The following is a 106733-nucleotide window of genomic DNA, read 5'->3' on the forward strand; positions in this document are numbered from 1 at the left end:
CAAAACCCAAGGTTTTCAGGCTACTCATGTATTTTTTTTTGGGGGGGGGGGGGTTGGTTTGTTTTTTTGTTTGTTTTTTTTTTTTTAAATTGTTTGAAGCCAAATAAACATTAAATTGAATATCAGTGTTGCAATTAGTCCTATAGCCAATTTACTATAGTTATAACACTGGAAACAGCATTGAATTGGTTTATAATCCTATCTGACATTCTGAGACCCAAACAAATTCAGCGCCTTCTGTGCTTTGATTTATATAGAGATATTATTTATAACATAAAAAGAGAAAGTAGTTTCACAATATGTTTTATTGATAACGTTTTATTATTAAACAAGAAAAGCTTACCTTAACTAAAATTTAACAGATCATTTTTTTCACAACATAATATTAATTTCGTTTAAAACAAAACTTATTCACTTACTTTTTATTATCTAATAAAAATGATAACTTATAAACATTGCAAATTCCGTCTTGTCTGACTTTCAGAAAGTAATGACATGATCATGCGATCAATTGCTGTACGTATTCAAAGCGTGTGCGAATGCGCGTCGCTTCTTGTCAATTGACAAATATTTGTTATCTCATTATCAGTGTGATATACATGTAGATATTAAAGGTAAAATATATATTTATTGACAATTTAGTTTTTTTGTACAATCTTTCAGCTCGATATTGAATAGCGTGCTTCGTAATAAAGTTAAAAAGATAAGAAATATATAGCTAGGCTTAGGATTACGTGCATTGGTGAAAATAGCAAACCCAGTACAATTAAATGCGAATGCGATACAATATTCTAATAAAACTGCATGTCAGAGGGGATTACTATCAGTAAAATTAAAACATAATAAAACTAATGATTTCGTTACTGCAAGAAGTCAAAATAACCCAGTACAACAATAGATAATGATTATTTAATCATTTTTTAAGTACATTTTCAAGTCAACAAATTTATGCCCGTCTGGGATAAACATACAGTATATAAAGGCAACATTTTTCGGGATTTTTATATAGATATATAAGCAGAATTAAAACTGTTCAATAGAATATCTATAAACTTGAGATTTGAGTTATGCGCAGGTATTTTGTGTTTTGGGGGTTTTTTGTGCGAGTCGCGGGTGACCCCGGGGTGCGGGTATTTTTTTGTGGTATATAATACAAAAATGAAAAATTTACATACACAAAAATCACACATTTAATGTATACACATAATGCAAAAAATATACATATATTACTTGTATATTTAAAATTCTTGTATTAATTTTAAATTTAGAAACTAACATAATTTTAATATTTACCTGTATTTCCAAATGACATAATGTAATAGAACTTACCTACAGTTGGAAATAATAAATGTTTTATATAAGAGTTTCTTAGCTTTGAATATAAGGGACAACATAATAAAAATGGTATTCTGATGAAACATTTCTATACGAGCCTACATATCGATAACTTTAGACAAGATTTAGAAGGGAAATTGTTATCAATTTCAAAATATCACTGTTATTATTCTTGCTTCTATTCTCCATCACTTTCGTCATAAAGGTGGCGCATAGGCCGTCATTTGAACAATGTGACTAAAAGTAGTTCCAATATGTCGCCTTCATATGTCCAAAGTGTATTGCGAAGGATAATAGCCGAGGTGATCAGATTGTTTGAATGTATGTATTCTATGCTTAACAAGGGTCCATCCGCCCTTTCAGGCACTGCGAAATACGGACCCCGGAATTGTCAACATTCATGTCCTTTAAGGTTGTTATCTGCCAGATGTGACCTATAAATTTTAGATTCAGTAATTCACTGATTGTATGAAAGTCGATTTTCGTGATGTTTACTATTTTGCACGGGACACCAATGAGACCATTATATGCATCATGTAGAAAAAAAAGGTGTTGCTACCAAAATAAATGATCATATCTTTGGACGAGCTTGGCTGCCTGATAAGGTTTTGTAACTCGGACTTGTATCTGACATGTGTATTCCGTAAGCATTTCTAAAATACAAGAGCATTCTTCCAGTTTTTCACAAACGAATTAGGAATGGAATTTTAGCCAAAAGAAATGTGATCCCTTTATCAACTTTGAGTGTTAATGAAAATACCTCAAACCGGTGAAATAAAAAAATAACATTATGATACATTGAAAGATCATATATAGAACAGATCATCCCTCTTCATTGAGGGCATCATTAGTCAACGGTAGACTTGACTCCGTTCTATTTCATTCTTCGCAGATAAATTAGGGTAAGCTCATATGACTGTATTTGTAAGTTTGTGGCCAAGTATGGTCCATATTCTAAAGAATATGTCTCATATGAGGTTGTGATGAAGAAGGAATGTATTTTTGATAGTTTGATAATATGAGACAGAATTTATTTAACTTTGTTTTAGGCATGATACTTAAGGGCCTTGAAGTGTCCAACCTCATATTATCCGCTTGCTTCTTCTTAACAAAATCAAAAGTTAACTTTATAATATAAAAAAAAACAATTTATTTTTGGTTGAAGAGAGTAATGTGGCCGAATTCTGTAAAAGAAGCAATAAACTTGACTAACATAGTATCAGGTTATAATATGTTAAACAATAAGCTACTGAATGAGAATATACAAAACCCATGACCGGATGTCAGTATTTACACAAAATGACGACCATCTCTGTCAGTTAGCCATTTTAAGGGCATTGTTTTCACTTTTATAATTACTTAGTATATTAAGGATGCTTTTGTGTTAATACCTTTTTGTTCTAATTTAGGTTCTCGTCAATTATAAAATCAAAGCACTGAATGTACTGATGGGGAGGCTATGAGAGAATGTTTCAGACTTATAGTTTCTTTTCTTTTTGCTTAAAATATGCTACCAAAATAAAAAGATATGCACATTGCGCTATTTATCCTTACTGTTGTGTTCAACCATTCATATATATGGTTAATGTGGTTGACTATTCATTTTGTTAATATTCCAGAACATTAAATTGAGGTCTACATTCGGACTGTTAATCATGCAAATTTTGAAAAACCTAAACTGTCAATAATAAATGACATACCAGCAAGTATGACGACTGTTCATTATCAGATAACAATAACATTTTACAACTGACGGTTCCTTATCAAAATATTCTAGGACTGTTCATCATAAATACTTTATGTCATTTTAATATTATTGAATGATAATAACAACTGCAAGTGATGCAACATTTTTATTGAACATAAAAATTATACACGTTTAGATGTACCATAATTGAGATCAATAAGATACTGTCTTGTGATAAGTATTAATATTCATGCTCTACGGACAGAAGGTTGTCTTCTCCAGAAGCAAATCTCGAATAAAATCACGTTTCAGAAAATTAATCCCATTTCATTACTGACGGCGTCGGATAATATTAAAGCTAAATATTTCTTGAAAAAATACATCTCTGCAAAGCTTATTCAAAACTGAATCAACCTAAGTGAAAATTGATCATGAAGTTATATCTTCTTTTTTTACCGCCAACACTCAACCAACTTATGGTAGTTAATCGATAGATTCTACGTGTATTTTTAAACCTCACTAGCTTGAAATATATACTGCGGAAAATCTGTTGTTAACAGGGTGTGCGGTTATTACGTAGGGTTTTACCTGTCGACCATTTCCCGCAAATAGATGAGAACATCGAAGCCGTCAGTGCTATGAATGGTGTTATAAATGGCGTGTTTTGGAAGTTTTTGTTGAAACTTCTCCAAATACCTCCAGAGGCGTGCACGTCGCGGAGAATGCACACGGAAGGTCATAGTCAAGTCATCATAAGTACCAGAGGTGATTGGTTGACCTGTCGTGACTTACTCTGGAGGTTTGGCGCTAATAGATGCCGTTTTTGTTGTCGTCAGTCAGAAAGTTGATGTCTTGACGGTATTGTCGTCTCCTTTACCACCAAAGAACGAAGAATGGGCTTCCAGGAAGAATCTGCTTGAAAAAGACGTCCCAGATGCTATAACCTCGGACATATGGTTATTCCGGCGCCGAGTATAAATAAACTTAAAACACACACACTTTTGTTGAAAACAAAACAACAACACATTTTCTGTAGTAATTTTTCAAGTGTTGTAAAATGAATAAGAAATTCCTCTTATGCCGCCCATTATTTTTAGAACACAACCATAAAAGTTCTTTTTTTTATTTTTCAAATAAACATTAATCACTTCAGCGCGCGCAAATATCGGTTTCAAATTAAAGTTTCGTAAGATATGTTAATGACTTCCCGATGCTCGACTGTAAGTTATTTGTATATGTATGCGTTTTTTTTGTTTTTTTGTTTTTTTTGTTTTTGTTTTTTAATTAAAGCTTCTTATTCTTTAATATTTTTTATGTATCTCATAATCTGTATTGAAAATTTGAGTTTTATTACACATGGACTATCAAATTATGATGTATGCCCTAGAATTGAATAAACTTTCTAATTACACAATACGGGGTCATACTGATCTTTACGTCTTTCTCTGAAATAATTATTTCCTTGTTAAAACATATTTGACCACATATTTCTGTCAATTAACTGTTCACTTTACTTCCGATTTTGTTGTACGGAAACACATGTTTCTATTTGTGTTTTCTAATCAATTCGAATCTATAATCAGTTTAATGGATCACCACCGGGTAAACGACTACTAGGTACTTTGGTCATGTTTTTTTACCACAAATATTTGAATGTTTCTATTGGGATTAAATGAGCATAGTTAACTAAACAACTGTTTGTATAAATTCCTGACCTGTCTAATTCTAATTATGAGATTAGTGAATATATAAGACTTTCACTACAAAATATTCCTAAACAAAATACATGTTTAAATTTATTCCTATACAAATAAAAGATCAGAGTAGGGATCTGTCAATTGCCAAAGATACTTTTATGTTAAAAGTTTGATTAATGAATTATGTAAGATGAAAATATAAGTATTGCTTTTTTTTATTTTGCTAATGTAAAATGTAATATTGTGCTGGAATTTTGTCGGAGGTCCTTAGGGGTTTTGTAGTTAAATAGTTTTTTTTCGGCGGTAATGGTTAAAGAATATAATGTTTTCAAACTATATGTTCATCACCATCAGTGAATTTTTAGTTAAATGTATGCAAAAATATTTACTAAACAGCTATATGATTTAGCGGTTTATGAGCGTTTTCCGCGTACAGCCTCCTGGGGTGTACAAATAAGTTAGTTTTCCTTAGTTATCACGCAAGCATGATCCATGTCTCTGATGTAAGCGACAGTTTACAATTATTTGTCTTTAAAAATATTAAGGACTATTAATAGTTTATAACAACAAAAGAACATGCATGATATTGAGAATACGGTGTTGCAACGTTCTAGTTAATGACCCGTCATAAACAGTTGGTCGCTGCGTAGTAATTGGAAAATTGTTATCAAAAATAATAAAGAATATTTGCCACTGAATTAAAGCATTTACTTATAAATTTTCATTTATGCTTTTTGTTAAAAAAATATTGATAAAGTTATTATTTTGAAGGGTTTTCATACCAGAACTATTTATTACAGACGTACGTATGCCTAAACCTGATTACCGCGGCAGTATGACGTCACGGAGTAGTGATTTAAACAAAAATAAAGAATTTTTCAGAGAATTATTATCTTTACAAATTGCAGATATGAAATTAAAGAATGAAAATATTTTCATATTGTAAATGTCTGTGATGAGTGATGAGTCAGCTTAGAAAAGATCAAGGTACTATTTTTTGACCTGATTACCGCGGCAGTATGACGTCACGGAGTAGTGATTTAAACAAAAATAAAGAATTTTTCAGAGAATTATTATCTTTACAAATTGCAGATATGAAATTAAAGAATGAAAATATTTTCATATTGTAAATGTCTGTGATGAGTGATGAGTCAGCTTAGAAAAGATCAAGGTACTATTTTTTGACCTAATTACCGCGGCAGTAAGATTTGACAGACGGTTATTAACATTGGGTCGGCATAGCCTCCCCAACTAGGTATACATTTGTACCTCACCATAATTATGGGAATGTGATAATGAAAAAAAACTACCTATTAATAGATTGTCAAATTTCGTGCCTAATATTGTTCTTCTTTCCCTGTTTCTACGCAGTTGAAAAACACGAAGGGAAGACTAAGTGATAGTTTTTTTATTGTTTATTTATTTTTTGTTGTTTTTTTTTGTTGTTGTTTGTTGTCGTTATTGTTCTTATTGTCGCAAATTTGCGTTTTCGCCGCGATAAAGTGAAAAAAAAACGAAATACGATATAGCGTAAATCAGATATAATTCAACTAATAGTCAATAACAGTTGTTTTTTTTTTCCTGCAAGGCCGCTACAATTCCGAAACTTTTTTTTCAAAATAACAACTGCCAAGTTCAAGACAGCAAGCGCTTTAAACAAATCTGACACCCAAGACTGTTTATTATTAAATCTCATTTTCCATTACCAAGTTAAAATTAGTTGAGCAATAATCCGTTTGAAAGGAATAATATATAAGAAAAGAATTATATAATAATAACTAAAAGAGGAGTACAAGGACTTAGTAAAATAAAAGCAATAACGTCTGTCGACCTTTTACAATATATTGAGCGATTGATTGCGCGAGGAGGACTTTGTAAAAGTCCATGTAAAGTTTATCTTTTATATCAAAGGTCTTTTTTATTTTAAATCTGTCAACAATAAAATGATAAATTCAAACACTTTGTATATAATCATTTCTTGTTAACTCTTATGTATTGAATCATTTAAACTTTTGTTCTATGTCTAAGCATGTTTTACAATAATTTGCTGACTCGTTCATAACTGAAATACCGATACTTCAGCTTGTTTGTGCGTTGTTTACCAGTTATTCTCATTGCAAAAATTGTAAATCACACCACTAAATTTGTAAAAACATGATCGATTTCTTGTCATTATAAACTATAAAACAATGACGCAGCGCGCATTGTTCTCTTATCTTTAAGCTTAAACCAATAAATCCAAGGCGTGCATGCATTTTTTTTTCAGAAATATAGATAAAATAATTAATATATTATGCTTATGTATCTATTTTTAGATTGATTTTTACATGTTCATGCCAGTAAATGTCAGTGTGCGTGATATATTGATATATGTGCAATATACATAGGAGCATTACGGAAGTCATGTACGGCTCATTAACAAAAGCTTTCGCATTTTAACTTGAAATTTACGAAATCAGACGATAGTGAGTTTTTTTCTCTGTGTGTGTGTGTGTGTGTGTGTGTGCGTGCGTGCGTGCGTGCGTGCGTGCGTGCGTGCGTGTGTGCGTGCGTGCGCGGCGCGCGTGTGTGTATGTGCTATTAACTTTAGCCGCACAATTGAAGCAATAAAGATCATCAATATAGAACATTTATTGTAATGACTTTTCTTTACATACTTCTTTTGTGTATTGTCGATACAGCAAAAAAAAGCAATACGATTTCATTATTGGTGCTAGTGTACAAAATAATGATCGTTATACAAATGTACTTTGATTTTAATAGTTCCGTTTCTGGCATGATGTAGAACATAAATAACGGTAGGCAACTCCCTATAATCATGATATTAATGTTTCATATATGGAAAAATGGTTTAAATAAAATATAATAATTACAATTTAATTATTAAGCATTTTTATTACTGAACCAATAAACACTTTACAAATTATCTACCTACCTACCAATGAGGCTACCAACCTACCTTAACAATATTAAAACATATAACTTTACCTACGAGAAAAAAATGATTATTTTGCGCAATTATTACAAAATACAAAACATGATCCTTCAGTACAATATGAATAGATATATTAAATCAACAAATGTTAAAGAATGTTATCTTAAATGAAAACTCCAGCATCGTGATGTTTTGTCGTCGTGAAGAACGCATAATATTTCTCGGAAAAATAAAATAAAGAATAAATATTAAAGGTGCGTAAAAGCCATTATAGTATAAATGAATACAAAACAAATTTCTTTACATTAAAATTTAAAACGTGTTTCTTTACATTAAGATCTAAAACGTTTTTCTTAACATTAAAATCTAAAACGTGTTTCTTTATATTAAAATCTAAAACGTGTGTCTTTATATTAAAATCTAAAACGTGTTTCTTTATATTAAAATCTAAAACGTGTTTCTTTACATTAAAACCTAATTTATATTTAACAAAAAGCCAATCATTAAAAACGTTCACATCTACTGTTCACTGACGAATACATTTTGGCCTTACGCTGAATATAATTAATTATTAATTTTATATAAATGATTATTTTTAATAAAGTGATATAAGAATTTTCAAAACGAGATAAACTGAAAAGGTGTTCAGATTAGGAAATTGATATTTCAAATATATTCACCTTTTTTTTTTCTTCTTTTTTTTTTAATTTAATCTCGCCACTTTCCTGACAAAAAAAATAATGAAATGAACGCTAATATATACTAACCAAAATTTTTTTAAGTAAAACTTTTAAGAGGTATTCTAAATACGGGAAATTACCGATTTGTTTTGTATGTTGAGTGTTGTAAAGAGCGAAATCAAGGCAAAACTTTTTAGATATATTGCATAAATAAAATCTTTTTGGATATTGTTAAACAATAAAACTATAAATCCTTACTCTTATATACTAAAACATGGCATAAAGTGTTTATAATACAAACGAACCAAACTTAACAACTATTTGTTTTCTCCTTAAAGTTGTAAAAAAATACAATCATATATATTCAATCCGATATTCGATAATGTCGAACCTTTTTTTCTTCATTCCCCAACATTTTTTTTCGTTCTGATAAGCTAAAATCTACTAATAAAACGTCTCAGCGCGATTTTATTCTTTGTTGTGTACATTAATTTTTATTTGAATTATTTTGTAAATTTCAGGCTAAAGTTCTTTATATGTACGAGGGCCGATCAACCGAGACATCCAAGTTTTTCACGCATTGTTTCAATACATGTACTATACCTGGGTACAATACTACACATGCATACGGTCATTTGTTTGTTAGATATGTATAGGATAGAAAACAAGTGGGGTTGTCTATATGATATATACACGATCGAGTGTTAGCGAGTGTCTGTATCACGAGATGTTCTATCTGACTTAGACCACGTGACAAAATCAGAACATATGGTGCTTACAGACTAGTTTTATGCACAGGGATTTGCATGTAAGTCTCTTATTTGTACTCTTTTTAACGGATTTAAAACACATATCGCTATCAGTTTCTGAATGTTTCTGTCATACCAACGTTGTATCCTTAGCTATGTTGAACTGCAGTTCGGGATTATAAACGTCCTTCTCTTGGTCAACTGCAGCAAGTGAGTGATGCACTGCAGCCTCCGGTCCAAAAAAGATGAAATCAGAGACTATCAACCCCGAGTCTCAGAATGAGCAGAAAACTGCTCCCATGTTAGCTAATAGGACACCTTCTGAAACTGTTAGCCGTAGCCGCATCGAAATATGTGTACCGGAGTCTATTGACACTGTTGTTATTAACACGCAAGACTGTGTACTATCGAATCTTATTTTCCAATAACTAGTTAAAATTAGCTGAAAAATTATCCGTTTAAACAGAATATTATATTAGAAAAGGAATAACTAAAAGAGGAGTAAGTAAAAAAAAAAGTATTGTAGTCTATCGACCTTTTACAATAGATAACGCGGAATAAACAATTTTAAGTATGATATTTATAATATCACAGGTTGTTCTTTATTGTAAATCTTTCAACTTTAAACACTTGGTATATATACTCTTTTCTTGCTAAATCTTAAATGTTAAAACATTTTAATGTTCTATGTCTAAGCATGTTTCACAATATCTTGCTGACTCGTTCAGAACTAAAATATCGATACTTCAACGTTTTTGTGCGTTGATTTGCAAAAATTATAAATCCCACCACTAAATTTGTAAAAAGAAAATGTTCGAATTTTCTTGTCCTCTCCCGGTTAATTGCAATAACGCAGCACGCAGTTTATCTTATCTGTAAGCTTAAACCAATAAATGCATTTTTTCTCAAAACTTTAAAGTGTTGTAAAACACTGATAAAATATTATATTATACTTATGCATCGTTTTTTTAGATTGATTTTTACATGTTTATGCAAGTGTATGACAGTGTAAGTGATATATAAGGGTTGCAAATAAACTTAATATACATGTAGGTTCAAAATCAGCGGAATAAACGTAAGAAGCATTACGGAAGTCGTGTTCGATGAATAATGGCTTTCGTGTTTTGAATTTTGATTTATTAAGAAGAATTTTCATTGGATATTTTAAAATTACAAATTGAAATCGGTGAATTTCATTGGTCATTCTGAAAGATGTTATGAAAAATTAATATTTGCCTATAAATAGAAGTAAATGTTGGTTTCGTTTTATTTGTGTTTAAAAAAAAATGAAAAACCATGCGGGACGCATGAGTCCGGAGGCGTGGGTAATGTGACGAAAAATAGCCTGATACCTATATTAATTAACAGAGTTATTTCCCTTTGTTTTAGAATTTCTATTTGTATGGTTGAGAATAAACGTATACGCAACGTTAGTAAATAGTATTCGCTTGATATATTGTGATTTGTTTATGTTTTTAGGTCTCTTAAAGACTTTAGAATTAGTTATTTAAAGAAGCTAATATAAATATGAATATTGTTTATAAGTAATAGATTTTTAGACACTTGTCAAGCAAGATGATCATTAAACCTTTAGACGCTCTTGGAGCAAGAATAGAGTAAGGTATGTAGATTGATTTTATTGGTTATCAGAGATCACGTGGTTCTTGCATTAATTTAAAAGCAGAGACACAGACAGACTTGAGCTGTTGCAGCTGAGACATCGTCTAGGAAGGTCAGAGAAATAAATTAGTATTAATTATCAGCTAATTAATCAAATACTCGGGACTTTGTGCCGTAAATACAACATAATAAGATTGACTCAGATATTTAGAGCATTGCGTTCTGAAATCTTAATATTAAAGCATTGCGCTTTGTGTTCAGGGTTTAATCTTAGTTATATTTTAGTTGTACGGGTCGCTGATGAGATTAATGAAAGGCTGAACATATAGAATGTATGTATAGTAGATCTTATAGGTTGATGTGTAAAATTACTAGGAAACATTTATAGAAAGCTAACCATAAGAGTGACATAGTATTTCCCATTGGTTGTGTTTTAAATAGAAGACGTTGACTTGATAAAGTAAACTGTTTTAGCTATTTTGAAATCATGGTATCTTTATTAATTCCCATTGATTTACTGTTCTTTAAATCATTTGAGAATCATTTATTACTAACCATAAGGCAAAGTAGCCTGAGAAAAATTATATATATTATTATAGCCATAGCTATAATTTTGCATAGTTCAAACGCTACCTAAATTGTAAAACAGAAGCTCGGACACGTTACACTGTTGTCCTATTAATCGAGTAGGTTAGAGTGACCTCCCCAGAAAACGTTGCAAATGGTGTAAGCATTGAATAAGGAGGCTACTGTTGCGCTCAAATAAAGTCAGTTACAGTGACTTCCCTTGATATTATTGCACAGGGTTCCACAGGGATGTGACTGTTACGCTACAAATCGACTGACCTCCCCTGAAAACATTGCTAAGGGCGTAAGGGTTCAAAAGGGAGGTGACTGTTGCGCTAAAAAAGAGTGAGTTAGAGTGACCTCCCCTGAAGACATTGCAAATGGCGTAAGGGTTCAAAAGGGAGGTCACTGTTGTGCTTAAAAAAAGAGTCGGTTAGAAAGACTTCCCCAATGGGAAAGGCTTCTACAGGGAGGTAACTGTTGCGCTATAAATTGAGTCGGTTTGAGTGACCCTCCTGATAATACTGCAAAAAGCGAAGAGTTGAAAAAAACAGTGACTGTTGCTTTAAAAAGAGTCGATTAGAATGACCTCCCTAATAACATTGCAAATGGCGTAAGGGTTCTAAAAAGAAGGTGACTGTTGTGTTAAAAAGGTGTCAGTTAGATTGACCTCCCCAGAAAACATTGCAAATGGTGTGAGAGTTCAAAGGGAAGTAACTGTTGCACTAAAAAGAGTCGATTAGAGTGACGCCCCCCTGTTTACATTGCAAATGGCGTGAGGGTTCAAAGGGAGGTAACTATTGCACTCAAAGAAAGAGCCGGTTAGAGTGACCTTCCCTGATAACATTGCAAATGGCGTGAGGGTTCAAAGGGAGGTAACTGCTGCGCTCAACAAAGAGTCGATTAGTATGCATACAAGTCAAGTCGATTAGAGTGACCTCCCCTGATAACATTGCAAATGGCGCGAGGGTTCAAAAGGGAGGTTTCTGTTGCCCTACAAATCGAGTCGGTTAGAATGACCTCACCTGAAAACATTGCAAGTGTAGTGAGGGTTCAAAGAGAGTTAACTGTTGCAGTAAAGAGTGTCGATTAAAGTGACGCCCCCTGTTAACATTGTAAATGGCGTGAGGGTTTAAAGGCAGGTAACTATTGCGCTCAAAGAAAGAGACGATTAGAGTGACCTCCCCTGACAATATTGCAAATGGCGTGAGGTTACAAAAGGGAGGTTACTGTTGCCCTACAAATCGAGTCGTTAGAGTGATCTGCCCTGATCACATTACAAATGGTATGAGGGTTCAAATGGGAGATTACTGTTGCGTTTAAAAAGAAAAGGTTAGAGTGCATCTCCTGAAAACATTTCAAATGGCTTAAGGGTTCATGCTTCCCATGTAAGAAGTTTAAAAAAAAAATTAGTCTGTTTTTAGACTTTTGAAGCTCCTAAATAAGATTTTATTTCTTAACTCCTTATAATATTTTCTTTCTTCTAATTAGGATTTTAAAACCTGGACCAAGACGCCTTTGTTAATGTTGTCATTATATTAGAGATTTTCGACCATGCGACCACATACATGCATTGAGGACATGTTTAAAATAAAGTGACCGTGCTACCACATACACGCATCACAAGATTCCCCTTGTCTTACGAGAAAGGGACAAAGAGTTGTCCGCCCTTTTATTAAAGGGCAGACTTAAAAAATATGCCATTGCCTTATGTTATTGATAAGGAGGCTAATTTTCACAGATATGTCTTGAATTGGTTTATATACAACAATAGTAATGCAAACCAAGCGGGTTATCAGTTTACGTCTTTTTAAGTCCGCTATGAAATTTTAAAAGGATAATATATAACTTCTTGGAAAATTTTGAGTTTAAAGTTTTTTCTACTTTTCATTCTATGTATATAACAGAATTATTTTAATTTTGCAAAACATGAACGTTTCAAAAACGTTTTATATGCATTAAATATTGGAGATATGTTTCACATATCATCCTGGGGACATTTTTGCCGAAGTACTGTCCTGAGCCTATGTTTACATAAAAATTAATAACAATGCGAAAAAGTAGGTAAAGCAGACTGAAGCCTAATAAATGAAACACAAAGTAAAACGTCATATTTTATGTGCCTTTATAGCGCATTAGGCAGCACTCCGTGTCTGTGTTGTTTCCAGCATTTAGATGCTCGTATCATAGTTAGGTACCATTAAATTCGAGTGTTTTATGTATCGTTTTCTTATTTGACCAGTTTTGTTTCAAATAGTTACAAATGCATGAGATAGACTATTTTTGTACACAGGCTGATATGCAGTTTTGTTAAGTTTGGAGAAAACGTCAAACATCAGGAAAATAGCATTATCAGAAATGTAAGAAATTAATAATTTGATTAGTTAGTTTCTTTATAAAATGTGGAACAAAATTGAAATAAAATAGAAGTAGAAATTTATAAGAACCAAAAAATAATCATACAAAAGACAGACAAAGTGAAAAAGTAGAAAAACAACAATAACATAGTAACATGGCGAAGGGTTCAAACATAAATGAAAATAATTAAAAGTTACTGTGACGTTGATTTACCAAGTGAGTATCTTTACGATGGTACACATTTTTTTAAAATTAAACTATATAAAGTTGTTAACATTTTCATTTCAAATAATATGCAGACTTACCTTTATTGAACTTTCCCAAGTATCGCTAAGACCAAATTATCATCACAAGACCATATGGACAATACACATTTAATTTTTATATTCGACTTATTCTACTTGAAAAAAAGGTAATGTGATGGGCTGCAAGAAAAAATAGATTAAACTTGAGCAGCACACAAAACACACTGCTAAGACTACATACATGTATTTGCCTGCTGAATTTGATCGTTACAAAAGTATGAATCAGGCTGAGAAAAATGGCGATAATGCAGTCACGCAAACCTTCATCCGTGTGTCGTCATTTAACGATCTTCTCGAGAAATTCCCTATCAAAAGAGATATCCATCTACCCATCTTACCATAATCTAACGCAAAACATATACAATGCATGCAAAGAGACATTTTATTTATTTTTTATTTTATTTTTTTTTTAATTCTTTTTTTTTTCTTCAGAAAATAGCTGTAAAAATCCTAGTGATAAGATACAAGACTTCCTTGGCCTTTATGTCTAAATTGACATACCGCCGCCTGCCGGTCAAGTTGGTAGGTGTCTTACAGATCAGCTAATCAGCGATAGATAAATTTCCCATTGAGGTCACATTTAAAATGTGTAATTATCTTATTATTGATTAATAAATTCATAAATATCCACAACTGATAGATGCTGATATTGTAAGATGATAGCTTCCAGTAGAAATCTTAGGCTTATGGTCATGTTGTTTCATTACCTAGTATGTAAATTGTAAGCATTGTTGAATAAAGTAAGTTTTCATCAAATAAGAATGTATTGTAATTATCTATAAAATCCTACGCAGTGACGCTTGCCAATCACTGTGAGGAGTTTGAAGTATATGATGATCCCACGTCCAAATTTTAACGCGACAAAATATAGTGATTGATTTAAATATACTATAACCTCCGCAGGAATATATAGGTTTGCAGACCTTTGGGGCCTATTCAAGTAGAAAATGAAGAAGAAGAAAATATTAAAACTTTACTCAATATAGATTCATTATAAGACTTCTAAGTCATTTGTAAAACGGAAATATTTGTACGTTGCTACTACTATTTGTAACGTTAGTATCTATTTTGTGTTTGAAGGTTAGTAAGATACTTTGATAATTTATCTAAACACTATTCAATTCGTTTCGAACGTTTGGTGTTATACATGGGTATTTTCTTTACAGTTACAAGAAATAATTATCATATCATTATTATGCAAGTATTGCTAACATTTCTTTTTCTATTGAAAACTTAGAAATAATATACTTTTGCATGTTAATAAGTTTTACATCGGCCGAGTATCTGTTTAAAAGATACTTCCTGTTTATATTGAAACATTATTGCAAATGTTTTTAATGTCTCATCTGTTGGAAACAAGTACGCTTACATATAAAGAAATCAATAAAAATAATGTTCTTGAATTTCTGTCAGAATGTTAGCCACTCCTGCAATCAACCGCATTTCTGTCTAAGCATCTTCACTTCGACCGGGTTAGTTTTAGACGACTACAAGACGCATTGAGTTGATTTTTTAGAATTCGTGACCCTATTTTGCATGCTGATGTGCATAACAATCCCATCATTTAGTTCAAAACTTGGATGTTTTGAATGACAGAAAATCAATCATTTTCACGGATTTTTCCGAAGAGCTCTGTCATTTTTTAACCGTTCAAGATATTTTGGTAAAATGGAGAAACAAGTCCAAAATTACCTGACAGTTTCGTCTCTTTAGTCAATGGAACAAGGTCTATAGCAATGAATATTTTCTCCTTTTCAATATATAAATAAACCTGCCAAATGTATGACCTACCTGTATTGATCAGTATTTTTTTTTATTTCTACTATCACTAAAGCACTCTGTGTCATAACTGGCGCCGGTAATCCGGTTTTAGTCTTGTCCACAAAATTGATGTGCCTTAGCATGAAGACAGTTCACTCATCCTCACAAAGTTATAGCTAATTATAATATATATAAAACAGAAAATTACAATAATTTGATCTTGAGGTCAAGGTCATTTAATAAGTTGGCCTTTAATGACAATGTCATTTAAAAGTAAAGGTCATTATAAATCTGTCTACTTAAAGATCTTGTCTTAATGATTGTAGTGTCCAAATGTGAAGACAACCTGGTTATAAATGCTAATAATAGCTAAAATCAAGCGTAATAAAAAATAAACGCTGAAGGTGAAGGCCATATATGATATATGAGTCGAATTCATGTTAAAGCTGACGTACTTGAAGGTCTTGTCCAAATGGGTTGTTGTTTCCAAGTATGTGAAGACAGTGAATTAATATATAAGAAATGACAACTGCAACGACAACGGGACCTGGCACCATGTAGCAATAGGTCGGCATTTTTTCTTTGAAAAAGACTAGCTAAATTGCAATATTGGCTAGAAAGTACATGGATTGATATAAATATTGATAAACTTCAAATGTTCAAATGATTTAAAATATGGTGATGTTTCATATTACCAGGATATACATTGTAGATGGGTAGTTCAATTTCTGAAACCATTATTTTAAATTTGTAAAGGTTGAACCTTACTCGTTTTGTTGTTAAAGTAGAAATGAATAAAATTAATGCTCTGCTTGAATACTGTGTACTTTTCATTTATTATCTTTAACAAGAATATTTCCATTCGAAGAAGCACCCATTAAATGTGTTAACAACGAACTACCAGGCCCGAAATAAAAGTATACATGTGCGCGTTTTAATGAGATTATGTGCCAGCGTACCCGCAACGTTTCGAAATGTAGTGATGAGCACAGAATCGTTATGTAAATTTGATAATATTCACATGTAGTTTACCAGCTCTTCCCAACCCAATGTGAACTGCCGATCTCGCTTAATGAGACATCTGTGTTTATTGCAGCGCAAACTTGAATAACAAATTAACAAAGTCATCAGTATTTTCGTTTTTTGTTTCTCTTTTCGTTTTACATTTTGTGACTACTGCGATCAAACTCCTCGCAGCGGTTACTTCCCCTGATCTGTACAGTTAAAGTAGCAAAGCGTGACGTAACCGCTGTGAGGAGTTTGTGCTGCGATGCGACGTAGCTTAAGAGTCTGTTGATATTCCTACATGACCCTAATTTATCTCATTCAAATTGTAGATAACAAAGATTGTAACAATAAGATATGAAAGTCTTTTTCATTTCTTTTTGAGGTAAACTTATATAAAGAACTGGATTTTTTGCGCTTGAAATCTTGTTTTCTTCGGAAGTACCACTAATTTGTGCACTAATTCCCTTTGTTGAATTGTGTGGTAATCAGGGTATTTATGCCCGTTAAACGTACGTTATAACAGATATAATGCTCACCGAATTCATTTATAAACGTACTGATCTTTAATCAGAAAGGGGTATGTAACTTAACTGAATTCAGTTTTATAGTGTAGACTACGTACGTTTCTTCTTCTTGTGAATACCACACTGCTTTAATTCACGGCAGAGTGTGTTTGCGCTCTGGTTAAGATATTTACAAAAATGAAAATTTGAAGGCCCATTTTGCCAAAGAAATGCATTATTTTTATTTCTCAAAAGCTTTTTTCTATTTTTTATTTGACAGCCCTGTTTTAGTTTCTAAAAGGATACCGATTGCAAATACTCGTAACTTGAACCATCTTTTTCGTCGATGTTGTCATTTGGCACAGTGATTAAGTATTTTGTATGAAGGTCAAAATACTACTTTGTTTACATTATGCTATTTCCAAAACAAATAATTCCACATTCAGCCTATTTCTTTCAGTTGATAACCATATAAAAACATGCTTTCTATTATTTAAACGTTATAAATCTAATGTTTAAAATTAAAAAAGAAGACAAAAATTCATTTCTGAAGCATCTACACTTCTTTCTAAGGATGGGAAAAATATTTTTGAGATATGGACACTTTCATTGTAGAACAATTGATCAAAACGTAGCTGAAAATGGCAAACACATTTTATTTAAAAAAAAACGCCATTTTAATGAACATGTTTATTTTATCAAAAATCAAGAATGTCATGCCATGCCCAAACACTGGAAGCGATATTGATACGAAATACCACAAAAATATTGCAAAAACATTTTACTAAATATCAACTGATTTTGATAAAAAATTTACACGGTTGTCAATGAAAGGCTAATCAAAATATACACACATCGACCAATTAGTATCTTTGATATTTTACAGTCATGTAATTTTTATTTCAAGTCACACTGGGCTGCGAATGTAATTAAGGAGTCACAAAATGGTAAAATCATTTTACCAATATCGTTAAAATGTTGCAATTCTGACAATAAAAAAACAAACTAAAATTGATCATTTTAAGAATAAATACCTGTCAAAATATAGGTTTTGATTTTATAACGATAAGTAAATTTTGACTGCCGTTTGCCTAAGGGGGCGACATCAGAAATTTTAAGTTACGAACAACTGAAGTTTTCAAATTTTTCACTAGAGTTACTAAGTGTGATAGTGCTTATGGACATTAACATGGGTAAGTTTTATATATTTATCAGATTTTTAATTCCATATGAGGAAAAAAATAAAGGGGGATGTATATTCCTTTGATAGAACAGTTTATTGTTATAGACATGAACAAAACCTCCGTTAAAATGAGTAGATCACAAAGATACATCGTTATTTAATTAAAAAATGTGTGTGCATGTACATTGTATTTCCAAATAACTTCCCATTTCTGTTTTTCTTTATCCGGTTGATGATATTCGTTTGTACTTACGAAGAACTTGCCGAATTTTTGTCAAATCCATTTTAAATAACAAGTTAAATATCTTTTAAAATGACTTCATTACAGAAGGAAAGCCTAAAATTGAAGACATACTGTTTTTGACAAAAGCTGTTTCAAGGGTATATGGACTATTGGCTATAGCATGCACATGTGCCGGAATGTTTACTCTGTGGTATGCCTCTCCTGTGCTGACACTTCCTTTCATATCTGCTTCAGGGGTTTGGACAGGTATCCTAGTGAGTATTTGTTTATATTTCATTATAAAATTTAAAATTTCATGTATACACTAAATATAGTTTGAAAGTATTTGCTGCAAACTCGAGGTTTCGACTTTAGTTCGTCGTCGGCAACAAGCGAGGAATGGTGTCTAACTGTGATATACTAACCAATTTCAGTGTACTGAATAAATCATATCTGTATATATACAAAATAAGTAAACCAAAATCCACTTTGGACATTCTGTAATGTTCTGCTCGTAAGGTCATTGAGAGACTCGCGAAAACACTTCTTGTTCTGTTCGGTTTTAGGCATTAGCGGGTACCTGCTTCATAAGTAAGATAGCTGGGGTACACTTCTTAATCCTTATTACGGTCATTCGCACTGTACCTCTGCCCTTGCATGTACAGAAGTAATCAGTTACTTGCGAAAAAATGAAGGTAACTAGGACTGGTTAACTGCTTAGCAACCTGCCCAGGAACGATGCGATGTCTGAACTGTGCTGTCTTACTGCCGTGACCCGGGTGAAAACTACCAGCACTTACACATCTTAGATCCACAAGTGTAATCGACACTGATTCCATGTAATATTGTAAAAAAAAAGATCGGCAGTTATTTTCAAATATATCAAATACTTCCATAATACACTTACTAACTAATATAAATACGATATGTATTTCTTTTCAGACGTTTGTTATATATGAGCTAGGTATGAAGATAGTAAAAGACCACAACAATGACAACCAGTCCAGACCAACAAGAAAAGTAAGTGATGGTAATTTACATGAACACTTTTCAAGAAGATAAGTAACCAAAATGTTAAAAGATATGCAAATGTCTATATACCAGTAAACGTTCATATTAATACTGCTGTAAGCTTCCTGCAATATACATCTACTTAACAATAACAAACTTTAATGTGGTTAAACCCAACTTTAGCGTACTCGTACATTACTGTATCCTGGGATGTACTATAACGTATGTTCCAGTGTATCATAACAATAAAAGATTTTCGCTAAAGAGTTTTACTTTCGGTTAAAAATGAATTGCAACTATAAATCACTTTTTCGAATCATGATAATTTATAACATACGTCTTTTCTTTTCAAAGGTTAAGGCAATTTTCACATGTATAATCGCAGACGTGATATTTGGAATTCTCCACGTGAGCTTCTCAGCTGTAGGACTGTCATACTGCAGCAAGGAATTGCGGACTGGGGGTTTCACTTGCAATGAAAGGGAGCGACCTAGACTGTTACTAATGGAGAGCTTCAATATTGCATTTGGTGTGTTTATTACACTTTTATCAGTTGCAACAACTATCTATTTTTCTTTGAAAAAGAGAATATCAATTTTAGCGGGAAAATGGACGGAAGCGGAAGCAGAGGTCACGTGACTTTGTTGGAAAGGGCATGTTCGGTCAAATTTATACATTGTAGACTTTTGACAACTTATGGTAGAAATTTGATAGTGCAATATTATAGTTCATGTAGTTAATGCCCTGTATATGGACAAGGCTTATCGGTTGCTTGTGACATATCGGAGATACACATAACTAGTTGTGAATAGTGATAAATTTATGCCGATCAAAGTGAAGTTGGACTTTTTTCTGAAAATTTGTTAAATATCAAAACGTTGTTAAACACATAATAATGCACTTTATATGTACTGGATTCACTCGGAGATTATTATTGCTGATACTTGATATCAATAAATAAAATATTTTTTCCCAGTGTACTTGAAAAACAAACTCCTTTCCAGTGCATATCACTTTGAAAGAGCGAAATCGCAGCCTTTTACATGAATTTATACAATGAAATTTTGATTTATGATGAACATATAGAACTGGGTATAAGTATCAACTATACAAATACAACACTTTCGTCATGACTGTTAATTTTATTAGATAGCATAATCATTTTTTCAGAGTTTTTGTAATTCTAGTCCCATAAATCTATGTATATTCTCGGCTACCTGGATACAATGCAATGTTCTAGCTGTGTTTGCACCCGAGTCCTTAACTCCTTTTACCTTGTCAACAAACTGCAGAAAATCTTGCATAAATAACCCTGGAAAAAACAATAAAATAATTTTAAGCACTTGGAGACAATGGGTCAGAATATTTTTTCAAAATAATGTTTTTTGCTCATTATTCAAAGGTAAGATGTAAACTGTCATGTCTTTGCACAATAACTGCAAATTATGTTGAGGTGTTCATAATACCTCTGCATTATTATTATTTTCTGTAATATAAAAGGGGCCTTCATTTTAAACCAGGCTTATATTCATTTGGCATGAATGCCATCCTTTCTATGGTAAAGACAGTATAAACCAAATTGCTGAAATAAGCTCAAATTATTTAGTAACCCTTAGCCTACTAAAGACAACAACTTCTTTTCATGCGATCAGTGCAGTGGTCTGCTCTGTTCGCTAATTTTAGTCAGAATATAGTTTTTGTTATATTTTCACTAAAAAAGATTTATGGCTTTCTCCAGATCGAAGTATGTATAGGCAAATTCATTTAAGATATTAACAACAAAATGACATGTATTTACATACATGTAAGCTATTTCATAGGTGTTCACAACAGACTATTGTCATATCCGCTTTGGCTTTGTTTGCAAATCAAAATGTTTAATCGTAATAAAATTTGAATGTAAAATCGTAAAACTGCAACAAAGAAATCTTAATACCCGGTTTCTTTGATGGTTGTGGGACACCTTCTGCAGGAGGGGGAGTAACTCCTGGAGTATCATCTATAATAGTTCCATCTTCTAAAGTAAACGTCATTTTTTTATTCCGAGGTTGTCGTTCTTTACTTCTTCGTAAAGTTATGGTCAGATCTCTGCATATAAATTAAGCGTCTACAATTATGATATAAAACAAAACAAAACAAAACAAAAACAGCTATAACCTAAGGGCGTTTTTGCCACGCACTCATCATGATAATTTACAAATTAAATATTTATCTGCTGTTCAAAAAGTTTTATGGTTTTGAATGATGATAGAATTAAATTAAAAGTACGTACTAGCTACTATGTGTTTTTTATGATTTCAACCGAATGTCCATTAATGAATGATGAAATATAAGTTTTAAATATTTAACAAGTAATGAAATATTTTGGTTAAAAGACTGTATCTACATATTGTTGCCAGTCTCACCTGCATTTTGAACACGTCAGTGTGGCCGTGGCTGTGAAGCCAGCCTCGTTTATCTCTAGTTGACCTCCTGTTGCTTGAAGGTCATTGCCAAGCAGGTCATAAAAAGTTTGTATCAGGGACACATTTACACAAAACGGTCCACCTGACTTCTGAAAATCTTCAACCCAACCGTTGTAGTTTGCTGTTTTAAGATAAAAATACAAATATGGATTGAATTTCGATATGAATATTGATGCGCCATCATTTTAATGACGTCGTGTTTAAATGACGAAATAGAAACTCTAGCTTTGTCATTCATATCAATCTGTTCTACGACATAATAACAATCTTTACAAAATTGAAAAGACAAAAACAAAAAGGATGAAAATAATAACAAAATTTAAATTTGATTGAAGAACTTATGCTGAATAACTGTTTCATCTGATAGACCATATTTACTATAAATTAAATATCAATTTTTGCATGAAATGCTTGGCTGCAAGACTTACCGGAAAGTTGCAGTTCTCCCTTCAAAATAGTAGAGTTTGTTTTCTCTAACCTTTCCTTCATGGAAAGATGACTTGGCGTTAATAGAGCGATGTTCTCTTCGTGCAGTACCAAGCCTGAAATTATATATAAACGTTGAAAATAAATAAAAAATAGAATATTAAACGTATGTTAGTATCTGGCTTTATCAACACATGTAGTTGCCGAATTTAGTTCCAGTTTTAACATTAATTTAAGTCATAACCGGGAATTATTTCAGCTGACTTTTTCTCTCTCCTAGTCTGTCATGCCCCCTGAGAACTCTACACAACCACATAACAAATAGAATAACAATGTGCTCAATCGACAGAAAGAATGTAAAGTTATCAATAAAACAGGATAAAATAATGTTTTTTTATAGGGAATTGAGTTTAACATCGCACCGACACAGTTGAGGTCATTAGGCGACTTTCCAGCCTTAGTAGTGGATTAAAACCTCAGGTGCCGCTCCGTGCAATATTTCTGGCACGAGTGGGCATCTGAGTAGAACTACCGACATTCCGTAAGCTAGCTGGATAGCTGCCTTGCACGAAAGAATCCATGGTCCTTTGCGGGATTCGAATAAAAAAAATGAAATTATTTGCGATAAATGATATCATTAACTTATAATGTATGTTACCCTTTTCTGTAGCGACGGATAATAACTCGCTGGTAACCGAAGCTGAACTACATACGGGAAACTCCACGAGGACATGCTTCCCATTTGCCAGTGCTTTCCTATGCGAATCAAACAAACAAAACCAGTAAAATACAATATAACATCTGATTTAAATCGACCAACAGAACAACACAAAATAACTGCATATCTACAGCCATTGAATCAACAGAACTTACAATATCATATCCTAAATTATAGCACCTTGTTAATATTTTGATAAATATGGAATTCGTGAAGCATACCAAGACAAAGCACTCTATTTTTCCGTTATAAAATGATATTAGAGATTATGAAGGTTTAGGAACATGAAATATAATATTCGTGTTTGGCACAGTTCCTGAATCTGAGCGCTGCGGCCAGACGACTTGTTCAGGGTGGCTATCTCACTGGAGGTATATGTACATTGTACATATGAAAACAGAAAGGAAAATGAGTTAACAGCAAATATGAACTACATTTACTGGCTTTTCAGATTGAATGTTCAGCGATATTTTCAAGAAGAATAACATTGTATTTGGAATAACATTTACTAATTGCTAAAAAGCAACATAAGCAAAAGGTGGTTCAGGTAATTGGCCAATTATAGTAACTTATTGGAAAGTGGAAACACTTACAGGCCACCAGCAGTTGATGCTTTTGGGTAAATGAAAATAAAGCATTTCTGAGGCATAATGGGCCTTTAAAGATGGACAATTTCATTCAATATATTTAGAGTGACAATGGTTACATGCATGACCATTACCAGGTTTAAATGTGACACAAATGGTGGTGGTGTTGGTAGTTTTCACTCCGGATCAGGGCAGTTAGCCACAATGAATTCACCTGAATACAGTTCAGCCACCGCATCGATCGTTCCAAGGCAGGCTGTCGAGCAGTTTACCAGTACTAGATACATCCACTTTCACAAGGAACTGATCATTTCTGTACATGCCAGAGCAGATGTACAGTGCGAATGGAAGTAGAAAGTATTTCATGATCAATCACAATGAAAGTGAACTGCGCCGGGAATGGAATCCGAGTCGCCCGATTCACAGTCCAACACTCTACCTATTGAGCTAACCGGACGGCTAATGTGACACAAAACATCATGGTATGTTTATTATAGTGGACCAAAGTACCTTATAACAGGTTCGTGGGCACCTGGTTCCGTGCATACTAAAACAACATCAACATCCGGTCGTTGGAACGCTTCATCTTCTGTAATTTGTATAGCGCCATCTATTTCAAGCTGTCGTCTGCGGGAGATTTAATGATTTGTGAAAAGAATATTTTGTTATAAATAATTAAAGCGCTTATTACCTAAAAGCAAAATCACACACGCACATGCACACACACACACACGTACACGCACGCAAAAACACACACAAACAAAGCAAAACTTAAAAACTAAAATTATTTAATTTAATGTACCATAAAACTTATTTAATCCACTATGTTACAATTCTATAGTACTAATGCACATGTCCATCATTTGATATTAAGCCAGCCATCTTTCCTAACATTCTAAATCCAGTATTTATATGTACATTGTATAATGATTATTTAGGTGGACTTTGAACAGGCTTACTGAAACATTTTCAGATTTTCCCATTTTGGACGTTAGACTACGATCTTTCCCTGGCTTTCCTCTTTTCTATTTTACCCTTATAGCATTTTATTTCTGAACATTCCAGCTGCGTACGTACACCATCATTTAAATAAGCATTGACAGCGAAACAACCAAATTACCCTCTTGAAACTGAGTTACTGTTAATTCAGTAACCCAGTAATCAGTAACCCAGCTTGAAATAAAGAACGATAAATATGTCACTCGAAATCTTAAGATTATGGGTACCTACCTTGATACGAAGCCTACCAGTTTCGCACCGACAACCCCGCTGTCACACGCTGATATATCTCGTATCCTGACCTTGCCGGCGATTCCAGCACCAAAGACAACTGCTCCTAAACACTTCGTACTCATTGCCTGGAAGTTGAAAATTTGTTTGATAATCCCGTTTATAATCAAGTCAAAGTCGCATTACTCTCTCGCAAAAAGATGTGTCACTGTATAGAACTAACTCCCCTTAATACGTAAGAGCAAATATCAAATTCCTAAACTTTTTTTGAGTCACCAATGGTCCATAAAGCCCGAGGACCAGCGGAGAAAAAAGGGAGAAATGAGTAAATAAGTTGATTTTTCATCTTTACTGAGTCTGCGTATGCGTATTCTTTTATTTATTCTTTTATTTATTTATTTTATGTCGCAATGATGGGCAGGAAAATGTCTAAATCCAAGAGCGAGCTAGGACTATTAGCGTGTGTGTGTGTGTGGGGGGGATAATGCGGGGTTTGATAACCAAAATATCCCTGTAATTTATGTAATTCCCGATCCCGGGTCTGAGGGGCGTGGATACCAATTAAGTGACTAGTGCATTACTGTGTCACGTGTTCATACATTTTGACGAAAGTTCCAGTAAGTAAAACGTGTTTGTCCAGTAGGCCTATGATCACTGATTATAAAAGAAATAGTTAAGATGGCCGGTGAAGAGGGAAAACAACACGTACAGGCCGGTGATAGCGGGATTAAGATTATGCTGCAGACTTCACTTTTCATTATCGCTGATTATCAGCTTCAGTCAAACCTGTATATCACCTGTTGTCAATCCGTTCACGCCGAATTCTATTAATATGGGTAATTGATACCGTATGTCACCAAGATAAGGGGTTGTAAATACATGTATACTTATATACCTGTTGACAAATACCGTATGATTCTTATTTCTTACTAAAACACTGTTGTACAGCGTCCACCGGATATAGCCCCTCAAAACTCCGAAAACGAAAGTAAAAAGGTTTACGTCGAGTTCACCCAAGGTAATGTTTCAACTTATTTCTCCATCATAACTCCATCGATTTTTCCAAACTAAACAATTTTGTGAAGCTAAATATGTCAGATTTTAGGGCAGTATTTTCTTTTTTCTGCAAATTGAATACTTTTTTGTTAAATCGGCGATAAATTGTACCGTTTTTGTTGATATTTTCGAACAATGTTGATATTTACTGTAAATCAGGTCCAAAAGGCATTTGTTGTATCAAAATCCGTATTTAAATAAAAATATAGACTTCCCTCTACTTGTATTTGAGTGGTCATCCATCAAATCAAGCTGCTTTTAGCAAAATTTGCGAAAATAGACATTGCCTAGTATACAGAGTCTAGCACGGTTTTTTGTACGGGTGTAGATGGAAATCTGTTAGCAAGTGTACGGGGTGTAGTAGGTAAACGACTGCTATATTTTTTTGCAAAAAATAAACTAAATTAAGTACCAGAGCATACACGTACGCATATGAAGTAATGACAATCGATGCCGGGGGCAGGGATCGTAAGGTAAACATTTTATCATTTTAAAAAGGATAAAAATGTTAAATTAGATAAGAAACATTATACGTAGCATGAATATCAATGGTAGTAAACCGTTTCCGTCCTAAGCTAGACAACTTTTTATGCGTGATTTTGTGGAAAAATGTAAAAGTCAGTAGACTGAATCATTATAGATTGGTAGAACTTTACCATGTTACAGTGGAATTCTAAAATTTGTCTTAAACAATATCAAATCATGTTCAAGTTATGCATTGTGAACAGTAAGTTTGATGATATTTCATTGCATATATAATTAATCAATTATTTTACATCAACATAATTACACAATAAACAAAAGGGTTGGGCCAATTGTTTTTTGCAAAATTATCATGGGCCTTTTCCTGTAAGATAATAGTTGACCACGTATAACTATGCAGTGAGTCACGCAACTTCGTGAAAGTATACAAATGTTTTATCGTAAACATTGAATACAATTTTAATGGCAAAGACATAGTTAGCTTTTTTTCAACTTGTAGGCCCATAAAAAAGGGTCTGGGCCATAACATGTTCAGATTAAAAAGAGCAAATGCGCGTTCCAAACTATGAATTTGATTAGATGCAAACTGGGGGCGGTAAATCATGCATAAGCGTAAAACACTTGATCCGACCATACGACATGAACCTGGGATATACGATAACTTATCGTATATCCCAGTATGAACACAGTACCAATCTTACCCACGCATGTTTTTAGTATGAATTTAAGTAATTATTGAAGTTTACGATCAATATCTTGTGTCTTCGAATGATTGTCAGCTCATAAAGGCTATAAAAATTAAAAATATGTGACTGCTATACACCGTAACATTCTACTAAACCCTGTACATTAAACTTCTACACTCCGTTCACTTTAATTTGTATTTCTTGCTAGACTCTGTACACAAGGAAAGACCGTTTTTCGCAAATTTTGATGAAAGCAGCCCCAGTTGATGGATGACCACTTGAATACAAGTAGAAGGAAGTCTATATTGTATATTAAATACGGATTTTGGTACAACAAATGCCTCTTGGATCCAATTAACAGGTCAATTTCAACATCGTTCGCAAATGTCAACAAAAACGGCACAATTTATCGCCGATTTAACAAAAAGTATTCAATTTGCAGAAAAAAGCAAATACTGCCCTAAAATCTGACATATTTAGCTTCACAAAATTGTTTAGTTTGGAAAAATCGATGAAGTTATGATGAAGAATTAAGTTGAAACATTACCTTGGGTGAACTCGACGTAAACCGTTTTACTTTCGTTTTCGGAGTTTTGAGGGGCTATATCCGGTGGACGCTGTACAACAGTGTAAAATAGGGTACTGGTTGGACAGATCGCATATTTTTGTAATATCATAACTATCTTTGTGCGTGTAAAAAAATGAAATATTGACCCACCTAAGTTCGGTTCAAAGACAAAAACAATACACTTCAAAAATTATTCATCGAAATGGAAACTGGTACCTCTCTAAGCTCCTGAATGAGGTAATCATAACATGGTCCTTTTACCCCACAACAGTAGATAGTCAACACTCAATTTTATATAGAAACTAACTGTATTAATCAGCATCAATTATTCCAATTGACATGTTATATACGTTTTAAATATCTATATTTTAATGGTATCTTATCAATTTAAAATTTTCAAAAATCTTTCCCGGATTTTCCCAAGTAAGTGGCCAGTAGTCTAGACTGTTCTAAATACATACCTTGTGGAATTTCAGTAAAAAGAACATTTTGAGTCAACCGTTTTGGTAATTTGACACAATCATATATCATTTTATTAAAAAAAGATCATCACAGTATATCCTGCTCCTAAATTACAGATCTAATCGAGTGACCATGAGCTTGTCTGTTGAAAAACGAATTAAAAAAAATCAAGTGTCGGGGTTACAGCTAGGTCTATGCGTCGGAGTTATTTCTCTAACAGTATCAAAGGTGCTAGTGGCATTGATTTGACCTAAAATGTTTTTAACCTTGTCATTTATGCAATAAAATATCCATATATTAAAAAAAGAAAAAAAGAAAAAAAATACTGTTATATTGTAGATAAGAGTAAAAAATCTTTCTTTTTTTTTTAATATATGGATATTTTATTGCATAAATAACGATGTAAAACAAATTTTAGTTTTCCCGATGAGAATAACTTAAATAAATAGTTTCGTACCTTAATAATGGGGGGTAACCCCCTATTAAAAGGGTCTAAAAAAAGAAATGTATTAAAGGGCAAAAACCACCCAATTCTCTAGCAAATTTAAAAGAAGTCAAAACAAAAAATGAATTTTTGAAAATAAATGTGCTTACGCGGAGATGTTTCACTGTCAGTCCATCAATACACTTACGTAAACAAATGCACATGTATGCGACCTATAAATAGAAAGGAAAACACCTGTACTGTAGATTGAAATCGAGGCTTGACGTCACTTCTAAATATTGGGAGACACCTATGTACATGACTAACATGAAATTGTTTTAGTTTTGTCACGATTTGTGACATTTTTTCGTTCATTCGTTTGCTTTGAGGATGGATTTAGAAGCGAAATGATAAATTTACATTTTTAAGTAACATCAGCGTTTATAATTTGTACAATATTTTTTATATTTTTAAAGAAATTTTGAAATAATTTTACATCGCCAGAATACAGGTGTGGCAAACTTTGGAATATTTTATTCGACATTTTTGATAATGGTGTCACAACAACTTTATTTTGTTGTTGCAATCATTTTTGCTCAGGTAAGTGAGAAAATTCGCACAGATATGACATAACTAGATTTAAGTATCATTATGAATTGATCATTTTATGTGACAGGCCTCAAAAGATTGTTTTTGGACAGTGTTATTAGTGTAAATATTTCAATTAATAATTGTGTGTGTGTGTGTGTGTAAATCACTTAAGTTATAAATTTTCATTTGAACAATTATTGCAAGGCATACTGTAAATAATGTAATGAAGGATATATTGTACATGTATATAGTGACCACTTACTCTTCATCTTTTCATACAAACTCCTCAAATAAATGTCAAAATTGTTGATTTAATTAGTGTTTGAATTATACTGTATATTGATACAAAATGGAATTTTAAAGGCATTCAATTAGATTTACTTGGTTAGGAGAAGCATATTACTTTTTATAAATTGTATATTATTCTTTGGTTTATAATGCTGAAAAAAATGTGTTATAATAAACTCATACATGTATATAAATATATTAGCTAATTATAAAGTTTCCAAGTGTTTGAAGTTATGTGATTACTGCTTAGGACATCCATCTGGCACAGACATTTTAGCCCTATATAGCTCTTTCTAGGTCAGCGAATAGCAGCTTGATTCTGATTCATGGAAAGTACAAGAAAATTATCTGATCACGGTCTGCACTGTTCGCTATTCAGTCAGTGCATCAGGGTTCTCACTAGGATTTTAAAACATGGAGTCCATGGACTTCCAAGCACTGCATATTTTGAAAATTTCCAAAAAGATGATGTAAGGTCAATGGTCCAATGGTTTTGTGCAGATTGAAATATATCAAAATAAAGCCCATGTATTATTTAAGATATTTAGTTTGGCAAGGGTCAAGTATGGCTTTTAAAACTTAATCGAAGCTATATATATATTATGTGATGCTTCTAACCTGGGACTTACAATTGAGCCGCGTCACGACAAAACCAACATAATGGGTTTGCGATCAGCATGGATCCAGACCAGCCTGCACATCTGCGCAGTCTGATCAGGATTCATGCTGTTCGCTATCAGTTTCACTACTTGTTATAGGGTTTACTAAGCGAACAGCATGGATCCTGATCAGACTGCGCGGATGCGAACTGGTCTGGATCCATGCTGGTCGCAAACCCATTATGTTGGTGTTCTCATGATGCGGCTCAATTATTTTAAGTCCCAGTTCTGACAAAATTGATACATAAATTATGATATATTGAACTAAGTTCAACACCAGACCTTAAAGAATGTTATTCGTCAGCTGTTTACAACCGTTGAGTTACCATACATTTATCTTTTCTCTTTGTAATTTAACTGGTGTAAGATTATTATAGGATTTAATGTAAATATTAGAAAAAATTATATAAATATAAAAAAAGAGGTCTTATTTTCACAATCACTGTTCTTCTGATACTTCATTTTAATTTCATATATCTAGCACTTTTAATTTCAAATTGTGATTTAATGTAAGTTAATAAATTTATACAAAGTAAAGAGTTACGCTAAAAAATGAATAAAAAATAAACTGATTCTTTGATAAAAATATTTTTAAACTTATTGACAACATGATATTATATGTTGACCGGTGTTATAATGTATATATTATCGTCTATATGTGCAAAAACAGCAGGTCTTTTTGACCAGTTTTCCATGTTTCGATCAAAATATGACAGCGATAGCCTAAAGTCATAAAACGGAAATTATCGAGGGGTGATGAAATACAGATAGTACCTGTTTACAGGTATCAAGTGTTTGAAACACTGTTTGCATGACTTATCATATACTAATCATTTTTGTTGACAGGTGCACTGTCTAAAAATAGATTCATTTAATGAATTTTCTTGCACAATTTCTTTTTCCTCAGAAGCATGAAACAAAAGTCACTTTCACATGCAAAATTGCAAATTATATTTATATATTCAATTAATTGCTAGTATTTATGACATATGATATGAATAGTTAAGAATAGGGAAGTTCAAGCAAGTAAACACATTGAAGCTAGTATAGTTTTTATGTCATAAATATGCAGATTCATGCTTCTAAGTACAATAGTACATACCTTAAATTAATTTTTTATGGCATAGTACTGTCACTTTACTTACATTGTATAAAATTCAAAAGTGACCAATCAATATACAGATTCACGCCCCAAACCTATGCTTAATGGGTCAATTTAAATTTTATGAAATTACAAAATCGGTCAAACCAAGACAGATGTTTGAATTAAAAATTTTAAAAGAATAATAATCAAACACTGGGCAGTCCATTTTGTGGTTTCAAAATGTTTTATTGCATTGCAGGTATACTGTATAGATAATAATGTTATGCAAATTTTACGAAAAATTAACATAACAGACATAAAAACAAATGTACAAATTACAAAAGTATAATTGTTAAAGGTAATGCCATGTTACTTTTTTACATTCTGCGGTTTAAGTGCAATTTAACATGCTGATTCATGATTGGGGCATAGAGTTTAGAGGTTTCCTGGTAATATAATATATATATTTTCACATGTAAATTAATACCATAGGCTGCATTTAAAATGATACTGTCACACTTTTCTCAGTATTTCATAATAATCATAGGTTTTTACAGTATTCTTGCTCAATTGAAAAATTGATTTCAGATAAATTTTTTTCCATATAATTTTATGTTTGAACGCTTTGAAAGTCTGAGTACTGTACACTGTATGAGCAGCTGTCAAGTGACTTACCAGCTGACAGTGCCACCAATAGAGACCAGCCAGGTCTGAACTTGCATACAATGTATCAGTGAAATCTGAACAGGCTTTATTCTTTTGGTTGTTTCATTTTCAACATTTTTGTATCAAAATTTGGATCTTTAAATTGTACATTAAAATTGACAGTTCCTGTTCCATAAGGCATATTCAATTAAGAAAATTAATTATTAAGACTTTGAATTTGAATTCAAGACATTTAGTCACATTATGACATTTGCTGTTAATGCAAAGTGAAATACTTCTTCAGAATTTCATTTATAAAACTTAAGATAATTTTTAATATTCACATCAAAATGTTAAATTTATAACATTAAAAAGTTAAGTTTATGTTATTACAGATAAAAATTCAGCCTTAATTGTAAATTAATCATTAATAATGTTTTATAGCATAAAAATATTTTGGAAACTATTGAAATTTTACATTACCATGGTAACTGACCTGCTGTTTTTATCTGTCTATCAACATATTCATACGCAACATCAATTCATATCATAATCAAGTACACTATATAGATTTTACTAATACGATCAACGGAATGTAATTAGCCAATCAGTCTTCTTATATTTAATATGACATTTTCTTACGTCTAATTGGTCGAATGAGAATTCCTATCACTCCTTACGCATTAGGTGTACAAATGTTACCTCGTTACCTCACATTCAGTTAGTGAACATATACATCTTAATGGTTTTACATATGAGCCGTGTCATGGCAATACCAACATAATGCGTTTGCGACCAGCATGGATCCAGACCAGTTGCGCATCCGTGCAGTCTGTCAATCAGGATCCATGCTGCTTGCTTACAAACCGTATAACAAGTAGAGAAACTGATAGCAAACAGCATGGATCCTGATCAGACTGCGCGGATATGCAGGCTGGTCTGAATCCATGCTGGTCGCAAACCCATTATGTTGGTTTTGTCATGACATGGCTCATATATTCAATAAACAGTCACCACAAACAGAAATTTGAATGATATTATATGTAATATATATATAATATATATATAATTATATATATGCAAGAAAATGTAATACTAATATACTGTCTGACTCACAGTGTCGTTATAAGATTTTGTTTGGGGGCAAAGTTAATTGAATTATTGAACATTTGAGTAGCTTTGATTGAACATTTAATACATAATATTGTATAATTATAAACATAAAAGTATTCTCAAATTGTGTTAAAAAATGTTGGAGTCTTTTTTAAATCTTGCGGGCTTTACCAGACTTCTTGGATTTTATCAAACGGTAAATTTGAAACTTTAACAGTTCAAGACATGTGTTATTTTTGACTTATATTATAATAATTTATTATTATATGAAAAATTAACTTTCATTATATACATTTAATACAAATGATAGGGAACTGTATTATTAGGGCAGAATTTTTTTTGACAGGTAGGCAAAGGGGTCCTTCCCTTATATTAAGGGAAAACTTAAACAGCAGTTTTTGAAAAAGGGAAAGAAAGCACTTGATGTTAAGTGAAATTTAGAGGAATTCTGCATGATTTTAAAGAGTTTTCCTGAGGAGTCAAGCAGCCCTCATAGTCTCAAATTGCCCCTGCATTATAAGTTTAAATAGAAGGAAAAATGCCAAGATATAATTCTTAAAGTGGTCACCTGGCTATTTTTTCCTGTATCAATAAGTTATCTCTATTATATTAAACTTTGGTCAAACCCAGAATACTGAAAGAAATTATGCTTTCTTGTTATCATATCCTACAGACCTCTGAAAATTAAACTAGGCAAGAAAAGGGGAGAAAAGTGACTTTTTTCATTTACACAAAGCTAGTAGAGTGATATTTTCACAAGACATGAAGAAATGGGTTTTAAATTGTTCTGATATTTTAAATTGTGAATAAATATTTGTATAGATTGTTAAGTATCGACGATATATCAGTATCATGATTTTCAATGACTGTGAGCCCTATCTTTTATTACACTGTTCTTGTAAATAATAATTTACTTAGAGTTTCGCTATTTTTAACATTGAAGCAAACTATTATAAGAGAACTTAAGTATGTAAGCCCTAATTATATTCTAACAGATATATAGTTAATATATTTATAGAATGTGTTAAAAGATGCTGAATTATTTATATTAAATGGACATATATAATACTGGTCACTATTAATACATAATGCATATTAAATATTGTGTGAGTGACATTTTATTTCAAGTCCAAAGTGGTTATAAAAGATAATATGAAAATATCAAAAGCAACTGATTTTTAACACTGAATTAATGTTATTGCAATAATTTTCTACTTTTTTGGGGGGCATTTATCCTTCTTAATAACACATTTCACTGTAATGAAAGCACTTAAATATTTGTCACACTTAAATATATTTGTCAATCTGTCTGTAAATGTTTTGCATTTTCAATTATTACCATTATAAAGGTTATATAATAAATTAGAAAGTTCTTCATAATAATTTTTAGCTCGACTATACGAAGTATATGGAGAGCTGTCCTACTCGCCCCGGCGTCGGCGTCCGCGTCCAGATTTTAGATTAAAGTTTTGGTGCAGTAAAATATTTTTCACTATAACTTTGTCATTTCTTAAGGTATCAACTTCAAACTTCAAATATATGTTCCTTATCATCAACCACATCTTATGTGACAAGGTTCATAACTCTAGCACCAATATTTTTAGATTTATCTCCCCTTGAACTTAGAATTTTCCTTAAAAAATACTATTTTTTACTGATACTTCTTTATTTCTTAAGGGATCAAACTCATACTTCAAATATATGTACCTCATCATCATCCCCATCTTATGTGACAAGGTTCATAACTCTAGCACCAATATTTTCAGATTTATCTCCCCTTGAACTTAGAATTTTCTTCAAAAAATACTATTTCTTACTGTTTCTTCTTTATTTCTTAAGGGATCAACCTCATACTTCAAATATATTTACGTTATCATGATCCCCATCTTATGTGACAAGGTTCATAACTCTAGCACCAATATTTTCAGATTTATCTCCCTTTGAACTTAGAATTTTCCATAAAAAATATTATTTTTTACTGTAACTTATTTATTTCTAAAGGGATCAACTTCATACTTCAAATATATTTACGTTATCATCATCCACATCTTATGTGACAAGGTTCATAACTCTAGCACCAGAATTGCAAGAATTATCTCCCCATAAACTTAGATTTATTTACTAGAAAAATGTTATTTTTTATTTCAACTTTTTTATTTTTAAAGGTATCTACCTCAAACTTCAAATACTTATTCCTTATCATCAATTACATTTTATGTGACAATGTTCATTACTCTCTTGAAGCAATATTTACAGATTTATCTCTCTTTGAACTTAGGATTTTCTTTAAGAAATATAATAACTTCTTTATTTTTTAAGGTATCTACTTCAAACTTCAAATATATATTTCTTATCATTACACAAATGTTGTGTGGCAAGGTCCATAACTCTAGCATGACTATTTCTAGAATTATTCCCCTTGATCTTGGAATTTATGTTAACAAATGTTATTTTTTTACTATAACTTAATACATAATTATACATGATTGATTTTTCTTTCATAGTTTTGTCTTCCTTACTGCGTCCAGTATTTTATTAGTCGAGCTTCGCTGTCTCCTGTGACAGCTCTTGTTTATGTAAAAATTATCAAGTGAACACTTTAAACAACTTGACTTTTTTTTTTATAGAATTAAGGATGATCTTGAAATTCGACTTTTTTTACTTGATGATGGTGGTAAAATTGGATAAACTGGAGGAAAAAAAAGAATCCGGATTAGAGCAGGATTTGCATTCTAAAATGCTGCTTTGACCTTGGCACTCTGGTTTGTTCAAATAACCTTTCAACATTATACTGAGAGTTCTCAAGTGTTTTCATCCATGAATAAATTATCAAAGGGTGCGTTTGATGCATGGCGTAAAATTCCGATTCATTAAATACTATAAGCTGACTGCAAGCTTAAGTTTCAAATCCTTTTCCTTTCATGATATGAGATTTATTCTATAATGATACTTGAATTGTTCAAGACATGAAATGACCAATTTTTCATTGACAATTGCAAGCTTTAAAAAATGTAGGAAACAAAATGAATATTCAGTAACAGCAAGTATTTTGTTTGAATTTTTCAGCTTTTAGCTTTATGGAGCTTTATTTTAGTCTACTGAAATTGTTTCTTTGTTTTTTTCGTTTTGAATAATATTGGTAGCAGCGGCTGGTTTTGTTTAAGATCACCTTGGTGAGTGACACTTTAAGCACTCCGGGTAGGGGTGGGTTTGGGGTAGAAGTGCAACCGGACTTGTGATCAAATTATTTTGTAAGATAAATTTAAATCTCTACATTTGAATACTGCGGCTTCTGTATAAATTTATTGTGACTCTAATTTAGTTTTCTTGGCTTATAATACCAGTAAAAATAAGTTCATCTGATTGATTTTTATTTTGGTAAGTTATTGATAAATTATAGAATATATGTTTTGAGATATAAATCTGAAACGCCCTGAAAATTTAGTTAACACCTCATTTTAATCACCCATTTAAAATACACCTGTTTTGATAAATTTATCATTCATATATCAATAATCAATTTGGTAATACAATATGTACCATCAGCCCTGAACTTATACATTTGTGAATATATTAGAATATATAAATAAAATATCTGCCTTACCTATGTAATACATATTTTATTATTAATTATGCAATGCAGTTAAAAAGGAATGAATTTATTTCTTACATGTATAAATGATAAGTTTTACAATATTATAAGATGATTAAAGCTTCAGATTAAAACTAAGTTCTTCATTATTCATAACCTGTGAAATATCTGAAATGGACATGTCCATCTTTCAATCAAGATAAAATTTAGCATTCATCATTTTTAGGGAAAATTTCAAACCATGACTGAATAGGGAACACTGTGCACCTGACCTTGATGATAGATGACACAGTTTGTACCGATTTAAATTTTGGCCTGCTATAATCACATGACCTTGATGATAGATGACACAGTTTGTACCGATTTAAATTTTGGCCTGCTATAATCACATGACCTTGATGATAGATGACACAGTTTGTACCGATTTAAATTTTGGCCTGCTATAATCACATGACCTTGATGATAGATGACACAGTTTGTACCGATTTAAATTTTGGCCTGCTATAATCACATGGGTTACTAAGAAGCAAGCTTGTATCAATCAAGTACATAAATATGTGAGATGACATGCTTGTTTAAACTCCCTGGGCCCAAACCCTCCCTGAGTGAGCTCAAACATAGGAACTCCAGGTTGGGAGGCAGTCTGATGGAGGCTGTCTCATATAACGGTTATTTGTAACCTCAGCTTCTAGACCATGTATTATATTTCATTAGGGCAATCCCTCTTGTGATTAAAAAATAAGCTATATGCTTGTAAATATATGAGAGCCTAAATTTGATATTTATTGTATGTCTGTAATTCTGCTATTTACAGACTCTTAGTACTGTACTAGAAATTAGAATTGTCCATTTTGGTAGTTTAAAAGGTTTCAATCTTAAAATTCTTAAATTGAGTAGCTAATAAATAGTTTAAGATACTCTGTAAGAGAGTATTAAGGATGTTCTTAGTCTGGCCTTCATCCTTACTGGTGGCAATGGACCATTCAAGTAGTCTTAAAATAAATAAGTTGTTAAGGTATCTGCCCCTCATTGGCCAGGGATTATGGGTTCAAGCTCTACTCAAGTCATAACCATGATTTGATCCTTTTTTTCCAAATGATTGATTGTATTTATAAAATGCAAGAAGTGTCTTGTTTCACTTTATATAATTTAAACTTTACAATAAAACTATTGGTTGAACTTAATATAAATTATCACGCAAGTTTGGAAGAGGCATTTCATTACAGTTTGAAAACTACTCTCTATCTAAAATAGCACTGTTGAAACACACAATCTTAAAACAAGATTATTTAAAAATAATTAAATCTTGAATTAATTACAAAAGAAAAATCTTATGTAACAGTCACATGACTCGATGCATTCGAAACACGTTTAAAGATAAAATGTAAATATTAATTAAACCTCATCGTCACACCATCTTTTTCTCTTTATAGGGACTCCACTGAGGTTTTTTGACATGATGGGACTGAAAATATTTTTTCCAGATAATTGTACAATTTGATGTAGGTTTAGACTACTAATCTTTGTGCAAAATTTCAGATCATTTGTGCACACCATTTTTCCAGAATAATTATTCAAATTGTAAAAAACTGACCCAAACTGAAAATCGCTTAAACGCTTTTCACTCAAATTAGGCTAAGAAAAGTATAAAAATACGATTTTCAATTTATTTCAAAGTATATTTCTTAACTGTCTTTGCATATATTACTGTTTAAAGTGCCCCAGCTCATTTATGTAAGAAATTCAAATGTTATGTTTTTGGACTTTTAATCCTCAGTGGAGTCCCTTTAACCTTTCGTTTCTTTACATTAATTTCTGCAGTTTTGGATACTTAATATAAAATTACCCTGTTTGTGCCTGAAATAATACACAGAAGGGCACCTGAGGCCTTCTTCCACCAGTAAAAGCTGGAATGTCATCATAATAATGACCTAATTACTGTGTCGTTGCATTACAAAACCCAGCATACAAAAAATATATCCAAAATTAATTAAATATGTCTCAATTAAACAATAAACATGTGTTCAGATAAAGTTTAAGAATAAATTACACATTATAATAATATCTTAAATTCATATATCAAAGTGAAGTCTCAAAATTATAGGCCACATTTTAAACAAAGGGTCAAATCATTGAATGAATACTTAAAATTTGTCTGTTAAAAGTTGAATGTTTTCAGTGCTCTTTCAGGCATTCATAATTTTAGCCATTGGAGATGTTTAGTGTATGGTCCACTTTTCTTGGTTGACTTCAGATAAACTGTAATTTTACGCGTTGCACAGAGATAATATCTTACGTGTTGGTGATTTACTGTCAACACCATCGTATGAATTATATACGTTGTCGGTCAAAGTTGCCATGTAAAATATCCTCGGGCCGTTTCTACATTTCAAAATATTAAAAGTATCCTTATTAAATAACTTGCCTACACAAAAAAACCCCAACAAACATCATATAACAGAGAAGTACATGTACTTCCTTGTAATTGATTTTAATTAATGTTATAACTGTAAGATAATGAGTCATTGTGGTGAATTTTATGATAACATATTTCTGCGCTGATGAGCAAAGCACACCTGTTATTTTCTTGACAATAAATTGTTTTAATAATGCAAAAAGTGCACTGGTGTTAATTATTTCATCCATTTATTTTACTGTGAACATGCATTTATATATCTATATATACATGTATATATATATATTAATAAGACAAATTAATTGTTCCACAACTTTTTGAAATTCATAAAGTGAAGTTATGCCAACATCTTTATTTCTAATACTGTTAAAGATAATCAATACTGTTAAAGATAAACAATGTAATACTAAGAAATCTTGGGGTGGTAAGGGGTAATTGAGTATCCAAGATAATTATATGAGTGTAATATTGTGGGAATACAATACACATGTTACTTTACATGCAAAGTTCAATTTGGTGCAAGAAAATATAAAGGGGAGTCACTTAAAAGTATGCTTAGTCTAGATTGTCTTCCCTTTTTTTCTGCTCATAATTGATCACATTACAGGGTCTTATTATCACATTAAACTTACATGCTGATAAATTTTGGCATCCTTAATATTAACCATGAGCACTTCCAAATTTCAAGTATGAATTATGTTCATTTATATTCGTTAGCTCTGGTAGGGCTTAGTGTTCATTGATTTATGAGTGACTATAATCAAACTAATAACCTAATTTTAATAAACTATCTATTTAGTATACTATTGTTAACATGGAAACAAAGGTAAAGGAAATTCAACCTATTAAATTTATAAAAAAGCTGGTCACTTTTTAACATGATGTACATTAAATGAACATTTTAAGGTGGCAAATAAATAGATGTAGCTTTTATAAATGACTTTAGCACTTAACACCTTAACTATCATAGATGAACTCATTCATGTAAAAAATTTACTCTTAATGAAACAATTAATAATATAAATGGAAAATTCAGTATAAAATGACTGAATTTTCAAACAGTGCAGACCATGAACAGAGAACATGGATGTGCCAACTGTGTGATTCTCGGGTCTTGGTCTGCACTGGTTGTTCATTGATAGAAACAGTTTCTGCTAGCTGCGAGGCTAAAGGTTTATTGCTATAATGCAATAATACATGTATAGGTAATATCATATTCATTACTTAAATTACCAAGTTGTAAGCTTTAGCTTTCTTGAGGTTTTCATATGATGTTAATTATATAACTGTTGTTAAAGGGAGGAGTGGTAAAATAAGTGGTTTTAGGGTGTTGGTGTAATAGGATTGAGATAAAGGTTTCACCTTTAATGAATCACTTATACAACTATATGTTATTCTCATATGTTTCCTGGAATGTTTTTTTTTTGTTTTTCATTTTATTTTTTTTTTGGAATACTCAATTTGAGTTCCTGCTTTGACAAGTCTTGATTTAGGATGGTTTCTGGATTATTGTTTTGTTTTACAATTCCAGCTTGACATGGCTTGTTCTTGATTTGCTGGTTTAATATATATGTAGTCTTATTACATATTAGGTTATATATGTACATATGTATATTTATATTGTTTTTATTTTCAGGTATACAGTTTGTATGGAAGTAACTCAACGGTAAATGTTGCTGTGACAGAGTACACGATAACCCTTCAATGGGCATTTTCTGATCTTAACGCCACCTATAATGTTATCTATGGCATTAAGGACAACAGCACAGACAGGAAGACGGACAGTGTCGTTACACCGACCGATAACCAGACTGGAATCACCCATTTAATTTCAGGGCTGTTTCCAGGGCAGACGTATGACTTCGAAGTTCAATTGGATTCAGTCATTAATTTCTCAAACCACATAACCACAAGTATGTAAAATATATAAATGGAAACACTTTAACATTTCAAATAGTGCCAATTGCATCTAAGAATTTCCGACGATCAAAAATATCTACGAAAAAAAATCCCACAGTAGTGTCGTTATAATTAAGCCTAAAATAGGATTTATGTACGGACGCAAATATGGATCATTATAAATGAGTAATGAGTTTGGATACTTGATCAAGATATAGCTTTCTTGCCTTGATTAATTACATTGATATATATTACAAATTAATAGGGCTGGGAAGCATGATCAATTAAAGGGTCAAACGCGATTATGTTACTTTATACCAAAATATTCTTATGTATGCTCTTGACTTATTGGAAGTTAGTATTGAAATATTTCACAAATTAGTAACATAAAAACAGGAAATATGTCATATGGTAACATGATACTGTGTCTAGACACTCGTTCGTATAATCCCTCGATAATTAAGCACAAAATTCACGATCTTCACTTTCGAGCACTAAAAAGCCCCCTAATTTTTTTCTATTTATAAATCAAGTAAAATTACTGTCAAAATAATACTTTTGAAAGACATTTGCTGCGGAAATATTGACTTGACTAAGTGTCGTTTGTACGATTTGAAAAAAAAAGTTCTGTTTTTCTTTTTGCTCTTAAGAACCTTTTAAGTGTTTCCTTATTGCATGAATATCCATGATTTATGTCTTGTTATGTTAAAACGCCTTTTATTGCAGATTAACTGACTACATGTATGATATTTTCAAAATTTTCAGAACCTTTACCTGTGGAAGATGTACAAGTAACAAGTGTCACATCTACCTCTGCTTACATCACTTGGTTGCCAAGCAACCAGAGTATACAAGATTCATACAAGGTCTTTGTACAGGGTGTCACAGATAACACTTTCCAGTATGAGTCTACCAGTGTCAATGGCCCAGGGTTTTTGCTGCCAGGTCTGGTTGCTAGCAATAGTTACTCCGTTACTGTGGTAACATACAGTCAAGGACAGCCGAGTAATTCCTCACAGGTGTTGATAATGAATACAGGTGAGAAATGTTCTTCTAGCAGGTCTATAGAAATCAGGGGCTTTCAGTGAATTTGAGTGCCCAGAAATAATGAATAATGACCTTCCTCCTTATTTCTAGGGCAGAATATAGACTTAAAATTGAAGATCCCTAATAATATTTTTTTCAAACACTTAAAGATAATACATGTATGTACTAAATAATGCCCATCTTTGAATAAAAATATTTTTATCGCAGAAATTAATTGAAAACAAAATATGTGTAATTTGAAAAAAAAAAAAAATGAATAACTATGTATGGGAAGCTGCATTCTCTATTACAGGCCAAGTAAAGTTGATCCCTTCTTCAGAAAAGTTGCTATAAAAAAACCTATAATTATACTCACATTGTGTCCATCTATTGTGTGTATATTTTAAACATAACATATCTACCTTATGTGAAGTCAAAATAATGCTTATTTGATACTTTGGATAAAATGAGCATGGTTAATCATTCAAGAACACACGGTGAGAAAATGAGAAGATTTGGCCTGTACACAGCTCTTTTTAAGTCTTAAGATATATATTCATAAAAATAGGAGTCCTAAGATTAATAAAATTGTCATACAACTTCTCCATACAACCAGTATCTCTGCAGTAAGATTACAGCTCATAAAAGTTTTACTGCTGCATGTGAAGCGATTTACAATGCACTTTATAACATAGCTTAACTATTTATGTAAATACTATAATAATTGAGCCGTGTCACGACAAAACCAACATAGTGCGTTTGCGACCAGCATGGATCCAGACCAGCCTGCGCATCCGCGCAGTCTGATCAGGATCCATGCTGTTCACTATCAGTTTTTCCACTTGTAATAGAGTTGGTAAGCGAACAGCATGGATCCTGATCAGACTGCGCGGATGCGCAGGCTGGTCTGGATCCATGCTGGTCGCAAACCCATTATGTTGGTTTTGTCATGACGCGGCTCAATTATGATTGTTATACTTGGCAAGAGAGTTCCCAGTGATTTTAATGTCATAAAATTTTTAAGGTTGAGCCGATGGTAGGAGAGGGGTGTGATTTTACATTTCTCTGATTTATCCTCTTTGGTTTAATTTATTACAGGCATTTTAAATGTGCATTTTTTATAAACTCAGTTTATTTAAAGGTAGAACATCTTACAATATAAATGTAATTCTTGTGTTAAAAAAAATGCTTCTAAATAGACTTACTTCAGAATTAACATATTAGGAGAGGTACAAACAAACTTTTACAGAATAAGTGTAACAGGTTGACTAATTTACTGTGAAAGGTAGTGCACTGTAAAGCTATAACTAAAGCAATAGTGGGAATTAGCTTGGAAAATCCCACATTTGCTGACTTCCAAATAACACCTATTTGATGTATAAAGATGGTATTATGAAGTAAATTCGCAAAGCAGTTATTTAAAGGCATCCAAAAATAATTGGATGGTAGGGTTTAATGAAAATTTTAAATGACAATAACAAATGTAAGATTTGCTCCTTTTACCACTTGATTTAGATTATAATGACATTTAGATAATAATTACATTTAGATTTTTATGCTCCCCGAAAAATTTCGGGGGAGCATATAGTCGACACCTTGTCCGTCTGTCCGTCCGTCCTTCCGTCTGTCCGTCCGAGCAGACGAAGGCTACATTATGAGGTTTAGGTTTATGTACAGGCACTCTGTATGGGGTTCATTCCGTAGAGACATGTATTATGTGGTTAAAAATGCTCTTATGGGGTTAAAAAAATTTGCTCTTGTGGGGTTAAGAGATCAAAGGAATAACCCCACAAACACGTCTGCTAAGTATGTCCGTTGTCTTGTCCGGAGCATAACTTGAAAACCCTTGAAGATAATTTGTTGAAACTTCATACAGTGGTAGAGGGCATTGAGGGGGAGTGCAGTGTCAAAGAACCATAACTCTATTTTGCCCGGTTTTTGAATTATCTCCCCTTATAGAAAAATCTTGTCCGGGGCATAACTCTAAAACTATAAGAGATATCAACATGAAACTTTGTAGGTGAATAGATCTCAATGGGTAGATGTGCAGTGCATAAGAACAATAACTCTTTTTGTCCTAATTTTGGAGTTATTGCCCTTTGTTAATTTTAACACTTTGAACTTTGTCCGGAACATAACTCTAAAACTATAAGAGATATCAAGATGAAACATTGTAGGTAGATAGATCTCATTGAGTAGAGGTGCAGTGCAAAAGAACCATAACTCTGTTAAGCCTCATTTTTGAATTATCTCCCCTTTTAGAAAAATCTTGTCCAGGACATAGCTGTAAAACTATAAGAGATATCAACATGAAACTTTGTAGGTAGATATATCTCAATGGGTAGATGTGCAGTGCACAAGAATCATAACTCTGCCTTGCCTAATTCTGGAGTTATTGCCCTTTGTTTATTTTTACTTTTTGAAGTTGTCCGGGACATAACTCGGAAATCATAAGAGATATCATCAAGAAACTTTGTAGGTTGATAGATCACATTGATTAGAAGTGCAGTGCAAAGAACAGTAACTCTGCCTTGCCTAATTTTGGAATTATTGCACTTTGAACTTTTTCCAGGGACATAACTCTGAAACTACAAGAGGTGTACTTTCTGTGTTCAAAACCTATTCGGGGAGCATCACCCGGCTCAAACCGGGCTCTTGTTATATTTATGCTAGAAAATGCAGAAACATAACAATTTAAATCACCATTCCTAGGGCATTGTTCATATTGAATGTCTTTAATAATAAAAAAAACAGGTACAGTCATACTGGTTATATTTTAAATAAGGGGACATATTATACATGTAAATATGTGATGCTTCAAACTGAGGAGGGATATCAATGTTAAAATTATTGCCCGTGATGAGAGCACAGCTTTTAAATATAATTTATAGCTAATAATCATGAAACACATATTGTATAAATATGTTTTTTTTTTTGCACAAAATTTTACATTCATTTAGTTCTTAATATGCAAATGATTCTTTTTACACTGTAAATGTGATATATTATCGGATTGTATAACAAAATAAATATTGTATTTCACAGCTCCACTGCCTCCTAGAGATCTGACAGTGGTTGCCATAGATATCCAGAAACTGAACATCACATGGGAGACAGTGACAGATAGTATACAGGTATTAAAATATCGTTATATTACATCACCAAGGAAACGCTGATAGTGTCTCGTGAAATTATATATATATCTATAACAATATCATATTCCTTATTTGTCTAGTATAGACTTGTTATTGAGTCTAGAAGCTTAGAAAGTTTTAGATAGCAATGTCCTCATGTACATTATAGTTATTAAGTTATATTTTTATTTACGCTTAGAAAAAAGGTGTATATTGTAATGCACCTAGTCATAAGTAAGTCTGTCTGTCCATCTATTAGCAATTTCCACTCTGTTACCTTTTGAATGGATGGATGGAAATTGAAACTACTTTGCAAGAATGTTAAGCATAATGAGACAATATGCATAGGACAGGCTTAAATTTAACATTCTTAGGTCAATGTCTCACTTTATGTATGAAATATTCCCACAGATAGAAAATTAAAGCTATTTAGCTGGAATGTATACACTAGCAGTTTGTGTAGAAAATATCTTTTAAGAATAAGTTTGTGAACTTTAATTTAATTGTGCGATATTGAACTTTAAACAGATGGAATATAACTATATTTTTCTGTTTAAAAGTTTAACTTTATACATATTGCCAAAACTTGTACCAGGCATTGTTCCCCTTCAAATAGGAATAATCTTTTTTTTTGTTTGCTAATGTAATGGTTGCAAATTTTTTTATAATAATATTGCAGCATTATTTAAGTATCTGTTGATATAGATGTATGTATATGTAAATTTTTAAGACAGCATGCCTCCAGATTCATGCGTAAATTTTCATGAAAATTCTTATAATGAATTAAGAAGTAAAATATTGTCAGGTGAACAAAGGAAGTAATTTAAATATTGCAAACAGCACTTGAAATCCACAAAAACTACCAAAAATAGATCAGAATATGGAAAAATAGCCCTTACTTTGTTAGTCACTTGGTATAAATATGGTGATACATACTGCAAAATCAGTCATTAGTTGCATACAACATGTTACTTATTTCTTGAATTGTGAATACTTATACTTTTAAAAAAATCTCTGTATATTTATCTCATTGTTTATACTCTAAATACTTTTGCTCATCTGGAGGCATGTAGCTTTAAAACTTTGGAATCATAGTTGCATTAACAGTAGCTGCATTTAACTGTCCTATCTTTACCACTGTGCAGACTGACAATCATCTATTCTAACGGCAGCTGAATTTAAGCATTTTGATATAACCCCCCCCCTTTACATTTACAATGGACAGTTCCAGATTCAAAGCAGGGCAAATCCATTATTCAAATTAAGCACAGTCAGGATTAATATTCCAGTAAGCTTTTTACATAGTTACAGGAGTGTATCTGATGGAAACAAGAGATAGAAAATAAAAGTCTGTCAACTGTTATAGCGTATTGTTTTTTTTTCTGGTTTATGTTAATTCTGTCAAACAATAAAGGAGAATAAGATAGAATTTCATCTCATGTATACATTACTAATGATATCATCTTCATACAACTATAGTTAGTCAATAGTGAAAATACTTAGTAGATTAAAACAATGTTTATTGTTAAAAGCAATTTACATCAAAGTGTTTAGCATATAGTGATAGTAAAAATGGTTTTTATACTACACAGTTTTTGTCATTTAGGCTTAATTCATTCTCCTATACTGTTAACAGATAGTGAATATTTTAATAAGTGATAATTGCTATCTATTCATCAAACTCATTAATGTTTTATTTGTCCACTTTATATGATTATATTGAACTGGATATACCTTACATTTGATTCTGAACAGGCAGTTGTAATTATAACAGGATTTTTATATCAAAATACAATGTCATGTACTTACTGGTAATATACTTAGTAGCCAGAATTAGGTCTAGTCTATATCTTGTCGCCAGAAAGTAAAGAGTCTGGTCAATATCATGTAGCCAGAAATATAGAGTCTTGTCAATATCATGTAGCCAGAAGTATAGAGTCTGGTAAATATCATGTAGACAGAAGTATAGAGTCTGGTCAATATCATGTAGACAGAAGTATAGAGTCTGGTCAATATCATGTAGCCAGAAGTATAGAGTCTGGTAAATATCATGTAGACAGAAGTATAGAGCCTGGTCAATATCATGTAGACAGAAGTATAGAGTCTGGTCAATATCATGTAGACAGAAATATAGAGTCTGGTCAATATCATGTAGCCAGAAGTTAAAAGTCTGTTAAAAATTTGTAGCCAGAAATATGAATTCTTGTCAATATCTTGAAGCCAGAAGTATATAGAGTCTGGTCAAAATCATGTAGACAGAAGTTAAAGTCTGGTTGCTGAAGTTGCTGACATGGATTGCCTCTCACATCTGTAAAGAACTCCAGACAGCTTACATATGGCTGATGGTTCTACTCAGCTGCTGAATCAGGCCTGGAATAAAGCAAAATGATATCAACCAGAAAAGCTGGAAAATTGCCATATGACATAAAAAAGAGCCATTTATGTCCAAAAGTTAAACAAGTAAAGGGAAATCTTGACACTTTTGTGGAGTTTGAAAGAGATGAAAATTGGAATTTTTTTTATTGGAAACAGGCATTGTTAGGCTTCTATTTTATGTAAAGAAAAAAAATCACTGTTTCATAAAAATAAAACATTTTTGTTACAGGACAGTTTTATGTTAAGCTACACATATAACTCCACCAATGGAAACAACCTGAATGAGCTGACTGTGAATGTCACATGCAACACAAGCAGTGAGAAATACTGCGAGCTTTTAATGCCCGGGATCCCGGGCCAGGTGTATGAGATACGTGTGTATAGTAAACTGAACGAAGCTGTTAGTGATGCCGCAATGACAATGCATTCAACAAGTAAGTTGATTAAAGTTATTTTGCCATTACGTTGCTTGATTTGTTAAGGAATTTAGATGTACTGGGGACTTTTGTGCAAAATTACTATTAATAGAATTTTAAATTAAATTATAGAATAAGAGAATCGTTTCTTAAGATATATGTGTATATTGTATCATATTTTGGAGACTTTACTATTGAAAACATCTCAAGAGTTAAATTGTATACCAATACAGTCATGCACTGAAGTGTAGGTATTAGTTTTTCACACTCACTGTCTGTCCCTAGGGCATGCTCCTTGATTGGATCATTTTTTCTGTGGTTTACTTATTGAGACATAGACAGAGATAGCAATAGAAAAGTCATATTTAAATGCTTGTACATTGGTTATTTTTTTCTGGGGTTTAATATTGTGATGACAGTCATGCCCCTTCGTACAACTCAGATAGCCTCGTATTTCAATGCTCTTTCTATTACATATACACATTTTGTTTACTTAGTGTATGTACATCAAATTATGGCATCTTGGATACTATATTGCCAATGATATCTGATAGAAAATGTTTAGCATTGATATTTAAGTTTCTCTTATCTGAACTTGTTTATTCAGTGTCTGCAGAAGGTATATTTGGAACATAAGGGTTTAACATTTTTTATTTGGACTGTTTATCTGTGTATTGCTCCACCATTATGATTGAAAGACTTCATTAAATTTCATTTATATTAAGTATGTAAGTATATGATTGTACATATATTTTATATCAAAATAAAGGTTTTATCAGTTATAATCTATTGGCGATTTGAAGAGTTATTTGTAATGTATTTACAACAATTATGTTTCATTTCAGTTCCGTTACCAGTGATAGGTCTCGATGAAATCCTTAGTAATGACTCATCTATACATCTGACTTGGACATTACCGGATAATTTAGACTTTGATTTTCGCCATTACATTATACATGTCATGAGCCAGTATGGTTCAATGACATGGGAGTTGACGGGTGACAAGCTGGAGTTACCGTTAACTAATCTACACGCTGGTTCACAGTATAATATAAGCATCATTGTTTCGACTGGATACGAGACTAGTCCAGCCGTGAAGAAAACATTTTATACACGTAAGCTGTCACAATTCTTTAGACTCTTAACTTTGTTGTATGAATCAAGATACTTTGTTTTAATATATTTAAATTATTATTGATTTGGAAGAATACTTATAGCTTATATAAACACCTAACAGGTACATGCCTTGGAACTAAATTTTAACTGGGATCATATGAGGTTACCCAAATAGGGCTTGAACTCCTTGTCCCTGGGTTGAAAGGCAGGCATGTTAACCACCAGTCCACCACCTTTACTTAAGATTGTCTGCAAATTATGGTTTTAAAATTGTATCTAGAGTAGAAAATTTAAGATTTTTGTTGTAAATGTTTTGTAATCAGTTGTTTTAAAAGATAATTATTTAAAAAATTATAAATAATGAATTTACTATTTATCTCTGGTTGCATATAGAAATAACAATTGCTAGTAGCTTGGTAGCTTTTACAGGCTGAATAATTATATGCTTATTCACTTTCAATATTTCAGACCCAGTTCAAGTTGACAGTTTAACTAACAACATATATCAGGACACTAGTACAGATTCCTTCATTGTGTATTGGACCATCAATAGTACTGCCAACTATGATAATTTCATCATTAACATCGACCCGAAACCAGAAAATACTTCATTCCCAATGTAAGTTAAACTAAATTAATATTTTTTCTCTTTTATAATCTACTCCTTTTAAAGTCCACATTAGCTTTTTATATAAATATATTACTATTTAACCAATCAAAAAATAACACAAATATACAATTTTTAATTTTCTTTCAGAATATTTTTCTGAATGATCAATTGCATATCTTTCTGTTTTAAGTGCTCCAGGTGTTTTTTGTAAGGAATACAATTTTTATGTTTTTAGGCTTTTGGACCACAGTGGAGTTCCTTTAAAATCTTGCATTTTCTAGAGTGATTTGTAAATCGTGAGTGATAAACATTGATTGATATTATTTATATCTCACTCATAATTTATGATGTAGAATTTTATCATTATAAAAGAGAAACTACATGTATATATAATTTAATTTCAGTACACTAGCAGCAGACGTATTCAACTACACCTTCACAAATCTTGCACCAGGACGAGGGTACACGGTCTCCTTGGTAACCAAACTTGCATACAAAGAGAGTGAACCTGTCAACAATACCTTTAGAACATGTATGTGTTAAATTTAAACATATTTATTTTAGTTTGATAGCGAAACAAGTTCTTGCAACTTACATTAATAACTTTCTAGTCCGCTTCCTGGAACCAACCAGTACTGGTGTCATATGAAGAAACATGGTCATGATCCGAGTAGGGTTCAAAGCCATGGTCTCTGGGGTTTGAGAGGCAGACACCTTAACCACTAGACTACCATATAACGCATCTGTGTGTTTCAATTATAGTTCAAGAAAAAACATTTATTTGAATTGTTATTTCACTTTATTTTGTTCATTGACTTAATGGAATAGCCTGCTTAGAAGTCGGAACTGTTCATTGTCACGCTAAGATGCAAAGAGATATCCCCATAAATATAACTTATAAATACAGAACAGAACTGTTCTAGAATAAATACATGTAAGAAGCCAACACAGCGGAGTCTGGTTAGACTATACAAACATCCAGCTAGGATGGGCTGGTTCAATACTGGTTGTACATTTGTATAGGCAATTTCTTTATCACTGCCAAAATTTGTAGTTTTAACTAGGTTATAATATTAATATAAAATTTATATAAGCAACAATTGTCTTGTGACTGTGTTCTTTATGGTTTTCAACCCAGTTTGGCTGGGACACACTAAGTTGAATCAAAGACAGCCAGAACTATAGAGCCATAGTTTCCCTAAATATGATGGGTTCTTCCTTAATGGCCTTGTACAGTATTGAAAGTTTTCTTTAAAGTTCATAACTAAACAATTAACTACCCTAAAGGTTGCGGGTTCTACATTAATAATCTGTACAGTATAGAAAGTTTTCTTTAAAGTTCATAACTAAACAATTAACTTTCCTAATGCGTAATCTTTTCATGTGATTAAGACAGATTATGGTTCTATTTATAAATGTTGCTTTACTATAAATGTTTTCCCCATATTCAATATTACAGTACCAAATAAACCTACTGATGCAAGTGTGCAAGTTGTAAGTGGGTCAGAGGTCAAAGTTGACTGGAAGGCAGCATTTGGTAATCTGGATGGCTACCGTCTGACCTTGACATATGATGTGGATTCAAAAGTTGTAGAACTGACTGACAAAACATTGAGTTACACATTTTATGGACTGGTTCCAGGAACTCAGTATGTTCTAAAAATTGAGTCACAGTCTGCAGGAATGTACAGTGAACCAATCACATCAACTTTTACAACAAGTAAGTCCTGAACTTCTGTTATACATGTACTAGTATATGACTTTTAAATAATTTTGATTCTTTTTAAGTAATGGATATGGGTCAAACTTATTTATTTCAAATTTTTGAAAGGATGATTGACAATGACCAAGGTAGCTAAATTGTTCAAGTTGTTATTGAATCCTCACTAAAAGCTCCTTATTTCAACATATCAGTTGATTGTTTTTTTTCGTCATCACACTCATTGAGTTTTTACTTGCAAGTTGATATATCCAAAACTTTTGAAGGGGATGGGTTGAAACTTCACACACTTGTTCTCTTTGATATCTTGCATGATTATCACTGGCCCTATAGTTTTATGTTACCTGACATGGGCCTTATTTACTGTCAAGCACTTAGAATAGCAGATCACACTGTCTGTAAATCAGATTGATAAAACATATCATGTCACTGGACTTTCGAATATTATTTTTCCTCATTGACCTGTAAATGACCTTGACCTTCAAGGTCAGATTTTAGAAACATTCACCATACCATTGCTATAATAACAGATATGGGATGGGAGCGGAGAACATTTGCAATTTATGAATATTTCTTCTAATTAGGTGTCTTGATTACTTATAAGAAACTTATAACAGGAGTGTGTTACATGTACAAATTTAAATGAAATAATAAGATATCACCAAACTACCTATATATAAAGGCTGTAATATTTAATGCATACACTTAAAATAGCCAAATTAAGGTCATGATTATTTATAAAATGACCAGTGTAGATGTTGAAAAAGTGCTTTCATATGGATGGGTATTTATGCAACAGGTATATTTGTCCTTGACCTAGTTAAAATAATTGTGTCAGGGCATAAATAAATACACCATATACAGGTGTGGTATATGGTTGATATTGAATATGTTTGAATTTGATAAGATTTCAATAGCGACATGGTTTTTTAGTAAACATCATTTCTTTTTTTCCACTTTTCATACGTAACAAGTTCTCTAACTAACAAACATTTGGTGCTCAGATTTTAACATGATATTACAGGAAATGGATCTTTTCTTTCTCATATCTAACTTTGAAACTTTTAAATTCTGTAGACGTTGAAGGTAAGATGTGGTATTGGACACTGTATAACCATATACTCTCTGTTCTTTGTTTCTATATTTAGAATTTGTTTCTATATTTAGAATTTTACTGTTATTTTGTTCTATATTTAGAACAGTTTAATCCAACAATCAGGAAATCTCATGCATTAGAGCTTGCTTTTTGATTTTTAAGGCTTGGGTAATGGGTGTTTTATTTACTATTTTGTTTGTTTCAATAATGTACATGTACTTGAATAAATATGGAAGGATATACTGTTTGTTAATAATTTAGCTTGGAACATGTGGAAAGGGATGGTAGATTAAAAATAGTTTACACAAGAAAAAAAGAAGAATATTTTATCAACAAAATATCTCAAATCATTGCATGCTAGGAAAATAAAAACAGATTAAGATATATATGTATGTCTTGGAATTCAATATAGATTTAAAGGCGCATTATAAGTGATAGGAAAACAAGGCCATTTTTTACTAAACTTAAATGCACAGTGTTTTATCCTATACTTAAAAACAGAAAAACTAGTTTAGTAAAAAAGCAAGTTTTCTAGGAAGAAATTAGATGTAGAAATAGAGACTTGGGTAGCTGATCTTTTTTATTAAAATAGTACATTTAGCAGATTATTTAACTGAGCCTTATCAAAAATTGCATAGTGCATATTTGGGGAAAAAAAACACACCAAAAAACATCATATTATGATACATCTACTGATTATACCATAGGTGAGCAAGGAATCTGTTCTTTTTTTAGCCAGAGCTTTTATTTTTTGCCAGCTATAAATAATAGCCGATGCTATTTTTAGCCTAACAGACTATTCAAAGAATAGGGGGAGCTTACTTGCACTCACCTCAGCGTTAGCATCACACTTTGAATAATTTTTTGCATGGTCACAAAGTTTGTGTCTCCATCACTGCTGAAGGGAATGGGTCAAATTTCATACACTTATTTGAAAACGTAACAAGAGGTCACTGTCCAAGGCCCATAACACTTACATGGGTTTTGACAGAATTATAGACATTTTTAAAATAAGAAAATTCCATGTTTCCAGTCTCTTGTTTTACTATCATTATAGTACTGAGAATAGTGAGCTCACTGTCCTTCGGACAGCCGTTGTTAGAACTTACAACTAGATTATTTTCTTTCTTTCTTCTATTATACAGTATAGGCTATAATGTAGATATGCTAGTAAAAAACATCATACAATAATTTTACTTGGATTCTTTAGTTTTTTCTTTCACCAGTAGATAATGAATTATGTCATTTAAAGCCACAACAAAAATGATACAATGTTCTGGTAAATCTCTAATCCTGGTTTTCACTATATGAGTGTTTGTTGCAAAAAGGTTGTAACTCATATCACATAAAGAAAGAGATACAATAATTTGCATCAAGACATGTATTAAAATACAATGAAATCAAATTGTTTATTTAAACTGTCAACATTTTGTTTTAAAAAAAGCATTTAAAAGTCGAATCATGCTAATACAGCTAAACACAGCACATGCTTAAGTTTAGTTTTAAAGCTAAGAATGTTTTTTTTTTACTTAGTGTTTCTAATTGTTACTTAGTAACTATCTCTAATGTTTATTTTTGTTTAATCAGAACCTTATTTGTGCAATAAGCTTGTGGAGGCTGGCCTTATGTTCCTGCTCATACATTATTGAAATAAATTAAAATGCTTACAATCAAGATGTGCAGCATTTTTAAATCATGCAGAATATGACTTAATCCTTTTATTTTCTCTTAAACCTGTCCATACCTTATTTTATATAATGGGTGTATCTTGCTCTGGGTTTGTAAATGCCAATTATAATTTTAAGGCAAACTTATTCTTATAATTTAAAAGTCCCAATATTTTGAAATTAATTTTTCACAGTTAAGGCTATGAACATAATGCAGTACAATTCTTTATAAATGTAGTAAGTTATTCATGAAATTAATATAAATGATAAACCAGTAGTAATTTTTCAACCTATGCACTTATTATGATTACTAGTACAATGTAAATAATGCCAAAGAAAATATAAACACGTATTAAATGTATATTACTCAGATGGAAAGTGATAATTACAATGTCATATTTAAGCATGAAAGTTGTTTTTTTTATGCATGTTTGGTTATTTAAGATAAGCTATACAAAATGCTATGCTAATTTATCAATTGAAATTAAGTTATTCAAGATCAGGCCTGGTATGCATGTGAACAATGTCTTGTGTTTTAACGGAACTCCACTGAGGTTCAAAAGCCAAATATTATAAAATTTGAATTTCTGACATAGATTAAGTCTGGGGCAATTGAAACAAATATAATAAAGAAGTATACTCCGCAATAAATTGAAAATCATATTTTCATGCTATTAGCACGCTAAGAGAGAAAGCTTTATAATGCTTTACAGTTTTCGGTCATTTTTCACAAATAGAATACTAGAAAAACAAACTAAGCAATCTGAAAGTTATTGGTCACAAGGACATTTAAATTATTATTTCCGGTCCCATAATGTCAAAAACCCACAGTGGAGTCCCTTTAATGTTTAAAGAGCAAGTTAATGTGTCTTAGTGGTTAAAGTTGCAGACGTCCATTCACTTGCTCAACACATTCACCTGCTCACCACACTATCGCGGGTTTGAATCCTGCTAGTTATGTTGAGGTTGTTTACATGTATGTCTGTGTCACAGCTGTGTGATTTAAAAGTGTACTGAACATTGAAAGTAAAACTGATGTATCTTCTTTTACAAGAAATACACAAGGAGGGGCAGGGGATGTAAGGTCTTGCTTCATTGGTAAAGTCTGAAGAATAGCAATATAATAATAAGGATAAGCTTAAACAACACTAATGAAAGTGATATAATAGACCATTATGTAGCAGATCATTATGACATTCAGAGCCCCTTAGTTACACAATGTGCCCATAAGGGTTTTTGAGCAAATAAGACTTGTTCTGAATGATCGAGTGGTTATAAATGCATGGTTCTTTCAATTTTCACTCAAATTTCAAGTTTTGGTGAAAACATTACATAATGTAATTAAGTTTTATGAACAAACCATAATCTTTGAAACAAATTAAATGTTCTGATTTTTTTTCATAAGTTTTACAGATACAGGACTGGTAGGAATTCATAATTTTAGAGTCATTAATTCATTAATATACTTAAAATTGACTTTTATTATTTGAATATTTTTAGATCCGTCCGCTGTTAGTGGTCTACGTGCAAGTATGGTGAACAGTGATTCGGTGACAATTGTATGGGACGCGCCCACAAACACTTCATTTGATACCTATGAGATTACAGTTGATCCAGCCCATGTGACCTCACCTATTATTCTTAACAGGTAATTGCTTTTAAGTTTTTTATGAGTAAATTATGATATAGTTATATGTATATTTAATTATTTTATTTATAATTATTTGTTATTTTGTAATGTATCATCGAAAGAATTAGAAACTGATGATAGTTCCAGTGGTTTTGTAAAACTAAGCTATTCTTTTAGTTATTTTTTTCAAATTTTCCCTAAAATGATGAATGGCTTTGTCCAGATTGAAACATTGAAAAGTCCATTTAAGATATTTAGTGTGGTAAAGATTATTTATGCAGCAGTGAAAAAGATTAAATGTAAATTTGCCGATAATCTGTTGTTGATATCTAATGAATTACTTAAATGTATAAGTGTATGCCACAATGCCGATGACAAGTTGTATTTTTGTGTTTGTTTCAGTAACATTACAGATATGTCATATAAGATATCTGGCTTGACCCCTGGTCAATTTTACACTATCTCTATGGTGACAGTATCCAGTGGTGTATACAGTGAAAGGCTGACCACTACAGTTATCACAGGTAACCCTATGTTTAACATAGCATTTTATTTTATTAATTTATATTTACACATTATAGAGTGTAAGCAAGCTTTGCATATGTGGAGACCAGGAAAGGCTGTATGATAAATTACCTAGTTGTTTCTAGGTTAATCGCTCATTCCCATTCTATTAACACTAGGAAAAAATATATAAAGAAGTAGTGAAGAACAACACATCAAAATCTGGGGATGTTTTTTTAAATTTATTTATATATACCGGTTTCAGGAATCTTGTTCTCTTCTTCAGGTTTATATTAGTGATGTTTATTTTATAGGCCCATTACCAGTGATGGATCTGATGGTAGAGCCACATGGTGCTGGTCTGAAGGTTTCCTGGAAAATTCAAAGTACAAGTAAACAGTCAGGATTCATAGTATGTATAATATATTGGTAGTTTAAACATTGGGTTTTGTTCGGTTTAACATCACACTTACACTGTTACTTAACACCATTACTGGTGGTGGAAGACCTCAGATTCCCCTCTGTGCATTATTTCAGGCACAAAACCAGTACATGAGTAGTACCAGCAACATTCCTTAAGCTAGCTGGATAACTTCCTCACATTAAAGAATCCAATGTCTTTGGTTGGATACTAACCCACATCAGTGAGGGGAAAGTAGTTTGAAGTCAGCAACCTTAACCACTAAGCCAGAGAGGCTCCTCAGTTTAAAGATGTAGAGTTCAATGATAGTGAATTTATAAAAAGAAAATTTCCTACCGATCTTACTTTCTTGATTTGTGTAATGGATTTGCCCTGTTTTTGAATTTGAAACTGTCCATTTCAAGATTAAGGGATTTTAATATCCAACTGCAAACGTTTAGATATACAGATATGTCCAGTCTGGCCTGGCTTTATACTGGTGGCAAAGGCTAAACACTTGTGATTCCAGCACACACAGTAAGGGTAAAAATTCTTTATTTATCTGCCCATTTATCTACCTTTTTTTTTAAGTGACAATTTCATGGGGGAAAAATCTTGAAAAATAGATATGTTATATTCCTGCTTGTATTAAAGGTCACTTACCAAGAGATGCCTGCTGGTGTACCAGTCCAGTTACCAGTTGTAGAGTCAGTGGAGAACCAGTCTGATTATAGTGTCACAACTCCTGACCTTTTCCCAGGGGGCACATACAAGGTCAAAGTTCAGGCGTGGCAGAATGTTTCAGGGGAGAGTGCAGGTTCACCACTACAAGAAATTAATGGCACTACAAGTATGTGATTTTTGAATTTTTTAAATTCTAATGTGAAGTATAGTATGCTTAAATTAGTCTAACTGTAATGCTTTCCTGCCTAAATTTCTAACATTGGCCAATGTCGTAGCGAATTGGTTATTTCCAGAACGTATTTTTGGGGCATAAGATTATTAACAACTACTAATCATTTATCGCTTTGTACATAATACTGGTTACAAACGATGAAAAATTATTGAATACCGATGATTACGAAAAATAATGTTCCAGAAATGACCGATTTATTACGATATTGGCTGATGTTTTGGCTGGGAAAGCATTACAGTAAGACTACCTTAAGTACATTGTATGTCACTAGTATAGACCTAGTATGCAAGTCTGTTATCCTTACAGTCATATTGAATACATTGTAATTTACTGACATTTGTTATTATATAAGTAATAGCATTTTGATACTAAATTGCTTTCACTTTGAATTAAAGTGACATGTAGCTCATTTTTTCAAGTTTATTTGAAATTGCACGATTTTTCACACAAATGACTATCGTAATTATGATTGATCAATTATTGATATTCACTATTCAGTCAGTACATATTATGGACAAGTCCATTTCAGATACAGGTATTTTAAAGCATGGTTAGGGTAAAGATATCAGTGCAATTGTTTGTCATGGACCAATAATTCATTAATTTAATATGTTTCTTTGACTTGTTCACACAGCCAGCAAACATACAGCATGTTCTGTTTAGAATTTTATAATTATTGTCATGGTTTATATATATATTGCCTTCTTAAAGTTGTAATTTTTATTTACAGAACCAAAGGCTGTTGAAAATATAACTGCCACAATTCTTGGTACTGATGTAATAGATTTAGACTGGTCTGCCCCTTCTGAGAGCATACACAGTCACTATGTTGTGAAACATAGACCCAGTCTGAGAAACCCAAATGTATTATGGGTAGAGAATTCGACCTTGAGCACTAACTTGACCTTGCCAGATTTAATGCCAGGAGAGAGATATGAGATTGAGGTGTACGCGGTGTCGGACTCAGTCAGGAGTAATGTCAGGATTGTACATGTCACAGTTCGTAAGTGTTATATTTTTTAGCTCGACTGTTTGCATTTTGAGAATAAAGAGCACTATTCTACATGTGCTTGTATGGGCATTGTTTTTTGTTTGTTTGTTTATTTGGTTTGTTTTTTTTTTGGGAGGGAGGGGGAGGTAAGTTTAAGTTTAAGTTTTAATAAAAATTTTGTGTACAATTAGTGTAAAAGTTATATCAGTGCATAGAATGGATTCAAACTTAAGACACACGTTTCTAAGGGACAGATCTACTGACATAACTAGTCTACATAGAGTTAAAACAAGTTATATAGATATTTCAAGATATAGAAATTTTAATTGTTTTGAAAAGTTTATTCTGTCGTATATTGAATGAAGATTGAGAAATGTATTATATTTTAGCACCACTTCCCCCACCGTCGGTCACAGTTTTAACAGAGAACACATCAACAACCTCCGTCACCCTACAATGGCTGTACAAAACAAGCGTCACCTATGTTGAAAACTGGGTCATCAGTTACTTTGACAACACAGGAATCAAAGTGAATCAGACGGTTCCTCGTCCAGCTACAGCAAAAATAGTCGAAGCTACAGTAGATGGATTGGTACCAGGCTTCAAATATGACATGGCTGTGCAAGCAGTTGTCCAGGAGAAAACCTCAAGCCCGGTCTCTACACCTGCTGTAACCAGTAAGCTAAACACAAAATTTTATTTTTAGTCTCGCATGTCAAGGCCACTGATACATGGCAGGTCAGAGGTCATGATACTCCATAGGTCAAAGTTCAAAAATCTGTGGTAACAGAAAAATTATAAAGAGAAGATTTTACTGCAAAAAAATATGATTGTTTTAATCTCATCTTTGATCTAAAAGAAGTTTTTGTAATAATTCCTATATGGCTATAGATAAATTGTTTACAAAGAGTGTGAAGTTTTTTTCCCATGTTGCCTGGCAACCAGTAGGTTACAAATCTCTAACCTGTGTCATATCAGCCTTGTATTGTAATACTGTTTCTATTCATTATATTTCTGCTTAATAATTGGTGGTCCATAGATGATATCTATTATAGTTTTTATTACAGTGTTAAATGTATTATGTTTTAACAGTCACATATTTTCTTTGCACATCCAGTGGTAGGGATTGAGGTGGGGTAGGGGTACATTCATACATACAAATCTAGAAAAAAAAACATGTCATATTTTCTTTCTTTATTTCAGAACCAGTAAACAACATTGCTATTAAGTTTGAGACCATCCCAACAAACTCATCATTTATCATCTCCTACGAAGAAATTTCCAATGATTATTTTGATGAAATAGTTTTCACTGTTTTGAATGATGTACACCGTAAACCAAAGGCTGCTGATAACAAGCAGGTAGAGTTTACCTCCCTTGATGCAGGTACTCTCTACACTGTGAAAGTACAAACAGTGAGTGGAGGGGAGAAAAGTGAGATTAAATCACTGCAGGCACAAACATGTGAGTTTACAGTTGTTGGAATTTTGGAAATTTGTTAGATTTGTCACAAAATTATCTTTCTAAGTCTTTTAGTTGGACTAAACAAACCAATGTTACATTCATAAAATTCAGCTATTTTTTTGTTAACATCTTCACTTAAGAAACTTGATTAAATCATGTTATGTATAGATTAATAATTTTATATTAGATTTTTTAAAATTTTACTGTAAACAAGTGTCAAGATATATTTCTAAGCCAATTTATATAAATAAAATGCAATGTTATTTTTAAAGTCAACTGTAAAAAAAATTTGGACTGAGAAATACAGTTGACTGATGCAAAGTGTGTTTCCTTTTTTTTCCGTAATTCTTAATTGTACTAATATGTTACTTATTGATGTTTTTTAATTGATTAAATTTTTGTATTACATTAGAATAATGTTTTATTTCAGTGCCAAATGCACCCATTGTCTCTGTTACTCCTTTGGCGAGCAGTATGGACTTGACCATTACTCGACCAAGTGGAGGTGTGGATAAATACAGGATCGAATGTTTTAATCCGAGTAACGTGAAGGTGAAGGATGAAACTGTGGATGTGACACAAGATGTCATGACACTGACGATAGACAATCTCATGCCATATACAACATATAACTGTAAATGGACATCCCTGTTTTCACTGTATCAGAACTATGTCAGTGTATCTGTTGATACACAAGAAGGAGGTAAAAAACCAACAATTGTACTTTTAAGTTAAAGTTTTTATGCCCCCGGGCATATAGTAATTGAACCGTCCGTCTGTCCGTCAATCCGTCTGTCCGTACGAGGTTAACCTAGAACAGCAAGTTGGATTTTTTAGCTCACCTGTCACAAAGTGACAGGGTGAGCTTTTGTGATCGCTTTTCGTCCGGCGTCCGTCCGTCCGTCCGTCCGTCGTCCGTCCATCGTCCGTCCGTAAACTTTTGCTTTAAATGACATCTCCTCATAAACCACTGAGCCAATTTCATCCAAACTTCACAGGAATGTTCCTTTGGTGGTCACCTTTAAAAATTGTTCAAAGAATTTAATTCCATGCAGAACTCTGGTTGCCATGGCAACCGAAAGAAAAATCTTTAAATATCTTCTTTTAAACAACCCTAAGAGCTAGAGCTTAGATATTTGGCATGAAACATCTTCTAATGAGTGTCTACCAAGTTTGTTCAAATAAAAGCCCTGGGTCAAAATTGGCCCGCCCCCGGGGTCATTGATTTTCCCTATATGCATATAGTAAAAACTTAAAAGATCTTCTTTTAAAGAACTGTAAGAGCTAGAGCTAAGATTTTTGGCATGGAACATCTTCTAGTGAGTGTCTACCAAGTTTGTTCAAAAATAAAAGCCCTGGGGTCAAAATTGGCCCCGCCCCGGGGGTCATTGATTTTCCCTATATGCATATAGTAAACACTTAAAAAATCTTCCTTTAAAGAACTGTAAGAGCTAGAGCTTAGATATTTGGCATGAAACATCTTCTAGTGAATGTCTACCAAGTTTGTTCAAATAAAAGCCCTGGGGTCAAAATTGGCCCCGCCCCAGGGGTCATTGATTTTCCCTATATGCATAAAGTAAAAACTTAAAAAAATCTTCTTTTAAAGAACCCAAAGAGCTAGAGCTTAGATATTTGGCATGAAACATCTTCTAGTGAATGTCTACCAAGTTTGTTCAAATAAAAGCCCTGGGGTCAAAATTGGCCCCGCCCTGGGGGGTAATTGATTTTCCCTATATGCATATAGTTTAAACTTAAAAAATCTTTTTTTAAAGAACCGTAAGAGCTAGAGCTTAGATATTTGGCATAAAACATCTTCTAGTAAATGTCTACCAAGTTTGTTCAAATAAAAGCCCTGGGGTCAAAATTGGCCCCGCCCCAGGGGGTCATTGATTTTCCCTATATGCATATAGTAAAAACTTAAAAAAATCTTCTTTTAAAGAACTGTAAGAGCTAAAGCTTATATATTTGGCATGAAACATCTTCTAGTGAATGTCTACCAAGTTTGTTTCAAATAAAACCCCTGGGGTCCAAATTGGCCCCTCCCCAGGGGTCATTGATTTTCCTTATATGCATATAGTAAAAACTTAAAGATCTTCTTTTAAAGAACCCAAAGAGCTAGAGCTAAGATATTTAGCATGAGACATGTTCTAATGGGTGTCTACCAAGTATGTTCAAATAAAAGCCCTGGGGTCAAAACTGGCCCCGCCCCGGGGGGTCATTGATTTTCCTTATATACATAACAAAAACTTAAAAATCTTCTTTGAAAAAACCCAAATAACTAGAGTTTAGATATTAAGCATGAAACATCTTTAAGTAAATATCTACAAAGTTTGTTCAAATAAAAGCCCAGGGGTCAAAACTGGCCCTGCCCGAGGGGTGTCATTGTTTTTTACTCTATGTGTATAGTAAAAACTTAAAAAATCTTCTTTTAAAAAACCCAATGAGCTAGAACTTAGATGTTTTGCATGAAACATCTTCTTATGGGTGTCTACCAAGTCTGTTCAAATAAACAAATAAAAGCCCATGGGTAAAAATTGGGCCGGGGGGGGGGCTATATACAGGTGAGCGACCTCAGGGCCATCATGGCCCTCTTGTCTTAAGTTCTACCTGTACCAATGGCTTCTAAGTTTACACACTTACTAATCAATACAAAGTACATGATCTGGGCAAGTTACATAACTCTGGCTTTCATATTTACCAAGTTATTGCCCTTTTCAGCACTTAGAAAATGAATAGTGGTTAACCTAAAACGGCAAGTTGGAAATATCTTAAGTTCTATCTATACTAATGGCTTTATAATTTCCACACTTACTTATCAATACAGTATACATGATATTGCCAAGTTATATAATTGTGGCATCCATATTTCCAAGTTATTTCCCTTTTTTCACTTTGAAAATAGGGCCTTGTCTGGTTAACCTATTTCGGCAAGTTGGATTTATCTTAAATTTCTCCTAATTGCTTAATTTCTTTGATGATATCTTTCATATTTAGTAGGTGGATACCTTTGATGGTCCTCTAATTTTTTGTGGAGTAAGTGGTCTCTAGGGTCAAGGTCAAGGTCACTGGTTTAAAAAATATATATAAACATTTTTGCTCATACAGCCTTTACTTTTTAGTTGATGTCTTAGTTTAATACAAACATGCCAAGGGAGGTCCTCCTCCTTTGAGTGTAGTAAGGGGTCATTTGGGTCAAGGTCAATGTTACCAATGTCAAGGTCACCAATGTTAAAAATAGATTTTTACATTTTTACAGGTGTATTGACCTTATTCTATAGACAGATGTTATTTATAATTGATAGAAACATAAACTTTGATGGAGTTAGTGGTCAGTTGGGTCAAGGTCACCAGTGCTAAAAATAGATGTTTACACATTTGCTCATACAACCATTATTTATTGACAGATATATTTCATATTTGGTAGGAAGATAACTTGCATGGTATTCATCCTTTTGATTGGGGTAGGGATCAGTGGGTCAAGGTCACTTGTGCTAAAAATAGATTTTTACACTTTTGCCCATACAGCTTTTATTTATTGACAGATGTATTTCATATTTGGTAGGGAGATAACTTGCATAGTATTCTTCCTTTGGATGGTGTAAGGGGTCAGTTTGGTCAAGGTCACCAGTGCTAAAAATAGATTTTTACACTTTTGCCCATACAGCCTTTATTTATTGACAGATGTACATGTATTTCATATTTGGTAGGAAGATATCTTACATTGTATTCTTCTTTTGGATAAAGTTAGGGGTCAGTTTGGTCAAGGTCACCAGTGCTCAAAATAGATTTTTACACTTTTGCCCATACAGCCTTTATTTAATGACAGATGTATTTCATATTTGGTAGGAAGATAACTTGCATGAAGTTGAATATTTTTCAACTTCACAAGTCAGAGCAATGACTTGGCAACTTACATTTTCACAATTACAAAATGCCATGACTTTGTCAAGCTATATAAATTGTGTTTAAAATTTTTTGGCAATTTTTCTGTCCATAACTGAGTGAATGGGTAAACATTTTTTGAAATATTGCTACTGACAAGAATCAGAGCCGGGGGCATTTGTGTTTAACAAACACGTTCTTGTTTTTATCTCTTTTCACAGTGAATAGTCTATAAAATGTCATAAATGAGGTACTTGGTGAAGTATATAAAAATATAAATATGAAACATATTAAAATGTATTTAGTCATAGTCAGGTCTAAATCAGTAAAACCTGGTGTAAAGTTTAACAGTTATATGAAAGATGGTGATTTATGCTTATTTGTTTGTTTATACTTTAAGTAAGATCTTGTGCTGATTGATTTGTTATATGTATGTATGTAAGCCTGTGCAGGGGCGTTTGGGCCGAGTGGTTAAGGTCGTTGACTTCAAATCACTTGCCCCTCACTGCTGTGGGTTCGAATCCCGACAGGGACTTTGGATTCTTTCATGTGAGGAAGCTATCCAGCTAGCTTATGGAACGTCGGTAGTTCTACACAGGTGCTGGTTCGTGCCTGAAATAATGATTGGAAGACCTGAGGTCTTCCTCCACCAATAAAGCTGGAACATCGCAATATGACTTATACTGTGTTGATGTGACGTAAAACCAAACAAAAATAAAGCCTGTGCATAATAATGTTAATTTTGGTTTATAAGATAAATCCTTTAAGTGTACAATTGATACAATACTGCCGAAATGCTTGTATGAAATAAATATGGTAATTAATTGCCTAAAGTCGAGTGGCTTAAGCACAAGATCATTGCTAAACATATAAAACCCTATTTAAAATAGCAAAAATAATATTTTGTTCTGGAACATTTTATTCTGTTTATGTACATAATTCATGTGTGTTAAATAACAGAGACATTCTATGTTACAACTTTTTCAGGAATCAGCCATATAATAATGAAAACAATATAATTTTGCTGTTAATAGATTTAATAAAAATATTTCATAAGATACAGAGCTATAGCCTTTAATATACAGATTCATAGATTTTTACTGTATCTGTCATAATAATTTGAATCAGAAACATTATACACTCAAATATTTGATAAATTTCATTCTTCAAGTATATTATATCTTTCATTTTTCGATTACAACCCACCCTTACGAAATTCACTTATAAGTCACTTATAGGCTATTTTATATGTAGATTATACTTCACTTAGTCAATTTACCTATAAGTCAAGTATATGTATTTTAAATGCAAATTAGATGTAAGTGCAGTATATGTCTGGCATTTTGACATATAAATGAAGTATAAGTTATATATAAGTCACATATATGTGACATGTAAGTCAAAGATATGCTCAACTTATAAGTAACATATAAGTGTCTTATATGTTACATATAAGTGACTTATATGTTACATATAAGTGACTTAATATAAGTCACTTATAAGTAACATATAGGTCACATGTAAGTCACATATATGTTGCTTGATGTCAAAAAAGCTAAAAAAGAAAATAAAAGTTTAGTTATTTAATTTCAAAAATGTTTATTAATTTATATTCTTAGTCATATAAATGAGCAAAATACAAAATTCAACATACATATCCTTCAGTTTATTACACAGAATAGATCAGCTTACATTCACTATAACAAAAACAATTTTATTTCTAGCAGCAAGTTTTTGTAGGTACTGGTTTTCTTGGAATCAAACACTTTGTTTTATACAATTATTTTGCTGGAAGTCTGTCAGTGAGGAACTTTTAAAATCATAGATTTGATAAAACATTTCTGATTATTCAAACTACTATTTCCTTTATTGATGTCTGTTTCAGTGCTCTGTTTCTGTTTCCTCGGAGAACTTCATGTGGCTGTGTTCACCTTTAAAGATAAAATTCATAATTAATTAAAAAAGATGTGGGAATAAATTGTGTACTATTGTATATGCAATTATATTTCATATTTTTGATATCATCAAACTATATTAACTATTTATGCTTATGCATATACAAATATACTAAGTTACACAGTATCTCAATTTAGTGCACAAGTCACCAGTGTTGTTTAAGAACTACTAAAAGTCTCTACATTAAGAATTGATTAACTTCACTATTTGCAACAACATCTATTATGATTTTTTCTGGGTAAGGTTTAGAACAGTAAGTATAGAGAATAAAAATACCTTTTCAGGCTCAATATACTGCATATCATTATTCACCTGGCATCTCAAAGTAAGAACTGGTCCCACTAGCCTGCAATGTATGTAAAATGTAATATCAGATTTTTCCATTGAAAACAACAATAAAATGATAAATGATTACCCGTCTTATTCAGCTGCATAAAACTATTGACACTAATATAGTATTGATTGTACTATTTAGTCCTAATAATTCAATTCATCTTACAAATTAATTTCACTTTATATTAAATCTAGATTTAAATCAATTAAATGTATTAGTAAATGTATGAAGCTTAGAAATAAAAACAGCCATGATCTCTCAAGTTACAAATTTTAGTTTGCTGCCATCTTACTTTGATTGTTTAATATTTAAACTGTATCTGCATAAATGTAACTCAAAGGTACTTACCTGATTTTGTTGTATATCTTCTTGTCCCAGGTGATTCTTCTTGTCATTCTTATTTACCATAACTATACTTAAACATCTTAAACAAAACAATATCTCTAAAATTCCTAAAACATCAAGTAGATTCTCTGTGATTTCCACCAGCTTGCTAACCAAAATGTTTTAGACTTACAACAGTGTACCTGGGCAGGTCCAATATTATGTAAAACAGGGTAAAACCAAAAATCAAAGCACTCATCATTTCTATCTTACAATCATTGAATGTGAAAAAAATCAAATAACTAAAAGATATGTAAATTTTAAAAATCATTATACATTTTTGAAAAAGAAAATGCAATGTCCTTTTTTTTACAAATTCAGGATAGGAAATGTTATCTTTCCCCAAAATAATCAAATGGAACAGTCTGATTTGTAGGAATGACCAGTCAGAAAATTAGTCATGCACAGATGTGGCAAAGGCAGGTGGCCAGTTTTATCAGACCTCTGATCTGTGTGGTGTAAAAAATCAGTGGATGTAGAAAATATAAGCAATCATCAGGCATATTGGTTCCTTGATTTTATATAAATTAAAAGAGAAATATAAATGAGTTTATTTCAAGCACTGTTTTTTAGCTCACCTGTCACAAAGTGACAGGGTGAGCTTTTGTGATCGCTTTTCGTCCGGCGTCCGTCCGGCGTCCGTCCGTCGTCCGTCCGTAAACTTTTACTTTAAATGACATCTCCTCATAAACCACTAAGCCAATTTCATCCAAACTTCACAGGAATGTTCCTTTGGTGGTCACCTTTAAAAATTGTTCAAAGAATTTAATTCCATGCAGAACTCTGGTTGCCATGGCAACTGAAAGAAAAAACTTTAAATATCTTCTTTTAAAAAACAATAAGAGCTAGAGCTTAGATATTTGGCATGAAACATCTTCTAGTGAGTGTCTACCAAGTTTGTTCAAATAAAAGCCCTGGGGTTAAAATTGGCCCCGCCCCGGGGGGTCATTGATTTTCCCTATATGCATATAGTAAAAACTTAAAAAATCTTCTTTTAAAGAACTCAAAGAGCTATGGCTAAGATATTGAGTATCAAACATGTTCTAATAGGTGTCTACCAAGTTTGTTCAAATAAAAGCCCTGGGGTCAAAATTGGCCCCGCACCAGGGGGTCATTGATTTTCCCTATATGCATATAGTAAAAACTTAAAAAATCTTCTTTTAAAGAACCAAAAGAGTTAGAGCTAAGATATTTAGCATAAAACATGTTCTATTAAGTGTCTACCAAGTTTGTTCAAATAAAAGCCCTGGGGTCAAAATTGGCCCCGCCCCGGGGGGGTCATTGATTTTCCCTATATGCATATAGTAAAAACTTAAAAAATCTTCTTTTAAAGAACTCAAAGAGCTATGGCTAAGATATTTAGCATCAAACATGTTCTAATAGGTGTCTACCAAGTTTGTTCAAATAAAAGCCCTGGGGTCAAAATTGGCACCGCCCCGGGGGTCATTGATTCTCCTTATATGTGTATAGCAAAAACTTAAAAAATCTTCTTTAAAAAAACCCAAATAGCTAGAGTTAAGATATTAAGCATGAAACATTTTTAAGTGAGTGTCTACAAAGTTTGTTCAAATAAAAGTCCTGGGGTCAAAATTGGCCCCGCCCCGGGGGTCATTGATTTTCATTATATGTGTATAGCAAAAACTTAAAATCTTCTTTGAAAAAACCCAAATAGCTAGAGTTTTGATATTAAGCATGAAACATCTTCTAGTAAGTGTCTACAAAGTTTGTTCAAATAAAAGCCCTGGGGTCAAAACTGGCCCAGCCCCAGGGGTGTCATTGTTTTTAAATATATGTGTATAGTAAAAACCTTTAAAAAAATCTTCTTTTAAAAAGCCCAATGAGCTAGAGCTTAGATGTTTAGCATGAAACATCTTCTAGTGAGTGTCTACCAAGTTTGTGCAAATAAAAGTCCTGGGGTTAAATTGGCCCTGCAACGTTGGGGGGGGATGTGGGGGTTGGGGGGGGCTATATACAGGTGAGCGACCTCAGGGCCATCATGGCCCTCTTGTTATTGTTTAAATATCTAAAATACACTAGGCCTAAATGTCTTAAAAATTACACTTGTATATTCAAAAAATACACCTCTTTTTCTTGTTAGAATATCTTACTACAGCAAAATTAGGTCTGTAAGAAGTACAGTAGGTAAAAACATAGATTTCAATGTCTGTTTTAAGTTAGAAAAAACAAGAGTAGAATTATGCCTTGGGTGACTTTTATGTGAAATATTTTCCTTGTGAGAAAAAAATGACATGGAATTTCATTTCTGTCCATGGTAGCCTAGAAATCACTGATTGAATGCCATTTCTGTCCCAATTCCGCACAGAATCTGTGCCAAAATTTTGTACAGGTAATATACTTAATTGATAATCATTTTTCCTATTATCTTTTTTAAAACCCCCAGCTGTGTTCAAAAATTAATAAGCAACATTTAAAAAAAAAATCTTAATTGTTTGTGATTAAGGGTTAAGATTATATAGTATTTTAAATTATGAGTATTTTGATACCCATTGTGTTAAAGGAAAGAATAACAAATCAACTTCAATGAATTTTATCAATTTTTCTCATGTTTTTGTACTTAGTAATTTTTTCAGCTTTTCTCAGTAATAAAAAGTCTCGCAAAAGTTCTAAGTTTTCACTTATATCTAACATAGAAACTGGTTACTTCAAACTTCACCAGTATAAGGCACTTATAGGTGACTTGTATGTGACTTATATGTTGGGGAAAAAATGGCCAAAAGTGACTTATATGTAGCATATACCTATAACTGACTTAGACAGGTTTTTAGGTGATTTATAAGTGACTTATATGTAACTTATAGTTCTCTTATAGGTCAAGTATAAGTTGCATATAAGAAACATATAAGTCACTTAAAGTCATTTTGGTAAGGGCAAATAATTAATTGATTGTTTTCAGCTCCATCTGTTGTTCGAGATTTGACAGCAATGGAAAGTGCACCTACGCAAGTTGATCTGAGCTGGACGATGCCAGAATTCCAGAATGGGATTATAATTCAATATACTGTCAGCTATTTAGGACACAAAGGGGTACATATTTTTATGCTTTATTTCAATAATTTTAGATGTCTTTCTATGCTTTGATCAAATAGTTTCAGTACTTAAAATCACTTGCCTGTTTCTGCTTTGGTTTCTGCCAGGGACTTAGGATTCTAAATGTTTATACTAATACTCAGATGTCTACTCCAGTGCCAGTTCATGCCTGAAAATAATGCATTGAGGGAAACCTTACATCTTCCTCCACCAGTTTAACTGGAAAGTTCCCACTTGAGCTTAACAGTGTGCTTTTACATTACAAAAAACTAAAAAAAAACTTGCTGGATAAGTTTGAAATGCAGTGCATTCAATTTATGTTATAAAGATATATGCATGTCATTTAAATATTTTGACCATTTTCATACTTTCATTTTTGTTGTTCATGTTATGTGTAACACAAGTAGTTTATCTAGTCAAGCTTGCAAGAATATGTACTTTTGTAGAGTAAGGCAGCCTTGAAAATAGATCCATACTTTTACTTTTTTATAGACTGACACAGTTGAAGGCTCGGCAAAGGTCCCCTTTCCTACAACTAAACAAATCTTCACAGGTCTTAAAGCAGGATATACATATACATTCCATGTAAGTACATGTCAGATAGTTTGAGGGTTCACCGCAAGACTGTTGTAAGTCCCTCTTTATTTCATAAAAGTCTAGTGTGTAATAAACATGTTATTACATTTATAATAAAAATACTGGTGTAAAAATACCCCTGTATGACTCAAACCCAATAGATATCTTGGTTGAGTGGCAGTCACTGCTATCACAAGGCCATCATTATTATAGTTTATACTACAGTTGCTTATTTCAGTCTGTTAAGAAAGCATTTTGGAATTAATTTTTAAAAACATTGTCTTTATATTAGCAAAGACTTTTTCGCTGAGTTATCTGACCTTGAATTCAATGCAAACAAATATTTATACGAGGTCATGTTACCTGTCATAGGTCTATAACAAATTTATAATGCAGCAAAATTATTTAATATTTTATGATGATTGATTACTTCATAAATTGACTGCAGCTGGGTATATAGATTTTTACAAACAGGATGTTTATCCAATGAAAATGGACATTACAAACGTGCAGTATTATAAATAATGAATGGTATAATACATGTTTTATTTTACCAGGTTGTTGCGGAGACAGCTGCTGGTGAAAGTATGGCTGCCTCTATTATACTTCTACTTAATACATACAGTGAGTAGTCATTTACATTATTATGTTTTTGTCTTGAAGAACGAAGTAATGTGTATTATTATTATTATCCTTTTGTTAGTCCCCTACCGGTTTACCAGAGGGGACTTTAGGTATACCCTCCGTCCGTCTGTCTGTCTGTCCGTCAGTCCCTCCACAAAACTGGATCCCGCGATAACTTGAAAAGTACTGAAAATATTTTTATGAAACTTGATATATGGATAGATGGCAGTATGGAGATTATGCAGGTCTTTTTCTTTTCTTCCTATGTTGAAAATTCTGGTTGCTATGGCAACAAATAGGCTGAAAATATGGCAAATTTTACACATAAACTGGCTCCAGTGATAACGCAAAAAGTAATAGAAATATTTTTATGAAACTTGTAATATGGGTAGATGGCAGTCTGGAGATTATGCACGTCTTTTTCTTTTCTTCCTATGTTGAAAATTCTGGTTGCTATGGCAACACATAAACTGAAAATTTAGCAAATTTTACACATCAACTGAATCCAGTGATAACTCAAAAATTACTGGAAATATTTTTATGAAACTTGACATATGGGTTGATGGCAGTCTTGAGATTATGCATGTCTTATCTATTCTTCCTATTTTGAAAAATATTGGTTGCCTTGGCAAGAAATAGGCTTAAAACATGGCAAATATAACAATATTTGTGATTAGTCAAAAAGAGCTGAAATTTTTTATGAAATTGCATCTTTAATTCAAGAGTTATCTCCTCTTTAAGAATTTTGCTTTTAAAAATGTTATATTTTGGTAACAGGGATGTTTCAAATATTAACTTTAGAGTGTCCTTCAGTCCGTCTGTCTGTCTGTTCATAAAAACTGTTTCCTGTGATCACTTTTAAAGAACTTTTCCAACAAATTTACTTAAAATAGAGAAAAATTGAAACATTAGTGAATGGCCAATCAGAATGTTGATAGGGTTCTAACCGGTAGGGGACTTATGGATTGCTTGCAATACTATGATAATTGCTTGTTTGATTTGGTTTTAAGTGACATGGACATTGTGAAGTTCATCTAGTGACTTTCCAGCTTTACTGATGAGGGAAGGTTTGGTTGGCCTTAAGTGCATGACTGCATGCATGGTAACCCGGTGCCTACCTTTTGTAAGATAGTTGAAAATAGCTTCAGGTCATATTCCTGTATGGATGGATATTATTTGTCACTTTAGTGCAGTAACGGGTTAACTCCCTATATAATTTGATAGGCTTTAGCCTGTTACTGCACTAAGGTGACAATTTGAACAATGAAATATAATAACAAATATGTGAGAATACACATCAACAAAACAAAGCAATGTGTATCAAAGATCTGACAATATCTAGCAATGGAAAGGCATTAAGTGGTGCATACAAAAAAAGAGGCGTAGTGATTGGTCACCAAAGGCAAGATAAAGTCAAATTTACATGGAAATATAATGTTACTCTATGATGGACTTAGGCCTTAGAAAAAAACTGATCTATCATAAAAAAATCTAAATTTTAGGTCTTAAATGCTTATTTCAAATCAACAAGATCTTGGTAAGTATTATCCTTAAAAAAAAAACTGTCGCAATCGCTTTTTAATACATAATCATAATATTAATATTTTTACATCATTACTTAATTTGACTTGCATAATTTGACTCTGTATTATATTATCATAGAGCCTCCATACAAAGATGGTGTCGACAAATTCACTGCCATGCCAAAATCTGTTGATAGTAAGATAGCTGCACCAAGTCCCTACAAAATTGTGATGAACTTTACAAATGTGTTCTCGGACAAGTACGGAGAGGTCAATTATTACACTGTCATAGCAACAGAAGATAAAGACGCTATAGATATAAAGACAAAGCCTGTTCTCCCTGGCTGGAAAGTAGCGAGACAAGATGCTTCAATAAAGGCTTATCAGGTTGGTTTATACATTTACACTATTTATAATGATTTTACGTTTTTTTGCCTACCTGATTAGCTCATTAGGGAGAGCATTGAATTTGTAATCTTTGGGAGAGGCGAAATGTCTCCGTAAAAGTTGATCTCTGACATTGAGTCTAATGGTCACTGGTCTTTCACTGCTGACTTTAGAACTCATATAGGACTTTGCCCTAATTTTCAATATAAACTTGCCTGGCAAGCTATAACGAATAACATTTGGTCTATTGCACTTAGACTGTTGAGTTTGAAACATTGATTAAACGTATTTTATCGCAAAAAAAATTGTTGACAACAATTATATTGATATCTTTTGAGAGCAGTAAATTACTGAAAAGTTCACACTCCGTGAAAATGAGTCCTAACTTGATAGATATTGCTAAAACTTATCTTGTTTAATTTCAATCTTTTTACATTTTGCTTTTTGATCGAATTTCTATGTTTTACTTTTTTGCATAATAAAATTTTAAAAATAGAAAGAAGAAAAAATGCACATCTGAAGAATTAACATCATTTGTATGATTGCACACAAGGAATTCAAAAATGTTAACTGATCTTTTTACAGGTAATATCAAACTGTTCAACATTTTTTGATGCCGGGTCCTCGTGCGATGGCCAGTTTGTTGTGAGAACAAAGAGAGCGGCACAGGAAGTCGGATACAAGGTGTTCGAAATTGGTTCGGAAACTGGCTGTGAGAACAAGTTTTACTGTAACGGTCCACTGAAGCCAGACACCACGTATTATATACTTTTGAGGGCGTACACAACAATGGAATATGCAGATACCCCATTTTCTGATCCAATTAGGACTGCCGCTTTGCGTATGTTGCTTGAATTTCTTTCGATTCTCAGCAGATTTTGTAAAAATGCTTTACTGATTTTAAAACATAATTCGAGGGATTATCACAAAACTGTTGTAAGTCCTTCTTTATTTCATAAAAGTTACAGCAGTTTTGCGGTCAACCTCCGATATAAATGTTAGAAAATGCTTAAAGACCTATTATTCCCCAGAAATGCTTTTATTTTCATCTCTCAAATCTTTTTATTTTCAATGTCCTGTTTTAGTTTTTAAAAAAGTTACTCATTAGCCAATTGCCTGAACCGTCTTTTGCTTCTGTTGCCTTTTGACAATCAGTACAGTAAAAGTGATTTAGTATTTTGTATAGAAGTCAAAATGCAACTTAGTTTACATTTTGCTACTTTTATAACAAGTAATCTCACATTCAGTGATACTTTCTTCAGGTGAAAAGTATCATTCTAACATGCTCTCAAATCATTGTGTTAATAATATAAAACTGATGTTTGCCATTTGTAAAGAAGGAAATATTTATTTCTGAGGCAAACTGTGCCTTTAAACGATTATATCTTTTATAGATAAGCCAATAGAGTTATTTTTAAAAGTTTGCATATTATTAGATCAATAAAAACCAATTCTTTTCTGTAGCTTTTGACGTTTTGTCTTCTTCGGAAAACAATTGATGTTTATAAAATAACAAATGACTCAATGACTGTCTATTAAACTATACACTAAAAGAACGCTAAAAGTTAACGTGGAAATAAACACTTTGTCAAATAATATCTTTCATGCATTAATACAGCAATAAACAATACAATATACATATTCTATGTAAATCTATATATCCATATATTAGTTTGTAAACCTTTTTTTTTAAATTTTTTAAATTTATATGAGTGGAAATATCTAAGTGTAAAGAATTTTTGTTTCTATTTGTATTCAGCCGGGGAGTCAAAAGGTGCAAATGTCGGTGGAATAGTGGGTGGGGTAATTGCAGCTATTGTTGCGATCGCTATCATCATCATTATTGTTGTTATAATGAGGCGTAGAATGGATAAGAAAAGCAATATGTACAGACATAACCCTGGTGAACAGATGACCCATAGGTCGTCCCTGACCAACAGGAAGACATAGTAAGTTATCACTTCTGATACACACATTGCAAAATCAAACAGTATTTCCCAGATGTTGAAGTGGATGATACATGTGTACATTTGTAGACATTGATTAACTTTCTCCTTGATGCTAATGAGTATAATCCTGTAAGGATTAGTTGGTCGGTTTTTATCCTGATTTTGATGCATGTTTTAGTCATATCACGGCACTCAGTCCACTAAAGTGGCAACTGGATAAACTAACCAGCTATTACCAACTTCTCTTCAGTACTAATTTCACATTATTGGTGTATAGGCAGTGTGAGAAAAATGACGTTTAGGAACGTGACTTCTTTCTTGTGAGGAAGTTGTTTATCAAACGGTTTATTTGTGTCACATATGAGGTCATATGATGTGTAAGCAGTAATGTTTTAGGCTGTGCAATTAATAATTACTTGACTGCCCTATTTTGCATTTACTATTCAACAGCTTTGATTATTTTTAATGTAGACTATGTTGTCTGTTTCTATTCTATTTTAACCTTTAGCCCGCTATTGGCAACAGAATATATCCATGCAACCAGTGCAGACCATGATCAGCTCAACCTTTATTCCATTGATCATGGTCTGCACTGTTAGCTATTCAGTCAGAACACATTTTTCCCAGAAATGATGTATGGTCTTGTCCAGATTGACAGATATCTTTTAACCCTGGCATTACTTTTAACCATGGAATATCATGAAATATTAATGTTATTTGTAACTTTTTCTGCTGCTATGTTAAATGAAAAATCTGTTACTTGTATTTACAGTCATGGTTTCAACTTGATTGTGATACCATGGGTCCATGTCTGTATTCTATTATAAAATATATCTGTTGTTATGTTTAACCATGGCTCTTTTTCTATGTTTATTACAGTAAACCTTGGTTTCATTTCTTATTTAACTTAAATACATCTTTTGCTATGTTTAACTTATAATGGCTCTGTTTATGTATTTATACCTGTATGCCATGGTTCCATTTCTTACTTAACTTTAATACATCTGTTGCTTTGTTTAACCATGGCTCTATTTCTATATTTATAACCATAAACCATGGTTCTGTTCCTGTATTTAAACCATGGTTTTTGTATTGCTATTCTAGTGGACCAGTTAATCTTGCTAATTTCAAGCACCATATACAGATGATGAAGGCTGATTCTGATTTCAAATATGCTGAACAGTTTGAGGTAACTACTTGCAATCTTTTGTCTGCTATTGTATTTACAGTATCAGTTACCATAACTGATTTACTCTTATTTCTTCAGTGTTTGTTCTTTTTTCAGTGTTTGCATAGATAATTCTGTCTCTTGCACTTTATTAACTGATATAAAAGATGCTTACTTTGTTTCTGTTATTAAATGCTATGATTTAATTATGCTTACTTTGTATTTACAAAATGAAAACACTTTTCACTCTCTTATCATAAAAACAGTGTAATTATACTTTATTCTATAAACCCAAGGACAATTTTATGATTGTATATTTACCACTTTTCTTTCCAAGAAGTGCAGGAAAAATTTTCAATAGTAGCTTTGAAAGTGTTTAATTAAGACAGTTTTACATGTTAGAATTTGAAAAATATTATAAAAATGCTGCATTGATGTACAACATAGACAGTTTACCATGAGAACTTCTATGGTATCTGGCATGATGGGGGTTTCATAGCAGAGTGGTTAATGTCATTGACCTTGAATCATTTGCCTCTTATTGCTATTCATGTAGGTTTAAATCCCAGCTGGGACTTTGAATTCTCTATTGAGTGAAAGCTATTCAGCTATTTTATTACAGGTCAGTGGTTCTATTTAGGTGCCACTTCTGCCTGAACTTGAGCATGTATGAACACCTAAGGTTTTCCTCAACCTTGAAAGATGTCATATCACCTTGTGAAAACATGTTCTTGTGTGACAATAAACATTCTTTTATTCAATGTTCAATACTTAAAATTACAGGATCTTAAAGACGTTGGACGAGGGCAGCCATGTTCTGCAGCAGAGCTTGCCTGTAATCGTGGCAAGAACCGATTCACCAATATCCTACCATATGATCACTCCAGGGTTAAACTACTGCCTATAGATGATGAGGAAGGCTCTGATTATATTAATGCTAACTATATACCTGTAAGTTATTGGGTTATATATATAACATTGCATTTTTACTCTATGTATGCATGTGCCATTATGACATGAATTATGGCACTGGTTAAAAAACCTGGCCAGTATGTACATACATGTATATATCCATTCAGTTATTACAGGATGACTTTAAGCACTTTGATATCTAAATATTGCTAGCAATTATATAATTAATAGGTCTTAATTAAAAGATGGACTAGTCCATTATTCAAGGTCAGTGGGTTCACTTTATGGGTACATAACAATTTGATCCACTCAAGGATTGTTCCATATATGTTCACATTAAAAACAATATTTATTGTTTTTAAATTATTTACTTTGAAAATGATTTATTTTGAAGAAATGGAATTGCATTTATATAGGAATTGCTTGAAAAAGATAACATCTTAAGGATGACTTATTGTAATAATAAAATATTGTATATTTATACAGGGCCACAACTCACGTAGGGAGTACATAGTATCACAGGGAGCTCTACCTGCAACCAGGGATGATTTCTGGAGAATGTTATGGGAACAAAATTGTAGAAATATTGTCATGTTAACAAAATGTGTAGAAAAAGGAAGGGTAAGTTAACCAGACTTTCCATAAATATAATAATATATGAGCCGCGTCACGACAAAACCAACATAATGGGTTTGTCACCAGCATAGTTCCAGACCAGCCTGAGCATTCGCGCAGTCTGATCAGGATTCATGCTGTTTGCTATCAGTTTCTCTACTTGTCAAAGAGTTGGTAAGCGAACAGCATGGATCCTGATCAGACTGCGCGGATGCGCAGACTGGTCTGGATCCATGCTGGTCGCAAACGCATTATGTTGGTTTTGTCGTGACGCGGCTCAAATATTGAATAATTATCCGGATTTCAATATGCCAGGTATTGTAACAATGGATATGCATAATATACATTCATCAGTTTGGTTGTGAAATGTTTGTCGCAAACGCAATACGTTGGTTTTGTTGTGGGGCAGCTCATATAAAGTTCATCAGGTTTAAACCATATTACACTAAGTGGTTAAGGAGGCTTCTTAAAACCACTAGTCTCTCTCCACAGAGAGTTCAAATCCTGTGAAATCCTATTTCTTCTATCTGAGGATGGTTCAAGCTAGCTTTTGGGAGGTTTGTGGTTCTACTCATATTCTTGCTCATGCCTGAAATAATAGACTGAGTGGCACCTGAGGTATTCCACCAGTAAGCTGGAAAGTTAACCTATGACCTTTACAATGTCGGTGTGAGTTTACACTTAACCAGAAAAAGACAACTTATAGCAAGATTTGCAAAGGTCGTTAAGTGCTTTCTGAATATTAAAGCTTTTATTAAGAAATGTATAAATAAACAATCGGCGAACATTGCAGACTCACACTTATGAACTACATGTATTTTAGAACATCTTGTACCTGGTCATGTATGATTCAATATATTTTATTCTGTCATTTAATATATAGTGTATATTGTTATATGAATGAGGATAATCTACATTTATAGGAAAAGTGTGACAAGTACTGGCCTTCAGGATCCGATGCAGTATTTTATGGTGACCTTCAGGTGGCCACTCTTAATGAGACTCTCTTTCCTGATTGGACGGTCACGGAATTCAGGGTTTCTTTGGTAAGATTTTATATCTTTCATTTTTAGAATCTCTTTAGTAAGCCTAAGTTATAATTGTAACATTTTTACTCATGACAAATGTACCATTCAATTGTATCAACAAACCATGTTACAGGTAAATCAATGAATTAAGTTTTTACCTTTTGTCTCCGAGGTCATTGCAGTGGTTTTGTTTATTCACTAGAAAAGGGAATTGGGTTGTGATGTCACTGGCTTTCAGGTTGGGGGTGGCGTTTAATGAAGATTTCAATTTGTGCCCTTTTACCACGAGTTTAATTATTATCAAAAAGTCCTTGTAATAGTGCTTACAAAACCAATCAATTTGGCCAAGGGTCAAAGGCAAGATTTGAATCTGAAGGCTGACAATACCACCAATTTTGAACAACATTTCAGACAATGAATGGATTGCCAATCTGTTTATAATGAGAACCCTGGAGGTAAGGTGCAGTGTTTCATTTGATGTGTGTGTTGAACAATAAGGATGAGCTGATGTCATTCTTGACCAGTCATGTTGAAATATTGCCTAAGATCTTACCATTGTCTTTGTGACTAAATAAAAAAAATATGTTACTCCATTTACCGTCCTTGTTATGTTTTTGATGTTATCTTGAAATGAAATTTAAAGGAATTTTTATTATTATGTGTAAAATGATTTATAGCAGGAAGTAACATTATAAAGTTTGCTGTTATTATCTAATCAAGTGTTATAACATACTTTTTAAACTTCCAGGGTGACCAATCACGACAAATAAGGCATTTTCATTTTACCTCATGGCCAGACTTTGGTGTACCAAAGAAAGAACAGGTGCTTGTTAGATTTGTCAGAATGGTTCGTGAAAAATTGATGAAAGATGCTGGACCAATCATAGTTCACTGCAGGTAAAATATTGAAAATTAGTCTTTATTCAGATATGATAGAAATGTGTCAGTGTTAAGATGCAATAAGTACTTTTGGATTTACAGCAGGGGCCTTTATGACCTAGTGTTTGATGATGACATTGATATTATGATACTTCACATTTGTAAAATAGAGAAAATAAGAATCCCTAAAGAATTTCCAAAACGGCAAAATAAAAAAATTTTGCAGTTTGCAGGCTCGGTTTGATTGAGCCTTTGTAAGGTTTTATTCGGTGGACAAATCTTACCGTTTTTATAAACTATATACACAGCTGTCGTCAATTTATGAATTAATTTTCATTTTTCAAATGAAGTTATTCTGCTGTATTAGAAATTTGTTTATAATATAATAAGATGTCTGAAATGTTATATGGCTGTGTATAAATGGTTGTTTGCGATATAACCCTATCCCTAGCAGCTTTGGTTATATAAACTTACAACAGTCAATATTGGGTCATATAACCTGTCAAACACCTTAACATAGTAATGACCTTGTCTATAACAACTTGTGTATAAGTGAAAACATGACTGTAGTGATAATGCTTTATTTGCCAAAAAAAATATGAAGGCTCCAATAGTATTCAATTGAAACTTGAAATAATATATAATGGCTATTTTTAGTGCTGGTGTTGGAAGGTCAGGAACATTTGTGGTGCTGGACAGACTTCTACAACATATCAAAACCAATGATTCATTAGATATATACAATACTGTGGCAGAACTGAGGAAAGAACGGGTCTGGATGGTACAGACTGAGGTATGAGCCTCTTTCTGGTATTTTCTGCTTATTTAATGTAGTACAGTTCTAATATATCAAGGGTTTGGTGTGAAACAGTTGTAACTCATATTGCACAGTGTTACATATGTTTTGCACCGATCCATCGATATTTTTCTCAAGGAGACTCTGCATATAAATTTTTAAATTGTCCTGAGAGAGATTCTGATAGATAATGTTGGGTTGTAATTGATTTTGTTAGTTTGGTTAGGGTCTAGGGTTTGTTATAATGGTTAAAAAAGCTTTATATTTCCTTGACCATTAGGCTTTAAAAAAATTTACATGGCTTTATTTAATTGAATGGATTTGATAAGTGATATAGTACCCTTGCTACTTGTTAGTTTGTAAGGTAACAGGAAAGTAAAGCATTACTGTACAATAAGTATACAAAATAAGTAGTCTTGTACAAGTACATGATAAAAGATACACTTGTGACTTTTTCTTTAATAGCTATAATGACAATGTGTTTCATATTTGTACACAGCAGCAATTTATTTGTATCTGCAACTGTAAACAGTTTTATTCCCAACTTCATTTATTTATATCCACAACTGTTTGTATCTAAATTTGAATTCTTTTGTTTCCACATCTGTATTCATTTGTATCCACATATTTATTAATTTGTATCCACAACTGTATTCATTTGTATTCAAAACTTTATGCATCATTCATTTGTATCCAAAACTTTATTTATTTGTTTCCACATCTGTATTCATTTGTAAACACATCTGTATTTATTTGTTTCCACAACTGTTCATATACATGTATATACACATCTATATTCTTCTGTATCTACATATGAATTCATTTGTATCAACAATTATATTCATTTGAATTAACATCTGTATTCATTTGTGTCCACATATGTATTCATTTATTTTCATGTTGGTATTCATTTGTAAACACATCAGTATTTTTTTGTTTCCACGACTGTATTCATTTAAATACACATCTGTTTTCATTTGTATTTATTTGTTTCCACGACTGTGTTCATGTAAATACACATCTGTTTTCATTTGTATCCACATCTGTATTTATTTGTTGCCATAACTGTGTTCATTCATATACACATCTGTATTCATATGTTTCCTCAACTGTGTTTATTTGTTACCACATCTGTGTTTATTTTTTCCACAACTGTGTACATTTATATACACATCTGTATTCATTTGAATTCACAACTTTATGCATTTGTTTTGATATCGGTATTCATTTGTAAACTTATCTGTATGTATTTTTTTAAACAACTGTATTCATTTGAATTCACAACTGTATTCAATACACATCTGCATTCATTTGTATCCACATATGTATTCATTTGTTTCACATACATATTCATCTGTATCCACATCTGTCATTATTTCATTTTTATATCAAAATCTGTATTCATTTTTGTATTCCCAACTGTATTCATTTGTATTCACAACTGTATTCATTTGTATTCCCAACTGTATTCATTTGTATCCACAACTGTATTCATTTATATCCACAACTGTATTCATTTGTTTCCACATCTGTATTTATAAATCTGAACATTTTGTATAATTACAGCAACAGTATATTTGTATCCACAACTGTATTTTGTGTGTGTTGGAAGGCCGGGAAGATGAGCATATTTATGATAATGTCGGACATGCTAACATTGCCTTTGAAGGTAAGATCAGTAATTTAACTTTTATACCTGAATGCAATATGTATACCAGATGAAAATAATATATTTGTAATGTATGTGTAATAAAGATGAAATAATATATCTATAACTTGTAATTTATATGCATAGTTAGACTTAAAATATTGCCACATAGATTTTTTAATGCAAATTTTTCCCAAAGACTTAGTCAATGCGTATGACTTAGGGGGAAAACATAAAAGATTATTTCATGATGTAAAGATTCTAAGGGTTTTAAAGTCATTTATTGCAAGATGATCTTAAAATGGTTGTTGATGTTTAATCGCTCATAAAAGTGTAGTCTAAATAATGTGATAATACAAGATGATCTTCATTTTTACATCATGAAATAAGAAAAAAGTGATGTGTGTACAATATCATCTACATATAAAATGCATTTAAAAGGTGTGATTTCTTTGTGATTTGTATGTGTGTATTTCTATAAAAATTAAAGATTGGTGCATTCAGAACAAATATTTTCCCCTTCAAAAAAAATTCATTTTATGGTTATAGCAATAGTTACTATTGCTAAAATATTTAAAAATATTTCTACTTTTTAAATATTTCTAATTTTCTTGACTTGTACTTTATCTTAACTGTTTGTAGACCATAGTTGTACAGAAATTTAAAAGTGTAAGTTTTGGTTAAAAAAACAACATAAGTTTTTGTAGTAGCATTTTTTTTTGGGGCAATATATGGTATAATTAAATCCCCTACCCCTGCTTTAATTTGTGTATAATCAGTTTGAACTGCTTTTCAGTTAGAACAATCCATTATTTCTTCAAGGGGTTATTATATTCAGAATATTATGATTAGGCAACCAGTAGTTAAGAGTTGGGTGAAACCACACAAAAGTGTGAGTTGGCCTGGCTCTGTACTGTTCCATTAGTTAAGGCACATGATTATTTCAGCTAATGCTTTATGTTATCTTTGATCTTAGTTGATATAATCTTCCATACTCTTACTCGCTAGCAAAAGGAGATGGTTCTCTAGTTTTCTGTTTATCCTATATAATATTATGTTTATTATCAGAACTGTCTGAATTTTCTTTGTTAAGTCTAGGTAACTATATCCTTCAATTGCTTCATCTTATATATACATATGTAATTGTTTCTGTTGAATCAGATCTTTGAACCAGAAATTCTGGCATACACCATTCCAGAAATACTGGAATAAAATACATATGTATGCCATTTGGGTTATAAATGAAATATTATTAGGAGTGAAATATTAATAGTATTTTCCTTTCTACAAGTAGATCTGCTAGAAGTCATATTTCTTTTGTTTTTGGTGGCAGTGTTTGAAAATTCATGGAGCTGATCTTCTGCTAGTCTGACTAGCTAGCAAAAACACAAAGAAAGTGCTAAAATATAATTGGAGTGATTGATCCCATCAGTGTAATAGTCCATCTTGATGTTTTAAACTTGTAATAGATTTTGCAGCTAGGCCTTATATCGACTGCTAGTTTATATCTAGTTTTGTTATTGCTAGTATTATTTTGTGATATTTGAAAGATTGAAGTAAATTCATAAATGATGAAAGAAAATTTAAAGTAAAATGATTGAAAATGCCCCCATCTAATAAAAATGAGGGGATATTGCTTTACACTTTGGTCATTGTGTCTGTTGGTATATCAGAAATTATCTGACCAATAACAAACTAAGTTTTGGCCTACTGCCCCTAGATTTAGTCAGAAGGTTAGTCATGACAACTGGATGACCCCTTATTGATATTAAGTCCAGTTGGTTAAAGGTCAAGGTCACATTGACAAAGTTAACATTTAGTCAAGATTTGGCCAATGCCCATCAGGAACATGTCTATTTTGTTATTGTTACACCAGGGTATATGTTAAACAAACTTCAATTGTTTGATAAAAATATGATGTTTATTTGATAAATATTATATAATAAATTTATATAATACAATATTATACAATAATTAAAGATAATGCATTTATATAATACAATATAGATAATACGGACACAAATAGAAATGTAGGTAAAACCGTGGAGGATAAGATACAGATAATATTGGAGTCCGGCTACTGAATTGTAATTATTTTTTTGTCTTAAAAATTTACATTTTTTCTTATTTCTTCAGAATGAAGATTTTCTTGCATGTTGTTAAAAGTTACTAGCTAATGCATTAATTTTCTTTGTTCTTTATGCACTTAAATTTTGTACACAACTTTATTACATTGTTTTATGCAATGAATACTTTTTTATCATGAAGGCAACACCTAATTAATTAAAAAAACAAATGTTATATTTTTGTTTTTGGATGCTTTTATTAAATTCCTTTTCATTTTATGGCAAACTCTTCATTGGGAAAAATGACTTTACAAACTAACATATCGCTTTAGGAATGTTGATATTTTGCAAGGGGATTTTTGCCAAAATGAAAATTATTTAACATAGATTCGTTATCTTCATTTACAAGAGGTCATATACTTTTGTTGACAGTATGTGACTCTTGATATCATAAAACTTCAAAATGATATAGATAAAAGACTTGTTATATTTATGCTATCTTTGACTCATAACCTTATTTACAATGTATGACTAAACAAATAAACACAAAGTCAACAAGATAGGATGTATACATATTGACAATATAAAAATGTTATATTTTTATATTTGTACAGAAAGAAAGCTTTCCTTTTTATATAATGTTTTCCACAATGACGTCCTAATAAGTAAGATATCCATGCAATGTTTGTATTTAAAGCTTTCATATACCTTCACAATGATCATAGTAAAATTCATTTAATTTAGTTAATTGTATAACAAGTGGCCACTTTTTCTTAACCCTTCATCTGCTGGAACCAAAAGTGATCAGCCTTTGCCACCAGTATAATAGAGCTAGGCTAGCCTGCACATCCGTGCAGTCTGACCAGGCTCTATAGTGTTGGCAGCTCAATTTTTTGTATCTTGATATTGAAATCCCTTGAACTTTGATTGGATTCTTTTAAATTCAAAGCTGGGCAGATCTATTATAGAAATTTAATACACTTGTTACTATATATAGTAACAAAATTGCCTATGGTTTCAACTGATTATGAGTGTCACATGGCCTATTATAAGTTTCCGACCCGGGGCCCGAGAACTAGTTATCAGCCCGCTGAACATGTGCACGCCCACAAACTGAAATAATGACATCATATTTTACATCATCAAACAGTTAACTGTAAAAGTGAAAGTAGGTTTTAATCACAAATTGCTTGATTTTATTATGAGAGCTTAAGGGTATTTCGTACACACACAGTTTGATTACTATTGAAATTTAAAGAAATAATACAACAAATTCATTCCGAAAAAAAAAAATGAAAATATAACTTGCTTGTAGATCTAGTGTACTTTGAACACACAAAAAGTAAACAACTCTGTAGAAGTTACTGTAGATCCGCTGTACTGTACAATACTGTAGAAATGCAGACAGGAATTACAACAAAAGAAATTTCAAAGTATTTTTTTTAGAAAAATGCTTCTATTAGATCTACCATTAGTGTATTAAAGACATTAATACACAGCAAAGAAGGGCCGGAGGTTGATAATCGGCCCTGAAATGAATAATGCCCTCGGGCTGAAGCCCTCGGAGCCATTATTCATTTTGCAGGCCGATTTTTTACCTTCCGGCCCTACTCTGCCATGTATTAATCTCTTAATAGCAGGTTAAGGGTAAATATGAGAGGTACACATAACTGAGGGGTAAATTGACTTGTAATGACATGTTTATAGTCACTGCAATATTTTATAGATAAGTGCTGAAGAAAAAATTTGCATTTTGAATTTAACTGATGTGTTGGCTAACCTTGCTGATGCTGCATTGGCTGCATTGGTTAATGCTGTAGCCATCAACCTGCTAATGGTTAAGGCCTTGTGCCCCCAAGGATTTGTTACTTCACAACCAATTTTGTTACTTCACACCCAACTTTGTTACTTCACAACCAACTTTGTTAATAGACACCCAACTTTGTTACTTCACACCTAACTTAATTTACCAATGTGACCAAGGCTGACCAATGAGATGGCACAAAATATGATCTTGGTCTGCACTGTTATTTGCTATTCAGTTCTTGCACATTTTAAAATTCCCCCTAAAAATGACAAATGTTTTTGTCCTGGTTGTAAAATTGGCAATGTCTGTTTAAGGTTCACGTGTCTGTCTGCAGTTGATTGAATGTCTGAAACTTGCTGAATATACATTAAAAAGTGTGACAAATGCCACATCCAAGCCTTATCAATATACAAAAAAGCAACAGAATAAAGAAAGAGACAATTATACAATTAACTAATTTACAAATAAAATTTTTAAAAAAGTTGAAGAAGGTTATATGAAAGCTTCAGCTGGTACCAAGTACCTGGAAAAACATTGAGTTTTTAAATTGATTTTTTTAATCATTAATATGAATATGAAGTATTTGAGTAAATATTAATTTTAAATATAAACCAGGTTTTCAATATTGAAAATGTTGGTTATAAGATGAAGGGAGGGCTATGGTACAGGGAATGGTGTCAGCTTGATTGTTGGGTGGTTTGAAACACATGGCTTCTGGGCAAATGTTTTGTTCTGTACCTATTACAAAGTTGCTTTGTTAACATTCCATGACCCACAAGGTCAAGGTCATAGCCAATGTCACTACAGAAATAGATAGCAATGGTTTCAATCTGGTAGGGATGCACTAAAATTGGAATAGCATGTTTGAATGAAAGCTGACTTAACATAGCTTTTATGTAGGAAGTTATAAAGTTTTTGAATGACTTTTAAGACATGTGGCTAATGTAAACTTGCTATTGTTCTACTGTAAGGATCATGATTTATAAGTATGGCTTCTATTTGATATTTGATGAAACTTGATTATTGTAAGTACTGTTATCAAAGATCTTTAGGTGCACTTAGGAGATCAAGGTCAAAGGTGAAGGTTAACAGAACTTAGAATATCAATACATTTGTATATGAAATGTGTTTTTGTTGGTAACAACCTTGAAGAGACATGACATACCTTTATGCGCATTGATATACCAATGTCAGGCAATTATTTTGTTGCATTTTGGAGACTGAGGTCAAGGTGAAGGTCAAAAGGACTCAGAATATTTATCTGAAAGTTTTGATTACTGATGGTGTCATGTTTATAATTAAGTATATACTTTCTTTTGCATTAGATACCCATAGGGTCAATGCTAATTTAACAAGGTCATTTAAGAGTATATAAATTTATTTCATTTGAAAAATCAAAAATGATCAGGAATCATGACATACTTAAATTGAAATTAAAATTTATTAGGTCAAGGTCATATTTAAATGGGATTAAACTAGTTAAAGGTCAATGTCAGTTTTTAAATATTGATATTGGGGCTAATGCTTAAAGTCATATATTGAAAACCTGGTTATTTGTATTTAATATTTTTAGCTCGTTCTTTTTTTTCCTTTAAGAAAAAACTTGAGCTGTTATGAGTGTTGCGGCATCGTGGTGCAAAAACTTTAATGTAGTTCATTATTCAAATATTTCAAAAGTTACCAACATGAAACTTGGAAAAGTTAAAAAATACTTATCATGACAAGATGCAGTTGTTAGGTAATGGGTGTAATTCAGAAAGCTATATTTTTGGAGTTATCCCCCTTCTTAACTGAGAATTTTTAACAGACAAGCGTTTAAACACCACCAACATGCAGTGCTCTTGTTTTAATCTTAAAAGATTATATTTTTCATTTCTATTCCTACTGGTGAATATTTTTTTGTAAACATAAAGTAATATTTTAAAAATGTTTTGATTTTTATTATACTAATATGCATGTACTTTCCAGAATTTTGAATACATTAACCATGCAATCTTACTTTTGGTTTTGACTGTTCTATTGTTTATTGTTAAAAACTTTTGCAATAATACTGACAATTTATGAATGCATTTGCATGTCAGATGTTGGGATGTGTTATGATAACTGATTTATATTACTTTGATAACTTTATATGATTCACTTGACCAATTTTACCATTAAAATTGTTCATATTTTCTGTATACATATTCAATATTCATAGCAGTCTCATTAAAATCATATCCTAACTCAGTTACTCACTAGGTTGCGAGAAGTAACAGAGCAAAATGGTGATCTGGTTTTTATGAGATTGATATTCATAGCATATTTCTTTTTCAACTTGTCCTTCTGTTATAAGTGTCTTAATATAAAACAGAATTTTTTACAGATAATTTTTTCCCTCATGAATATAGTAATTATTATTAGAATTTAATTTTTTTTTATTGGTGCATGTAAAACCAAACCAAAAAACAAACAAAAAACAAGTCTATTATCAAATGTATTTTGTATCTGTGATTTAAAAAAAATATAATGTGTCTTGCATGCAATTCTTTTTCAAATTTGTTCTGTTTGAATATTTGATAAGATTGATTGAAATCGTTTTTTTTTTATTCCTATGGCTTATACTTTGTATAGCATTTAATACATTCTTAAGTATTAAATCATGCATACTGTTAAAGGAATATTTATATTACCAACTCGGAGTTTAAATGGACCTTTTATGTATATCATAATTTATGAAGACGGAAGTTCAAAAATTTTATCAGTAGAGTATTGATTTTACAAAAAGTAGTAGAGGAAAATATTGCAATCAAAGAAAAAATATTGTAAACAAACTTTTTTTGAATATAAATTGTATTGCAAAATATTAATAATTGTAAAAATACCCAATGATTTAAATGACAAAATAGAGTGAAAAAACCAATTCTATATATAGAAAAAAATCTGAAATTTAGGTGTATCATAAAAACAGGTCTATTGTTGAGACTATTGTATATTGGCCATTGGGACTGTCATAATTATATATAATGGCTTCCTTATCAATTGTTTATCTTTGTTCACTAACAATATAGTATGTACATAATACAACCTTTTTAAACAATGTGGTTATTGAAACGTTTTACATACAGATAATAGGCTGTCTTTATAGATAACTAGTTAAAGTAATTATATACCTACATAATGTAAAAAAGGAGCTGAAGCATGTATGTAAAGCTTAAACAATGATTAAAACACTATCTTTACAAAGATTATAGTTAGCATTATGTTATTATTCAAAATGTTTTAATGTCACTGTAGGTTGTAAATAAAAAACTGGTATTATGCCACCAGAGCTTTAAGATCCAGGCAGAAAACTGAACTATACCAGGCTTAATATTCCTTTGACTGCTTAATATTCATATCAAAATCTTTTAAACTTAAAATTGACATTTCTATATTTAAAGGGAAAAAGATCTTGTCATACAAATTTAGCTGCAGAACTAGTAATCTTCTGGCTTTGAATTAAAAAAAAACTGTACATTATGTGCTTATTCAAAGGACCTGAGTGCCAGAAATGATTAAAAATTTAGCACCAAGGATTATATGGGCCTGGTCATAGCTGCAGCACACACATGCCAGCATGTTCAAACTTTGCCTGGCTCAGCATTGATGGCATAGGCCAATCATTATGTTTGTAGAGTTTGTTATATAATTATATGTTCGTAGGATAGATTATTGATACTGTAATATTTTATATTTCAGATGATGAAGGTGTGGACCTTAATTAAAACATCAAAAGCTACAAGAGTCTTTCATGTGTGAGCCCATCATCAAAGAATTGTCTTCTTTTCCATAATTATTTTATTATGTAGTTGTGTTATTTTCTTTTCTTTTCTTTCGTTCTGAAACTTTAGAGTACTCTCTGATTTTTTGTGCGCATTGTTTAATTTTCAGAAAACTTTTGTATTATTTTTAACTGTAAGTAATCAATTTTATTGAACTAATTGCTGGCGTAATAAAACTGCTCTATTTAGCATAATGGATAAATTGATTGTAAAAGGTCAGACAGCGTTTTATTTGTACAATTGACAAATGAACCCATTTAAAATTTATTTTTCAGTAATAAATTAAAGGTCTTAAAATGGAACATTCTTAATTGCTAAGTGAAAATCTATTTAATTGATTTTCTTTTGTTTTTGTTTAGATAGTTCAATATTTTATTCAATACACTGTAAGATAAGCTAGATTTTTATACATAACTAATTTGTATTATTTCAATATCACCCAAAAACGATCATGTTTATATTTATGCATATATTGAATTTTCTTCAATTAGATAATGTACACAAGAATTGTTTTAAAAAATGTTATGTCTAATTCCCTTTGGTATTGACACTCAAATGTTCTAAATAATTATTTTTTATCAGCCTGAGTTACTTGAATTTCTGTATACTGATCAAATTGTCAAATTATATTTTAATTTATGTAGTTGTTTTTTTTCCAAACGAAATCCTCATTGTAGATGTTTTCAAAAATATTTTCAAAAATATTTATATTTTATAATCAAGTTTCAAACTTGATGTGAAATACTGTGTGCTTTTTATCAATAAATATGTGCCTTTTTATTCATCACTGTATATTCCAACTCCACAAAAGTCTACTTAAATATAGGATATATCCAGACTTTTTATGTGTCTGGATGTAGCAAAAAATTAGACATGAAATATATTAGACATAAAATTCGATATGTGCATTTATTGTAAATTCACAGCATTATTTTAGAGTCCATGTATAATAAATAATCTTAATTTGATGGCAAAAAATCCAGCTGTGTACAATTCAAAGTACAAATGTATTATAATGGTCAAAATAACAAACATTGGAAGGTCAAACATCTTAGCCAGAAAAAAAACCATACACCAGAATTTTTATTGTTTACATCATTCTGCACATAAAAATTATTTCTTGTTATTAAATTAAGTTTATTTGTCTGTATATGATTAATTTGGCTAAATATTAAAAACTGTTTACAGTGATTTCACTTAACTTTCTTGGGCATTAAATTTTGTGGTGTTGCCACACAAGAATTTCATGGATTCTTAATTGAAAAATTGTTTGAATTATTATTAGTTGGATCACTGATCCACAAAAAAATCCACATAAATTATGCCTCATGAATAATAATGATTTAGCAGTATCTATAAAATTTCCAAAAAAAATAAGAATGAATCTTGAGGTGTGCACTCTTTGTTAAGGAAGAATAAGGGGTTCCAATAAGAAGATGAATTGGTCTTAATCTCAGTAAAAATGCACATTTTTGTTATATTTGTCTACACATTTCCAGTGCCTTGTGTAAATTTAATCAAAGGTATCGTTAAAGTTATGTTTTGAACAAAATGTGATCATTTTTGTTAATTGTTAAAAAAAGAAAGATATTATACTATTTTTGTACTAGATTGTTAAACATTTAATTATACTGTTATCACACTGTATTTGTTATATTCCTTTTTGTCTGTTAGATTATATACAGATTAATACAGTCAAACTTGTGTTAAAGGCCACCTCTGAATTGAGATGTCCCTGTAAATAAAGTTCACCCTTTAACAATGATTCATTGATAAAAATCGAACATAGTAAACTCTGGATTAAGACCACTTGCCTATAAAAGCCATTCCAGTCTCTCCTTAGAGTGGCCTTTCTTCACAGGTTTGTATGTATTGTTTGGAGGGACCATGATCAAATTGCTTAACTATGTTTCATACTAAAATTTTATTGATGTATACTAAGTTTATAATTGTGTGAAGAATAAATGCTGAAATCATTCCAAAGTGAAGTGCTATACAGATTGAAAAATATTTTCCCAGAATAATAGGTGAATATATGTAGGTTTGGTTGAATTGAGGAAAAGAAATATAAATTTAGATTTTATCTAAATATAGAAGGTGTGTCTTAATTACCAGGGAGGGGATAAAGTATAAATATTAAGTTGAATTTAGAAACAAAATTACACCGATTGTAGACCAAAATAAAATTGATTTATGTCTTTGTTATATTATATTGTCACCTTAGTACAGTAACGGGTTAACTCCTTATATGATTTAATACTGTACCAATATTACAATTTTGGGAGATTCCTATCAACAAAGTGAACCGTTTTTAGCAGTTCATGTGCCTTTCTGCATTACATTTTGATTTGTAGCATTCCATTCTTTATTTCAGGGATTACTGTTACATGTGAACGTTAATAGCTGACAATATCAAGTCTGAAATCAGACTGCACTTGTGCAGAACTGAATATAGACCTTGCACATCTAATTCTGTCAGGAAAAATCCAGTAATTGCCTTGATATTTTTTTACAAATAAATCCTAAAGAACTAAAATCGATTTGGCAAATGTTTGCGAAACAAGTTTTATTTTGTTTAAATGTTCTGCACGTTCAACAAAGCTTTTTGTCTGTGTTTTTTTTTTTTATCTGATTATTGATTGCAAATTAATTTTGCCAATTTTAGTAGATGTAGAATTGATGTCATTTTGGATACGTGTCTGTTAGCTGTCGGGTTATCAAATAATTAAAAATAGTCATTACAATTAGGGTTTTTTTTAAAAATATGTACATGTACAAGTAGGTCCAATTAACATGTTTATGACCAAGCATTATTGTATTTAAACATTTATGTATAATATAAGATCGTTATCTTTTAATGTACAAAGGTTGTATAAAGCATAGTATTACGTCGTTTTTGTTAAAATTGTAATTATTTTTATTTCTTATATTTGCATTAATCATGATTCAATTTTGTGTGTGTAAATTTGTACTTTGCGATGTCAAATTTTGTCCGATATTTTTTCGCATTTGAGCTGCGCCATGACAAAACCATCATAATGGGTTATCACTTTATCTACTTGTTATAGGGTTTGCAAGCGAACAGCATGGATCCTGATCAGACTGCGCGGATGCGCAGGCTGGTCTGGATCCATGCTGGTCGCAAAACCATTACGTTGGTTTTGTCATGGCGCGGCTCATTTGTTTACAAACATCACCATAGAATTTTCAACCTAAGCAGCTAGAATGTTCATATTGTCATCTTTTTCTAATCAGACAAAGCCTTCTAGATGTAAATTGAGAAATTTTTGTTTCATTTTTAACATTGCTATATTTGAAAAACTTCAAAACATACATTGTTATATTTGTTGGCACTAAAAGATTTAATATAATATGCTTTGAATTTTCATTTTTACTTTAATAATTGGAAATGTTGTGATAAAAGCATACTTTTTCCTGTATCAAATTTTGGTCTAGGGCATTACAATGATATACTAAGTCACTCTGACCAGGTTTATTTTCTCATATATTATTGATATTATTTGCTGTTTATTTTTCAGTCTTTTATGATAATTGTAAATTCCACATATTATATTTTGAGATATTATTCAGCTCCACGTTTGTTTTAATCATGCCTGCCAAATGGTGTTCCAAATGTATAAATAGAGGATTTTTATGTATGATTTATTTTTAGAATTGCTCGAAGATATTTGAGTATAAATGTAGTTCAGGGGTGTGATATTTAAGTTTGACCAAGAAGCTGCCATTGTGAACACATTGCTATGCTATGCTATTTGTCCTTTTCTGCTATCTAGTCTTTTTAAAGATTTGATAATAATGTGATTAAAGATTAAATCATTAGATTAGGTGTCTTAAATTATATAAATTGTATAGCACTGAAAGTTACATCTTATAAAGGCACTAGGAAATCAGTTTTCTTGTATGCACTGATTCGATTGAACAAGTTTTGACAGGTTCTTACCAGTTTGAATCATGCAATTTGATTAGTTAAAATGTGCTAAATAATGTGGTTTGTCTAACATTAAGCTCCTTCAGGAAATGGTTTGAATAGTTTATTTTTAGTAACATTTCTTAACTGATGCACTGACTTTAAAAATTTTATTGAATTGGTTAAAAAGAAATAATCTCAACCAATTTAATAAACCAGAAAAACTTGGTTGAACTGACGCCATATTTTATAAGACATTGAAATATAAAAAAGTGCACATATATTTGCATGGATATATTATTGTGATGGGAAGTAAAGTGGCAAATTAGGGTTTACCTTTTTGAAATACACAAGAACTTAAATAACCATGCAACATTTCTAAATACAGCCGTTTATATGTTTTTCTATAAGCAACATCAAAAGTGTGGTAATTCTATGTTTAGTTTAATATATCAAACACTACTGGAGTTACATGCCAATGTTTGTTCATGACGCCGGCAGTCCTATTTATTTTACATACTAAGGATGTTATATCTATTGAGCTTAACAGGATATGAAACTAAGAAATAAGGAACTATCAAATATTAATTGTTGACAGTAGTAACACTTTACATGTAAATTTGATGTAAATTTATATTTTTGTGAGAAAACTGTGAGTAAACATATTGTATACAAATTATCTTTAACTTGTGTCATTTTTCATTACCACCCCCCCCCCCCCCCCCCCGATATATACTTACAATATAAAAAAGCTATCATACACAGCTCAGTCGTCAAAAAGAAGCCATAAATTATTCAATACGAAATTCTTACATAGATCATGTGAAATACTTACAACAGAAACCTCTGCAAAGGATAATACAGAAGAATACTCCTAATTATGTTGAATTTCGATTGAAAGTCTTAACCCGATCAACGCTTTTCATTTTGTGCACAATGAAAATGATTTTTTTGGAAAATCAGGTCGAGAGAATGATCTAGCTTTCTGATGTTGCGTCAGTTGTGAACTGTCTTTATGCTGACTAAGCTAATAAATGGTGAGCAATGTGCAACTCCTCTTCAAGATAACTGACGATTCGAATCAAAAGTATGACCAAAAGTGAAACCGGTAATTGGTTTTGTCATACATGTATATGGAAACCTCTAGTCAACACTCCCAACTTGCCATAAACCGAATAAAATTCTTTTATTTATTACATAACAGCGAAATATTACAAAATCAATGGTACAAAATAGAAGCTTTAAATAGAATTTAGACATATACATGTATAATCAATTCAAAAGAATTTTATACTATTATGTATGGGCTACAGTACATAATATTCATTTTGCAATACATAAGCCAAATATAAAGACTATTTTATGTGGCAAGGTAATTTAAAATAAATTACGTATAGTTGGACGTCCATCACCCAGCAATGAAATTGTTACACGCTTGCTTAAATGATTACCTTATGAAAATATATGAAGCGTTTCGAACTTAAAAATAATATAATTTGATAAATACATGTAAAAAAAATAATCTTTTTTTTACCTTGAGTGTATCTATGTTATTATGCAGAGTCATTCAGAACAGCTGCATATATACAAAAAAGAAAGTTTGAAATGCAAACATATATAGACTATATCGCTGAAGTCATCACTTACATTTGTGTTGCTAGCAGTATATATGCAATTAGAAATTGTGCCGATCAACTACGGGAAATATATGCTCGAATGATATCTCTATAGCAGACGTTACGACAATCGATGTAATACTATAGTATATGTTTTCGATACAATCGACTATGGCTCCTAAAGATGAAACTATGATCGCTGCCTTATGAATAATTACTTTTTCCACTATATTCTAAATGACTTGACGCTTACAAATTTATCTATTCAGGTGGGTGTGTTTTGTAGTTCTAGGTTTAAGCTATTCATTTATTTATTATGCTCATAAATGTCTTTTTCAATAATGCCGATTTTGTAATGTAATCTTCGCCAATGTGCAGCTTTTCCATTACACGTTTTCTACGATACCCTTTCACTTAATTTAGATTCAGCCATTTCCATTTGTTAGTGCACCATCTTTAGTATCCCTTCGGTTTATAAACCCTCCTTTATAAACGGGAATATGTAGAAACATTCTGCAATTCTTAGGAAAGTAGTTTGTGGACGTCACTTTATATTGTTCTATTTGGTATTGTCTCATAGCATCTTCAAATACTTCCGCTGTGACGACAACAAGACGATACTTTGACCGATGTTCCCCGTCGATAATGTTATTGTATCTTTGTAAGAGAACCTTATAAGAATCTCCATAAATAAAGAATTCAATGCCGAGGAATGTCTGTTTTTTAAGGTCAAGCAGTTCATTTTCATTAGCATTAGATATGTAATTTATATCCGTTGGCTTAAATAAAAATTCGACTAGATCAAAAAACGTGTTTGCGCTTTTCTTGCCAAGTTCATATTTGTCTGAACATGAAGGTTTGAAAATATTTTGGTGTAAGACAAATAAAGGTGAATCACTAATTGAGATACTGCTGAAGAATTCTATTATGTTCTTTATGTTTTCACGTTTACATAAGATGTTTTTATATATGCGCTGAATAGTTTTTCTCCCCGAAACTTCATTATCAGTTTCATGACTAGTGAATGTACAGAGAGTTTTTGAAAAAAGCTTTATATTTTCAATACTGGTATCCTTTAAATCCAAATACTTTGAACGCAACGTGTCTATAGCACTTTGTGCTGAACCACTATACAATTTTTTAAACACCTTTAGTTGTTGACTTCTTCTGTTTACATCAACGACCGACACTACTTTTGTTGAATTTCCATCAAATTTCGTTATTTTAAGGTGTAAATTCATTAAAACTAACGCATATGATGAATCGCCATATATTTCCTTATCCGTTTCGAATTGTACACCTGTCGGATTGCTACTTTCTAAGTTTGCATGGGTAATTTGTGATCTCGACAACAATTTAAACAGCATGCTCTTTAAAGAATGCGATGAACTGCCATATATTTCCTTATGATATTCTATCATGTAGCTTTTGTCTAAATCAACGGTCGACAATTCTCGTATTAACCTTTCAAAAACCAGCTCGTCGAACAATGTGAAGAAATCACGTTCTTCCATTTTTTCTTCAACAATTTTTTGCAATTCTAAGACACTTTTATCACCAAATAGATAAGATGCGGCTCGATAACATAGTTTTCTTATCTCAAAGAACAAATCATCAACAGTTTGATCGTATGGCAAAAGAAATTGAGTATCCAGTGTGTTTTCATTTTTATACCTGGTTCTTACATGTGCATCAGCTAACGAACATCCCAATTCATTGTTTTCGTTGTTACTAAATTTCTGGTATTCTTTCTGTTGATGCAGATCTGGTAACAATTTACAATGTAATGATGAAGACATCATCGTCCTATTTCTAAAATTCTCTGAATTTTTATCTGAAAGTTGTAGTTCAGTGGAAACAACAGGCTCTGGAATTTGTGCACGACATTCAATGGCATTTGTTTTTGAGGCCATCTGAATGTTATTCTCATTATCCATTTTGGAAACCTTGCCGTTGGTTACCATTTTTGAGACCATCACAACTTCGCTGTCATCAACTTTTTTAGTTTTGTTTTCTTGATCCTTTTCCGAGGTCACATCGACTTTCTCTTCATATTCTATTTCTGAGGTATTGTGCACTTCATTAACACTTGTCTTAGCTTCGTTATCATCATAAGCTGCAATCATTCCTTTTAGTTCTGCAGTTGTTTCTTCTATTCGTACTTGTTTAGGTAGTCTTTCCTGGTGTATTTCTACGTCTATTTCCGGTGTATCATTGCTTAATTTGCATGCTAAGACTCCCTGTTGTGAGACATCGGGCAGAGATGACGTCAAATCTGTTAGATTTTCTATGGTGGGTGAAATGTTTCTAATGTCATTGCTTTCCTCAGTTGTAATACATTCATGTGCTTCATTTATGCTTTTTAAATCGTCTTGCACGTTGACATCAATAAATTCTTGTGAAGAAAATTCAAAATTGTCATATTTGTTGAATCTCGCAGTTTTATTGTGTTGCCTATTTTTAAAAGCTTTAATCAACGAATCATTTTTTACCTTTACAGTATGCAAGACGTTTATGATAGAGTCGGTCCCTTTTCGAAAATATTTGGTGATTTCATGTATGGCGATATTTCCTGAAATAAAAGGAATATGTATGCATGTAATGCTTATTGAAAGTTATGTAATCAGTGATAAAGACTATATTGATTGAGTGATTCAATGAGACATAAACAATTTGAACGAAGATCGGAGATTCAATTATCCAAGTGTGAAACTGAAAATTCAATTTATACATGTATTGAAAACAGAATGTGTGAACATACAAACCTCCTTGATTAGATACTACATATTAGATATCCTAGGTGCTCATGTGATAAACGGGAGAATATAGTCTAAATTAAATAAATATGACCCGAATCGCTGTCAAATGGTAATACATTCCTTGCATATCGGACATGATTATCAACCGTTTACACCGGTGCTTGGAAAACCTCTCTTGTAACCCCCGTGTAAGCCAAACTTCTTTATATAACGGCATTCCCACATGCCTTTTATGAATGACTTGCAATCTTAAGATGATATCCGTAATTTGTTTCCGAAAGATGAATTATAAGTAATATACAAGAAAAAGGATCAAGCACCGGCTATCGTCACAGGCGGGAATATCTAAAGTTGTCCAGGATATTGCATTTGCTGCAAGTATCTTGCCTACTACGTAGTATTAGGACACTCCCTAAACAAATGTTAGAAATAGAATTGTTAATAACGATGAAGGTGATGATCATCTGATTTATCCAAAAGATAATATAGTCTCGTCTAAGTGTAACCATATAAAACTGGAGCTACTCAAATTAAGACACACATGTTATGTTTTTGTGGAATGAGTATTGGTAGAATTTGACTCATTATAATATTATCATCTCTTTTAAAAATATAACCCAATTTTTTTACTACAGTTTCTGTTGGAATTCAATTACTCTGATGTGTATAAAATATACTACAAGTATTTTTTATTTTCAAAGTTTAAGTTTAATATTAATTCACCTTATGTATGTTTCATAGGGAATTCATGCATTGGAGCATTAAAACACCATAATTTTATGAACTGCTAGAAAATTTGTAGTAAGATTAAATGTGTATTTTAAACATAACAAACGCTGGGAATGTTTTACAAGAGGCCACGTGACACCCTCGTCGATACAGTGTATTTAAGCAAGGTAATTAATTGTAATTATTATTGGTACATAGATGAAACATCATAAAATCAAGTCGAGTCCAAATTGATCCCCTGTTGATATTCTGTAGGAATAAAGGACCTCTTTTCTAAAATAACTGACCCCCTCTGAAGTAAAACTTGACATTTTCTCATAAATGACATTGACCTCCAAGCTTTGCAATATTTTGCTATAATATGCCATAACTTTGTTATACATGTATATGAATTTTGCTACACTTGACCATGTTATTCATTGATTTAATTTATGCGTAGGCAAAAGAACAATTATAACTTTACTGACATGTTTCAAAAACATGTATGACCGACCCATAAATGACCTTGTCCATGAAGGTGGAATATTGAATTTAGCCTAGATTGTCATAACTTTACGAATTTGATCAAAGAAAAGAACCTTTATGACAAAACCGACATGTTGGATAATAAAAATGGCATTGACCTTTATTTGACATTACGTTCAAGGTCAAGCTATCGAAGCTAATTTGCTTCGATTCCTTTAACTTGATTATTCATTTATGGATATTATTATTTCTTGGACAAAAGGACACATGTGACAAAGTTGATTAAATCAAATGCGACTTTGATCTTTGATCTCAAGGTCAAACATGAATTTTGAATTATATTTTGTATTAGAAATTTGTATTTTCTTGAAGTATCTTTTAATACATTATTCTTCATCCGAGGTATTTGACTTTAGAAGTAAGAAAATAAAGAGTGTGGCTCCGCTTGGAGTCGGCTCTAGATAATACAAAAAATATAACTTGTAATTGTTTTTGATGCTCTTCTTGCAAAAGTGGTACTATCAACGTCAACAAATAAATTGTTTTAGTTTTTGATTTTTCAACAAGCACAGTCAAAACTATATGAGAAAAAGTTTGTTTGTATAAAACATTTAACTTATAACTGCTGAATTTGATATATAGGTTAATCCTACTTAAAATTTAGTTATGAATTTACTTAAAATTTGTATGTTCCTCGTTTCTTTTGAGCAAATCTTCATTAACTTCTCGTATATTATGAAAGGGGTTACCTTTCATTACACAATGACAACAAATGACAAATGGTCATTTTTTAAAGGGCAGAGTGTCATTTATATTCGCAAGACCAAGTCATAAATCTTTGACTATGAAAGGTAATAGATTAAGGTCAGTTTTCCCAGTTCTGTTCTGTTCTATAAACTTGACTAACTCGTTTACTATCATCATGGAATTCAATATCAAAAATGCAGATAATTAATATTGTGCCTTGATTAACCTTTTTGCTAAGGTTAATCAGAAGTATGCCGTTACTCCTTCTTTACTCATATAAGTAGTTGAGCGCGCTGATCCTCGGAAGTCTTTATAAGCCGAAATCTGTCCAATAAGTAAAATACTGTATTTCATGTGGCGCGTAACGCCGAAGGGAATTCAATATTTTACTTATTGGTCAGTTTGAGGCTAATATCTTACTTAAATTTCTACTTTCACTATACAATATCATGTTATCTATCTAAACATTAGAAATAATGTGTTTTAGTGCTAGAAATGTACAACTTTAATGCTTTAGCAATTATCTTTTTCTTACTTGCAAAACCCTATTTGCAAAAGCCTTTTGAATAACGAAATGTCCGTAGCATAAAATTTTCGTGTTTTGAAATATGACCAGTTATGTACATGAACACAATGATATACACAAATTATACCAGTGATACAAAATGTTGGACTTAAATGCATACAGTATACACCTATTTACATTGGAGATTTTTACAAGAAATAATTAAAATAAGAAGTTTTCAAATTTGTATTAAATCTCGGATATTTTGAATGACTGACTAAGAAGGATTTATACTGACCATTAAGAGTTAAAATATTTTTTTTACTTTGCAATAAATATCACGGATGTAAAATGTTGTGTTAGAATTGCCATTAGTATGAATTTTGGAATTTTACGCAACAAAATGATATTTTCATATTTTTGAACTGATATTTGTCATACCAGGAGTCTGGAATCCAAACATATATGTAGTCAAACATAACCGCTTTTGTTTTGATTAGATGAATTTATTTTCTCTATTACTGATATGTCCTAATGGTGGATATTAATTGATAACAACTATGTTTCTGCTTTGATCGTGTTTACTAAGGTTCCATGTTTTTCCGGAAGTCCTGGTATCATATTACATACAACATACATATATACTATGGTGGTCTCACATACATTATAACATTAGTCTATAGGACATCACATCCCTCCTCAAGTTAGATATAAAACATCAGTTTTAAATTGAACAATCAAAATGCTTAAATCATTAAGATATGAATTATGAAAATATTATATTATAGTTATGTAAACTGATATTACTAAAAATGATAAACTATTCTTACAATTATTTGATTACGATGGAATACATATAATGAATCTAACTGTAAAATTCATCCTAACTTTTTTTCTCTAGAAATGTTCACTCATGGCTGTTAACACATTCCAATCGTTTGTAGGTCAGTTTTACTATAGTCTGCAGTATCTAAATATATCCACTACATGAGCAATATCGAACATTTACACTATACAAACATGAATATTTATTTTGTTCTAAATCTGATAATTTGTTTATTTTTCTCTTAAATATTTGTTGTTAAATGCATTGTTAATGTCCACACTATATTAGAACTTCAATGTACTTTAAAAATTGTCATTTAAATCATGTTGCCGTATATAAGGTGTCATGTTACTATTGCGCTATTACGTATTAATTTTTCTATTGAGAATCTAATTACATAAAATATATCCATGATGTATACACTTATTAAACTCGCATGGCAGATCGCGTGACCTGCTTGTTCCACTGGGTTTATTATGCCCATTTTCACTGTGGAACCAATAATCTAACTTACAAAATCTTTTAAATATGCGGGCGGACGACTATCTCGTGCTGGCCTTGCCGCATAACTCGTGTTTTGTCTTTCAGCGAGTTCCTCCCCCTGATAGTCCTCAATATCGCTTTCCCCGTGCTGTTTAGGCGTATTCCCCATTGAGTCTGGATCTACTGTTTTCATAACAGATGAGTTCCTGGTGACACAATGTCCTTCATCATTTCGAACACTTATCATTGGTCCCTTTTTGTTTGTAACTTTATATGGGACTGGATTATACATTGTACTTGACTTTCTTGGTGTTTCGTTTCTAAGTAAAACTCTGTCTCCGACGTTAATGTTTCGTTCTCGTGCGTTCATTCGCTGGTCCTCGTATTGTTTTGATTTTGCTTTTGATAACTCATCATTTCTTCGTGCTATTTCGTCTGCACGCGTGTCCTCATTTTGGTGTTGATTAATGTCTGGCATACGCGTTACCGGTTCCCTTCCGAACATTAGCCGAAATGGCTTAAATCCAGTTGACACGTGCGGTGTAGCTCTGTACTGGCGAAAAAATCTGAACAGTTCTTGTTTGTAATTCCTTCCCTCCATGAATGCCGATTTAACACTCTTCATCAACGGTTTGTTGAATGCTTCTGCCTGAGCATTAGCCCTTGGCCACCTAGGCGTGATTTTTCTGTGTATAAAACCGTAAAGTCCGCAAATGCCGTACTATTAAATGGCGATCCATTATCTGTTTTAATCACTTTGGGGACACCAAACATTGAAATTATTTTGTCCATAACCGGTATGACCATATTTGCTGAAACACTCTTTACTATTTCAACTATTGGATATCGCGAGTACTCATCTACTGCAACCAATAGGTAATCACCGTTTTCTAGAGGTCCACAAAAATCTGCACTTATATTTTTCCAAGGTCCAGATGGCAAATCTGACATTTTCAGTGGTTCTCGCGGTCTTGGTTCCCTTGAGTTGGCTTGACAGGCTAGACATTTTTGTATTGCTGTTTCAATTTCTGCATTCATGTTCGGAAACCATACCTTTGATCGTATATAGCTTTTAGTTTTAACAATTCCCTGGTGCCCTTCATGTCCCAGTTTTATCGCACGATTTCGGAGTGTTTTCGGTATCACTAATTTGTCATTTCTTAATAAGACCGTGTCATTGTGAACCGTCAATTCATCTTTTACGCCTCTGAGTACCACCAGCTCTTCCATGTCGATTTTAAAATCTGTCACTGTTTTCATTTCATGCCATTTTCCATTCTTTGCGTATTCAATCGCTTTCTGTATAGTTTTATCTTTGACTGATTCTATTTTACTTCATCTAGTGTCATTGCATTTGGCACTGCCTGTGCGGAAACGAATGCTACATATTCCTCGGCTATATTTCTCTGCTCGTCACATTTCAACGGATGACGAGACATGTAATCAGACGGGTTATCCTTTCCAGGCCTGTATTCAATTTTTACATTAAATGGTTGTAGACGTAATCCCCATCGTTCAATTCGTAGTGGTGGCTGTTTCTTCTGCCATATTTTCGTCAGTGGCATGTGATCTGTGAAGCACGTGAAAGTTGGAGCACCTCTTAAGTACATCGAATAGTGCTCACACGACCATACTACTGCCAGAGCCTCTCTTTCTGTTTGTGAGTAACGTGATTCTGTCTGTGTCAGTGCACGAGACGCGTACGCGATAATTTTTCCTTCCTGTGTGAGTATCCCAGATATACCGACTGGTGAAGCATCTACTATTAGCTCAATTTCTTTTAATGGACTAAAGTATGTGATAACCGTATCACTACTTAATTCTCTTTTCAGTTTCTCGAACGCGACTTGCTGATTATTTTCCCATGACCACCCTAGGGTGTGTCCTTTTTTGTTAAACGTCTCAATGGTTCCGTTATTGTCGCATAATCCTTTATAAATCTCGAGCAATACGATGTCATTCCGAGAAAACTCCTCAATTCAGATACGTTTGTGGGCTGTTGCATGTCTCTCACTGCTCGAACCTTCACTGGATCTGGTGAAATGCCGTCTCCTCTGAATACAACTCTAAAGAATGTGATTTCAAGCTTGTTAAATTCACATTTTTCTCTATTTAATGTCAGCCCGTTACGATGCAATGCATGAAAAACTTGATCAAGTGCCTTGTCGTGATCTTTTTGACTGTTTCCATACACAATTATATCATCCGAAATATTCTTTGCACCAGCTATGTCTTGAATGATGGAACTGATTGTTTTCTGAAACACTTCACTTGCAGAGTTAGTACCGAAATTCAAACGTTTATATCTGTATAAGCCCATGTGTGTAGAGAATGTAGTGATTGATCTCGATTCTTCATCTAATTCCAGCTGATTATATCCAGCTTTTAAATCTAGTTTGCTGAACACTTTTGCACCGTTCATGTCGTGTATAAGTTCATCTATTGTTGGCATTGGATGCCGTTCTCTTTCAATAGCTTTGTTTGCCTCTCTCATGTCTATGCATAATCTTACATCTCCATTTTTCTTCGGTGGGGTGACAATCGGTGACACCCATGGTGTTGATTCATTTTTAACTTCTTCTATGATGTCATTTTCAAGTAGCTTTTCAATTTCCTTTTTGAACTTTCTTTCTTAAATGAAATGGCGTACGTCGATTTCTCTGCGCTACAGGTTTTACATCACGGTTTATGTGTGATTTGACTTTTTGTCCTTTTTAATTTCCCAATACCGTCATAAATTCCTTGATATTTATCTTCCATATTGGCCGTTATCCCTTGGTTTATTTTTATTATTTCTAATTCACATGATGTTTCACACCCTAATAGAGCTCCATGGTTTCCTTTCACAATATAAAATGGTGTTACTGTGTATTTTCTGTTCTTTTCGACCGTTAAATTCACACAGCCCTTTACGTTTAATGCACTTCCCCCTCCGTATGGAAGAAAATTTGGCAGCCCTTTTGTTTTTATTTTAGGTTTTCCTAAGTAATCATACGTGGTTTCATCTAGTATATTCACACTTGATCCTGTGTCTATTGTAGCCGTAATCGTTTTATCGTTGACTTTTATCTGTGTTTTGGGCGTTTTTGATCCTTTTTGTTTACCGACATTTTTCACTGTGATTTTATAGAGGTACTCCTCTTCCGAATCGAACTGTAGCGAATTGCTGGCGTTATCGCTGACCTCTTTGACATGCTGATATTTCGGCGCTAAACAGCAGCGCGCGAAATGATTAGGTTTCTTGCATACATTGCAGGTTTTACCTGTGGCTGGGCACGGCTTATCTCTGTGCGGGAATTCATAACCACATTTTCTGCAAGTATTGGCTGACGCACCATCACGTGGTCTACTTCGTTGATTCGATTGGTTCTTCGGACCATATTTCCCACGACCTCCAAAATTTGCATACGACCCTCTACTGTTCCCACGGCCATGAGGCATCGGCGCTCGTCCTCGTGTTCTACTATTGAACTTTGAAACCTTGTGTACAGATCTAGAATTTTCTGAATTTTCCATTGCGGATGCTTGCATATCTGATTGTTCAAACATACGTCCCATTGTAATAATGTCATCGAGTTTTTTATCTGGTTCACGTAACGCTCTTCTTCTGAGTTGATTTGAGCGGCCATGTTGTTGGCGTCCGCGCCGAAGCGCGGCGCTCTTATGGAATGAAATCAGATTTTGTGAAAGGGCGACAGCAACTTCTCGAGCCTTTTAGTCGGTCATAATAAAAGCCGATCATTCCGATCGGTATGAGGGTGCTTGATTGGCGTCCGCGCCGAAGCGCGGCGCCCTTATGGAATAAAATCAGATTTTGTGAAAGGGCGACAGCAACTTCTCGAGCCTTTTAGTCGGTCATAATAAAAGCCGATCATTCCGATCGGTATGAGGGTGCTTGATTATTAATTAAGAATGAAATGTCGCGATATGTTACAATGAATAGCGAACTGGAGAATTTCGCAATGCAAACATTTTCAAATGAAATAACCTTTTCCGTCAATAAATCGCGCTCTCCGGGGTTTTTTATTTATCATTTTGTAGTACACAGTGGGTTATCATGGTATGTTATTGTTGTACATGTATCCTAGAAAGATCAGTTGATGACCTAAATATTCCAAAAATCTATTTATAGATATATCTATTTATCACTCCTATCGGTAATTACCGGTCTCTCCCGGTCTATTTTGACCGGGATTTACTAGTGACCGGACGTTTATTGTCCGGTCTCTCCCGGTTTTGGAGTAGATGTTTGATATCGTTACAATTAGAAAAGAAAAAAACAACAATAGCATGTTTCATTTTATCTATATGTGATAAAAACAATAAATATGTACACGGATTTATATGTAATATAAATCCGTGATATGTACAATAATTGAGAAAAAGGTACATTTTTATGGTATTAAAATGACATTATCAACTTTGAAACATTTTATTTAATTTGTTATCCGTGTTTAGTAAAGATGCCGAGGAATTATTCAAAGTTACAAATTAGATTTTATGAATTATTCAATTGATTGATAATTTAAAAAATGATAAAGAAAAATACAAATGTACATGTACATGGATTGAAAATAAACAATATTATATATTAAAAGATAAACCATAATTTACTGACTATTTCCAGTTAAGCTTTGACTTATAATCGTCGGTCAATATGACAATTGAATTCTTAAAATTTATTTTACAATTTTAATAAAAAAAGAGTAGTAAAAACTCAGTATTAAAATAACACATAAAACACAAAAAAGAAAAGAAAACAATATTCATAAAATTTGTATTTTTTTTTTATTAAAATTAATAGATATTACAATTATTGTATAATAAACAATTATGCTCAACATGATCAACATGATAATATAACCAGTGTCATATTTTTACTAACTTAAAGTGTGAACAGATACCTTAAGAGGGGGTCTTCGCTAATAGCGATAACATAATGTTAGTGTAGCTAGTGATGACAACGATATTTTCGAATCATTTCTAGATGACAACGATATGGTTCCATATTATTAGTTGTTGGTGTGAGTTGCCTCCCTTTGGAAACGTGCTTCGTTTTTTGGCGCTGTTTTCTTGCCATCATATTTCGTAAATCCATAGGAGCGTTATAGAGCCCAAAAGAGGTATATTAATTAGCATATCTTCAAGTTTTTACTTTGATACTTTAATGTGTGTTGTCATTTATTTCGTATTTACTATACGTAGGAAAA

General features: G+C 32.2%; 4 protein-coding genes and 1 long non-coding RNA gene across 11 annotated transcripts; 2 read left to right on the plus strand and 3 right to left on the minus strand.

Annotated features, from left to right (window-relative positions):
• The first annotated feature begins 8887 nt into the window (after nucleotides 1-8887).
• Nucleotides 8888-20743, plus strand: LOC132717634 (uncharacterized). Of its 2 annotated transcripts, none has more exons than XM_060701149.1 (4): nucleotides 8888-9142; nucleotides 18717-18886; nucleotides 19554-19631; nucleotides 19977-20740. In XM_060701149.1, exons 2-4 carry the CDS (start codon nucleotides 18809-18811, stop codon nucleotides 20259-20261), a joined length of 441 nt encoding a protein of 146 aa, XP_060557132.1. In that variant the 5' UTR covers nucleotides 8888-9142; nucleotides 18717-18808; the 3' UTR covers nucleotides 20262-20740. The 2 variants fall into 2 exon arrangements, with proteins under 2 accessions (XP_060557132.1, XP_060557131.1); XM_060701148.1 differs by lacking the exon at nucleotides 8888-9142 and adding an exon at nucleotides 17063-18398 and having other exon boundaries at nucleotides 19977-20743.
• An 8-nt stretch (nucleotides 20744-20751) lies between these two features.
• On the minus strand, nucleotides 20752-29065 carry LOC132717632 (biliverdin reductase A-like). Of its 2 annotated transcripts, XM_060701146.1 has the most exons (8): nucleotides 28898-29065; nucleotides 25049-25176; nucleotides 24329-24445; nucleotides 23172-23269; nucleotides 22516-22629; nucleotides 22028-22208; nucleotides 21559-21710; nucleotides 20752-20934 (listed from the first exon to the last, which is right to left on the minus strand). In XM_060701146.1, the coding sequence occupies exons 1-8, from the start codon at nucleotides 28949-28951 to the stop codon at nucleotides 20789-20791; spliced, it is 990 nt and encodes a 329-aa protein (XP_060557129.1). In that variant the 5' UTR covers nucleotides 28952-29065; the 3' UTR covers nucleotides 20752-20788. The 2 variants fall into 2 exon arrangements, with proteins under 2 accessions (XP_060557129.1, XP_060557130.1); XM_060701147.1 differs by lacking the exon at nucleotides 24329-24445.
• A 121-nt stretch (nucleotides 29066-29186) lies between these two features.
• On the plus strand, nucleotides 29187-93956 carry LOC132717631 (tyrosine-protein phosphatase 10D-like). 5 transcript variants are annotated; one of them, XM_060701144.1, is made up of 32 exons: nucleotides 29187-29327; nucleotides 40752-41028; nucleotides 41780-42052; nucleotides 45086-45174; nucleotides 47780-47984; nucleotides 48812-49081; nucleotides 49551-49701; nucleotides 50097-50224; nucleotides 51152-51412; nucleotides 55676-55823; nucleotides 56208-56329; nucleotides 56624-56721; nucleotides 57364-57559; nucleotides 58356-58628; nucleotides 59006-59293; nucleotides 59820-60080; nucleotides 60511-60783; nucleotides 69551-69681; nucleotides 70177-70269; nucleotides 70818-70884; nucleotides 72547-72794; nucleotides 73380-73635; nucleotides 74554-74743; nucleotides 75848-75932; nucleotides 76695-76862; nucleotides 77310-77444; nucleotides 78362-78484; nucleotides 79215-79363; nucleotides 80003-80138; nucleotides 81708-81810; nucleotides 82432-82458; nucleotides 89383-93956. In XM_060701144.1, exons 1-31 carry the CDS (start codon nucleotides 29280-29282, stop codon nucleotides 82452-82454), a joined length of 5268 nt encoding a protein of 1755 aa, XP_060557127.1. In that variant the 5' UTR covers nucleotides 29187-29279; the 3' UTR covers nucleotides 82455-82458; nucleotides 89383-93956. The 5 variants fall into 5 exon arrangements, with proteins under 5 accessions (XP_060557127.1, XP_060557124.1, XP_060557125.1 ...); XM_060701141.1 differs by lacking the exon at nucleotides 82432-82458 and adding an exon at nucleotides 83797-83876; XM_060701142.1 differs by lacking the exon at nucleotides 82432-82458 and adding an exon at nucleotides 84470-84520.
• On the minus strand, nucleotides 65796-67145 carry LOC132717635 (uncharacterized). Its single transcript, XR_009623974.1, has 3 exons — nucleotides 66601-67145; nucleotides 66195-66264; nucleotides 65796-65893 (listed from the first exon to the last, which is right to left on the minus strand). It is a non-coding gene; the product is annotated as an uncharacterized LOC132717635 (long non-coding RNA).
• Nucleotides 93957-102147: 8191 nt separating the features above from the next.
• LOC132717630 (uncharacterized protein K02A2.6-like) lies at nucleotides 102148-102753 on the minus strand. The gene has a single exon (XM_060701140.1). The coding sequence runs from the start codon at nucleotides 102751-102753 to the stop codon at nucleotides 102148-102150; it is 606 nt and encodes a 201-aa protein (XP_060557123.1).
• Between the last annotated feature and the right edge of the window lie 3980 nt (nucleotides 102754-106733).

The sequence above is a fragment of the Ruditapes philippinarum genome, unplaced genomic scaffold (assembly GCF_026571515.1).
Source record: "Ruditapes philippinarum isolate M1 unplaced genomic scaffold, ASM2657151v2 ctg4399_1_1_1_1, whole genome shotgun sequence".
NCBI lineage: Eukaryota > Metazoa > Mollusca > Bivalvia > Venerida > Veneridae > Ruditapes > Ruditapes philippinarum.

What these genes read in the sequence shown, in the direction of transcription:
- LOC132717632 (XM_060701146.1), bottom strand. Translation starts at nt 28,951, where the DNA reads ATGTGCATTTGTTTACGTAAGTGTATTGATGGACTGACAGTGAAACAT. An exon ending in GCCCACGAACCTGTTATAAG is followed by an intron (nt 23,270 to 24,328) that starts GTACTTTGGTCC and finishes TGATTCGCATAG; the next exon opens with GAAAGCACTGGCAAATGGGA. An exon ending in CTGACGTGTTCAAAATGCAG is followed by an intron (nt 21,711 to 22,027) that starts GTGAGACTGGCA and finishes ATTTATATGCAG; the next exon opens with AGATCTGACCATAACTTTAC.
- LOC132717634 (XM_060701148.1), top strand. An exon ending in GGGTTTGGACAGGTATCCTA is followed by an intron (nt 18,887 to 19,553) that starts GTGAGTATTTGT and finishes ATTTCTTTTCAG; the next exon opens with ACGTTTGTTATATATGAGCT. An exon ending in AGTCCAGACCAACAAGAAAA is followed by an intron (nt 19,632 to 19,976) that starts GTAAGTGATGGT and finishes TTCTTTTCAAAG; the next exon opens with GTTAAGGCAATTTTCACATG.
- LOC132717631 (XM_060701141.1), top strand. Translation starts at nt 29,280, where the DNA reads ATGGTGTCACAACAACTTTATTTTGTTGTTGCAATCATTTTTGCTCAG. An exon ending in GATATACATATACATTCCAT is followed by an intron (nt 70,270 to 70,817) that starts GTAAGTACATGT and finishes TTATTTTACCAG; the next exon opens with GTTGTTGCGGAGACAGCTGC. An exon ending in CTGACCAACAGGAAGACATA is followed by an intron (nt 74,744 to 75,847) that starts GTAAGTTATCAC and finishes TTGCTATTCTAG; the next exon opens with TGGACCAGTTAATCTTGCTA.
- LOC132717630 (XM_060701140.1), bottom strand. Translation starts at nt 102,753, where the DNA reads ATGGAAGAGCTGGTGGTACTCAGAGGCGTAAAAGATGAATTGACGGTT.